At 36.6% G+C, this 144,179-nt stretch overlaps 3 protein-coding genes, 4 long non-coding RNA genes and 5 other non-coding genes across 13 annotated transcripts; 6 read left to right on the top strand and 6 right to left on the bottom strand.

Moving 5' to 3' along the window:
- Positions 1-39,556: 39,556 nt before the first annotated feature.
- Positions 39,557-53,421, bottom strand: LOC126926382 (dynein beta chain, ciliary-like). Its single transcript, XM_050742706.1, has 9 exons — positions 53,128-53,421; positions 52,626-52,832; positions 50,243-50,375; positions 50,050-50,181; positions 45,236-45,411; positions 44,625-44,735; positions 41,757-41,930; positions 40,779-40,927; positions 39,557-39,913 (listed from the first exon to the last, which is right to left on the bottom strand). The coding sequence occupies exons 1-9, from the start codon at positions 53,419-53,421 to the stop codon at positions 39,619-39,621; spliced, it is 1,671 nt and encodes a 556-aa protein (XP_050598663.1). The 3' UTR covers positions 39,557-39,618.
- LOC126926396 (5S ribosomal RNA) lies at positions 51,244-51,362 on the bottom strand. The gene has a single exon (XR_007714532.1). It is a non-coding gene; the product is annotated as a 5S ribosomal RNA (ribosomal RNA).
- A 13,624-nt stretch (positions 53,422-67,045) lies between the features above and the next one.
- Positions 67,046-126,380, bottom strand: LOC126926357 (dynein beta chain, ciliary-like). The gene is made up of 27 exons (XM_050742697.1): positions 125,591-126,380; positions 124,145-124,306; positions 123,776-123,922; positions 122,977-123,138; positions 120,478-120,714; positions 113,772-113,993; positions 112,767-113,018; positions 111,480-111,606; positions 110,406-110,539; positions 108,716-108,953; positions 105,484-105,671; positions 100,575-100,744; positions 98,224-98,444; positions 96,314-96,590; positions 93,672-93,947; positions 90,835-91,240; positions 87,885-88,201; positions 82,460-82,592; positions 80,207-80,488; positions 79,707-79,913; positions 76,492-76,693; positions 74,164-74,295; positions 72,725-72,900; positions 72,114-72,224; positions 69,246-69,419; positions 68,268-68,416; positions 67,046-67,402 (listed from the first exon to the last, which is right to left on the bottom strand). Exons 1-27 carry the CDS (start codon positions 125,933-125,935, stop codon positions 67,108-67,110), a joined length of 5,742 nt encoding a protein of 1,913 aa, XP_050598654.1. The 5' UTR covers positions 125,936-126,380; the 3' UTR covers positions 67,046-67,107.
- LOC126926374 (uncharacterized) lies at positions 73,140-75,305 on the top strand. The gene is made up of 2 exons (XR_007714521.1): positions 73,140-74,211; positions 74,354-75,305. It is a non-coding gene; the product is annotated as an uncharacterized LOC126926374 (long non-coding RNA).
- LOC126926403 (5S ribosomal RNA) lies at positions 75,496-75,614 on the bottom strand. The gene has a single exon (XR_007714537.1). It is a non-coding gene; the product is annotated as a 5S ribosomal RNA (ribosomal RNA).
- Positions 79,251-84,729, top strand: LOC126926376 (uncharacterized). Its single transcript, XR_007714523.1, has 2 exons — positions 79,251-79,435; positions 83,133-84,729. It is a non-coding gene; the product is annotated as an uncharacterized LOC126926376 (long non-coding RNA).
- On the bottom strand, positions 86,704-86,822 carry LOC126926400 (5S ribosomal RNA). Its single transcript, XR_007714536.1, has one exon. It is a non-coding gene; the product is annotated as a 5S ribosomal RNA (ribosomal RNA).
- On the bottom strand, positions 87,028-87,146 carry LOC126926389 (5S ribosomal RNA). The gene has a single exon (XR_007714525.1). It is a non-coding gene; the product is annotated as a 5S ribosomal RNA (ribosomal RNA).
- On the top strand, positions 92,420-115,127 carry LOC126926375 (uncharacterized). Its single transcript, XR_007714522.1, has 2 exons — positions 92,420-92,524; positions 114,851-115,127. It is a non-coding gene; the product is annotated as an uncharacterized LOC126926375 (long non-coding RNA).
- On the top strand, positions 101,294-106,277 carry LOC126926349 (protein RRP5 homolog). 2 transcript variants are annotated; one of them, XR_007714498.1, is made up of 5 exons: positions 101,294-102,393; positions 102,459-102,624; positions 102,702-102,907; positions 103,544-104,072; positions 105,920-106,277. XR_007714498.1 is itself a non-coding variant. In XM_050742661.1 (4 exons), the coding sequence occupies exons 1-3, from the start codon at positions 101,478-101,480 to the stop codon at positions 102,862-102,864; spliced, it is 1,245 nt and encodes a 414-aa protein (XP_050598618.1). In that variant the 5' UTR covers positions 101,294-101,477; the 3' UTR covers positions 102,865-102,907; positions 105,920-106,277. The 2 variants fall into 2 exon arrangements, 1 of the variants encoding a protein (XP_050598618.1); XM_050742661.1 differs by lacking the exon at positions 103,544-104,072.
- A 173-nt stretch (positions 126,381-126,553) lies between the features above and the next one.
- On the top strand, positions 126,554-129,165 carry LOC126926367 (uncharacterized). The gene is made up of 2 exons (XR_007714514.1): positions 126,554-129,001; positions 129,039-129,165. It is a non-coding gene; the product is annotated as an uncharacterized LOC126926367 (long non-coding RNA).
- Positions 129,166-131,941: 2,776 nt separating this feature from the next.
- LOC126926395 (5S ribosomal RNA) lies at positions 131,942-132,060 on the top strand. Its single transcript, XR_007714531.1, has one exon. It is a non-coding gene; the product is annotated as a 5S ribosomal RNA (ribosomal RNA).
- Positions 132,061-144,179: the final 12,119 nt, after the last annotated feature.

The following is a 144,179-nucleotide window of genomic DNA, read 5'->3' as shown; positions in this document are numbered from 1 at the left end:
TTGAGGAGGTTTTTGCCTCTTACTGTAACCAGTCTGCTGCCCCATTGGGTGTGTTTGGCGTTGTAGTCTCCTCCGGCTATGAATTTGCTGCCCAGGGTGTCCAGGAAGTGGTCAAAGTCGTCTTTGGCGATGGAGTGTCTGGGAGGGCAGTATACAGCTGAGGTGGTGATTGTACCATGACAGTCTTCTATTGCTACGTTTGTTGCTTGGAGGTAGTCCTTCTGGAATGGTTGAAGTTCGTAGTGCTTGATGTTTGACTTGATTATGATTCCGGTGCCGCCGTGAGCTTTTCCGCTGGGGTGTTGGGTATGGTAGAACTTGTATCCGTTTATGTTCAGGTAGTTTTTGTCGGTGAAGTGGGTTTCAGATATGAGCATTATGTCGATTAGCTGGTGTTTTAGGAAGAGTTCTAGCTCAAGTTTGCGTTGCGCTAGACCATTGGCGTTCCACAGAGCTATGCGTCTTGGTTTTATTTTGTGTCTGGGCGTATTAATTTTTCCATTATGATTGTTAATAGCGATAGCAAATTGTTTATTTGCTCTGATTGTTTCTCTATTAGCTTTTCAAGTCTAGAGACGTTGTCTGTGTTAGGTGAGGTGGGGGCACTATTTTGGGGAGGATCCCTGTGGCTATTTGGTGTATTTTGAGTGCCTTGTACCGCTTGGGCATAGGAGTTTGAGGGAGTGGTGAGTTTGATAGGGCTGGGTGTTTGATTGGTTGGGGGGATTGGGATAACGGTGGATTTCGGCGAGCTGGGTGTTTGGTAATTTTCCTCTTTTGTTCTAAGTTTGGGGTATTTGCTTGAGTACAGAGTTTTGTAGGCTGAGCAGCCTTTGTAGTTGGCAGGATGATCACCTTGACAGTGGATGCACTTCGCTGGGGTTTCCGGTGATTTCCTGCACTGGTCGGTGGGGTGTGTACCTGCACATTTGACGCAGCGGAAGGTGTGGTTGCAGTATTTCTGGGTGTGCCCATATCTTTGGCACCTTTTGCATTGGACTATCTCCTTTTTGGTTTGCGGTGGTTCGAATTTAACGATGGCGTTCATTATGCGACTGATATTGTAGATTTCCTTGTTGTTTGGTTTCTGTTTTAAATCAATGAAAAATAGGGATAGCGGGTCTTTTGTGACTCTATGCCTTATGTTGCTGACATTGGTGACTTCGTGGCCGAGTTTCGATAGTTCTATTTTTAGTTCGTCGATGTCTGCGGAGTGGTGGATGTTTCGTAGCACCACCCGAAAAGGTATTTCTTCTTTGAGTTGGTAGGTGTGGAAGTTGGCGTTCAGGGCCCTGAGTGTCTTGGTGAGCTTCCTGTAAGCTTCTGGATTCGTAGGCAGGATTTTTACCTGATTGTTGGTTATCTTCAGGTTATAGTCCTCCTTGGAGATATCTCTCTCTAAGGACTTGGTCATTGTCTGGATGTCGATGACATCGTTAATAAATATTGGTGGGGGTAGGGGGGCGTCTCTGTGCGTGGTGGTTAAGTGGTGAGCCTGCGGTTTCCATGGCATCGTTGGTGGATTCCAAAATTGCGAACCTGTTGTGGGTGTTAATTTGCGTTGGTGGATGTTCGTTCGAGTTTGTGTCTGCTGGTTCGGTTTTGCGTTTTTTCGCCTTATTGGCGTCGTTGGCACGGGGGGATCTGCAGAATTTCTGCCACGGAGGGAGTAGCGCGGGGTAGTAATGGGTTTGGACAGGCGAGCCTGGTCGTGATTGTTGGGCCATCATCGAGCTAGCTATTTCAATATGAATAACTAGTCGTGAGGCTATGCGGCAAGGATCGGGTTGGGGTTAGGTGCGTAGGCTTTTCTTCTCTCTGGCGGATAGGAAACACTTGGGAAGATAGGAGCACGTTGTGTTCACTTTCGACGGTTGGGCGACACGTGTTGTTTTCGAACTTCACTGGGCACTGGGAAAAATACATAAGAAATAATAACCTCAATATATTATCCACAGGAACACCGACACATTGGCCGACTGACCTGAACAAAAAACCAGATCTTCTGGACTTTGCAGTTACAAGGGGACTAAACACAAATAAACTAAAAATAACACCCAACCTCGAGCTCAGCTCCGATCATACACCCATAATAATTGAATACAGAAACAAACCAATTCACTATAGCAAACCAGAAACACTATGCTACAAAACCACCAAATGGCAAACCTTCAAAGAAATAATAGAAAGCAAAATAAACTGCAACATCCCGTTAAAAACTCCTGAACACATAGAACAGGCAGTAGCAACATTGACAGCAACTATTCAGGAAGCAGCAAGGACAACCACTACTCCCGAACCAACCAGCAGACAAACAATAACAATCCCGCAAGAAATACTCGACAAAATCAAAGAAAAAAGAAAAGCAAAAGCAAAATGGCAAAAATACAGAACCCGAGAAAACAAAAAACACTTAAACAAACTTGCAAAGGAAATAAAAAACAAAATAAAGGAGCACAACGATAACGAATTCGCAAAGTTCATAGGGACACTCTCCACACACGAGAACACCAACTACTCACTATGGAAAGCCACGAAAAAAATAAGGAAGCCAATAATACCCGTCCCGGCAATCAGAAAAGCAGATAACACATGGGCAAGAAGCAACGAAGAACAAGCTGAAGAATTCTCCAACCACCTCTGCAACACATTCACGCCACACATTATCAACAACAGCAACCTCAAAAGTCATACGGAGGAGGATCCACAAACCACTACTACCACAGCCGACAAGGAATACACCATACCTAAAACATCGGCACAAGAAATTAGAAACATAATTGATAAAACAAAAAACAACAAAGCGCCAGGAATCGACCTAATCAATGGTAAAATCTTGAAAAACCTTCCGCCAAAAGCAATAAGACTAATTACAATAATATTCAATGCAATTCTAAGAATTCAATACTTCCCCAAACCATGGAAATTAGCACAAATCAAAATGTTACATAAACCAGGCAAAGACCCGCACCAAACTGCATCTTACAGACCAATATCACTGCTCCCAGTATTTTCCAAAATACTGGAAAAGATAATATACGACCGCATAAAACCAATAATAGAGACAAAAAAACTAATACCGGATCACCAATTTGGTTTCAAAAACAAACACTCCACGATAGAGCAAATGCACAGGCTTATAAACGAAATAATAGTAGCACTAGAAAACAAGGAATACTGCACAGCCCTCTTTATAGACATAGAGAAAGCATTCGATAAAATTAAGCATGAAAGTCTACTACAAACAATTAGGAAACAATTCCCGGAGCAAATACACCACTTAATAAAATCCTACCTAAGCAGCAGAACCTTCGTAATAAAAATCAAGGACACACATTCTCAAGTTAAAGACATCAAGGCCGGGGTACCACAAGGAAGCGTCCTAGGCCCAATACTATACACATTATACACGGCGAACATACCAACAACTACCAACAGCACAGTATTGACATTCGCGGACGACACAGCTATACTAGTCAGGCATACTAACCCAGAAACGGCAGTCAAAATACTACAAGAACATATCGTAAAAATAGAAAATTGGCTACAAGAAAAACAATTAAAAGCAAACCCCAATAAATGCAACCATATTACATTCACGCTACGGAAAAAGATACCACCAAACATCCTATTGAACGGTACGCATATAACGCAAACAAAGCATGTCAAATACCTAGGACTCCACTTAGATCAAAAATTTACCTGGAAACTACACATCAAATCAATAGTAGAAAAAATACAGAAAACAAGGAGACAAATGTATTGGCTAACAAGCCGAAAATCCAAACTAAGCACAGAAAATAAAGTAAAAATATATAAAACGATCATAAAACCAATCTGGACGTACGGAATACCACTATGGGGGACGGCAGCAATGAGCCATATAAACAAAATAGAGGTAATACAGGCTAAAATACTCAGAACAATAGTAAACGGACCTTGGTACGTCAGAAACGAAGATATACGAAGGGACCTGGGAATGCCAACGGTCAAGGAAGAAATCAGCAGATACTCCGAGAAATACAAATCAAGAATAGCAACACACATAAACCGGCTAGCTGCGGAAACATACAAAATCACAAATATGGACAGAAGACTAAAAAGAAAGCACCCAGCAGATCTTATAAAGGACATAACCTAACAAACACGAGGATGGTACCCCGCTGGGGGTAGCCACCAACATGCTAATGTAACCGCTAAAAAATTCCACCAAATGTCCAAATTGGACAAATAGTGAATTTAAATAAATAAATAAATAAAAAAAAAAAAAAATCTTTAAAGCGCTATGCCGACAAGCCTAATGTGCCATCGTTATCCCTACGACTCTTTCGCCGAATCTTCGGGAGAACGCATACCCAGCAACCGTCGCGGACTTCTACCAAACGAGCGCGATATCGATGGCCAACAAAGAAAAGAATCGGCGTGGCTTTTGAATCAAAGAGATTCAATCTGCCCCGAACTGCGAAGTGCGAGGGATTACACGTGGCAAACACAGAGAGACGAGAGTCGACCCCTGATAGCCACCGTTAAGCATCATTTGTTATCAAGCGTTGTTAAAAGTTAACTGTTGTCAATCGTTATCTTTTGTTAATCGTTATTTGTTGTTAACTGTCAAAAGTAATAAACGTTATTGTTAAAAATCAGAAGTATTTCTCGTGTACGCAATCACGACATATACCACCTCGATAATAATTCTGTTTAGTTGTTCTCGACCTATGTGTTCGTGTTGTGTGTGTTTTGGAAAAGTGGGTGCCGATAATGTCTAGTTTTTCGGTTGTTTTAGATATTACGAAGTTATTGTGACATACGAGACCATCGCACCGCTTCAGAGACCACGACACACACCGCGGCAAGATGGATGCCAGATGTCTACACATCCTTACTGGGTACCTTCGATAGGCTTAGGGACCGACCATAAATCTGGCCATTTTCATAGTTAAGGTCCTTCAAACCAAGCAAGGATCTTTCCTTTCAAGTGTCCTTTACATTTATTGTTTACCAAGGCTAGATACGGGAAACTTGGATTTTCTCACGTTCTGTATCTTCCTTTACCAACTTTCTCTTGTCCCTTAAATTTAAGGCTTACGTTTTAAAGACAAGAAGGTTGAGCCGTAACGGAACTTTATGTTTCTTTTCTATGGAACTTTATTAAATAACACAACTTTATAAGCGCTGTTTACGCGTCTGATCTGAGAGATGTTGATTGATGAGAGTTTGTATTTTCAGTCCCGAGCTGTTCTGGTATCATCACCGAGAAAAGCTCGGTGTGAGTGTATCCTTTGAACTAACAACGCGGATTCGTTTTTCACACTTTTCGTTCGGAAAAGTGAGGAAACGAACGAGGGTATGATGGTAAAGTGAGTTTTGTTCCTTTGGTCTGAAAATTTGATTTATATGCGAGAACATGCTAGCAGAGTCTTTTTTGGAGATATTTTTTATTTTGTTTGTCCAGTATTGATTTATAGAGTTTGCGAATTCTTGTTTTAGTTGTGATTTTATTTCGTGTAGCAGGTACTTTGGGAATTCTATGTCTTCTCTTTTGTCGCAAGAGTAGCTGTATATTAGGTTGTTTAATTTGGATAGTATGTAGCTTTTATCTCGTTGTAGTTTTTTTATTTTATAGTTTACATAGGGCTCGCAGGAATCTTTTTCTTTTAGCGTCGGCACGGATTCTTGTAGGGCGATTTGTATATGTTTTTCTATTTCGTCTATGAACGAGTCGATTTGTCTGTCTGTTAGGTTGACATTGTTATAGATTTTTATGTCGCAGTTCTGTTCGAGTAGGTTTTGGAACTTTTTCCAGTCTGTCTTTTTGTAGTTGTACCTGGGTGTTTCGGTCTGTGTTTCAAGCGTTAGGCAGTCAGATGTATACGAGAACGAGTGCACTCAGCGCGGTATGAGCGTTGCCTGTGTTTATTCGAGCTATCGCGGGGAGACGCGGTCGTTAGAATACGCGTCAACGGGAGTCGTAAATTCCCGTTACGATTAGAATAATCGACACCACGAATAGTTCGATCCCCGTATTTCGGTTAGGATAATCGGGGTGGTTAATGCGGTATAACACTGGGAGTCAGAGTTATAATAATGTATATTTCCAACACTTTATAAAATCACACAAAGTAGTAACGCCGTTGATTAAGATACAGATCACGAGAGAAGGGTTAGTCTTGGATGAGAGAAGGAGAGCTTTAGGCGCTCTAGGCCCTTGAGAGTTATAGGAACTGTCGGAGTTCTGGATAAGTGAGAGCCTTAGAAGACTCTAGGCCGTGTAGGCACCTTGAGAAATGATGAAGAAACTCAGAAAGATACAGGAACGGTGAGAGTTGTAGGAAATGCAGGAACTCTAGGCACCGTGAGAGACGATCAAACTCTAAAGTTTTATTCTAATGTGAATGCGGAGGAAAGCTTGGTATGGGTGTGCCCTTTGAACGAAGAACGCGGATTCGTTGCTTACATTTTCAGTTAGTAACGTGAGGGAAATAATCCGCGATGTCGATTGGTTGGGACCAATGTTAGGAAGGAAGAGAGGAGGAAGAAACCTCCTACCAAATTGGATCCTAGGCGACATTGTTTATAGGGAAACTCAGATTTTCCGTTAGGTATATCTCCGCTTTCTTCGTAATTCTTAAGAGCACATAATAAACCCAAGGACCTTTCTAAAAACCGGCCGAAAACACTTCTGGAATTAGAAAGTCTTTTCTGGCAAACAGATGTGCTTAGACCATGTGTGCGAACAATGCAGCTAGAATTGCAACTTTATAGTGGGTCCTTGGGCCTATGGAGTGTTAGAAGGACGACAGGTAGACCGTTGGTTGGCAAGCCGCGCGGGATGGCGTGCAGATGTGTTGCGCGGCGTAACAGCCTGAAATAAGTAATTTTTTTATTTGTCTTTGATGGTCAAAGAAATAGAATATTTAATGAAACATGTGTGTGCCAAAATGAAAATGATACAATGTATGGTAATGGTCGCATGATACTAAAACATTGCAATTTCTTCATGCTTAGAATAAAGATTATTAAAAATTGATTGTTAAAGAAGCCGAATTGATTTTTTTTGGGGGGGGGGATTACCTTATTTTTTGTGTAAAAGGAGATTAGGGTGTCATTTATGACTATTTCGAATATTTTGATTACGTTGGCTAGGATACATAATATCGCAGGTTTGAGAGCAAGGAACGGTTTTTATTTTTTTTCTTTTGTGATGGCTCTTAAAATTATTAAGGAGCACTATATAATAACATTTTATTCTGTTTGAGCAGAATGTTCAGGATGTCGTCGAAACCGGATGATTTTTAATTGTTTAATTTAGAGAAAATGATTTTTATTCGGTTGTAATTTGCAAAGAAGTTTATTTCTGTGTCTGGTTGTTTGGGTTTGTCCGAGGAGTTTTCATTAGAAAATATGAAGGTTGTCTTATTTAGCGATATGTCTCGCTCTATTTATTTTTCAGTTTGTTTGTTTCGGCAATGATAATTCTGTTTAATTGTTCTCGACCCATGTGTTCGTGTGTGTGTATGTTTTGGAAAAGTGAGTGTCGATAACATATAGTTTTTCCGTTGTTTTACATGTCATAAAATAACTAGACTTCATGTTTTTATTGGTGTTCTGTATCGCTATACCTGCATCTTGGTGGAGGGGAGCTTTCTCTGGAGACAGTTTGAAAGAAGAGATAGAGTTTGGTTCTTTTAACCTAGAAATTTTATTTGTCTGTGGGAACATGCTAGCTGAGTTTTTTTAGGCATATTTTTTTTATTTTGTTTGCTCATCTTCTGTTTCATCGTAAAAATAGCTGTATTTTAGATTGTTTATTTTGGATAGTACGTAGCTTTTTTCTCGTTGTAGTTCGCTTTCGCAGTCAAGGCGTTATTTTGGAAGGGTACTCCGATAGCTAAAACGATTCCCTTCAACATTCGTAGCAGTATTTCTAACTTCCTATGCTATGAGTTTATTGTAAGGGTAATTGACGGATTTTAACGGTCCGAACGGTCGAGCGCCCCTTACCCCTCGCTCAATAACATCGAAGCATGGCATTCATTCAGGTATCGTTCACGCTCTTCTCGGGAAGGATCCCCCGCACTTGGTGCGCCTTAACGTCGTAATCGCCATCTTGCGGACGAAGATGCCGTTTGACGATTATCTTCATAACCAATCAGCGTGCGGATTTGGGGCCCTCCGTTTTGATCCTTGTTGGAGTCTAATACGTGTTGGGCTCGCTCGAGTCTAACAACGGTATCGGCAGTCTCGTTCGAGTGGTTCAACCGTGAACACGTAGGAGACAGTCAGCTTCAGTGCCTCTGATTCGCTAAACGTGGAGTAACGAACCGTTTCAATCTCTCAGTGCTCTTCAAGCGCTCCTGCAGGCTCAATCTTACCATCAGACGTAACGATCAGTGGACAGTCCTCTGCGAAGTCTTCAGTTTTGAACGATATCTCCCAGCATACGTGAAGGTAAGTATCATTTTAGTGATCGAACACTTGTACAGGTTAGACGTATCGTTATTTCTTTAACCGTTTGAGTACTAACAGCGTGATCACTGTTTAGATTTTCTATCGAAAAGTCCCAGTACATTTGAACGCTACGGACGACAGACGGTATTTTGGATTACGTTATTATCTTAATAATTTCTATTGAACAAAAGTTGAAATAATTATAAACTAATAGTATGCATATATAAAAATATAGATGTATTTCATAAGAATAACGAATATGACGAGCGCTTTCATGCCGCTTGTTTCTTTTCGCAATCGATTAAGAGGTTATCTTGTCGTTCGGGACTTTTCGACCCTGGTTTTTCAAAAACCCCGGGGCTCAAACGGTTAAATTATGTCAATATTATCATAAATAATTACTTTTCTATTTACTCTATATGATTTTCGAAACATTAAAAGATTGTTATTACTCGACTATTTCAGTATTGATTGATACATTTTTAATTACGGTTAAACTTGTCGCTACTGGTGTGAGAGACTGTAAAATTGATTCGAAACAGTATTTTACAGAGACTGATGAAACCGACGAGTTAGATAACGAGTTAGATATTTATATAATTAAAAGTTATTTCTGTTTCTGATTTTTCTTTGCGAATATGTTAACTGTGCTTGAGCAGCGCTGGGTCAAATTTATCGGAAAAATATTTGAAATAGTATTTTAAGTTGTTGCTGGTCTACAGTACGAATAAAATATTTTATGTATTAAAGAAATATGTAGTAAAGAATAAACTATCTTTCTTTTCACAATGTGGTATATAAAATAAAGTATCTCATCTTTGTATTGTAGATTGAGTTTAAAATGTTTCTTAACAATGAATATTGATTAAGCAGAAGGTTAATATAAGGATACGAGAATCCAAAATATTTACAAATTAAATTTATGTTCTTGTTAACCCTGATGCATTCTCCGGGTCTCTTTGTTCTTACTGCTCTCCTTTTTTTCTCTCAGAACTTCTGTGTTCTTTAAACATATAGAGCAAAATGTTATCCGACTATTGAAACCGATACGTTTGAGAAAAAGACGTGCGATTATAGAAAATTTAGGGAACGCACTGATACAAAATTATATTATAAGACGGTAATATGACCCGCGTAGGAAAGCTGCAAAAGAAATAGCAGAGAGTTTTAAGAATACATCGGAACATTTCAAAGAGAAAATAAGAGTTCGTAAAAATTGTACTAATGCCAAAATTTTGTTTGCTAGAATAGAATGTACTGGTTCTTTGCAATGAAAGTGTAGAGGACTGGTAAATAGGATATTTGGCCGTGATATTTACTGGACGTTATAGCTTGTTGTCGTAACCGTTGAATATATTTAAAAATGATAAATACATATACAGATTATATTCGCTGAGTCGCTCGTACACAGTATAAATCGCAAAGTAAAATTACTAATTAATACTCAGTAAATGCTCGCTAGATAATCGTCGATAACTCGGTAGATAACTTGTGATAACACTTGGATAGCTCGTCGATACAGAAAGATACTCGTAGATGCTGATAGATACTAAACTCTTTTCTATTTGGGTTTCTGTTAGGTTTCTTACTGGCTGGGAGGGAGTCGGAAAATTCAAATTCGAATTCGTCTTCGTTCGACCGTTACACGTAACGGCGACGCTGTTTTTGGCCGGTGTTTTAACCGTTCGCGGAGAGACGCGATCGCGAGATAACGCGTCAACAAGAGTTGTAAATTCTCGTTACGATTAAACAATCGACGCCACGAACTGATTGATCCCCTATTTCTATTAAGAGAATAGAGGTGGTTGGAATGAGTGCATACGGAAAACTACACTGGATTTGTTAACAAAAGTTTAATAATAAATCAAGAAGCAACAATTTCAGTCAACGATTAACAATGAACAATTAAGACGAAAATATAACAATTAAGGTTTTGTTAGTGGTTTGCGTATAACGAGATCTGTCGTACTTCGCAGCTCGAGATAGACTAACTGATGCTTTTGTTCGAAACCACGGAGTCTTTCCTTTGTTGCCCCTCAATATCCCTACTACACATGTGTTTATTAGATCTACCGCGGCGGTCGCCGCGTATACGTTCTTCTGAAAATTCAGCGAAAGAAGCTTAGATATATCGATGATAGTGTCGCGTAAAATAAAAAGAAATTTAAAAGAAAGAAGAAAAGATGGTGCAGGACTGATTTCCTATACAAAAATATGTCGACGATGAAGTAACAAGTTTTGACTCAAGACTTGGTTTTCTAGAAAATCAATTATGAAGTTCTGTCCACTTGATTCGCTACTTTTTAAGTATACGCGTACGTACATGACGAAACTTCACAATTCATTGTCTGGGAAACGAAGTCAGAATAGATTTTATATATCAGAATGCACGTCTAAAAATACCATTTTCTCTCATACATACACGTATGTTTTCTTCAATATTTTCCCTATTCGATAACATGAAATAACAAAACTGACTACTTCAGCCAACGCTCATACCGCGTTGAAAATACTCGTTCTCGTTTCAGTTGACCGTAATCCTCCGAGCAGGTCGGACCTCTCGGCCCTAAGGGATAAACAGGCGTAGGCCCTAACAGTGAGCGCGGCAAGCCATACAGTGCACAGTAGACAGTGAGAGAGCAAAAAAAAAAAAAAAGGAAAAACAAAAAGAGTGCTAAACAGTGAAAAAATAGTGATAACATCAACCACTCTAGAATAAATTTAAAAATAGAAGAAGAAAGGAATGAATTCGAAACCAAGGAGGCGGAATCCGCCATAAGCTCGTCAAAAAAAGGAATCAAAAGAAAAATAGAAAAACAACAAATAATTAAAGATAGCAGCATAAGAACTGCTACACAAAAGACGCGGAAACTCAATCCGCCCCCAAACCTGGTAACCAGGAACAAAATAAACCCCAAACTAGAAAATCCAAAAGGAGAAGAAAGCGACTCACAAGAAGAGCGCGACGATAAAAACGAAAATATGAAACAAAGAAGAAGCCCACAACCACAACCAATGACTATCACATTAAGAAACAGATTCGATGCCCTCCAAGCACAAGACCCCAACACACCGCAACCGCATGAAAACATTATCGATAACATTAAAAAAAAAAACGACGTATTAAGAGAAAAGGCAACCAGACAGCCCACTCCCCCGGTCACGACACCAATAACCACAAGCAAAAGCTACACCGCCCGGACAAGCACCCCCCCCCCCCCCCCCCGCCGCCCCGCCGAAAAAAACAACACCGCGACCTTCATCAGCACTGAAAAACCAAACGCACAAGGGCCTGCCACCCAGCCACCCAGCCGAAGACCAGGCAGACCCCCCCACATCAGCAAAAGGGGCCAGGCCACCCCCCATCAACATAACGTTACAAGACCCAAAAGACACAATAGCACTAATGGAAAAGTCCCTCAAAATCAAGAACTTCCGTATCAAAAGAATCCACTCAGGTAAGCACGTACTTTATCTGCAAAACCTAAATGACCACGAGAACGCAAAAAAAATACTGACCGCAGCCAACACGGCCTATTTCACATATACCCCAAAATCTCAAAAACCCCACACATACCTACTAAAAGGGCTAGGAAACAGCTACACAGAAGCGGAAATTCTAGAAGACCTAAAAGCCCTGTAAATAGAAGAAGTTAACTTCACCAAAGTGACGCGTTTCACAACAAGAAAATCAAGGAAGAACAACACATTGCTCCCAATCTATATAATCCAAATCTCCCCCGATAGCAACATTGGGAACCTTTTAAAAATAAACAGACTTAACTATCTGAAAATAGCCTGGGAAAAAATAAAAAAAAACGATATCACGCAGTGCTACAAATGCCAGCGAATAGGCCACACAGCACACAACTGTAACCTAAACTATCGCTGTGTAAAATGCACTGAACCGCACGGGCCAGGCGAGTGCAAAATAAAAAAAGAAGCAGCAGTAAGCAAAGAAAAAATCTACTGCGTAAACTGCAAAAACTACGGACATCCTGCATCATACAAAGGATGCCCAAAACTCGTCGAATTACGTAAAAAGATTAATGAAAAAATCAACAAAGCAAAAATAGCAAAAACCGAAAGAATCGCCAAAATAAGCCGTAAGTACGTCCCCGAGCTAAAGTTCGCGGACATAGTAAAACAAGGAACAAGTATAAACGAGACAAGCCCACAAGTAACAAACATAGCGGCACGAGTCAAACAAAACCCCAACCCAACGATAGACTCACCCCAAATAAGCATAATAAATGTCATTGAAGTCTTCAAAAAAAGCATATTAAAAGCTCTAAGCGACCAACAAACACAGCTAAACGAAATCAAAAAAGCACTAAATACGCATGAAGAAAGAATCGATTCCATCTTCAACATCATCGAAAATATAGACGAAGATTAGCCAAAACCCACCCGTCCACCAATTACAGCAAAAAACAAATCAGACAAAAGTTAAACATCTGAAAATCATCTCAATAAACGCCAACTCACTAATCTCAAACCAAAAGAGATACAGCATGCTAACCCTAATTAAGAAAGAAACCCCCGACATAGTACTTATCTCAGAAACCAAACTGAACTATAGATACAAAGTGCACTACAAAAACTATTCTATAATAAGACACGACAGACCAAACGCTACCCAAGGAGGAGGGACGGCAATCCTCATAAAAAACCCCCTGAAGTTCAAAATAATCGAAAACGACAAAATAACAAACTTCAAAAGCCTGGAAACTACGATCATAAAAATAAAAATAAACAATAAGGAAAACTTATCTATCACCGCAGCCTACGCAGTCTACGGAAACCAGAAACAATTTAACGACGAATTCGACAATCTCTTCGAACTATTACAGCTCGACAAACAGAAAAACTACCATATAATAGCCGGTGACATTAATACCAAACATACAAGCTGGAAAAACGAACTAAACAACACGAGAGGAAACTTCATTAGAAATTGGCTAGACAATTGAAGCATTCACTACAAAACAAACCTCTACAGCTCCGAGCTATCCTCTTACCCAAAAGGACGCTCCTACCTAGAGATATGCTTAGCAGACGCCCGAATAAAATTCCAAAACTTACGACCAAATAACACTCTCAAAACCATAGACTACGACAGTGTAACGTAAATCACATCAGAGACCAGGACACACACACACACCTCGGGCAGGATGGTGTCCCGGTCGGCATACTTCGAACCCGATGGACCGACGAGAGGAACACATGGCGACCTTGGCGACAATGTATATTGGCGGAGTACCTGAGGATTCATTTATGGCCTAACGGTCCTTCCACCAAATGTTCCAGAAGCGTAGCAACGGTCACGTACGCCTACAGGGTAGTGGGGATAATGAGAGAACAGATGACCGAAAGTAAAAGATTGTAAGACTCACTCTCGTACGGTCACGGCCAGAGTTCGGAAGTGTCTTATACTTGTATAAACGAAGTAAAAATAAAGTTTTCTTCTTCTTATAAAATTTCTCTTTATTTTACGTGACATTTTGGCGATCCGTGCCAGGATCCATCAACTTCAAGAAAACGAAATTACGCATTTCGGGCTACGGTCAACTTTGAAGATTGAGGATCAGTGGACCACTGTAACAGAGCAGACACTTTCGACGTTTCGACAAAGGAACACCGCAACGGAACCTTTCCTACGGGTTAAACGATCAAGGTGAGCAAGCCCTGGATTCTTTTGTCAAATACAGATCGAGAACAGACAGCACAATTAGTATAACAATGGCAACGCCACGAGAAGACAAAACCGAAACTGTTAGCGCCGCTTTAACTAACAGCGGAATAGACCCAACAGTTAAAGCTTTGCTTGATGCAATGCAGAAACAAATGAGTATGCTTGCACTGCGTATGGATGAAGTTGTAGCAAAAACAAAAACGGGAAATGTATCGGAGGCCAGTTCCCTAATAACCGTAGACGAAGTAACCCACATCGCTAAAGATCAATCGGTCCTTCGAGAACCTCGCCCATTACTTCAAACACCACCTCAACCATCCTGGGAAAGGACTTTTCCTGAACAATATACGCAACCAGAGCTAAAAGCTGAGAGTGCATTAAAATGCATTCCGATATTAAACGGAGAGGATGATATAGACGTGGAGGATTTTATTCATGAAATACGAGAAGTAAGAATGATGTGTAGCGAACCAACACTATTACTAAAAATGATTAAAATAGAGAAGATTGTAGGAAAAGCCGCAATGGCAATCCGCAATATTCGTATTACCGAATTCGAATCTCTGTATGAAGCATTGAGACGTAATGTAGCTGCGCAAGTATCAGTGAGAGAACAACAGGACGAATTAAGGGGAATGAGGCAAGGATTAACCGAAAGCGTGCAAAACTATAACATCAGATTTCGAAGTGTTTTTAACAAACTCCAACACAGCATTACCAACGAGTATAGAGACGAACTAACTCGACGGGTGATGAACGAGCAACTATACATGGACTCTGTGACCGACTATGTAGGGGGCCTTTGTCCAGAAATAGGGCAGGCGCTAATGGCTAATCTCCCCCCAAACCTCATCGAAGCAGAAAGGAAAGCAATGAATATGGAAAGATACTTTCGCGAGCACAGCTCTCGCAGACAGATGACGCGACAAACAACCGCCCCGCCATTTTATCGTAACCAGGCTTCTCATCCAGTAGACAATCGCCTCGCTATTACAAGTAACACAAATAATAAAACTCCACTCACACAAAATATTCTACCAAGAACGAACAATTTTACGAAGTTTGGGAACAGACCATTAAGCGAAAGGACGCAAGCGAAATGTCCCAAATGCGATCGATTGGGACACTTTCCCAATCAATGCCAAAATTTTCGAATACCGCCTCAAAGAAAAGCCCCTCCAGGAATAAACCACATTCAAGAACAATCGGAATTAACAATGCTACCTCAGGAAGATTACCCACAATACTACTACAATTACCAGGACGACCAGGATTGCGATTTCTCGTTGAGTCCGGGGCAGGAATCAACTTGCTTAAACAAAGATGCTACCCAGGAAGGACAACAATACCAGACACAAAGAAATTCTCCATGGGACATTCCGAATACGAATCTAATTCCAAAGTCAAATTGAATTTGTTCGACAAAAAGATAGACTTCTCTTTAATAGATGACGATTTCCCAATTATAGAAGATGGCGTATTACGCTTACCCGGTTTGAATCAATATCGATTCGAACTCTCCAACGAAACATTGAAATTAGATAACAACACCCTTCTGCTTCAACAAGAACCAACCCTTGCACCAGGAGAAACCATTCAAAAAATTGTATACCTCGAAGGGAAGCCAACGCCAGTGTGCTTTATCAATGGTGGTAAGTCCTCAATTCAAGTTTCTAACATTATCGAAAATACAAATACCATAGATCAAATCCAAAAATTCAAATCTTCGATTCGACTATCGCACATAGAAAAACCTCTCAGAGAACCTGTAGAAAAGATTCTTCTCTATTACATGGATGTGTTTAATTTAGACAGCGAAACATTACCATGTACATCTCTTGCTAAACATTCCATTACATTGAAAGAAGATAAAATCATCAACGTAAAATCCTACCGTCCTCCCGAACACCATAAAATCGAAATAAACAAACAAATGACGGAAATGTTAGACAAAAAGATTATAGAACCCTCCGACTCTCCCTATAACTCTCCCGTCTGGGTCGTCCCAAAGAAAATCGACGCGTCGGGGAAACAAAAGTGGCGAATAGTGATTGACTTTCGGAAGTTAAACGAATTAACGGACCAAGACGCATATCCATTACCCGACATTGACGATATACTATCGCAACTAGGGAACGCAAAATATTTCTCCGCTTTAGACTTATCCTCGGGATTCCACCAAATACCCATGGATGAGAATTCGAGGAAGTACACTGCATTTAGCACACCACAAGGGCACTTCCACTATAACAGAATGCCATTCGGGCTCAAGAACGCACCCGCTACCTTTCAAAGAATGATGGACACCGCGTTAAGAAGTTTAATTAATAATCACTGTTTCGTCTATCTCGATGATATCATTATATTCGGGCAATCGATAGAGGAACATAATAAAAACCTAGCCATTATACTCCAAAGACTCAGGGAAGTAGGTCTAAAAGTACAACCGGATAAATGTGAATTCCTAAAACCCGAATTGGAATATTTAGGACACTTAGTGACAGCAAACGGAGTAAAACCTAACCCTGAAAAGATAGAAGCAGTAAAGAACTTCAAACTACCCAAAAATCCTACGGATGTAAAATCGTTCCTTGGGTTAGCCGGATACTATAGAAAATTTATTAAGAATTTCTCGAAAATTGCCAAACCGTTAACGGAACTAACTAAGAAAGACATACAATTCCACTGGACTGACAAAACACAACTTAGCTTCGATACATTAAAAGAAAGACTATGCCAAGCACCAGTACTAAAATACCCCGACTATACGAAAACATTTACGTTAACAACGGACGCCAGTAATGAAGGTCTAGGAGCCATCCTTTCACAAGACGGACACCCTTGTTGCTTCATTTCAAGGACATTAAACCCCCCTGAACGAAATTATACTACGACGGAAAAAGAATTATTGGCCATCGTTTGGGCAGTTAGAAGATTTAGGCAATATTTATTAGGCCACAAATTCAAAATTCAAACAGACCATCAAGCCCTTAAATGGCTGCACAACTGCAAGGACCCCTCTAGTCGATTGATTCGATGGAGATTGAGATTAGAGGAATACGAATACGATATAGAGTACGTAAAAGGAAAGGAAAACGTAGCCGCTGACACCCTATCCAGAGTACACGCGATAACACGAACTGACGCTTTATTAAGACAATTCAGAGACTGGGAAAAATCAGAAGAAATACCAAAATTATTGAAACTAACATCTAACAAAGACAACTTTTTCCAATTAACAAAACCATATCTGGGCCCATATGACGAAACCGTATGGTTACAGAAAATATCAGACATACTTAAAACAAATAGAAAGATAGGAATAGGAGACAATAACTTAAACGCACAAGACAAAGCACACATAAAAAGATTTCTTTTATTTTTCAATGACCAACGCGACGACATAGAATTTGCTTACGAACCAATACAGAGTTTAAGCGAAGAGGAAATAGAACAAGTACTAAAAGAAAATCATGACTTGGTAGGACATCTCGGAATACAAAAGACGTACGACAGAATCAGAGGCAAATATGATATCCCACACCTAATCGACAGAATAAAAGGCAGAATAGGAACTTGCGCGACATGTCAAACATCAAAGACTACTCGGATAAGAGGAAAGGAGGAACCACAGATAACCGACACCCCGTTAGAACCTAACGACAAAATCGCTATGGATGTGATAGGTCCGTTGAAAAAGACCAAGATAGGAAACCAATACATTCTCTCTATGAACTCTATGAACTAACCAAATATTTAATACTTGTGCCTCTAAAAACACAACAGACCCAATCAATCTGGAATGCTTTACCGAATCATTACATTTATATATTCTCCGCACCGAAACGTATATTAACTGACAGAGGATAAAGTTTCATTAGCGAGCTAATGCAACGATACGAAGAAGCATTTAGAATCAAACACGTAAAAACCACCTCATTCCATCCACAATCCAACGGAAGCCTAGAACGAACACATGCTGTAATATCCGACATGTTAAAAGCTATACAAAACGACAATGAAACAGAATGGGATCAAAACCTAAATTTTGTGTGTCTAGCATATAACACTGTGGTTCATGATGCCACTGGATATACCCCTTTCGAACTAACATTTGGACACAAGGCCAATCTCCCATCTACCATATCCCAAAATCCGCAAAGAACATACGCTGATGAGATCAGCTTCAGGAAACGAGAATGGGATGCCAAGCTACTTAAAGCCAGGGAAACTCTAATGAAGAGTAAACAAAGATACCAAAGAGATCAAAGAAAAAAAATTATTAAACCTCAATCCATTTTTAGAGAAGGAGATTTAATATTAGTTCATAATGATCATAAAAAACAAAAATTAGATACTGAATGGCTAGGGCCGTACACCATTGAAAAAGACGGTCTTCACCTTCTCCATAAGTAGCTGTTATGCACTTTGTTTTTGTTTTGTCTTGTCGATTAAGACAAAGAAGAAAACACTTTTAGCCAATTAGCCTCCATAAAACAATCCTGAAGAAACACTGAGATTTTAGAGGACCAAAATCAATCTAAGGAGGGAGGTATGTAACGTAAATCACATCAGAGACCAGGACACACACACACACCTCGGGCAGGATGGTGTCCCGGTCGGCATACTTCGAACCCGATGGACCGACGAGAGGAACACATGGCGACCTTGGCGACAATGTATATTGGCGGAGTACCTGAGGATTCATTTATGGCCTAACGGTCCTTCCACCAAATGTTCCAGAAGCGTAGCAACGGTCACGTACGCCTACAGGGTAGTGGGGATAATGAGAGAACAGATGACCGAAAGTAAAAGATTGTAAGACTCACTCTCGTACGGTCACGGCCAGAGTTCGGAAGTGTCTTATACTTGTATAAACGAAGTAAAAATAAAGTTTTCTTCTTCTTATAAAATTTCTCTTTATTTTACGTGACAACAGCGACCATAACGCCATAGTATTTCAGATAAGCAAGAACACATCTGATTGCCTAACACTCGAAACACAGACCGAAACACCCAGGTACAACTACAAAAAGACAGACTGGAAAAAGTTCCAAACCCTACTCGAACAGAACTGCGACATAAAAATCTATAACAATGTCAATCTAACAGACAGACAAATCGACTCGTTCATAGACGAAATAGAAAAACATATAAAAATCGCCCTACAAGAATCCGTACCGACGCTAAATGAAAAAGATTCCTGCGAGCCCTATATAAACTATAAAATAAAAAAACTACAACGAGATAAAAGCTATATACCATCCAAATTAAACAACCTAACATACAGCTACTCTTACGACAAAAGAGAAGACATAGAATTCCTAAAGTACCTGCTACACGAAATAAAATCACAACTAAAACAAGAATTCGCAAACTCTATAAATCAATACTGGACAAACAAAATAAAAAATATCTTCAAAAAGGACTCTGCTAGCATGTTCTCGCATATAAATCAAATTTTCAGACCAAAGGAACAAAACTCCATCCCGCCCCTCAAATTGCCACCAGAAAAAGCCTTCCTCATCCAAGAAGCAGGTATAGAGATACACAACATCAACAAAGACACAGAGGGCAACTTCATAATATCAAAAACAACGGAATAACCAGACATTATCGGCACCCACTTTTCCAAAACACACATACAAAACGAACACATGGGCCGAGGACAATTGAACAGAATTAGCATCGCCGAAACAAACAAATTAAAAAATAAAATAGAACAAGACATAGCGCTATAGGACATAAACCAAAATATCGCACATAAGCACAGCGCAACAGCGGCTTAAATTTAAGTTAGAATAATAATAATAATAATAAAAAAAAAAAAAAATTACTCGTTCTCGTTACTCGATCACGAAAGTCAAGCAGCGCCGGGCACGGATAGTACTTGGATGGGTGACCGCCTGGGAACTCCGTGTGGTGTTGGCTTTTTTTACTTTTCTTAACACTTAGCCAACCGAACGGGCAGATTTCCTTTTTTACTTTAGCAACGCGTTTTTGTTGTTGTTGTTGTTGTTATTATCAATTATTATTTACCTGGAATTGTTCCCAATTAATTGCGACCCTTTTTCTGCTTTTATAAAGTGCAGTATGGAATAAAATGCACCAATTTAGTGGTTTTAAAATTAATTAAAATGTTACGCCATCAGCTATGACTAAATAAAGATATAGTCGAACGATATCACGCTAAAAAAACATTAAAATACATTATGAATTTTTAACTTCACTTTCAAGTTGTATCATTTATCTTTAGTCATCTTTAATGTTTTTAATTTTACCTATATGTTTTTATGGCTTAAATATAGAATATTAATTTGATGTTTTGTATAAACAAAGTGTGAAATCGTTAAACAAAATCATTACCGCAAAATATAATTGATGACTTAAATAATTTTTATACTTCTTTGTTTTTCAAGTATTAGTGAATATTAGTCCTCCTTACGTAGGAAAATGCACGGTAGACAGCATACAGGTTGGTCTGTGCTGGCGCGGTGGACAGAGAAGCGTATAGCTCGCTCTGGCGTTAATAAGCTATGGTCGTATACATCAAGAAAATATCTTTTTAGCATTAAACGATTATCACCATACGTTATATCATTCTCGCATACACGCTTACTGATATATTGCTTTGTTTATATTTTCCGATAATGTTACATGTGTTCAATATTCGGAATTCGGAATATGTCGTTTGAAAGAATACAAAAGTACATGTTCCGAAAGTTGTGACACACACCGAAGAACGATTCCCTGCGCGCGACGAAAATGAAGTCGAAAATGTAAAATGACATTTTTCGTTTTGTTTTCGCGAAAATCAATTATGAAATCGCTCCTACTTAATTTCACAGTCCATTCTCTTGAAAACAAAGCCAGGCAAGGTTTCACAAATCTTTTTTGTCCTACAACATAATTGTATGTTTTGTAAATATTTTTTATTCAATAATATTTAATAACAAAATTGATTACTTCAAGCAACGCTCATACCAAGCTGAATGCACTCTTTCTCGTCAGAGTGCTGTGAACCTCCCAGCAGGTCGGATCTCACTGGCCAAATATACGAGGCGTAAGACTTGTTAATGAGTTTGCAAATTTATACAGTGGTATTCAATAACAAAAAGTGATAAATAATGCTCACTATAAAAAAAATCAAGAAAATAAGGGAAGGAAAGAAGATAGAATGAAAGAAGCAACCAAAAAGAAAATACTGCAAAAATGGATATTTGAATTTGAATGAACTTTTGACCGTTTGCGTGGAGACGCGATTTCGAAGAAGCGCGCCAACGGGAGTCGTAAATTTCCGTTACGATTTAACTAATCCACGCCACGAATCGTTCGACCTTTTATTTGGATTCAGATAATAAGGATAGTTGAATGAAAATAACGCTGATATTAACAGGTTAATATATATTTTCAACGATCCAGCAACTTCAATGAGATGCAAGGTTACGTATATGGAATGACAAACTACGAATGAGTACGACCCGCGACTCGTTTCGTGTTGGCGACTGTGATGATGTATCTTCTGTCGATTGGCTGTCTTCGACTGGGCGATTCTGCTGACTTGTCTTCCGACTCTTGCTGTTCCTTGAACTGTGTTTTCACTCGAGCTGGTATTAACTGTTACTGGTGAGACTTGATTGTTACTTGAATGGTACTGTTTGTGACAAGTCTAGTGATCCAGTATAGAGATGAAGTCGAGAGCACAAGTGTAAAGACGAAGTCTACGGCACAAGTTGACTGTTCCGTAGTCGTGAGAACAAGTATAGAGATGAAGTGACTGCTCTGTATTTGTGAGAACAAGTAAAGTTCGTTTTTGTGTGATTACGGAGGAAAATTCTGAGTGAGCGAAGAGATGAAGAGATGAAGAAAGCGGATTTGTTGCTCACACTTTTCGGTTGGAAAGTTTACAAGAAACTTTGCGAAAATATCAACAAATGCAACGAGTCAAATACGAACGCGTTGCTCAAATGAGCCGCAAATTCATCCCGCGGTTAAAGTTCTCAGATATACTGAGACAAGGAATAAGCCGAAGCCATGTCTCCGAAGACCAACCACATCAAACAAATTTATTACTGCGTGTAATTGAAAATCCAAACCCAATTAAAACGTAACCTAATAGAACATAACAAACTCATCAAGGACTTCAAAGAAGCATATTCAAAGCCCTAAATGAACAACAAACACAATTAAACGAACTAAAACAATCATTAAAAACGCACGAAGAAAGGATTGACTCTTGTCCAAAAGGAGGCTCCTGCCCAGCCATATGGCTTGGAGACACACAATTACAATTCCTTAATTTACGGGCAAATAACACGCTCAAAATCATAGACTACGATTGCGACCATAATGCTCTCGTATTTCAGATGAACAAAAATACACCAGATTTCGCAATCCTAGAAACACGGAGTGACGGTCCTACGTACAAGTGCAAAGATAACACACTAGGAAAAGTTACAAAATCAGCTGGAGAAGAACTGCGTCCTAAATATCCGTAACAAGGTCAACCTAACAAAGAGGCAAATCGACTCATTTATAGACGAAATAGAAAAACACGTATAAATCGTCCTTCAAGAATTCGTACTAAAAATAAATCAAAAGTCGGCTTTCGAGCCCTATATTCATAATAAAAGAAAATTATGAGACAAAAGCTCCATGCCATCCAACATAAACAATCTAAAATAAAACTATTCCTACGATAAAAGAGAAGATTTAGAATTATTAAAGTACCTTTTGCACAAAATACAGTTGCGCAAAAAGGACTCTGTTGGCATGTCCCACAGGGAAATCAAATTTTTACATCAAAAAAGCCAAACTCTATCCCATCTCTCAAACTGCCTTCAGACGAGAACGATTCCATTCAGCACGGTATGAACGTTAGTTGAAATAAGTGATTTTCTTATTTGCTTTTAGCGTACAAGAAAAGAATATTTGAAATATATAAGTGTGTGCAAGAATGAGTGATATATGGTATTAGTCGCGTAATACTAAAACATTTCTATTTCTCTATGTTTACATTATAGATTATTAAAAATAGATTATTAAGGAAAGCAAGAAAGATTGGAAGTTCCCAAGCGGTCACCCATTTAAATACTTTCTCCATCTTAACTTTCGTGATAGGACGAGAACCAGCGCTTTTCTGTATAACGTTTATAGACCAATAGTTAGTATTACATGTGTGTGTTTTTCATAATAAACAATGAATTTCGGTTGTGGGATGCATCAATTAAAAGTACCGATACGTAACGGTACGACGTAGCCATGCAATATTTTGTGTGTCGGGATTACATTTTTTTACGTTTACAATTTGTAACTTAAATTTATGTCGTTGTAGAGCGGTGCTTATATATAATATTGTTTTTTTGTTCCTATCTCTGTCCTGAAAACCTGGTCACAAAAACCGGACAATTCAGTAGTCTACATTTGGTTTTGGCGGAGCTGCGGGATTTTGGGAGGGGGTGGGGGAGGGTGGACAGTGAGGGGAATGGAGAGGTGTCCTGTAGAATTATTTACAATATCTACAATATTTACAATATTTACATGATTACAATATCTGCACTATTTTACACGGAGGGAGATTTGAGTGTTGTCATTTTGTGGTTCTTTTTCTTGTTATTTTTATTATGGTTTCGGCATCCACCAATATTTTTTTATGCATTTTCTGTGATTGTCTTCTGCGTCTTTTTGGGGAAGGGCCATGTTGTATCTCCACCTAGTGTCTACAGTTTGCACATTTGAGTTTGCCTCATTGAGTATTGTTTTAATCCCTATTTTTCTTTTTATATGGTAGATTATTGGGATATTATTTTGGTCTGGGAGGTAGTTTCTTTCGTCTAGGTATAAAAATGCTTTGGGGGGGATGTAACCTGTCGTCAGTGTATTTTTGTAATATGAATCGTTTGGAAATAAGCAACCGAAGATTACACTATTTTCCTTTATCTTTGCAGGTTGCGCGAAGTGGTTTCTTGTTAGTTTTATGAGGATTGCCGTTCCTCCTCCTTGGGTAACGTTTGGTCTGTCGTGTCTTATTATAGAGTAGTTTTTGTAGTGCACTTTGTGTCTATAGTTCAGTTTGGTTTCTGAGATAAGTACTATGTCGGGAGTTTCTTTCTTAATTAGTGTTAGCAGGCTGTATCTTTTTTGGTTTGAGATTAGTTAGTTGGCGTTTATTGATATGATTTTCAGGTGTTTAACTTTTATCTGGTTTATTTTCTGCTGTGATTGGTGGGCGGGTGTGTTTTGGCTAATCTTCGTCTATATTTTCGATGATGTTGAAGATGGAATCGATTCTTTCTTCATGCGTATTTAGTGCTTTTTTGATTTCGTTTAGCTGTGTTTGTTGGTCGCTTAGAGCTTTTAGTATGCTTTTTTTGAAGTCTTCGATGACATTTATTATGCTTATTTGGGGTGAGTCTATTGTTGGGTTAGGGTTTTGTTTGACTTGTGCCGCTATGTTTGTTATTTGCGGACTTGTCTCGTTTATACTTGTTCTTTGTTTTACTATGTCCGCGAACTTTAGCTCGGGGACGTACTTACGGCTTATTTTGGCGATTCTTTCCATTTTTGTTATTTTTGCTTTGGTGATTTTTTCATTAATCTTTTTCCGTAATTCGACGAGTTTTGGACATCCTTTGTATGATGCAGGATGTCCGTAGTTTTTGCAGTTTACGCAGTAGATTTTTTCTTTGCTTACTGCTGCTTTTTTTTTTATTTTGCACTCGCCTGGCCCGTGCGGTTCAGTGCATTTTACACAGCGATAGTTTAGGTTACAGTTTTGTGCTGTGTGGCCTATTCGCTGGCATTTGTAGCACTGCGTGATATCATTTTTTTTAATTTTTTCCCAGGCTATTTTCAGATAGTTAAGTCTGTTTATTTTTAAAAGGTTCCCAATGTTGCTATCGGGGGAGATTTGGATTATATAGATTGGGAGCAATGTGTTGTTCTCCCTTGATTTTCTTGTTGTGAAACGCGTCACTTTGGTGAAGTTAACTTCTTCTATTTTCAGGGCTTTTAGGTCTTCTAGGATTTCCGCTTCTGTGTAGCTGTTTCCTAGCCCTTTTAGTAGGTATGTGTGGGGTTTTTGGGATTTTGGGGTATATGTGAAATAGGCCGTGTTGGCTGCGGTCAGTATTTTTTTTTCGTTCTCGTGGTCATTTAGGTTTTGCAGATAAAGTACGTGCTTACCTTAGTGGATTCTTTTGATATGGAAGTTCTTGATTTTGAGGGACTTTTCCATGAGTGCTATTGTGTCTTTTGGGTCTTGTAACGTTATGTTGATGGGGGGTGGCCTGGCCCCTTTTGCTGATGTGGGGGGGTCTGCCTGGTCTTCGGCTGGGTGGCTGGGTGGCAGGCCCTTGTGCGTTTGGTTTTTCAGTGCTGATGAAGGTTGCGGTGTTGTTTTTTTCGGCGGGGCCGCGGGGGGGGGGGGGGTGCTTGTCCGGGCGGTGTAGCTTTTGCTTGTGGTTATTGGTGTCGTGATCTGGGGAGTGGGCTCTCTGGTTGCCTTTTCTCTTAATACGTCGTTTTTTTTTTTAATGTTATCGATAATGTTTTCATGCGGTTGCGGTGTGTTGGGGTCTTGTGCTTGGAGGGCATCGAATCTGTTTCTTAATGTGATAGTCATTGGTTGTGGTTGTGGGCTTCTTCTTTGTTTCATATTTTCGTTTTTATCGTCGCGCTCTTCTTGTGAGTCGCTTTCTTCTCCTTTTGGATTTTCTAGTTTGGGGTTTATTTTGTTCCTGGTTACCAGGTTTGGGGGCGGATTGAGTTTCCGCGTCTTTTGTGTAGCAGTTCTTATGCTGCTATCTTTAATTATTTGTTGTTTTTCTATTTTTCTTTTGATTCCTTTGTTTGACGGGTTTATGGCGGATTCCGCCTCCTTGGTTTCGAATTCATTCCTTTCTTCTTCTATTTTTAAATTGATTCTAAAGTGGTTGATGTTATCACTATTTTTTCACTGTTTAGCACTCTTTTTGTTTTTCCTTTTTTTTTTTTTTGCTCTCTCACTGTCTACTGTGCACTGTATAGCTTGCCGCGCTCACTGTTAGGGCCTCCGCCTGTTTATCCCTTAGGGCCGAGTGGTCCGACCTGTTCGGAGGATTACGGTCAACTGACGAGAACGAGTGCACTCAGCGCGGTATGAGCGTTGGCTGAAATAAATAATATTTTTATTTGTCTTTGATCGTCAAAGAAATAGAATATTTAAAGAAACATGTGTGTGCCAAATAAAAATGATATAATGTATGCTAATGGTAATACTAAGACATTGCAACTTCTTGATGCTTAGAATATAGTTTATTAAAAATTAATTGTTAAGGAAGCCGAGTTGATTTTTTGGGATTACGTTATTTTTGTCTAGGATGTTATTTATGACCATTTCGAATATTTTTTGGTTATGTTGGCTAGGATACTTATATGTCGCAGGTTTGAGGATGAGAAGCTGTCTTTATTTATTTTTTGTGATGGCTATTAATTTAACTTTTTTCCATTTTCTGGGGACTAGTTGGTAATCTGCGACATACACCTTCGCAGTCAAGAGGCTATTTTAGAAGACGATAATCGTACATGATCTGGACAATGGTTGGATGCTAATGAAAAATCTTAAACAAATGCTGAAACCATCATTACAGCCGAAATAGGTTATGATGATTGTATGGTGTACATAAATAGTAGATGATGCACTTATTAGCCTCTGTTTAAAGAATGTGTTTGATAATGATACTTTGTAATGGCTCAATAAAAAGAACATTAGACTAAAAAACAACGTCGCAGAAATTCTATAGACATAACATGATTCAAGTAAGATATAAGTGAGAAAATGAATGCCTAGGATTTGTAATGTAACGTGAAGTATCAAATGAGTTAATATGACAGGAACATACCTAATCGCGTAAGTCATACGATCCAGTCTAAGACACCTCATGATGCATAATCTTTGCAGAGCAGTTTTATTTTTCCGATCTTGTGGGAAACTTTCTCGTTCCGGCGTATCTGATTCTACAAACTTCTTCCACCGTTTCGCAGCACCTTCTATGTCTTTTTCTAAATTTTGAAAGTCCTCCATTTGGCTCAAATATTTAATGCCTCCCCAACCGACATCTGTTAAAAAGTCTACGGGGCTTGTTAACTCCGGAATATACGGAAATCGTAGTAGGAAGTCAAGTTCTGATTGTGATATTTCCTTTGCTTCCATAAAAATCTGAAACGTATAGAATTATTCAATGTGACGTTAGTTGCAATAAAAATGCGATACATAGCGTTGCAAGCTGCCCTCATATGATTTAATTTATCCAAGGAAGATTTTTTTTTTGGTAAACTTTCCACTTCTGTGCAAAATTTTTCTAATCAATATACTACGCTATTTATCGCTATCTTAACGTCCTTTTTTCTTTTCCTGTTAGAAGTAACTAACCGTTTGGTTTGTATTATTGAACTCGATTATAAGGAACTAATCATGGAATTTATTCCAATTATAATTACCACATCTAATATAGTAGAGTAAAATAGTATGTAGTATTATACTATTATTATAGTATTATAGTATTATAGTATTATAGTATATTATAGTATTATAGTATTATAGTATATAGACATTTCATACAATTGATAATGCAGTAAATAAAAGAATCATATTAACACCTATCCTATGGCACCAATTTGTTGTCGAGTGCAGGCTAACTCTTCAGAAGATACGATTTTTTGGCCGATTCGATAACTAAAAAAAAAAAAAAAAATTATTTGGTGAAACAAAGTCCCGATTGATGTGATACAACAATAGATTCATGCGAAGATAAACATTCAATGGAAGCATTAGATAGAGAAATATGTAATTCGTTGAAAAGATATTTCGAAAAAATTAATAGATTAGTAAATAAATTGAGACGAACGAGGGTATGAGGCTAAAGTGAGTTTTGTTCCTTTGGTTTGATAATTTGATTTATATGCGAGAACATACTAGCAGAGTCTTTTTTGGAGATATTTTTTATTTTGTTTGTCCAGTATTGATTTATAGAGTTTGCGAATTCTTGTTTTAGTTGTGATTTTATTTCGTGTAGCAGGTACTTTAGGAATTCTATGTCTTCTCTTTTGTCGCAAGAGTAGCTGTATATTAGGTTGTTTAATTTGGATAGTATGTAGCTTTTATCTCGTTGTAGTTTTTTTATTTTATAGTTTACATAGGGCTCGCAGGAATCTTTTTCTTTTAGCGTCGGCACGGATTCTTGTAGGGCGATTTGTATATGTTTTTCTATTTCGTCTATGAACGAGTCGATTTGTCTGTCTGTTAGGTTGGCATTGTTATAGATTTTTATGTCGCAGTTCTGTTCGAGTAGGTTTTGGAACTTTTTCCAGTCTGTCTTTTTGTAGTTGTACCTGGGTGTTTCGGTTTGTGTTTCAAGCGTTAGGCAGTCAGATGTATACGAGAACGAGTGCACTCAGCGCGGTATAAGCGTTGGCTGAAATTTTTTTTTTTTTTTTTTTTTTTTTATTTATTAGAATATTTACAATCAATTCTCGTTGAGAATTTTCAGTAACTTAATTTGGCGTGATACAATGACATGGATTATAATAGCTTTATATTGTTGATTCTAGTAAGACTAAGGGTTTAATCTAGTGGGTATTTTCTTTTTAGTCTGCGGATCTGGTCCGTCGTGTCCAGTAGTTGGGTGACTAGTGGGTTGTGGTGGTTGTTGACTCTTGTGTTATATCTGCTTCTGGACTTGTGTATTTCATCTTTGACTGTAGGTATCTTGAGGTCACGGTGGATTGTTTCGTTGGTAACATACCAGGGTGCATTTAATAGGGATCTTAGCGTTTTCGATTGAAAGCGTTGGAGTATTTCAATGTTGGAATTACTTGCTGTTCCCCATAGTTGGATTCCGTAGGTCCAGACAGGTTTTATTACGGCCTTGTAGAGGGTTATTTTGTTCTGTATGTTTAGTTTGGAGCGTCGGCCCGTGAGCCAATAGAATTTTCTTAGTTTTTCCTTTAGTTGCTTTGTTTTTTCTGAGATATGTTTTTTCCAAGTTAGTCTCCTGTCCAGGGTCATGCCCAGTTATCTTACGGAGTCCTTACTTGGGATTATTGCGTTGTTAATGGTGACCTGGGGGCAGGTTTGTTTTCGGAGCGTGAAGGTTACATGGGAGGATTTTTTTTCGTTTATTTTAAAACCCCATTTTTGGAAGCACTTTTCCATGGAGTCGAGACTTCGCTGGAGAGTGGATGAGGCTATTGCCGGGTCTGCGTGGGTAGCTAATAGCGCTGTGTCGTCGGCAAATGTTGCTATGGTTATTCCTGTTGATATTGGTAAGTCGGCAGTGTAGATGGAGAACAGTAGGGGTCCGAGGACACTACCTTGCGGTATGCCGGATTTTATTGGGAATGTTGCGGAAGTAGCGCCTAGACATTTAACTATGAATTGTCTGTTGGTTAGGTAGGATTTTAAGATGGAGTAGTATGGGTGGGGTAGGATTTTTTTAAGCTTGTAGAGTAGCCCTTCATGCCATACTTTATCGAATGCCTGTTGGATGTCTAGGGATACGGCTGAGCAGTATTTTTTCTTTTCAAGGGTTTGGCTGATCATGTGGGTTATGCGGTGGATTTGCTCTACTGTTGAGTGTTGTTTTCGGAAGCCGAATTGGTGGTCTGGAAGAGTCTTCAATTCTTCTAGGAGTGGAAGGAGACGATTCGTGAGCATCCTCTCGAATAGTTTAGACAGGGTAGGTAAGAGACTGATGGGGCGATAGGAGCTGGTTTCATATATTGGTTTATCGGGTTTGGGGATGAGAGTGATTAGTGAGATTTTCCACGCCTTAGGAAAGTGTTCAAGGCGGAGGATGGCGTTAAAGATTGATGCGATGAGTGCAATCCCTTTTATGGGAAGTTCCTTGATTGCTTTATTTCCTATTTGGTCGTGACCTGCTGCTTTCTTGGGGTTTAGGCGACTGATTGCTTCTATGATCTCTGCATAAGTGAAGGGTTGAATAGGAGGGGGACATTTGGAAGGGAGTATGCAGGTATTCGGTGACGTCCGCTGCAGCGATGGAGGAATGGGGTTGGAATACTTCAGTCAAATGTTTGGCGAATAGGTTGGCTTTTTCTATAGGGCTACGCGCCCATCCACCCTGCGAGCGGCGGATTGGAGGTATTATTTGTGGGGGGCGCGTGAGTTTCCTGGAGGCTTTCCATAGTGAGTAGTTTGAGTCGGCTGTGGGGGACAGGCTGGCGAGGTATTTGTGAAAACGGTCATTATTGTAGTTCTTTATGGTTTTGGATAGTTTTCTAGTTGCGTTGTTTAGTTTGCGTTTGTCCTCCGGTGTTCTATGGGTCTGCCATATCCTTCTTAGTCTACGTTTTTCTGCTATTTTTTTTAGTATGTACTGGGGGTATTCGTGGCTCCTGGTGGTCGTTTTTGCCGGTGTGGAGACGCGGATAGCGTTTATTATGCTCGCATTTAGGTATTCCGTGGCTGCTTCGATTTCATCATTGGTTTTTAGTGAGGTTGAGGCTGAAGTTGTGTGGGTAAAGACTTCTCTAAAGAGCTGCCAGTTGGTGTGTTGGTTATGAATGGAGCCATTAGGTGTATTCTCGATGATAGTTGAACTGACAGTTACTATCACGGGGGAATGATCAGAGGAGAGGTCAGCCGAGGAATTGATTTGGACGTGTCTTGACGAGATATTTTTAGTTATGAAGAAATCAAGGAGATCGGGTATTTTGTTTGTGTCGGTGGGCCAATGTGTGGGTTCGTATGTGGTAAGGTAGTTGAGGTTGTTGGTTAATATGCTGTTGAGGAGGTTTTTGCCTCTTACTGTAACCAGTCTGCTGCCCCATTGGGTGTGTTTGGCGTTGTAGTCTCCTCCGGCTATGAATCTGTTGTCCAGGGTGTCCAGGAAGTTGTCGAAGTTTTCTTTGGCGATGGAATGTCTGGGAGGGCAGTATACAGCTGAAGTGGTGATTGTACCATGACAGTCTTCTATTGCTACGTTTGTTGCTTGGAGGTAGTCTTTCTGGAATGGTGGAAGTTCGTAGTGCTTGATGTTTGCTTTGATTATGATTCCGGTGCCGCCGTGGGCCTTTCCGCTGGGGTGTTGGGTATGGTAGAACTTGTATCCGTTTATGTTCAGGTAGTTTTTATCGGTGAAATGGGTTTCAGATATGAGCATTATGTCGATTAGCTGGTGTTTTAGGAAGGGTTCTAGCTCAAGTTTGCGTTGCGCTAGACCATTGGCATTCCACAGAGCTATGCGTCTTGGTTTTATTTTGTGTCTGGGCGTATTAATTTATCCATGATGAGTGTTAATAGCGATAGCAAATTGTTTATTTGCTCTGATTGTTTCTCTATTAGCTTTTCAAGTCTAGAGACGTTGTCTGTGTTAGGTGAGGTGGGGGCACTATTTTGGGGAGGATCCCTGTGGCTATTTGGTGTATTTTGAGTGCCTTGTACCGCTTGGGCATAGGAGTTTGAGGGAGTGGTGAGTTTGATAGGGCTGGGTGTTTGTTTGGTTGGGGGGATTGGGATAACGGTGGGTTTCGGCGAGCTGGGTGTTTGGTAATTTTCCTCTTTTGTTCTAAGTTTGGGGTATTTGCTTGAGTACAGAGTTTTGAGCAGCCTTTGTAGTTGGCAGGATGATCACCTTGACAGTGGATGCACTTCGCTGGGGTTTCCGGTAATTTCCTGCACTGGTCCGTGGGGTGTGTACCTGCACATTTGACGCAGCGGAAGGTGTGGTTGCAGTATTTCTGCGTGTGCCCATATCTTTGGCACCTTTTGCATTGGACTATCTCCTTTTTGGTTTGCGGTGGTTCGAATTTAACGATGGCGTTCATTAGGCGACTGATATTGTAGATCTCCTTGTTGTTTGGTTTCTGTTTTAAATCGATGAAAAATAGGGATAGCGGGTCTTTTGTGACTCTATGCCTTATGTTGCTGACATTGGTGACTTCGTGGCCGAGTTTCGATAGTTCTATTTTTAGTTCATCGATGTCTGCGGAGTGGTGGATGTTTCGTAGCACCACCCGAAAAGGTCTTTCTTCTTTGAGTTGGTAGGTGTGGAAGTTGGCGTTCAGGGCCCTGAGTGTCTTGGTGAGCTTCCTGTAAGCTTCTGGATTCGTCGGCAGGATTTTTACTTGGTTGTTGGTTATCTTCAGGTTGTAGTCCTCCTTGGAGATATCTCTCTCTAAGGACTTGGTCATTGTCTGGATGTCGATGACATCATTAATAAATATTGGTGGGGGAGGGGGGCGTCTCTGTGCGTGGTGGTTAGGTGGTGAGCCTGCGGTTTCCATGGCATCGTTGGTGGATTCCAAAATTGCGAACCTGTTGTGGGTGTTAATTTGCGTTGCTGGCTGTTCGTTCGAGTTTGTGTCTGCTGGTTCGGTTTTGCGTTTTTTCGCCTTATTGGCGTCGTTGGCACGAGGGGATCTGCAGAACTTCTGCCACGGGGGGAGTAGCGCGGGGTAGTGATGGGTTTGGACAGGCGAGCCTGGTGGTGATTGCTGGGCCATCATCGAGCTAGCTATTTCAATATAAAATAACTAGTCGTGAGGCTATGAGGCAAGGTTCGGGTAGGGGTTAGGTGCGTAGGCTTTTCTTCTCTCTGGCGGATAGGAAACACTTGGGAGGATAGAAGCACGTTGTGTTCACTTTCGACGGTTGGGTGACACGTGTTACTTTCGAACTTCACTGGGCACTAGAGACACGTCTGCACGCTTCGGCACTCAACAGCGAACTCACAGACTAAGAATAGCAACCGACTGGCTGTGGAGGCCATTAACGCAATAGATACCGAAAGAAGACTAAAAAGGAAACACCCAGAAGACCTGACAAAGGAAGCAACATAAAGTATGTAACGTAACATACTCGAAGATGGAATCCCGATGAAGGTAACCATCCACATGCTATGTATTTTTATTTTATTTTTATTTTTTTTATCAAACAATTTAAAACATTTTACCAAATGTCCTACTGGACAAATTGTAAAATTAAAGCAAATAAATAAAAACCTAACCCCAACCCGAATTTTGCCTCATAGCCTCACGACTAGTTATTTTATATTGAAATAGCTAGCTCGATGATGGCCCAGCAATCACCACCAGGCTCGCCTGTCCAAACCCATCACTACCCCGCGCTACTCCCCCCGTGGCAGAAGTTCTGCAGATCCCCCCGTGCCAACGACGCCAATAAGGCGAAAAAACGCAAAACCGAACCAGCAGACACAAACTCGAACGAACATCCACCAACGCAAATTAACACCCACAACAGGTTCGCAATTTTGGAATCCACCAACGATGCCATGGAAACCGCAGGCTCACCACTTAACCACCACGCACAGAGACGCCCCCCTACCCCCACCAATATTTATTAATGATGTCATCGACATCCAGACAATGACCAAGTCCTTAGAGAGAGATATCTCCAAGGAGGACTACAACCTGAAGATAACCAACAACCAAGTAAAAATCCTGCCGACGAATCCAGAAGCCTACAGGAAGCTCACCAAGACACTCAGGGCCCTGAACGCCAATTTCCACACCTACCAACTCAAAGAAGAAAGACCTTTTCGGGTGGTGCTACGAAACATCCACCACTCCGCAGACATCGACGAACTAAAAATAGAACTATCGAAACTCGGCCACGAAGTCACCAATGTCAGCAACATAAGGCATAGAGTCACAAAAGACCCGCTATCCCTATTTTTCATCGATTTAAAACAGAAACCAAACAACAAGGAGATCTACAATATCAGTCGCCTAATGAACGCCATCGTTAAATTCGAACCACCGCAAACCAAAAAGGAGATAGTCCAATGCAAAAGGTGCCAAAGATATGGGCACACGCAGAAATACTGCAACCACACCTTCCGCTGCGTCAAATGTGCAGGTACACACCCCACGGACCAGTGCAGGAAATTACCGGAAACCCCAGCGAAGTGCATCCACTGTCAAGGTGATCATCCTGCCAACTACAAAGGCTGCTCAAAACTCTGTACTCAAGCAAATACCCCAAACTTAGAACAAAAGAGGAAAATTACCAAACACCCAGCTCGCCGAAACCCACCGTTATCCCAATCCCCCCAACCAAACAAACACCCAGCCCTATCAAACTCACCACTCCCTCAAACTCCTATGCCCAAGCGGTACAAGGCACTCAAAATACACCAAATAGCCACAGGGATCCTCCCCAAAATAGTGCCCCCACCTCACCTAACACAGACAACGTCTCTAGACTTGAAAAGCTAATAGAGAAACAATCAGAGCAAATAAACAATTTGCATCGCTATTAACACTCATCATGGATAAATTAATACGCCCAGACACAAAATAAAACCAAGACGCATAGCTCTGTGGAATGCCAACGGTCTAACGCAACACCAATTTGGACTAGAACTCTTCCTAAAACATCAGCAAATCGACGTAATGCTTGTATCGGAAACCCACTTCACCGACAAAAACTACCTGAACATAAACGGATACAAGTTCTACCATACCCAACACCACAGCGGAAAGGCCCACGGCGACACCGGAATCATAATCAAATCAAACATTAAACACGCGGAGTTCCCAAGCGGTCACCCATTTAAATACTTTCTCCATCTTAACTTTCGTGATAGGACGAGCACCAGTGCTTTTCTGTATAACGTTCATAGACCAATAGTTAGTATTGCATGTGTGTGTTTTTCATAGTAAACAATAAATTTCGGTTGTGGGATGGATCGATTAAAAGTACCGATACGTAACGGTACGACGTAGCCATGCAATATTTTGTGTGTCGGGATTACATTTTTTTAGGTTTACAATTTGTAACTTAAATTTATGTCGTTGTAGAGCGGTGCTTATATATGATATTGTTTTTTTGTTCCTATCTCTGTCCTGAAAACCTGGTCGCAAAAACCGGACAATTCAGTAGTCTACATTTGGTTTCGGCGGAGCTGTGGGATTTTGGGAGGGCGGGGGTGGTCGGACAGGGAGGGGAACGGAGGGGTGTCCTGTAGAATTATTTACAATATCTACAATATTTACAATATTTACATGATTACAATATCTGCACTATTTTACACGGAGGGAGATTTGAGTGTTGTCATTTTGTGGTTCTTTTTCTTGTTATTTTTATTACGGTTTCGGCATCCACCAATATTTTTTTATGCATTTTCTGTGATTGTCTTCTGCGTCTTTTTGGGGAAGGGCCATGTTGTATCTCCACCTAGTATCTACAGTTTGCACATTTGAGTTTGCCTCGTTGAGTATTGTTTTAATCCCTATTTTTCTTTTTATATGGTAGATTATTGGGATATTATTTTGGTCTTGGATATTATTATTAGTTTCTTTCGTCTAGGTATAAAAATGCTTCGGGGGGATGTTACCTGTCGTCAGTGTATTTTTGTAATATGAATCGTTTGGAAATAAGCAACCGAAGATTACACTATTTTCCTTTATCTTTGCAGGTTGCGCGAAGTGGTTTCTTGTTAGTTTTATGAGGATTGCCGTTCCTCCTCCTTGGGTAACGTTTGGTCTGTCGTGTCTTATTATAGAGTAGTTTTTGTAGTGCACTTTGTGTCTATAGTTCAGTTTGGTTTCTGAGATAAGTACTATGTCGGCGGTTTCTTTCTTAATTAGGGTTAGCATGCTGTATCTCTTTTGGTTTGAGATTAGTGAGTTGGCGTTTATTGAGATGATTTTCAGATGTTTAACTTTTGTCTGATTTGCTTTTTGCTGTAATTGGTGGACGGGTGGGTTTTGGCTAATCTTCGTCTATATTTTCGATGATGTTGATGATGGAGTCGATTCTTTCTTCATGCGTATTTAATGCTTTTTTTATTTCGTTTAGTTGTGTTTGTTGGTCGCTTAGAGCTTCTAGAATGCTTTTTTTGAAGTCTTCAATGACATTTATTATGCTTATTTGGGGTGAGTCTATCGTTGGGTTGGGGTTTTGTTTGACTCGTGCCGCTATGTTTGTTACTTGTGGGCTTGTCTCGTTTATACTTGTTCCTTGTTTTACTATGTCCGCGAACTTTAGCTCGGGGACGTACTTACGGCTTATTTTGGCGATTCTTTCGGTTTTTGCTGTTTTTGCTTTGGTGATTTTTTCATTAATCTTTTTACGTAATTCGACGAGTTTTGGGCATCCTTTGTATGATGCAGGATGTCCGTAGTTTTTGCAGTTTACGCAGTAGATTTTTTCTTTGCTTACTGCTGCTTCTTTTTTTATCTTGCACTCGCCTGGCCCGTGCGGTTCAGTGCATTTTACACAGCGATAGTTTAGGTTACAGATTTGTGCTGTGTGGCCTATTCGCTGGCATTTGTAGCACTGCGTGATATCGTTTTTTTTTTAATTTTTTCCCATGCTATTTTCAGATAGTTAAGTCTGTTTATTTTTAGTAGGTTCCCAATGTTGCTATCGGGGGAGACTTGAATTACATAGATTGGGAGCAATGTGTTGTTCTCCCTTGATTTTCTTGTTGTGAATCGAGTCACTTTGGTGAAGTTAACTTCTTCAATTTTCAGGGCTTTTAGGTCTTCTAGTATTTCCGCTTCTGTGTAGCTGTTTCCTAGCCCTTTTAGTAGGTACGTGTGGGGTTTTTGAGATTTTGGGGTATATGTGAAATAGGCCGTGTTGGCTGCGGTCAGTATTTTTTTTGCGTTCGCGTGGTCATTTAGGTTTTGCAGATAAAGTACGTGCTTACCTGCATGGATTCTTTTGATATGGAAATTCTTGATTTTGAGGGAATTTTTCATGAGTGCTATTGTGTCTTTCGGGTCTTGTAATGTTATGTTGATGGGGGGCGGCCTGGCCCCTTTTGCCGATGTGGGGGGGTCTGCCTGGTCTTCAGCGGAGCGGCTGGGTGGCAGGCCCTTATGCGTTTGGTTTTTCAGTGATGTTGTTTTTTTCGACGGAGCGGTGGTGGGGGTGCTTGTCCGGGCGGCATTGTTTTTGTTCGTGGTTATCGGTGACGTGTCCAGGGGAGTGGGCTGTCTGGTTGCTTTTTTCCTTAGTAAATCGTTTTTTTTTTTTTTAATGTTTTCCTGCTTTTTTAATGTTTTTTGACGGGAGGGCTTAGAATGTGCCCCGTTCGACCTGAGATGAGCGACATCCCCTGCAGGCTTAGCTAATCCAGGGAGCAAGGTACTGGGTGCCTTGTGCGATGGTTGGGCGTTTTCTCCAACCCCTATGGTCGTAGGGGGCCCGGGTTCGAGTAGTTCAATCATGAACACGTAGGAGGCAATCAGCTCCCGTGCCTTCGAATCGCTAATCGTGGAGTAACGAACAGTTTCAATCTCTCAGCGCTCTTCAAGCGTTCCTGCAGACGAAATCAGGTGTAACTGTTGGAGTGGTCATCACTTCTACGAAAACTCCACATCTGGTCTTTTTAGTTTTCTCAAGCGCTGAAGTCATCGACAGCATATAGACAGAAGAATAGCAGGAAGGCAGATCATGAACAGTAGACAGGCGACGTTGGCTTCGGGGTTTTTCAGTTATATGGTAACACTTATAGTGTAACATAAATGTAGTATCGTGGACAAAAGGCCTAAGATATCTGCCGAATCGTAAACAATGTCGCGAGAGCCGCGGCATCGTCGGGTACATCAATGTGTCGTCGATCCTTTTTAAGTGGATAGTTTCGTGGAAAGGGCCCGCGTGACCCTGGCCACGGGCGTTTCGGGACACGTGTCTCGAACGGCGGGAAAAGACAAAGAGACGTTAAAGTCAGTATTAGTTGAAAAGCCGGAGAGAACGGATGCAAAAGGTGTGCAGAGTGTGAATTGAGAAGCGAGATCGAGCGAGTGTAGAAGCCGAAGAGTGTGAATCGGGAAGTCGAAAGCCGCGTCTGAAAATAAGACGTACGACAGCATTGTAATTATTTCGTTGCTTCGAATATTATTAATTAAATCAAAACATCATTACTTGTCCTTTCCTCTAAGACCCATTAAGATACTACATAAATCACGTCAGAGACCAGGACACACACACAACGCGGGCAGGATGGTGTCACTATCGGCATACTTCGAATCCGATGGACCGACAATGGAGATAAAGATGTGGCGGCCTTGGCGATAATGTATATCGCCGAAGTGCGTAAGGAGTCATCGATATCCCAACGGTCCTTCCATCGAACACTCTAGAAGCGAGGCAACGGTCACGTACGCCTACAGAATAGCGGGGATATTGAGAGGAGATAAACAAAGAAGAAGCAGATCCCCCCGAAAGTCAAATTGTAAGAGTTTCAGTCTTGAACAGTCACACCTAGAGCTCAGAAGTGTATTATAAGTGTATTATTAAATGTATAAACGAGAAAAAAATAAAGTTTCCTTTTTTTTTTAAATTTCTTTTTTTTATTTTACGCGGCAGTAGCGTGCGGATCTGGACCAGCTCAAATTGTATTCCTACTTATTATTACACCTCTCTATTGAATTAAATATATATATTTTATACCTTACACTTTATCCACGCGTTTTCTTTCTTTATACATCTAATAACCTCAACAGTAACGATCAGTGGACAGTCCTCTGCGAAGTCTTCAGTTTTGAACGATATCTCCCAGCATACGTGAAGGTAAGTATCATTTTGGTGATCGAACACTTGTACAGGTTAGACGTATCGTTATTTCTTTAACCGTTTGAGTACCAAGCAGCGTAATCGCGTTGTTTAGATTTTCTATCGAAAAGTCCCAGTACATTTGAACGCTACGGACGACTGACGGTATTTTGGTTTACGTTATTATCTTAATAATTTCTATTGAACAAAAGTTGAAATAATTATAAACTAATAGTACGCATATATAAAAATATAGATGTATTTCATAAGAATAACGAATATGACGAGCGCTTTTGTGCCGCTTGTTTCTTTTCGCAATCGATTAAGAAGCTATCGTGCCGTTCGGGACTTTTTTCAAAAACCCTGGGGCTCAAACGGTTGAATGATGTCAATATTATCATAAATAATTATTTTTCCTTGACGAAAGAAACTACCTCCAAGACCAAAATAATATTCCAATAATGTACCATATAAACAGAAAAACAGGGATTAAAACAATACTCTACGAGGCAAACTTAAATGGACAGACTGTAGACACCAGGTGGAGATACAACATGGCCCTTCCCCAAAAAGACACAGAAGACAATCACAGAAAATGCATAAAAATATATTGGTGGATACCGAAACCGTAATAAAAATAACAAGAAAAAGAACCACAAAATTTTCAACACTCAAATCTCCCTCCGTGTAAAATAATGTAAATATGACAAACATTATAAATAATTCTACAGGGCACCCCCTACCCCTTCCCGTAAGTTGTAAAGTAATTTAAAATGGAAAAATAAATTGTAATCGTACGTAGAAATGCGTTGTACTTCTTCTTTTATATAAATATTATCTTGCATAAAATAATACCGTGTTTTGAAAAATGAATACCAACACTCTTTGACAATTTCGAAAATCTTTATTTTAATTGCATATTTAGTCCATAATTTAATTTATAAAATTAGATTTGTAATAGAATTGCCACTCCACCAAGAATCCACTTACTAGCTCTCTCCTTAGTTCTTAAATTGAACGTCCACACGTAAGTAGGACCTCGCGATCGTGTTTTATACACAGGACATTCATACATATTCTTTAAATCTTGTTTGTCCTGTGTAATCGCCCTAATATACATAATTGGCAATAATGGAAACAATTCTTTGAATCTAGAGTCCATGATACATCCTGTTTGAACGTCCCATCGTGCACCTTCCATGTACAATCCGTTTATATACGCGCCTTCTCTTGGTGCCGATCTGTAAAGTTTTTGTGAAAAATCGATTATTACTACTCTGGAATAAAATTTATACAAATTGTAACTGAATTTCGTTAATGATGAAAACTAGCGAGTTTATGTAAATAAATGTACTCGAAGTAAAATATTAAAAATATTTAAAAATGCAGTTAAGATATCTTTATTTATTAATACTTTAATATATTAGATAATATATAGATACTGGCACATTCAGTAGCTATAAAAAATATTTGTACATCATTATATTTATTAGAGCATTTATATAGCTACTAATTAATTAGATTCATGTATATTAAATCTAATTCCATTATTTATTGCTTCGCTTATGGGGTTACATGACTTCTAGTTCAGACAATATTTCGTTGCTCGTTTTCACTGCTATGAACTCCACTCTCCCCTCACAACTTTACGTCGCGTTCTCAAAAAATTGTATCAACTTAATAATAAAACGAAATTAATAAATAACAAAAAGTGAGCATACACATACTATTTACATTATATACGAGCTATATTATATACAATACTATAAAGGAACCAATGCTCTAAGCCTGTGCCTCATTCTCCCCGCTAATCTGCAGTGATCTTTGTGTCATTTAATGGTATTATATACTGTATAATATAATGTAATAATATATATAATAGTACTTTCATACGACTACAAAAAATTGATGCTGCGAAAATAAATCGTAGATTCCGCCAAAAAAAGGTTCATTGAAAAATAAGGATGTGTATGTACAAATACTTTTTTTCGCCATTGTATATGTGCGATAAGTATAGTATGCTTAATATTAACATCATACGGTAAGGAAAAATAAAAATAAAGAATATGTTTGAAGGAATGACGGAGTAATGTTTTTAATAATTACGTGATTTCTTCTTTGGTTTTTCTCAGTACTTCGCAATATAAACACATTTTGTCCAATGGCCATTCATTTTTGCGTGCGGTTTGTTGCATAATTGCAGTTAGAAATGATTGAGGATTGAAAAAACCACCTAGCCATACCGACGATGGTAACTGCATAATGATGCGTTATGTTATTAGAATAGATTAATTGATGAGGAGAATAAGATTGCAATAAAGTGGAATAATAATGCTGTAAGATTTTTTAGATTCTAATGTTAATTGGCAAAAAAGGAAAATTCTGCGTTTGGAACACGTAAACAATATGAATGACCCGTTAATATCGTCTGAAAGAAGATTCGTTAATATCTGGTTTGCCATCTTCTCGAGGGTTCGAATATAGTCCAAGCAAAAGATTGTTTCCCAAGTTCAGCTAAAGAGCATAAAATACAGGATATTAAAGGCGAGTATGCGAATAAAGCTGCTTGGAAATGTTAAATTTTATGATTTCTATTTTTTCTTAATGAAAGGTATTGTAATAGACTGGGGCGATGTCCTCAATTAATATGAATTTACACAAACTCAATCCAACTATTTTGGATTCAGTTCAGGCAGATTCATATTCTATTTACTACAAATTATCTATAGATTAATTATCTGAAGATGAAAACACTTTGATTCATATCAGTTCACATCTAAACTTATTTTAGTTGAATAGATTTAAGCAGTCTTTACAGCTTTTTTCTACTGGAAAGGGATACGAGTTATTAAAATTTCGCTTTTTATGGGTAGCAACAATCGTGTGCGTTGAACGAAGCTTTATTCTGTCGCTCATTCAATTTTGCTATGTTTATTTTACCAGTTTGAAATGAATTCCAGGCATCAAAATTTGCCACGGATTCAATTATCAATTTCACAAACTGAGACATTTCGATATTAATAGGGCATTGTTTTATACAATAATAAAAGTTACAATAATAGTAAAAAATAAGTAAATGTTTACGTTAAAATCAGCAGTCCAATTAGATAATTCATTTATTCGATACAACATATCCGTGAACCAACTGTTTAATCCTAATTCTGAAGGGTAAGCTCTTTTTGTCCAAGACGGCGGAACAGCATCCATCATTATATAATTTTGTAGATCTTCCATCTCAGCATTAATAGTTAATTCTCCCTATCAAAAAAAACATCATTGATTAATTGTCTGGCGTTATGTTACAAAGCAGCATTTAAAGTTTGAAAATTCAAGAGATTATGTAACTTCCTTCATCAATAAATTTGAGAAGTTATAATTGTTTTCTAGAAGCAGTTACATTCAATATAAACAATTTCGAATTTAATGTCACATTTCAATAGTTTTAAGTTGATCATGTTCTAATTGATTTAATGATGATGGAAAAAGTACGGCAATATGTTCCAAGAGTTGTAACAGTAATTTGAGTCGCATAGGAGAATGTCGCTTTGTCATTGCATTCATCGTATGGTATAATTCTACAATGATTTCTTTCTTTATGATATATTTAAAAGTATTTTATATAACATACAATTTGGAAATTAGGTTCCAGAAACACATATAAGAAACATTCGGTATTTGCACAAAAGTTGGAACTCAAGTGTTGCAGTTATAGGGAGGTAGAGACTGTTCTAAAAACTGAGATCTTCGATATGCCCAACGTAGAAGAGGATAAGTTAGATAAGAGTTAAATAAAAAAAGGCGACAAGAGTCGAAGCATTTATCATGTAAAATAAAAAAGGGGGTAGCTCAAATGAAAAGAAGAATAAAATGTAACAAAAAAACAAGAGAATTTATTTATTTCTTGTACTCTGAATTTACACTGACTGCGATTTGTTTCTGAGCTCCAACCGTGACTTTCCAAGATTGAAGTTCTTACAATTTGACTTTCGGTGGGATCTGTTTCTTTTTTGTTTGTCACCCCTCAATATCCCCATTAACCTGTAGGCGTACATGACCGTTGCCACGCTTCTAGAACATTGGGTGGAAGGACTGTTGGGATATCGATGACTCATTAAGCACTTCGGCGATATATATTGTCGCCAAGGCTGCCACATCTTTATCTCCATCATGGAATTTGAAGTATGCCGATCGTGACACATTCGGCAAACATCAAACCTAACCTCAACCTGATTCCAACCTTAAACCTTTAACTCAAAGATCTAAATTTTCTATTTTTGATGTGTGACCAATGAAACTTACTAATATACATATTTGCTTACTTTATAAATAATAATTAAATACATGTTAATAAGTAAATATAATCCAAATTATTTGTTTGGTTTCATCTTTATCAGAAAGATCTCACAAATACGTTAGTAAAAGGATGATTTAGAAAGAATAAAAGATAAAACAGTTTTACTTTTGATTTAGTATTTTGGTACATTGTCTCAGTGATATTCGATTTCCAGTACGTCAGGCGTCCCGCAGGGGGAACGACGACTGTGCAATTATGCATGGGATCCTTTTGTGCAATTATCGAATGTTCCCGTTTGTTCTTTCTAAATGAAATGCACATACATTGCTAGCTAAAAGTTTGAAACCACTTTCTCAGTTGTATCTGTATTAAGTATTTTGCTAATATCGTTATTAATTTGAAATTAACGTTATAGTTATTAATAGTAATTTATTTTCATAAATTTTTAACGAGAGAGTTTTCTAAGATAACAGAATTGTAGTTTTTTTTTAATTCTCGTGTTTTGTAAAACACGCAGTAATTACAATTTTTTGACTGGTAAACATATATACAGTGTGTCCGGTTTATCGTGAATGCCACGATATGTTTCAGAAAAAATTGCACCACATAAAGGAGAACGTATTATACGCTATTGTGTCTGACATTGCGGTGACCTTGAAACCTGATCTTGAACGTGACATTACAATTTTTAAATACAGAGATCTATCTTTTATTACTCCTATACGATAAACAATATTTATACATATAGGAAAGATACAAAACGTAATAATATAAATATGCAGCATTCTTATATATATCATAATAAACAGTATAACTAAAGGTAATAAACAAACAGTATTGAGTATACAGTATATATTACGATCGAGGCTAGAAGTAGGAATGGAAGATAACCGGAAAGGTGACTTCCCAAGAATTTGCATAGTATTCAGTAATTATGTAAATTAATTTAGGGAAGAAATATTTGTGACACGTATTTTTTTCTACAATGATTAATAGTAAAACAGTTACAGGTAATTAAAAATTAGTAAGGCCGAACGTTTCTGACCACGTACCGAGTGTACCCAAAGAATGCGTGACTTCATAAGTCTGTAACGATGCTCAAATATCAGTAAAGTTTTAATTTAATTATTTTAATTAATAGGTAAGTATATGGAATGAAAATATGAACTAATGAGTCTCTAATAACCTAAACTTTTGTTGTCAGTAATCTTCTTAATTATGGAAAAAGATTCAAATATCGAATTGGGCCAAATTATCTTAATTATTATATTAAATTATCAAATTATAATAAAATATATAAATATTAAATTATTAAAATTCGCGCTTACTCTACAGGTCTATACAATGTGTGCACCAAAGGTAGGGGCAGAGAGAAATTTCCTCTCTAATAGAGGTTAGAAACAGACAGTGCAAGACAGAATAGATAAAATTATTTCTTAGTATATTTCTTATTACGAGCAAACAATTCTAGAAATTAGTGGGGGATAACTCTTGCCCATAAATCCGGGCAAAGTGTTGGTTTGCTATCTTATATTGTTTCTGAACTGTAGTTTACCCTAGTTACATATAGCCTTCTGTATATGTCGTGCATGCGAGGGATCATGTGTGCGATTGCGTAAAATGTAAAAATATAAAAATGCATAAATATTTGTCATTACTTTTAAGCCTAACTCTAATTCTTGCAGGGACCTTCTAAGTTCTTCACACAGTAGATTCATGAGTTCGCATTCTTGTAAAGCAACTGTGACAAATGGTGTACGATCTTCCACCTAAGAAATTTAACAAAGATTTTATTAGAGACGGAAATTGTTCCGAGATTCGACATTCTATACCCAATTTCGTCTCTCGGTTTATCTTCGATGTTAACCAGTTAACTGCGGAATTTAGTTTTCAAAATCCCTTACGGGGTGCGTAATTAAAATCAAGCAATATCATGTAATTAACGCAGTTAATTGTTTAAATGATGCAACGATTTTGATGAGCTTAAAATGTTGTAAATATCAGTACTGAAGAATTTTTCTGTATGAATCTACACATATGTCCCCTACAATCGCTGTTTGGCCTTAGTTTTCCAAAGTTAAATATTCTATACATTGTCAATAAAATAATGAGAACCTTAAATATTGACAATAATATTGATAATAAATATTTATTGTCTGAACGTTTTTTTAAAGATTTCCGGTTTCTTAATTACTAATTTCTATTTATTTTAAATTTAGATTTATTAAATAATTCATTAAAGTTAGTAGCAGAGAGAGGCAGTGAGTACCTTGCTGTAAAGTTCTAGCATATTGAATTCTTCTGGTAGTTTGTCCAATAAGTCTTCTATTTGTCCTTTTATTTTGTCTTCTTTTGAAATATCTCCGCTTGTTGTATCGCTGGCAGTTCTTGTTAGTATACCCAATAAAGTTTTAAACAAATTTTCCACAGTTTGCGTTAAAAACCCTAATAAATGTATAAAATAAATTCTTCAGTGTATTAATTTCAAGAAGAGCCTTTATGTTAAATCGAGAATTGACTAAATTGCCTATTTGGCATTATATTACGAATTCATCAATTTATGAATTCTAAGGACAAATTGGAATTTTTTTTATTGGACTATTTCGAAACTTCGTCAAAAAATGTACGTACTGTAGCGGCACTCGACAGCAAACTTCCCAACGGTTTCTGTCCCGTGCCTCGCTACACAAGGACTCTACCTTGCGAACAGATGATTGCCAGATGTCGATACACTCTCTCCGAATATTTACAGCGAGCCTAAGGACCCGCAATAAATCTTAGGATCCATGCAGCTGTTGTTGTAATACCGCTCCCACTGCGTAGTCGGACGCATCTACCGAGAGGCTGATAGGCGCACCTGGTATCGGATGCGCCAGCATCGTGGCATCCGCGAGAGCGCGTTGCGATTCGCGAAAGCTGTTTTCCGACTGTTCCGACCACTCTATGGGCGCGTTGCCCTTTTTCGCGCCTTTTAACAAATCATTGAGCGGTTTGACCGTTTTTGCGGCCCCCGGTATAAAACGTCGGTAGAAGTTTATCATACCGAGGTACCTACGTAGCTGCTTAGCGTTCGCGGGTTTCGACAATTTTATAATCGCTTCGACGCGTTCGGGCGGCGGTTTAATTCCGTCGGAGTTTACCGAGTATCCGAGGAAAGTAATTTCGTGCACGCCGAATTCGCATTTCGTGGGGTTTATCACGACGCCGTAATTATTGAGACGGTCGAACAGAATTTTCAAATGTTCGCGATGTTGACTTTCGTCGTCCGATGCTATTAGGAAATCATCGATGTACGCGTAGACGAAATCGAGCCCACGTGTGATTTCGTCGACGAATCGCTGACATGTTTGCGCGGCGTTCCGAAGTCCAAACATCATGTTTGTTGCTTCGAAAAGCCCGAAAGGTGTTGTTATCGCGGTTTTTTCGATGTCTTCGGGCGCAATCGGAATTTGATGGTACGCGCGGACGAGATCGATCTTTGAGAAGATTCGCTTACCAAACAGATGATGCGCGAAGTCTTCGATATGCGGCGGTGAGTACCTGTCGGGTACGGTGCGGGCGTTCAACGCGCGGTAGTCGCCGCATGGTCGCAGGTTTCCGTCCTTTTTCGGCACTACGTGCAGAGGTGATGCCCACGGGCTTTTCGATGGTCGCATCACACCCTGCTCGATCATGAGCTCGAATTCCTCCTTTACCTGTTCAAGTCGATCAGGTGCGAGACGGCGGGGTTTGTTGTAGACCGGCGGGCCAGGCGTGGTTTCGATGTGGTGTACCACGCCGTGTCGAGTCTTCTCTTTTCCAAAAATCGGTGGACGGGTGAGGTCCGGGAATTCTGCCAGGAGTTGGTGATATGGTGATTCGCCGATAATGGTCTTAACGGACACTTCGTCTGTCGTGTCGGTGTATCCCCTCGATGACATTCGAGTTGCCGTGTCGGTGAGGCTTTTGTTTCGCGCGTCCACGAGCAACCCGTAATGGCTTAGGAAGTCCATGCCGATGATGGGGGTTTGCACGTCGGCTACCGTAAAGTTCCATCTGAATGCTCTGCGTAGGGACAGGTTTAGCTCCATCGCTAAAGTGCCGTACGTTGCGATGCGCGTCCCATTGGCAGCGAATAGTTCATACGCTGTTTTCTTTACGTCCGTGGATAGCCTGCTTCGGGGATAAACGCTGATATCAGCACCGGTGTCAACTAAGAATGAAGTCTTCGTTCTCTGGTCCAAAACAAAGATGCGGTGAGATCCCAAGCCGTTGTCGTTCGCCGCTTTTACGGACGGCTGGTGTCGTTTCCCGACTTCCACTTACAAGGGGCGTTACATTTCCTGGCGCGATCGTCAAACCTCGCATGATAGAAGCACATTCCGTCCTGGCGCGGGTTATCTCGCGAACGCGAACGGCGGCGGGATCGGGTGAGAGAATTCGAGCGTCTTCGTGGTCGACAATGCCCGTCGATTCTCATAGCCTTCATTCCGTCTAGCGCCTTGCTGATGACGACGGCGGCCAGTGCGTCGGTTTTATCTTCGTATGATGCCAGTGGCTCGGCGACTGCGCCCACCCTATGCGCGCGGTGGCCGTGGCGGTCGTACGCCTCGTCGATTCTATCCGCGGTCCTGGTCAGCTTTTCTATGCTCGTATCGTCAACTGCGGCCAGGACTTCCCTGATACGGTCTGGGAGGCGGTTCCTCCACAGGTTTAGGATGAACTCGTCGGACGCGAGCGGGCTGGCTAGTTTCTTTAGGTCGTTGTAAAACTGTGAGGGCTTTCTGTCGCCCATCTCTTCGCGTTCGACTAACCTTTCAACCTTGGCGCTGTCCGATTCTGTCAGGACACGGATTAGCTCGCCCTTCAATTTCTCGTACTGGCCGGTGGCAGGGAGGTGGGTCACGGTATCCTCGATCTTTGCAAGGTATGGTGGGTCAAGGAATCCCACGAGGGTTACGGCTTTTTCATTATCGTGGCTAATGCCGGTTACGTTGAAATACCTCTCTAAGATCGAAAACCAGAGCCCGGCCTTCGTAGGCATAAATGGTGGCACGCGAAACAAAGCACCGGCTGGAGTTGGTTTGCTCTCCATTTCCATAGAGTGATTTGCGGACACTACTGTTCACACCGCGGCTAGTCTATCACTGTCATCTCTTACACAAAAAATCACGTCGGGGTCACCAGTTTGAGGTGATGGGCGTGATAGGTCTAGAATAATCACTCGTATCGTTAACAATAACAATTTATTAGTTTATGTTCGTGATATACACTCGTGCGTAGAACACGCGATACAATTATCGGTTCGCGGTTACAAGTTCGAGCTCGGTGGGATACGTTTCGCGGTGCGATTGACGTCGGAACGATTGTCCAGATGTCGAGAAGTTCGGATTCGCTATTACGGCCAACTACCAACGGTCACTTCGGAATGGCGTCTCTCGCTCGTCTCGCGGCTCACGACAGAATAGAATGAATTTGTGTCGCGATGATGCTCCTTAGGAAAACTGTGCTTGGGTGTGTCTAAGGATACGGAATCATCGGATTCGTTAAGAAAAGCGTTAGTTCAGAGAATGAGGGAAATGGACGTCGCTGTTAATTGGCTAAATCGTGAGTTGGTGGTTGGAAGGAGATGGCAACTGCCCTTGAGAGAAAGTTGCTAGCGAGGAGCGTCGTACGTGCGGAAAAGCAGATTTCCGTAGTGGGTGGTATGTGTAGTGGTATGGCGAGAGCCGTGGCACCGTCGAGTACATCGATGTGTCGTCGGTCCCTTCAAGTGGACAGTTTTGTGGAAAGAGCCTGCGTGACCCTGGCCACGGGGTTTCGGGACACGCGTTCGATGGGACGAGAAAAGACAAAGAGATGCTAAAGACAGTGTTGGTTGAGACGCCGGCGAGAACGAATGCAAAAGGCGTACAAGGTGAGTTGAGAAGCGAGAGCGTGCGAGTGCAGATGCCGAAAACGAGAGTTGTAGAGTTGCTAGCGTTGTAGAGAGATCGAGTTGTTAGTTATAGAGTTGCCAGAGTGATTTGAACGGAATAAGACTTTTGTGTTATAGTTCAAGTTGAACATTTATCGTTCTCTGTCCAATTAATCTCTGTTATTTTTATTTATCTTAATAAATAGTATTAGGAGAATTTTACAAATCTAAATCATCCTAATCCTATCCTTTTTCCGATACTACATAAATATATATAAAAGATGTCGATATTATTTTCTTTTGTTTAATAATTTAATTGTTGAACAGTTTAATCATTGTTAACGGTTAGTTCTTAAGAATTTAGTCTGAAATGCAGACGTGTCTTTCTCAGATAAAAATTAATTACATTACACAATTATTACATCCAGAATTCTTACGTCTTCTAACTTATATTCCCTAACAGAGCCTAACAGTCAAGGGCCTCAGTATAGGTTTCAAATTTTGCAACATCTCTATCTCTGGTATACATATACATATATAAAGAGCAAAGTGCTTTTATGTTCGTTCGGTTATAACTCAAAAACTACTGCACCGATTTAAATTAGACTCAAATCATTCGATAGAGAATATTCCAAAGATGGTTTAACCAAATTGGCACCTATTTACTATTTTAAGTTGTCAAGCAATGAAAGAGAGCACTAAAATTTCAGAACGAATAAACTGCTGCTTCACTGGCAACAGTGAAGTTGAAAAATGACAGTGAAAAATGGCCCGAACAGATCAATCGTCATTCTTCGGCTGTATTCGGAATAAGTTCGAGCGCCGTATGCAATAAGTGGGGAGCATAAGGCTCACGTCTTACAACAAGCAAGGTAATTACTTCTCCAAACAATTATTATTCATCTTCTTTTCGTTTTGACTTATTTGTTACAATATTAACATCAATCAGTTACTAAGGATATACATCCGGGTAAGGACCGAGTATATCAGCTAGTTATAATGCTACTGTGACATTATTCATCAATTCACGATTACTATTCTTAATCATTTCAACTCCAAATACATAAACTTTGATTCGAATTGGCGATCTCACAACATTGATTTGTATTCATTAGTTATTCTCTAATAATATGATATGATATTATGTCAGTTTCATTAGGTTGTTTGGAAATGTTAGATATATTTACCAATTTCTGCATTGGGATGAAATTCATACAGAACAGGACTTTCAGCAGGTAAGTAGTTATCGACGTACTGATGATATGCATCATAATCACTATTTGGTGGTACCAAAAAATCTGGTGCAAGGTATAATTCACCTACGCAAAAAGTGTAAATTCATTTCTTTGTTAACTGTTTCTGTAAAAATTGTTGTAGTGCCTTCTAGCTCCATCTCGTCGTAAATTATTGAAGCTATCGATGGTGTCGAAAAATATTTCCAACAAAAGTCCAACAATTTCGAGGGGTATATAATTTGATGTAATTTTTTCACGAATGGATAACTGAGGGATTTCTGAATGATAATATTACATTTTTATATGGAATTATATATTTTTTATTTTATTATTTCACATTAATCGGTGTAGTCCTGAAAAGGCAAAGGAAATAATAGAATAAAATTCATACTCTGAAATGGCTATTTTAGAGATATTTTGATTTTGATATGTATTGCAAAGCGATATAACATCAACAATTTTGAATTGTTGGGCAAAATAACTCCGGGCAAAATAATGTCGCTGCTACATGCAACCGTCGAATGAAGACGAATTTGAATTTTCCGACTCTCCCCCGACCAGTATAAATAAACAGACGCGATCGCGAGCGACGGTACATAACGAGTACATAGTGAGTTCATATATAATACATATCGAATATTTAACAGCATCTTGAGTATCCTCGAGTACCTAACGAGCGTCTATCAAGTCACGCGACGAGCATTTGCCAGTATTTATTCCGCGACTTTATTTTGCGATTTATACTTCGTACGAACGACTAACGTCTACGTTTGTATATTAATTTATTGTCTTAAATATATTAACGGTTACAACAACAAGTAATCTCGTCATTAATCCTCACAACCTACGTCCTCTTCACACAAACATCTACAGATATAATGTTATAATAATTTAAAAAACGTATTTGATATGTACTTGTACTAATTCAAGAATAATAAACGGAGTCTTATCATTAATCTTATTTGTGTTTGATGTGAAAAAATAGAATATTTAAAGAAACATAAGTATGTGCAAAAATGAGATTGATATAATGCGAGGTAATAGTCGTGTTATAGCAAAACATATCTTTTTCTCGATGCTTAGATTATAGATTCTTAAAGGTTGATTGTTAAGAAAAATAAAATAGATTGGGAAAATAAAAAAAAAAGCCAACACCACACGGAGTTCCCAGGCGGTCACCCATCCAAGTACTATCCGTGCCCGGCGTTGCTTAACTTTCGTGATCGGACGAGAACGAGTGCACTCAGCGCGGTATGAGCGTTGGCTGAAATAAGTGATTTTTTTATTTGTATTTGATGGTCAAAGAAATAGAATATTTAAAGAAACATAAGTGTGTGCGAAAATCATTAATCTTTTTATTAGAGTTTATAAACTTCTATAAAGTGAAAGATTTACTTTTCAAATAAAAATTAAATTGAAATTGTATTATTACCTTGAAAAATCGCTTATGTTATAATAATTATCCAAAGTGATATGTAGCGGCATTCGACAGCAAAGAACTTTCCAACGGTTTCATCGGTACATGGTGTACCACCGTTGATAGACTGTTTACGAGAGACCGACAAAACATAAGCAAGGTCACGACGAAGGGTAAGCGTCGACAGGCTTAATGAGCCATGGATATCCCTACGGTCCTTTCGCCAAACACTCGAAAAAAGGCGTGCGTGACCGCGGTCGCGAAAGTCTAACGAACGCGTGCGTAGTGGGGATACAGTATTGAGGGATCTTCCCAAAGTTCCAAAGGGAAGGTTCCGGTGTTCTTTTATCTCCGACATATATAATATACATACATATGTATACAATACATGTACACTATACATACATAAATTGTATATGTATGTATGTAAATGTAATTTTTTAACGACGATTAATAACATAGTAACAGAGAAATTTGTTTAATTGCTATTTGTGCTTGGGTACGTTCTAAATTATTTAATAATTTATTATTAAAACATATATTGACTAAAAAAAAGCAATTATTAAAGAATATAATGTACGAACTTTGCTAATATCATCACTAATAAAAAGTAATGCTTTATCTTATTAGTAGCTTTTCCTAATTTGATTGCAGGTTACAAGGAAGACAGTTATAGTATGTTTTAAACTATTAGGTCATCCCATAAGTTCGTGCCGACTTTTGTGTATACATTTCATGTGTCGATTTATAAACATACGGCGATAAGGGACCAATGCACTTGAAAAATGGGAAGAAGTTGTACAACGAGAGGGGGATTACATTTTTTCATGAAACTGAAAGGTATGTAAACAATCTTAACATATATAACCACTCAAAAAACGGAACGAACTTATGGGACAACATAATATATCACATTTGCGAGATATATTCCAAATATGTCTTATAATTAATAAAAAATCTGTTAAAGAGTATTAATTTGAAGTTATTACATTACACAAGATAACGTAAATATTGTTTTCTGCTTTCTCTCATTGTTGCAACAGTTACAAATCTTCGATCCATAATTTTTAATTTAACATCATATGATCCATTAAGATTTAAAGTCACTTACCCTATTCCACCCTTGCGCCCCAAATTTTCTACGTTCTGCAAGTACAGCGTGGTAATAACAAAGTGCAAATAATATTGCTTTGAATTCGGTTTCCTTGCTGCAGGACTCCAAAGTTTCCTGGGTAAAGTTATCCAACGCTTTGTGAATATTCGCTTGAATTCCAGATGGTGGTTCGTTCGTGATCTTTATGGCTGATTCTAGTATACCCTATGTACAATTTAACGAACCTTACATTTAGTAATTATCTATCTATATTATTGGCTAAAGTATCACGTGTATAGTAAATTAGGGACTATAATAGGGACCTCAGAATTTTCTCAGATTTTTTAAAGCAAAAAGACAATAAGAAATTAGGCCAGTTAACGAAAGACCTGTAATGCCTACCGCGTTAGTGAAAAACCATATTACCGACGGAGGGTTAAAGAATATAATTAGCACATGTTAACTTAATTAAAAGTGCATATTTTCTTTTGCTTTTTCAAATTGTACAATTGTTTATTACCTGAGGTATTATTGATTCATGAGGATCAGGACTGGGTTCCGCACTAATGAACAAACGATAATCATCATGTGGATTCTCCGAGCACTGTTCCATCTTTTTTTCCAATGTAGGCCACCATTTCCTCACTAAATGGACATTTTGCAAAATTACCCAGTGGCCTTCGTTCGCGGAAAGTTCTATGGCTTCTTCCGCTATGGGTTCTTGACCTTGACCCAGCGACACATTATGGAAATTTCTGCCTCCAAAAGTGAAACCCAATTGCATTGCCAGTTTTTCGACGTCCTGAATTTCCATCGTTGTCGTTATTGCACATACATATTCCATGTGATTACGTTGATTTTCGTAACATGCTTTTGTATAATTCATTAGGTATCGATAATTCTTAATTTTAATTGTCTTCGATTCAAGTTATAAAAAGGTAAACGAAAGATATGTCATCGAAAGCAACAGAGTATAGGAAATGAGAAGAGTAAGAAAGTATTGCAATTATATTGCATTAAAGAAAAAATATTAAATATTGCGCAGTTTAGTTATAGCTTATTGGTTGTTCAGGGTATGCAAGAATTATATCTTATGACTTTGGTAGATGATCCTACACCTTCAGATCGGAGGAGATTTATTAAAGAAAGGTACCCTATAATAGAATTTCAAGGCTAAATTTTTTGTATGACATTGCTTAATGCTCGTTACGAGTTATAAATATCTGTAAGGAACCATGGGTTACAAATGAACCGTTTTTTTTTGGAAAATGACTTTAAAATTCCATTAGCTCTTATATTAAAATTACATTAGAAAATGTTTACATCTATCAGTTAGATAAAAACTAAGTAATGCCACATTAATGAACAAACAGAAAGCTATTCCTTTGAATTTACGATAACCTATGCTAAATAGAATGAAGCATCTAACTTCATCATTTCAAACTATTACAAAATTACTTACCTTATGGAGAAATCTTTCGTATAAAAATTGAATAGCGTTGAAAAGAATATAATTTAGTACGTGGAATTGCAGAAACGTTAAATACTCTTCGATTTCGATATTGATGAATGTGTTGTAAAAATCGATATTTCAAATAATCTTTTCCTATATAAGAAGTGAATTCGCTTAGTTTCCGGGATATTCACGAAAAACTACCGATATCACTACTGTGAATTCTGTATCTGCAGTTGTGCAGCCGTGACAGCGTATGCATTAGTTTAGTTGCCGATTGCCGGTAACTTATGGTCTCTTTGAAAATGAGGGTCGGGCGAGTTTAAAAGCTTCGTACACAACGTACATATGCGAGGTTGCAAGAGTCTGTTATAACTGATAACTTATAACTCAATTAAAAGTGAGTATCATCGGTGTATTAGGTTCAAATATTAAATAATTAAATAACTGTTAATAAACAGAAGATAAGCGACCGGCGACTGGTAACCAGACAGACGCATAGGCTGTCACAGTTGAATATCTATAGGCAGAAAAAAACTATGATTGAGCCGGTAGTTTCTTGCCAATATATTGAAAACTAAACGAGTTCACTTCTTATATACAGTATAGTATATAGGCAAAATATTTCTACAGTATATCAAAAAATCATAGAATCCGAGGGTCGATAACGTTTTTACAGTTTCACCCTATATAGCGTTATATATTGCATACAATATTATGCATTATATATATTATTATTATTACAAGTTAATAGTGTTACACACTAGATAAATAAATAAATAAATAACTTTACGTGTGCATAGCACGTATAAATATGTGTATGCCTTCCATATTCTTTGTAGTCGCAGAGTCTTGTCTTAACTTCGTCTTAACCCGTCTGGTCGCGAATGGGAAGGGGAATAAAGAGTAAACTTCGTTTAAAGGACCTAGCTACGGAGTGAGGAAAGTAGCGATGTCTTTTAGTAAGCAGATTGTAAGGAACCGCACGATACTTGGCCCAGAACCTTAGAGACCCGAAGTACTTAACAGAAAAGAACACAAAAGATTCTTAGGAATCTTTTTTTTTCTTTTTATTGTTTATTTAAATTACAATCAATTCTCGCGTTGAGAATTTTCAGCAATTTTTCTGGCGTGGCGCAGTAACGTGGCTAGTATTTATAATAAGTTGATACATATTATAGATAAGTATAATTTGTGAGTAAGTATTATAAATAAGTAAATATTACATTATTAAATAACTAATTGAATCTGTCGTTTAGGTCTAGCGGGTAGTGTCTCTTCAGCCTGCGAATGTGGTCCGTCGTTTCAAATAGTCCAGTGATTAGGGGGTTTCGGTGTTTGTTGACTATTTTGCTATATCTGCAGCTATATTTTGCTATTTCCTCTTTGACTATGGGTATCTTGAGGTTGTCACGTAAAATAAAAAGAAATTTAAAAGAAAGAAGAAAACTTAATTTTTTTCTTCGTTTATACACTTATAAGACACTTCTGAGCTCTCGCCGTGACCGTTCGAGTGTCACGTAAAAATAAAGAGAAATTTTATAAGGAAGAACAAGACTTTATTTTCACTTGGTTTATACAAGTATAAGACACTTCCGAACTCTAGCCGTGACCGTACGAGAGTGAGTCTTACAATCTTTTTACTTTCGGTCATCTGTTCTCTCATTATCCCCACTACCCTGTAGGCGTACGTGACCGTTGCTACGCTTCTGGAACATTTGGTGGAAGGGCCGTTAGGCCATAAATGAATCCTCAGGTACTCCGCCAATATACATTGTCGCCAAGGTCGCCATGTGTTCCTCTCGTCGGTCCATCGGGTTCGAAGTATGCCGACCGGGACACCATCCTGCCCGAGGTGTGTGTGTGTGTCCTGGTCTCTGATGTGATTTACGTTACACGAGACTGAAGCTCTTAGAATATTTTTTTTTTCGGTGACATCTGTTCCCTCATTATCCCCACTACCCTGTAGGCATACGTTTTTAAACGTTAAAATAGTACGTTAAAATATTGCCTTGTTTATTTGGACGACATAGTGATATTCGGAACAACGATTCAAGAACATAATGAAAACCTCGCGATAGTATTTCAGAGACTCAGAGAATTAGGATTTAAATTTTTTTTTTTTTTTTTTTTTATTAGAGTATTTACAATCAATTCTCGTTGAGAATTTTCAGTAACTTAGTTTGGCGTGATACAATGACATGGATTATAACAGCTTTATATTGTTGATTCTAGTAGAACTAAGGATTTAATCTAGTGGGTATTTTCTTTTTAGTCTGCGGATCTGGTCCGTCGTGTCCAGTAGTTGGGTGACTAGTGGGTTGTGGTGGTTGTTGACTCTTGTGTTATATCTGCTTCTGGACTTGTGTATTTCATCTTTGACTGTAGGTATCTTGAGGTCACGGTGGATTGTTTCGTTGGTAACATACCAGGGTGCATTTAATAGGGATCTTAGCGTTTTCGATTGAAAGCGTTGGAGTATTTCAATGTTGGAATTACTTGCTGTTCCCCATAGTTGGATTCCGTAGGTCCAGACAGGTTTTATTACGGCCTTGTGGAGGGTTATTTTGTTCTGTATGTTTAGTTTGGAGCGTCGGCCCGTGAGCCAATAAAATTTTTTGAGTTTGTCCCTGAGTTGTTTAGATTTGTCTGGGATATGTTGTTTCCAGGTTAATCTACTGTCCAGAGTCATGCCCAGGTATCTGACTGTGTCCTTGTTGGGAACTGTTATATTGTTAATGGAGACCTGTGGGCAGGTTTGTTTTCGCAGCGTGAAGGTTACATGTGTGGATTTTTTTTCTATTAATTTTGAAGCCCCATTTATGGAACCACTTTTCCATTGAGTGGAGACCTCGCTGAAGAGTGGATGAGGCTATTATCGGGTTGGTGTGGGACGCTAATAGCGCTGTGTCGTCGGCAAATGTTGCTATGGTTATTTCTGTTGATATTGGTAAATCGGCAGTGTAGATGGAGAATAGAAGGGGTCCGAGAACACTGCCTTGGAGTATGCCCGCTTCTATTGGGTATATGCTGTCGATGGTGTCAGCGCTTGAGAAAACTAAAAAGACCAGATGTAGAGTTTTCGTAGAAGTGATGACCACTTCAAAACGAATAGTTTGCTTATGTTGGGGGGGAGGTTTATAGATTTGCAGGTGATGAACCGTCTTTATTTTTTTTTTTTTTTTTTTTTTTTATGGCTATTAATTTGGCTTTTTTTCATCTTCTGGAAAAACACGTGTTATTTAGCGCATTGTCGAAGAGTACTATGTAGTACCATTTCATTTTGTTAGATAAGTGTTTCGAGCCGGTAAGATCGAAGCCGGAGGATTTTCTGTTGTTTGGAGATGATTATTTCTAGTTGGTTGTAATTGGTAAAGTAGTTTATATCTGGTTCTGGCTGTTTGAGGATGTCCGAGGTGTTTTCGTTTGAGAATATGCAGAATATTTTATTTTTGAGTTTGTTGCGTCGGTGATAATGAGGCGGCACTCGACCTCGGAAATTTCCAACGGCTTCCCGGCACAAAGCGCTTTATCTTTAAAGCGCTATGCCGACAAGCCTAATGTGCCATAGTTATCCCTACGACTCTTTCGCCGAATCTTCGGGAGAACGCATACCCAGCAACCGTCGCGGACTTCTACCAAACGAGCGCGATATCGATGGCCAACAAAGAAAAGATTCGGCGTGGCTTTTGAATCAAAGAGATTCAATCTGCCCCGAACTGCGAAGTGCGAGGGATTACGCGTAGCAAACACAGAGAGACGAGAGTCGACCCCTGATAGCCACCGTTAAGCATCATTTGTTATCAAGCGTTGTTAAAAGTTAACTGTTGTCAATCGTTATCTTTTGTTAATCGTTATTTGTTGTTAACTGTCAAAAGTAATAAACGTTATTGTTAAAAATCAGAAGTATTTCTCGTGTACGCAATCACGACATATACCACCTCGATAATAATTCTGTTTAGTTGTTCTCGACCTATGTGTTCGTGTTGTGTGTGTTTTGGAAAAATGGGTGCCGATAATGTCTAGTTTTTCGGTTGTTTTAGATATTACGAAGTTATTGTGACATACGAGACCATCGCACCGCTTCAGAGACCACGACACACACCGTGGGCAAGATGGATGCCAGATGTCTACACATCCTTACTGGGTACCTTCGATAGGCTTAGGGACCGACCATAAATCTGGCCATTTTCATAGTTAAGGTCCTTCAAACCAAGCAAGGATCTTTCCTTTCAAGTGTCCTTTACATTTATTGTTTACCAAGGCTAGATACGGGAAACTTGGATTTTCTCACGTTCTGTATCTTCCTTTACCAACTTTCTCTTGTCCCTTAAATTTAAGGCTTACGTTTTAAAGACAAGAAGGTTGAGCCGTAACGGAACTTTATGTTTCTTTTCTATGGAACTTTATTAAATAACACAACTTTATAAGCGCTGTTTACGCGTCTGATCTGAGAGATGTTGATTGATGAGAGTTTGTATTTTCAGTCCCGAGCTGTTCTGGTATCATCACCGAGAAAAGCTCGGTGTGAGTGTATCCTTTGAACTAACAACGCGGATTCGTTTTTCACACTTTTCGTTCGGAAAAGTGAGGAAACGAACGAGGGTATGATGGTAAAGTGAGTTTTGTTCCTTTGGTCTGAAAATTTGATTTATATGCGAGAACATGCTAGCAGAGTCTTTTTTGGAGATATTTTTTATTTTGTTTGTCCAGTATTGATTTATAGAGTTTGCGAATTCTTGTTTTAGTTGTGATTTTATTTCGTGTAGCAGGTACTTTAGGAATTCTATGTCTTCTCTTTTGTCGCAAGAGTAGCTGTATATTAGGTTGTTTAATTTGGATAGTATGTAGCTTTTATCTCGTTGTAGTTTTTTTATTTTATAGTTTACATAGGACTCGCAGGAATCTTTTTCTTTTAGCGTCGGCACGGATTCTTGTAGGGCGATTTGTATATGTTTTTCTATTTCGTCTATGAACGAGTCGATTTGTCTGTCTGTTAGGTTGACATTGTTATAGATTTTTATGTCGCAGTTCTGTTCGAGTAGGTTTTGGAACTTTTTCCAGTCTGTCTTTTTGTAGTTGTACCTGGGTGTTTCGGTCTGTGTTTCAAGCGTTAGGCAGTCAGATGTATACGAGAACGAGTGCACTCTGCGCGGTATGAGCGTTGCCTGTGTTTATTCGAGCTATCGCGGGGAGACGCGGTCGTTAGAATACGCGTCAACGGGAGTCGTAAATTCCCGTTACGATTAGAATAATCGACACCACGAATAGTTCGATCCCCGTATTTCGGTTAGGATAATCGGGGTGGTTAATGCGGTATAACACTGGGAGTCAGAGTTATAATAATGTATATTTCCAACACTTTATAAAATCACACAAAGTAGTAACGCCGTTGATTAAGATACAGATCACGAGAGAAGGGTTAGTCTTGGATGAGAGAAGGAGAGCTTTAGGCGCTCTAGGCCCTTGAGAGTTATAGGAACTGTCGGAGTTCTGGATAAGTGAGAGCCTTAGAAGACTCTAGGCCGTGTAGCCACCTTGAGAAATGATGAAGGAACTCAGAAAGATACAGGAACGGTGAGAGTTGTAGGAAATGCAGGAACTCTAGGCACCGTGAGAGACGATCAAACTCTAAAGTTTTATTCTAATGTGAATGCGGAGGAAAGCTTGGTATGGGTGTGCCCTTTGAACGAAGAACGCGGATTCGTTGCTTACATTTTCAGTTAGTAACGTGAGGGAAATAATACGCGATGTCGATTGGTTGGGACCAATGTTAGGAAGGAAGAGAGGAGGAAGAAACCTCCTACCAAATTGGATCCTAGGCGACATTGTTTATAGGGAAACTCAGATTTTCCGTTAGGTATATCTCCGCTTTCTTCGTAATTCTTAAGAGCACATAATAAACCCAAGGACCTTTCTAAAAACCGGCCGAAAACACTTCTGGAATTAGAAAGTCTTTTCTGGCAAACAGATGTGCTTAGACCATGTGTGCGAACAATGCAGCTAGAATTGCAACTTTATAGTGGGTCCTTGGGCCTATGGAGTGTTAGAAGGACGACAGGTAGACCGTTGGTTGGCAAGCCGCGCGGGATGGCGTGCAGATGTGTTGCGCGGCGTAACAGCCTGAAATAAGTAATTTTTTTATTTGTCTTTGATGGTCAAAGAAATAGAATATTTAATGAAACATGTGTGTGCCAAAATGAAAATGATACAATGTATGGTAATGGTCGCATGATACTAAAACATTGCAATTTCTTTATGCTTAGAATAAAGATTATTAAAAATTGATTGTTAAGGAATCCGAATTGATTTTTTTTGGGGGGGGGGGAATTACCTTATTTTTTGTGCAAAAGGAGATTAGGGTGTTATTTATGACTTTCGAATATTTTGGTTATGTTGGCTAGGAGACATATATTGCAGGTTTGAGAGTAAAGTGCGGTCTTTATTTTCTTTCTTTTATGATGGCTCTTAAAATTATTAAGGAGCACTGTATAATAACATTTTATTCTGTTTGAGCAGAATGTTCAGGATGTCGTCGAAACCGGATGATTTTTAATTGTTTAATTTAGAGAAAATGATTTTTATTCGGTTGTAATTTGCAAAGAAGTTTATTTCTGTGTCTGGTTGTTTGGGTTTGTCCGAGGAGTTTTCATTAGAAAATATGAAGGTTGTCTTATTTAGCGATATGTCTCGCTCTATTTATTTTTCAGTTTGTTTGTTTCGGCAATGATAATTTTGTTTAATTGTTCTCGACCCATGTCTTCGTGTGCGTGTGTGTATGTTTTGGAAAAGTGAGTGTCGATAACATATAGTTTTTCCGTTGTTTTACATGTCATAAAATAACTAGACTTCATGTTTTTATTGGTGTTCTGTATCGCTATACCTGCATCTTGGTGGAGGGGAGCTTTCTCTGGAGACAGTTTGAAATAAGAGATAGAGTTTGGTTCTTTTAACCTAGAAATTTTATTTGTCTGTGGGAACATGCTAGCTGAGTTTTTTTAGGCATATTTTTTTTATTTTGTTTGCTCATCTTCTGTTTCATCGTAAAAATAGCCGTATTTTAGATTGTTTATTTTGGATAGTACGTAGCTTTTGTCTCGTTGTAGTTCGCTTTCGCAGTCAAGGCGTTATTTTGGAAGGGTACTCCGATAGCTAAAACGATTCCCTTCAACATTCGTAGCAGTATTTCTAATTTCCTATGCTATGAGTTTCTTGTAAGGGTAATCGACGGATTTTAACGGTCCGAACGGTCGAGCGCCCCTTACCCCTCGATCAATAACATCGAAGCACGGCATTCATTCAGGTATCGTTCACGCTCTTCTCGGGAAGGATCCCCCGCACTTGGAGCGCCTTAACGTCGTAAACGCCATCTTGCGGACGAAGATGCCGTTTGACGATTATCTTCATAACCAATCAGCGTGCGGATTTGGGGCCCTCCGTTTTGATCCTTGTTGGAGTCTAATACGTGTTGGGCTCGCTCGAGTCTAACAACGGTATCGGCAGTCTCGTTCGAGTGGTTCAACCGTGAACACGTGGGAGACAGTCAGCTTCAGTGCCTCTGATTCGCTAAACGTGGAGTAACGAACCGTTTCAATCTCTCAGTGCTCTTCAAGCGCTCCTGCAGACGCAATCTTACCATCAGACGTAACGATCAGTGGACAGTCCTCTGCGAAGTCTTCAGTTTTGAACGATATCTCCCAGCATACGTGAAGGTAAGTATCATTTTGGTGATCGAACACTTGTACAGGTTAGACGTATCGTTATTTCTTTAACCGTTTGAGTACTAACAGCGTGATCACTGTTTAGATTTTCTATCGAAAAGTCCCAGTACATTTGAACGCTACGGACGACTGACGGTATTTTGGATTACGTTATTATCTTAATAATTTCTATTGAACAAAAGTTGAAATAATTATAAACTAATAGTATGCATATATAAAAATATAGATGTATTTCATAAGAATAACGAATATGACGAGCGCTTTCATGCCGCTTGTTTCTTTTCGCAATCGATTAAGAGGTTATCTTGTCGTTCGGGACTTTTCTACCCTGGTTTTTCAAAAACCCCGAGGCTCAAACGGTTGAATTATGTCAATATTATCATAAATAATTACTTTTCTATTTACTCTATATGATTTTCGAAACATTAAAAGATTGTTATTACTCGACTATTTCAGTATTGATTATGATACATTTTTAATTACGGTTAAACTTGTCGCTACTGGTGTGAGAGACAGTAAAATTGATTCGAAACAGTATTTTACAGAGACTGATGAAACCGACGAGTTAGATAACGAGTTAGATATTTATATAATTAAAAGTTATTTCTGTTTCTGATTTTTCTTTGCGAATATGTTAACTGTGCTTGAGCAGCGCTGGGTCAAATTTATCGGAAAAATATTTGAAATAGTATTTTAAGTTGTTGTTGGTCTACAGTACGAATAAAATATTTTATGTAGCAAAGAAATATGTAGTAAAGAAGAAACTATCTTTATTTTCACAATGTGGTATATAAAATAAAGTATCTTATCTTTGTATTGTAGATTGAGTTTAAAATGTTTCTTAACAATGAATATTGATTAAGCAGAAGGTTAATATAAGGATGCGAGAATCCAAAATATTTACAAATTAAATTCATGTTCTTGTTAACCCTGATGCATTCTCCGGGTCTCTTTGTTCTTACTGCTCTCCTTTTTTTCTCTCAGAACTTCTGTGTTCTTTAAACATATAGAGCAAAATGTTATCCGACTATTGAAACCGATACGTTTGAGAAAAAGACGTGCGATTATAGAAAATTTAGGGAACGCACTGATACAAAATTATATTATAAGACGGTAATATGACCCGCGTAGGAAAGCTGCAAAAGAAATAGCAGAGAGTTTTAAGAATACATCGGAACATTTCAAAGAGAAAATAAGAGTTCGTAAAAATTGTACTAATGCCAAAATTTTGTTTGCTAGAATAGAATGTACTGGTTCTTTGCAATGAAAGTGTAGAGGACTGGTAAATAGGATATTTGGCCGTGATATTTACTGGATGTTATTGCTTGTTGTCGTAACCGTTGAATATATTTAAAAATGATAAATACATATACAGATTATATTCGCTGAGTCGCTCGTACACAGTATAAATCGCAAAGTAAAATTACTAATTAATACTCAGTAAATGCTCGCTAGATAATCGTCGATAACTCGGTAGATAACTTGTGATAACACTTGGATAGCTCGTCGATACAGAAAGATACTCGTAGATGCTGATAGATACTAAACTCTTTTCTATTTGGGTTTCTGTTAGGTTTCTTACTGGCTGGGAGGGAGTCGGAAAATTCAAATTCGAATTCGTCTTCGTTCGACCGTTACACGTAACGGCGACGCTGTTTTTGGCCGGTGTTTTAACCGTTCGCGGAGAGACGCGATCGCGAGATAACGCTTCAAGAAGAGTTGTAAATTCTCGTTACGATTAAACAATCGACGCCACGAACTGATTGATCCCCTATTTCTATTAAGAGAATAGAGGTGGTTGGAATGAGTGCATACGGAAAACTACACTGGATTTGTTAACAAAAGTTTAATAATAAATCAAGAAGCAACAATTTCAGTCAACGATTAACAATGAACAATTAAGACGAAAATATAACAATTAAGGTTTTGTTAGTGGTTTGCGTATAACGAGATCTGTCGTACTTCGCAGCTTGAGATAGACTAACTGATGCTTTTGTTCGAAACCACGGAGTCTTTCCTTTGTTGCCCCTCAATATCCCTACTACACATGTGTTTATTAGATCTACCGCGGCGGTCGCCGCGTATACGTTCTTCTGAGAATTCGGCGAAAGAAACTTAGAAATATCGAAGATAGTGTCGCGTAAAATAAAAAGAAATTTAAAAGAAAGGAGAAAAGATGGTGCAGGACTGATTTCCTATACAAAAATATGTCGACGATGAAGTAGCAAGTTTTGACTCAAGACCTTGGTTTTCTAGAAAATCAATTGTGAAGTTCCGTCCACTCGACTCGCTACTTGTTAAGTATAGGAGTACCTACGTGACGGAACTTCACAATCCATTATCTGGGAAACGAAGCCAGAAAAGATTTTATATATCTGAATGCACGTCTAAAAATACCATTTTCTCTCATACATACACGTATGTTTTCTTCAATATTTTCTCTATTCGATAACATGAAATAACAAAACTGACTACTTCAGCCAACGCTCATATCGCGTTGAAAATACTCGTTCTCATCGCAGTTGACCGTAATCCTCCGAGCAGGTCGGACCTCTCGGCCCTAAGGGATAAACAGGCGTAGGCCCTAACAGTGAGCGCGGCAAGCCATACAGTGCACAGTAGACAGTGAGAGAGCAAAAAAAAAAAAAGGAAAAACAAAAAGAGTGCTAAACAGTGAAAAAATAGTGATAACATCAACCACTCTAGAATAAATTTAAAAATAGAAGAAGAAAGGAATGAATTCGAAACCAAGGAGGCGGAATCCGCCATAAGCTCGTCAAAAAAAGGAATCAAAAGAAAATAGAAAAACAACAAATAATTAAAGATAGCAGCATAAGAACTGCTACACAAAAGACGCGGAAACTCAATCCGCCCCCAAACCTGGTAACCAGGAACAAAATAAACCCCAAACTAGAAAATTTAAAAGGAGAAGAAAGCGACTCACAAGAAGAGCGCGACGATAAAAACGAAAATATGAAACAAAGAAGAAGCCCACAACCACAACCAATAACTATCACATTAAGAAACAGATTCGATGCCCTCCAAGCACAAGACCCCAACACACCGCAACCGCATGAAAACATTATCGATGACATTAAAAAAAAAAACGACGTATTAAGAGAAAAGGCAACCAGACAGCCCACTCCCCCGATCACGACACCAATAACCACAAGCAAAAGCTACACCGCCCGGACAAGCACCCCCCCCCCCCGCCAGCCCGCCGAAAAAAACAACACCGCAACCTTCATCAGCACTGAAAAACCAAACGCACAAGGGCCTGCCACCCAGCCACCCAGCCGAAGACCAGGCAGACCCCCCCACATCAGCAAAAGGGGCCAGGCCACCCCCCATCAACATAATGTTACAAGACCCAAAAGACACAATAGCACTCATGGAAAAGTCCCTCAAAATCAAGAACTTCCATATCAAAAGAATCCACTCAGGTAAGCACGTACTTTATCTGCAAAACCTAAATGACCACGAGAACGCAAAAAGAATACTGACCGCAGCCAACACGGCCTATTTCACATATACCCCAAAATCCCAAAAACCCCACACATACCTACTAAAAGGGCTAGGAAACAGCTACACAGAAGCGGAAATTCTAGAAGACCTAAAAGCCCTGAAAATAGAAGAAGTTAACTTCACCAAAGTGACGCGTTTCACAACAAGAAAATCAAGGGAGAACAACACATTGCTCCCAATCTATATAATCCAAATCTCCCCCGATAGCAACATTGGGAACCTTTTAAAAATAAACAGATTTAACTATCTGAAAATAGCCTGGGAAAAAATTAAAAAAAACGATATCACGCAGTGCTACAAATGCCAGCGAATAGGCCACACAGCACAAAACTGTAACCTAAACTATCGCTGTGTAAAATGCACTGAACCGCACGGGCCAGGCGAGTGCAAAATAAAAAAAGAAGCAGCAGTAAGCAAAGAAAAAATCTACTGCGTAAACTGCAAAAACTACGGACATCCGGCATCATACAAAGGATGTCCAAAACTCGTCGAATTACGGAAAAAGATTAATGAAAAAATCACCAAAGCAAAAACAACAAAAATGGAAAGAATCGCCAAAATAAGCCGTAAGTACGTCCCCGAGCTAAAGTTCGCGGACATAGTAAAACAAAGAACAAGTATAAACGAGACAAGTCCGCAAATAACAAACATAGCGGCACAAGTCAAACAAAACCCTAACCCAACAATAGACTCACCCCAAATAAGCATAATAAATGTCATTGAAGACTTCAAAAAAAGCATATTAAAAGCTCTAAGCGACCAACAAACACAGCTAAACGAAATCAAAAAAGCACTAAATACGCATGAAGAAAGAATCGATTCCATCTTCAACATCATCGAAAATATAGACGAAGATTAGCTAAAACCCACCCGTCCACCAATTACAGCAAAAAACAAATCAAACAAAAGTTAAACATCTGAAAATCATCTCAATAAACGCCAACTCCCTAATCTCAAACCAAAAGAGATACAGCATGCTAACCCTAATTATGAAAGAAACCCCCGACATAGTACTTATCTCAGAAACCAAACTGAACTATAGACACAAAGTGCACTACAAAAACTACTCTATAATAAGACACGACAGACCAAACGTTACCCAAGGAGGAGGAACGGCAATCCTCATAAAACTAACAAGAAACCACTTCGCGCAACCTGCAAAGATAAAGGAAAATAGTGTAATCTTCGGTTGCTTATTTCCAAACGATTCATATTACAAAAATACACTGACGACAGGTAACATCCCCCCGAAGCATTTTTATACCTAGACGAAAGAAACTAATAATAATATCCAAGACCAAAATAATATTCCAATAATGTACCATATAAACAGAAAAACAGGGATTAAAACAATACTCTACGAGGCAAACTTAAATGGACAGACTGTAGACACCAGGTGGAGATACAACATGGCCCTTCCCCAAAAAGACACAGAAGACAATCACAGAAAATGCATAAAAATATATTGGTGGATACCGAAACCGTAATAAAAATAACAAGAAAAAGAACCACAAAATTTTCAACACTCAAATCTCCCTCCGTGTAAAATAATGTAAATATGACAAACATTATAAATAATTCTACAGGGCACCCCCTACCCCTTCCCGTAAGTTGTAAAGTAATTTAAAATGGAAAAATAAATTGTAATCGTACGTAGAAATGCGTTGTACTTCTTCTTTTATATAAATATTATCTTGCATAAAATAATACCGTGTTTTGAAAAATGAATACCAACACTCTTTGACAATTTCGAAAATCTTTATTTTAATTGCATATTTAGTCCATAATTTAATTTATAAAATTAGATTTGTAATAGAATTGCCACTCCACCAAGAATCCACTTACTAGCTCTCTCCTTAGTTCTTAAATTGAACGTCCACACGTAAGTAGGACCTCGCGATCGTGTTTTATACACAGGACATTCATACATATTCTTTAAATCTTGTTTGTCCTGTGTAATCGCCCTAATATACATAATTGGCAATAATGGAAACAATTCTTTGAATCTAGAGTCCATGATACATCCTGTTTGAACGTCCCATCGTGCACCTTCCATGTACAATCCGTTTATATACGCGCCTTCTCTTGGTGCCGATCTGTAAAGTTTTTGTGAAAAATCGATTATTACTACTCTGGAATAAAATTTATACAAATTGTAACTGAATTTCGTTAATGATGAAAACTAGCGAGTTTATGTAAATAAATGTACTCGAAGTAAAATATTAAAAATATTTAAAAATGCAGTTAAGATATCTTTATTTATTAATACTTTAATATATTAGATAATATATAGATACTGGCACATTCAGTAGCTATAAAAAATATTTGTACATCATTATATTTATTAGAGCATTTATATAGCTACTAATTAATTAGATTCATGTATATTAAATCTAATTCCATTATTTATTGCTTCGCTTATGGGGTTACATGACTTCTAGTTCAGACAATATTTCGTTGCTCGTTTTCACTGCTATGAACTCCACTCTCCCCTCACAACTTTACGTCGCGTTCTCAAAAAATTGTATCAACTTAATAATAAAACGAAATTAATAAATAACAAAAAGTGAGCATACACATACTATTTACATTATATACGAGCTATATTATATACAATACTATAAAGGAACCAATGCTCTAAGCCTGTGCCTCATTCTCCCCGCTAATCTGCAGTGATCTTTGTGTCATTTAATGGTATTATATACTGTATAATATAATGTAATAATATATATAATAGTACTTTCATACGACTACAAAAAATTGATGCTGCGAAAATAAATCGTAGATTCCGCCAAAAAAAGGTTCATTGAAAAATAAGGATGTGTATGTACAAATACTTTTTTTCGCCATTGTATATGTGCGATAAGTATAGTATGCTTAATATTAACATCATACGGTAAGGAAAAATAAAAATAAAGAATATGTTTGAAGGAATGACGGAGTAATGTTTTTAATAATTACGTGATTTCTTCTTTGGTTTTTCTCAGTACTTCGCAATATAAACACATTTTGTCCAATGGCCATTCATTTTTGCGTGCGGTTTGTTGCATAATTGCAGTTAGAAATGATTGAGGATTGAAAAAACCACCTAGCCATACCGACGATGGTAACTGCATAATGATGCGTTATGTTATTAGAATAGATTAATTGATGAGGAGAATAAGATTGCAATAAAGTGGAATAATAATGCTGTAAGATTTTTTAGATTCTAATGTTAATTGGCAAAAAAGGAAAATTCTGCGTTTGGAACACGTAAACAATATGAATGACCCGTTAATATCGTCTGAAAGAAGATTCGTTAATATCTGGTTTGCCATCTTCTCGAGGGTTCGAATATAGTCCAAGCAAAAGATTGTTTCCCAAGTTCAGCTAAAGAGCATAAAATACAGGATATTAAAGGCGAGTATGCGAATAAAGCTGCTTGGAAATGTTAAATTTTATGATTTCTATTTTTTCTTAATGAAAGGTATTGTAATAGACTGGGGCGATGTCCTCAATTAATATGAATTTACACAAACTCAATCCAACTATTTTGGATTCAGTTCAGGCAGATTCATATTCTATTTACTACAAATTATCTATAGATTAATTATCTGAAGATGAAAACACTTTGATTCATATCAGTTCACATCTAAACTTATTTTAGTTGAATAGATTTAAGCAGTCTTTACAGCTTTTTTCTACTGGAAAGGGATACGAGTTATTAAAATTTCGCTTTTTATGGGTAGCAACAATCGTGTGCGTTGAACGAAGCTTTATTCTGTCGCTCATTCAATTTTGCTATGTTTATTTTACCAGTTTGAAATGAATTCCAGGCATCAAAATTTGCCACGGATTCAATTATCAATTTCACAAACTGAGACATTTCGATATTAATAGGGCATTGTTTTATACAATAATAAAAGTTACAATAATAGTAAAAAATAAGTAAATGTTTACGTTAAAATCAGCAGTCCAATTAGATAATTCATTTATTCGATACAACATATCCGTGAACCAACTGTTTAATCCTAATTCTGAAGGGTAAGCTCTTTTTGTCCAAGACGGCGGAACAGCATCCATCATTATATAATTTTGTAGATCTTCCATCTCAGCATTAATAGTTAATTCTCCCTATCAAAAAAAACATCATTGATTAATTGTCTGGCGTTATGTTACAAAGCAGCATTTAAAGTTTGAAAATTCAAGAGATTATGTAACTTCCTTCATCAATAAATTTGAGAAGTTATAATTGTTTTCTAGAAGCAGTTACATTCAATATAAACAATTTCGAATTTAATGTCACATTTCAATAGTTTTAAGTTGATCATGTTCTAATTGATTTAATGATGATGGAAAAAGTACGGCAATATGTTCCAAGAGTTGTAACAGTAATTTGAGTCGCATAGGAGAATGTCGCTTTGTCATTGCATTCATCGTATGGTATAATTCTACAATGATTTCTTTCTTTATGATATATTTAAAAGTATTTTATATAACATACAATTTGGAAATTAGGTTCCAGAAACACATATAAGAAACATTCGGTATTTGCACAAAAGTTGGAACTCAAGTGTTGCAGTTATAGGGAGGTAGAGACTGTTCTAAAAACTGAGATCTTCGATATGCCCAACGTAGAAGAGGATAAGTTAGATAAGAGTTAAATAAAAAAAGGCGACAAGAGTCGAAGCATTTATCATGTAAAATAAAAAAGGGGGTAGCTCAAATGAAAAGAAGAATAAAATGTAACAAAAAAACAAGAGAATTTATTTATTTCTTGTACTCTGAATTTACACTGACTGCGATTTGTTTCTGAGCTCCAACCGTGACTTTCCAAGATTGAAGTTCTTACAATTTGACTTTCGGTGGGATCTGTTTCTTTTTTGTTTGTCACCCCTCAATATCCCCATTAACCTGTAGGCGTACATGACCGTTGCCACGCTTCTAGAACATTGGGTGGAAGGACTGTTGGGATATCGATGACTCATTAAGCACTTCGGCGATATATATTGTCGCCAAGGCTGCCACATCTTTATCTCCATCATGGAATTTGAAGTATGCCGATCGTGACACATTCGGCAAACATCAAACCTAACCTCAACCTGATTCCAACCTTAAACCTTTAACTCAAAGATCTAAATTTTCTATTTTTGATGTGTGACCAATGAAACTTACTAATATACATATTTGCTTACTTTATAAATAATAATTAAATACATGTTAATAAGTAAATATAATCCAAATTATTTGTTTGGTTTCATCTTTATCAGAAAGATCTCACAAATACGTTAGTAAAAGGATGATTTAGAAAGAATAAAAGATAAAACAGTTTTACTTTTGATTTAGTATTTTGGTACATTGTCTCAGTGATATTCGATTTCCAGTACGTCAGGCGTCCCGCAGGGGGAACGACGACTGTGCAATTATGCATGGGATCCTTTTGTGCAATTATCGAATGTTCCCGTTTGTTCTTTCTAAATGAAATGCACATACATTGCTAGCTAAAAGTTTGAAACCACTTTCTCAGTTGTATCTGTATTAAGTATTTTGCTAATATCGTTATTAATTTGAAATTAACGTTATAGTTATTAATAGTAATTTATTTTCATAAATTTTTAACGAGAGAGTTTTCTAAGATAACAGAATTGTAGTTTTTTTTTAATTCTCGTGTTTTGTAAAACACGCAGTAATTACAATTTTTTGACTGGTAAACATATATACAGTGTGTCCGGTTTATCGTGAATGCCACGATATGTTTCAGAAAAAATTGCACCACATAAAGGAGAACGTATTATACGCTATTGTGTCTGACATTGCGGTGACCTTGAAACCTGATCTTGAACGTGACATTACAATTTTTAAATACAGAGATCTATCTTTTATTACTCCTATACGATAAACAATATTTATACATATAGGAAAGATACAAAACGTAATAATATAAATATGCAGCATTCTTATATATATCATAATAAACAGTATAACTAAAGGTAATAAACAAACAGTATTGAGTATACAGTATATATTACGATCGAGGCTAGAAGTAGGAATGGAAGATAACCGGAAAGGTGACTTCCCAAGAATTTGCATAGTATTCAGTAATTATGTAAATTAATTTAGGGAAGAAATATTTGTGACACGTATTTTTTTCTACAATGATTAATAGTAAAACAGTTACAGGTAATTAAAAATTAGTAAGGCCGAACGTTTCTGACCACGTACCGAGTGTACCCAAAGAATGCGTGACTTCATAAGTCTGTAACGATGCTCAAATATCAGTAAAGTTTTAATTTAATTATTTTAATTAATAGGTAAGTATATGGAATGAAAATATGAACTAATGAGTCTCTAATAACCTAAACTTTTGTTGTCAGTAATCTTCTTAATTATGGAAAAAGATTCAAATATCGAATTGGGCCAAATTATCTTAATTATTATATTAAATTATCAAATTATAATAAAATATATAAATATTAAATTATTAAAATTCGCGCTTACTCTACAGGTCTATACAATGTGTGCACCAAAGGTAGGGGCAGAGAGAAATTTCCTCTCTAATAGAGGTTAGAAACAGACAGTGCAAGACAGAATAGATAAAATTATTTCTTAGTATATTTCTTATTACGAGCAAACAATTCTAGAAATTAGTGGGGGATAACTCTTGCCCATAAATCCGGGCAAAGTGTTGGTTTGCTATCTTATATTGTTTCTGAACTGTAGTTTACCCTAGTTACATATAGCCTTCTGTATATGTCGTGCATGCGAGGGATCATGTGTGCGATTGCGTAAAATGTAAAAATATAAAAATGCATAAATATTTGTCATTACTTTTAAGCCTAACTCTAATTCTTGCAGGGACCTTCTAAGTTCTTCACACAGTAGATTCATGAGTTCGCATTCTTGTAAAGCAACTGTGACAAATGGTGTACGATCTTCCACCTAAGAAATTTAACAAAGATTTTATTAGAGACGGAAATTGTTCCGAGATTCGACATTCTATACCCAATTTCGTCTCTCGGTTTATCTTCGATGTTAACCAGTTAACTGCGGAATTTAGTTTTCAAAATCCCTTACGGGGTGCGTAATTAAAATCAAGCAATATCATGTAATTAACGCAGTTAATTGTTTAAATGATGCAACGATTTTGATGAGCTTAAAATGTTGTAAATATCAGTACTGAAGAATTTTTCTGTATGAATCTACACATATGTCCCCTACAATCGCTGTTTGGCCTTAGTTTTCCAAAGTTAAATATTCTATACATTGTCAATAAAATAATGAGAACCTTAAATATTGACAATAATATTGATAATAAATATTTATTGTCTGAACGTTTTTTTAAAGATTTCCGGTTTCTTAATTACTAATTTCTATTTATTTTAAATTTAGATTTATTAAATAATTCATTAAAGTTAGTAGCAGAGAGAGGCAGTGAGTACCTTGCTGTAAAGTTCTAGCATATTGAATTCTTCTGGTAGTTTGTCCAATAAGTCTTCTATTTGTCCTTTTATTTTGTCTTCTTTTGAAATATCTCCGCTTGTTGTATCGCTGGCAGTTCTTGTTAGTATACCCAATAAAGTTTTAAACAAATTTTCCACAGTTTGCGTTAAAAACCCTAATAAATGTATAAAATAAATTCTTCAGTGTATTAATTTCAAGAAGAGCCTTTATGTTAAATCGAGAATTGACTAAATTGCCTATTTGGCATTATATTACGAATTCATCAATTTATGAATTCTAAGGACAAATTGGAATTTTTTTTATTGGACTATTTCGAAACTTCGTCAAAAAATGTACGTACAAAATTTCTATTCGTGCCTGTTAGATTATTATGAGAAATAAGTGCTCGTGCGTAGTATATAACAGCAAAAATTATTCAACGTATTGAAAATAAATTTCTTTATACGTATAATGCAATATAAATGGGAAAAAGACACAGCAACCATTTATTTATATATAAATATATATAAAAGATGTCGATATTATTTTCTTTTGTTTAATAGTTTAATTGTTGAACAGTTTAATCATTGTTAACGGTTAGTTCTTAAGAATTTAGTCTGAAATGCAGACGTGTCTTTCTCAGATAAAAATTAATTACATTACACAATTATTACAACCAGAATTCTTACGTCTTCTAACTTATATTGCCTAACAGAGCCTAACAGACAAGTGCCTCAGTATAGGTTTCAAATTTTGCAACATCTCTATCTCTGGTATACATATACATATATAAAGTGCAAAGTGCTTTTATGTTCGTTCGGTTATAACTCCAAAACTACTGCACCGATTTAAATTAGACTCAAATCATTCGATAGAGAATATTCCAAAGATGGTTTAACCAAATTGGCACCTATTTACTATTTTAAGTTGTCAAGCAATGAAAGAGAGCACCAAAATATTCAGAACGAATAAACTACTGCTTCACTGGTAACAGTGAAGTTGGTATGACAGTGAAAGATGGCCCGAACAGATCAATCGTCATTCTTCGGCTGTATTCGGAATAAGTTCGAGCGCCGTATGCAAAAAGTGGGGAGCATAAGGCTCACGTCTTACAACAAGCAAGGTAATTATTTCTCCAAACAATTATTACTCATCTTCTTTTCGTTTTGACTTATTTGTTGCAATATTAACATCAATCAGTTACTAAGGACATACACCCGGGTAAGGACCGAGTATATCAGCTAGTTATAATGCTACTGTGACATTATTCATCAATTCACGATTACTATTCTTAATCATTTCAACTCCAAATACATAAACTTTGATTCGAATTAGCGATCTCACAACAGTGATTTGTATTCATTAGTTATTCTCTAATAATATGATATGATATTATGTCAGTTTCATTAGGTTGTTTTGAAATGTTATATATATTTACCAATTTCTGCATTGGGATGAAGTCCATACAGAACAGGACTTTCAGCAGGTAAGTAGTTATCGACGTACTGATGATATGCATCATAATCACTATTTGGTGGTACCAAAAAATCTGGTGCAAGGTATAATTCACCTACGCAAAAAGTGTAAATTCATTTCTTTGTTAACTGTTTCTGTAAAAATTGTTGTAGTGCCTTCTAGCTCCATCTCGTCGTAAATTATTGAAGCTATCGATGGTGTCGAAAAATATTTCGAACAAAAGTCCAACAATTTCGAGGGGTATATAATTTGATGTAATTTTTTCACGAATGGATAACTGAAGGATTTCTGAATGATAATATTACATTTTTATATGGAATTCTATATTTTTTATTTTATTATTTCACATTAATCGGTGTAGTCCTGAAAAGGCAAAGGAAATTATAGAATAAAATTCATACTCTGAAATGGCTATTTTGGAGATATTTTGATTTTGATATGTATTGCAAAGCGATATAACATCAACAATTTTGAAAATATTTGTGAACCACCGTATATTAATACTTTATGAAATTGTACAAGTGTACAAATTTGCGAAAACATGAGTCGGAGGACAATTCAAATAATGTTGTTGTTTTTCCTCGGAGTATCAAGACCATTAGATTACAAGTAATGTAAGAACAAATAAACTCCGGGCAAAACAATGTCGCCGCTACATGCAACCGTCCAATCAAGATGAATTTGAATTTTCCGACTCTCCCCCGACCAGTATAAATAAACAGACGCGATCGCGAGCGACGGTACATGACGAGTACATAGTGAGTTCATATATAGTACATATCGAGTATTTAACAGCATCTTGAGTATCCTCGAGTACCTAACGAGCGTCTATCAAGTCACGCGATGAGCATTTGCCAGTATTTATTCCGCGACTTTATTTTGCGATTTATACTTCGTACGAACGACTAACGTCTACGTTTGTATATTAATTTATTGTCTTAAATATATTAACGGTTACAACAACAAGTAATCTCGTCATTAATCCTCACAACCTACGTCCTCTTCACACAAACATCTACAGATATAATGTTATAATAATTTAAAAAACGTATTTGATATGTACTTGTACTAATTCAAGAATAATAAAAGGAGTCTTATCATTAATCTCATTTGTGTTTCATATAAAAAATAGAATATTTAAGGAAACATTGGTATGTGCAAAAATGAGATTGATATAATGCGAGGTAATAGTCGTGTTATAGCAAAACATATCTTTTTCTCGATGCTTAGATTATAGATTCTTAAAGGTTGATTGTTAAGAAAAATAAAATAGATTGGGAAAATAAAAAAAAAAAGCCAACACCACACGGAGTTCCCAGGCGGTCACCCATCCAAGTACTATCCGTGCCCGGCGCTGCTTAACTTTCGTGATCGGACGAGAACGAGTGCACTCAGCGCGGTATGAGCGTTGGCTGAAATAAGTAATTTTTTTATTTGTATTTGATCGTCAAAGAAATAGAATATTTAAAGAAATATAAGTGTGTGCGAAAATCATTAATCTTTTTATTAGAGTTTATAAACTTCTATAAAGTGAAAGATTTACTTTTCAAATAAAAATTAAATTGAAATTGTATTATTACCTTGAAAAATCGCTTATGTTATAATAATTATCCAAAGTGATATATAGCGGCATTCGACAGCAAAAAACTTTCCAACGGTTTCATCGGTACATGGTATACCACCGTTGATAGACTGTTTACGAGAGACCGACAAAACATAAGCAAGGTCACGACGAAGGGTAAGCGTCGACAGGCTTAATGAGCCATGGATATCCCTACGGTCCTTTCGCCAAACACTCGAAAAAAGGCGTGCGTGACCGCGGTCGCGAAAGTCTAACGAACGCGTGCGTAGTGGGGATATTGAGAGGTGATAAAAAGAAAAGAAATGGATTGACAGATGAGTGATGACCAAGAAACGTGATTGCAGTCGAAATCGAGAAACGTGAGTAAATTATTATCCGCTCAAGTCGCAAGTCGAGACGTGTAACAAAGTCGTTAAGCGAGAATACATTTACTGTTAAACAAAACGCCGAGTATTTCTTTGGCACTCTACACGTACTACCAACACCTTATATATACAAAATAAGAGAAGGAAACGAATAGTAATCATTAAATAGTAAAGAATTACTGATATAAAGCATATTTCTTTTCAATATTAAAAAGTTTTGATTATTATAAGAAGAGACCAATAAAGTATTTACAAACTTAGAGTTTTATAGAAAAATTGTACTTAAAAATAGATTTAATAAATCGAATACATTGGAAATATTATTGTGAATTATCATATATACCTTCGACTAATTCCGTTTTCAAATATTCTACTAAATATGTCTTGCATAGTCTTCTATCCCAATCATCTGTTATGTGACCTCCATACATTATTTCTCCAAATAAGTAACGAAGATCCTCCCAAGGTACTTTGATACTATTTTCCAGGTAATTAAATAATACAGATACGCTGATTGTTAGATCACCGAAGTTGAATGGGTAGGACTGACGCAAAAAAAAAAAATTTTTTTTGTACATACATATATGTGTAAATTTAGTATATATTTTACAAACTTGTTATAATTTTATAAATTTGTTTAAATATATTTTTAATGAGAATAAACCACATTTTACTAAACAGGATATTATTCTACGGAAAATGCTGTTTGAAAAAATTACAGAAAATCATTGCTAATACCATATGTAATTATATTAATAATTACTTATCTCTGAACGTTATACATAAATTTCATATATACCTGTCGGGTTGGCGTTACGATTAGAGTTAGGGTTAAGGGCGTAAACGAATCCCTATTGACACTAGACGTGATCACTACGCAATAGAGGGGATATTTACTAGTGCAAACATGACCATGTTGGAATTGGACAAGTAATCGCGATAATTTGATACTCGAGAAGCTAATGACAATGATCTTAGGCTCAATAACGAATCCACGGTCAACGGGATGACGAACTCTACTCTTCTTTAGCGTCTAAGTTGTACTCAATGTTAATGCATGGGGCAATCACTACGTATCCGAGAGTTACTTGAATCGTCGTCGAGATCATACCGGAGAGTGGTTCTCCATCACGGTAACGCTGTCGAGGAAAACCATGATGGGTGTGCCCAAGGGCACGAAATCATCGGATTCGTGGAGAAAAGCTTCCATTCGGAAAGTGAGGGAAATTGGCGTTACTGTTAATTGGTCAATTTCCATGTTGGTGGTTAGAGAAGGGTGCTAGCCGCCCTTAAGAGAAAGTTCGAGAAGAGGAAGCGTCGTTGGTGAGAAAAATTGATTTCTCCTATTTTCTCGTAGTCGGGACGAGGACTGTTTGTCGGTTTGAAGGACTTTAGTTAAACAGACCTTAAGATTTATAGCGGGTCCTCGGGCTAGCCGAACATGTACTGTGGAGACGCGTCGACATCTGGCAATCATCTTACTCAAAGAATAGAGTCTGCTTGTGGCGAGCCACGGGGCAGAAATCGTTAAAATGCTTACCGTCGTGCCCCGTCCTAAGTATTTCTTTTAAGGAGAGCTATAGGGTTACTTCATGCCTTTGTTAGACAAAACGTTCATCCCTTGACCGCGGCTACGTTCGGCGACTGGTTGTCGCCTCGAGCCCAAGCTCACTATCATAAACCTCGAACAATCGGAGCGACATTTGTTTAATCTAAATTACGACATTACGGTATTCCCGAGAATCCGAGGAGAGGTTCCGGTGTTTTTCCATCTCCGACATACCTATATATATATGTCGGGTTGACGTTAAGATTAGAGTTAGGGTTAAGGGAGTGAAACGAATCCCCATTGGCATTAAACGTGATCATTATGCAATAGAGGAGATATTTACTAATGCAAATATGATTATGATAGAATTTGACAAGTAATCGCGATAATTAGATACTCGAGAAGCTAATGACAATGATCCTAGGCTCAATAACGAATCCGCGGTCAACGGGATAACGAACTCTACTCTTCTTTAGCGTATAAGTTGTACTCAATGTTAATGAATGGAGCAATCACCACGTAAAAGAAAGATACTTCAATCGTCGATGAGACCGTACAAGAGAGCGCCCCTCCGGCACGGTGACGCTGTCGAGGAAAACTATATCGTGTGTCTAAGGACACGAGATCATCGGATTCGTGGAGAAAAGTCTTCGTTCGGAAAGTGAGGGAAATTGTCGTTACTGTTAACTGGTCAATTTCCATGTTGGTGGCTAGGGAAGGGTGCTAGCCGCCCTTAAAGGAAAGTTGCTAGCGGAAAGCGTCGTTCGTGAGAAAAATAGATTTCTCCTATTTTCCTGTAGTTGGAACGAGGACTGTTTGTCCGTTTGAAGGACTTTAGTTAAATAAATCTTAAGATTTATAGCGGGTCCTCAGACTAGCTGAACATGTTCTGTGGAGATGCATCGACATCTGGCAATCATCTTACCCGAAGAATAGAGTCTGCGTGTGGCGAGCCACGGGACAGAAACCGTTGGAATGTTTACTGTCGCGTGCCGCCACAACTATTTCTTTTAAGGAGAGCTATAGAATTACTCCATGTCTTTGTTAGACAAAAGGTTCGTCCCTTGACCGCGGCTACGTTCGGAGACCGGTTGTCGCCTCGAGCCCAAGCTCACTATCATAAATCTCAAATAAATACAGTCAGATCGAATAACAACAATTTCTTAATACGGCTATGGTGGAATCTGGATTACAGTATTGAGGGATCTTCCCAAAGTTCCAAAGGGAAGGTTCCGGTGTTCTTTTATCTCCGACATATATAATATACATACATATGTATACAATACATGTACACTATACATACATAAATTGTATATGTATGTATGTAAATGTAATTTTTTAACGACGATTAACAACATAGTAACAGAGAAATTTGTTTAATTGCTATTTATGCTTGGGTACGTTCTAAATTATATAATAATTTATTATTAAAACATATATTGACTAATAAAAAGCAATTATTAAAGAATATAATGTACGAACTTTGCTAATATCATCACTAATAAAAAGTAATGCTTTATCTTATTAGTAGCCTTTCCTAATTTGATTGCAGGTTACAAGGAAGACAGTTATAGTATGTTTTAAACTATTAGGTCATCCCATAAGTTCGTGCCGACTTTTGTGTATACATTTCATGTGTCGATTTATAAACATACGGCGATAAGGGACCAATGCACTTGAAAAATGGGAAGAAGTTGTACAACGAGAGGGGGATTACATTTTTTCATGAAACTGAAAGGTATGTAAACAATCTTAACATATATAACCACTCAAAAAACGGAACGAACTTATGGGACAACATAATATATCACATTTGCGAGATATATTCCAAATATGTCTTATAATTAATAAAAAATCTGTTAAAGAGTATTAATTTGAAGTTATTACATTACACAAGATAACGTAAATATTGTTTTCTGCTTTCTCTCATTGTTGCAACAGTTACAAATCTTCGATCCATAATTTTTAATTTAACATCATATGATCCATTAAGATTTAAAGTCACTTACCCTATTCCATCCTTGCGCCCCAAATTTTCTACGTTCTGCAAGTACAGCGTGGTAATAACAAAGTGCAAATAATATTGCTTTGAATTCGGTTTCCTTGCTGCAGGACTCCAAAGTTTCCTGGGTAAAGTTATCCAACGCTTTGTGAATATTCGCTTGAATTCCAGATGGTGGTTCGTTCGTGATCTTTATGGCTGATTCTAGTATACCCTGTGTACAATTTAACGAACCTTACATTTAGTAATTATCTATCTATATTATTGGCTAAAGTATCACGTATAGTAAATTAGGGACTATAATAGGGACCTCAGAATTTTCTCAGATTTTTTAAAGCAAAAAGACAATAAGAAATTGGGCCAGTTAACGAAAGACCTGTAATGCCTACCGCGTTAGTGAAAAACCATATTACCGACGGAGGGTTAAAGAATATAATTAGCACATGTTAACTTAATTAAAAGTGCATATTTTCTTTTGCTTTTTCAAATTGTACAATTGTTTATTACCTGAGGTATTATTGATTCATGAGGATCAGGACTGGGTTCCGCACTAATGAACAAACGATAATCATCATGTGGATTCTCCGAGCACTGTTCCATCTTTTTTTCCAATGTAGGCAACCATTTCCTCACTAAATGGACATTTTGCAAAATTACCCAGTGGCCTTCGTTCGCGGAAAGTTCTATGGCTTCTTCCGCTATGGGTTCTTGACCTTGACCCAGTGACACATTATGGAAATTTCTGCCTCCAAAAGTGAAACCCAATTGCATTCCCAGTTTTTCGACGTCCTGAATTTTTATCGTTGTCGTTATTGCACATACATATTCCATGTGATTACGTTGATTTTCATAACATGTTTTTGTATAATTCATTAGGTATCGATAATTCTTAATTTTAATTGTCTTCGATTCAGGTTATAAACTGGTAAACGAAAGATATGTTATCGACAGCAACAGAGTATAGGAAATGAGAAGAGTAAGAAGATATTACAATTATATTGCATTAAAGAAAAATTATTAAATGTTGCGAAGTTTGATTGTAGCTTATTGATTGATTGTTCAGGGTATGCAAGAATTATATCTCATGACTTTGGTAGATGATCCTACACCTTTAGATCGGTGGAATTTCAAAGCTAAATTTTTTGTATTGCATTGTTTAATGCTCGTTACGAGGAATAAATATCTGTAAGGAACCATGGGTCGCAAATGAACCGTTTTTTGGAAAATGACCTTAAAATACCTTAAAAACTAAGTAATGACATATTAATGAATAAACAAAAAGCTGTTCCTTTGAATGTACGATAACCTACGCTAAATAGAATGAAGCATCTAGCTTCATCATTTCAAACTATTACAAAATTACTTACCTTATGGAGAAATCTTTCGTATAAAAATCGAATAGCGTTGAAGAGAATATAATTCGGTACGTGGAATTGCAGAAACGTTAACTACTCTTCGATTTCGATATTTTTGAATGTATTGTAAAAATCGATATTTCAAATAATCTTTTCCTATATGAGAAGAGAATTCTCTTAATTTCCGTGATATTCGCGAAAAACTACCGATATCACTACAGTGAATTCTGCATCTGCAGTTGTGCAACCGTGACAGCGTATGCATTAGTTTAGTTACCGATTGCCGGTCACTTATCGTCTGTTTGAAAACGAGTGTCGGGCGAGTTTAAAGGCTTCGTGCACAACGTACACATGCGAGGTTGCAAGAGTCTATTATAACTGATAACTTGTAACTCAATTAAAAGTGATTATCATCAGTGTATTAGGTTCAAATATTAAATAATTAAATAACTGTTAATAAACAGAAGATAAGCGACCGGCGACTGGCAACCAGACAGACGCATAGGCTGTCACAGTTGAATATCTATAAGCAGAAAAACACTATGATTGAGCCGGTAGTTTCTTGCCAATATATTGAAAACTAAACGAGTTCACTCCTTATATACAGTATAGTATATAGGTAAAAGTTGTGCAAAATATTTCTACAACATATCAAAAAATCATAAAATTCGGGGGTCGATAACGTTTCTACAGTTTCACCCCATATACCGTTATATATTGCATACAATATTATGCATTATATATATTATTATTATTACAAGTTAATAGTGTTACACACTAGATAAATAAATAAATAAATAAATAAAAAATTTTCAGTAAGGACTCCTGTTATTCTAACAGCAAAATGACTTTCAGTCGCGCGCGACTACTTTGCACGTGTGCATAGCACGTATAGATATATGTATGCCTTCCATATTCTTTGTAGTCGCAGAGTCGTGTCTTAACTTCGCGGTTGCGCGCGTCTGGTCGCGAATGGGAAGAAGAATAAAGCGTAGACTTCGTTTAAAGGACCTAGCTACGGAGTGGGGAAAGTAGCAATGCCTTTTAGTAAGCAGATTGTAAGGAACCGCACGATACTTAGCCCAGAACCTTGGTGACCCGAAGTACTTAACAAAAAAGAACACAAAAGAAAAAAAAAATTTTTCTTTTCTTTTCCTGCGATAAATTTAAACAGCTGATCCATACGAATCTTGATAAACTTTTGGAAACTATCCTGATAAACTATAAACAAACTATTGGATTTTTGTTTCGATTGATAATACAATACTATATGGTTATTAATAACTAATAAGCCGATGTGATATTATGTAAATAAAAAAGAAAATTAACAGAGCTGTTATGCATAAAAAATGTTTAGGTGTTGAAATGTTAGGTGAAATGTATAGGTATTGAATAAATTTCTTACCTTCAACGGATCAACGCCTGGAGAGAGAATGAAAAATATAGGCGTGATTGAACTGGTTTCTTCAAAGGATTTATGAAAAGGTGGAGATCTGGATTCAACAAATTTTGAACCAAGCTTTTCTTCTACGAAGCACCTAAATAAAGTCGTGAGATAGAATATTTTAAACAATTTGAGGAAAGAGGAAATATAATTTAACTTAAAGTAATACCAGGTAGTATACTGGGTGTTACTGATATCCTTAATGCTCTTTTTTTATAAATAACAGATTTGTAAGATAGAAAAGAAAAATAATTATTCCTTATAGATGCTACGATAGGGTGAATAGATTTTTGAAATGTTATTGTTTCTATGAAAATATTAAGATTATGTATGTTTGCAAACATAGAGAGACGAGTGTCGACTCCTGATAGCCAGCGTTAAGCATTATTTGTTATCAAGCGATGTCAATCGTTAACTGTTATCAATCGTTATCTGTTGTTAATCGTTATTTGTTGTTAGTTGCCAAAAGTAATAAACGTTATTGTTACAAATCAGGAGTATTTCTTGTGTGCTCAATCACGACATATACCACCTTAATAATAATTCTGTTTAGCTGTTCTCGACCTATGTGTTGATTTTGTGTGTGTTTTGGAAAACTGGGTGCCGATAATGTCTAATTTTTCCGTTGTTTTAGATATTAGGAAGTTTATATGAGATCAGAGACCATCGCACCGCTTCAGAGACCACGACACACACCGCGGGCAAGATGGATGCCAGATGTCTACACATCCTTACTGGGTACCTTCGATAGGCTTAGGGACCGACCATAAATCTGGCCATTTTCATAGTTAAGGTCCTTTAGACCAAGCAAGGATCTTTCCTTTCAAGTGTCCTTTATATTTATTGTTTACCACAGCTAGATACGGGAAACTTGGTTTTTCTCACGTTCTGTACCTTCCTTTACCAACTTTCTCTTGTCCCTTAAATTTAAGGCTTACGTTTTAAAGACAAGAAGGTTGAGCCGTAACGCAACTTTATGTTTCTTTTCTATCGAACTTTATTAAATAACACAACTTTATAAGCGCAGTTTGCGCGACTGATCTGAGAAATGTTGACTGACGAGAGTTTGTAGTTTCAGTCCCGAGCTGTTCTCGTATCATCATCGAGGGAAGCTCGGTGTGGGTGTACCCTTGGAAAAGTGAGGGTAACGATCCGCGATGCCAATTGGTTATAGCCCACGTTAATAAATGAAGAGTGAAGGAGGAAGCCTCCTACCAACATGGTCCCTAGGTGACACTGTTCATGGGGAAAACTAGCTTTCCCGCTATTGAGGGTACGCGGTGGGGACCTGCACACATCTGGCCTCTAATGTGGATTGACGTCACACTCTCGAGGGCGGCTGAGACCCTTCCTAGTCCACCAACCTTCTTCTTACCCAATCAAAAGCAGTGTCTATTGCCCTCACTTTCCTAGCCAAAATTGTCCTTAACGAATCAGCTCATCTCGTGTCGTTAGACACACCCATCACTAGCTTTCCTCTGCCTCAACATTGTCACTAAACTTCACATATTCTCTATCTTTAGAATAGTCAACATCTTTTTACCAAGTTTCTACGCTTAGACCAATCGCGTATTTAATTTATACATACGCATCAGTGTAACTAGTTTCTATATAAAGTTGTTGGAGTGAATTGTGATTTATACGTGTCAATTCAGTGTGTATTCCATTGTGATTACTGAATTCATCATAAGGTTTGATAAAAGAAAAGTTAATAGTTGTGCTACGGCTCAACCTTCCTGTTTTTATCATCTAAGCCTCAAATTTACGTGACGTTATCCTCGGTGTCTTTGTTGGTGTTGTGTATCGCTATACCTGCTTCTTGGACGAGCGAGTTTTGTTCTTTTGATCTGGAAATTTGACTTATATGCGGGAACATGCTGGCAGAATCGTTTTTGGAGGTATTTATTATTTTATTTGTCCAGTATTGGTTTTAGAGTTCGAGAATGCTTGGTTCAATTGCGATTTTATTTTGTATAGTAGATAATTTAGGAATTCGAAGTCTTCTCTTTCGTCGTAAGAATAGTTGTATTTTAGATTGTTGCATTTAGATAGTATGTAGCTTTTGTCTCGTTGTAGTTTTTTTATTTTATTGTTTACATAGAACTCGCAATAATTTTTATGTTTTAATATTGGTGCGGATTTGTAGGGGCACTCGACAGCAAACTTTCCAACGGTTTCTGTCCCGTGGCTCGCTACACGAAGACTCTACCCTTCGAACAAGATGATTGCCAGATGTCGATACACTTTCACCGAATATTTTTAGCTAGCCTAAGGACCCGCTATAAATCATAGGATGTATGTAGCAAAGGTTCTCTAAAGGGACAATCGTCTTTGTCTCAACAATCTCTACACATACCACCCACTACGGGAAAACACAGGAAATCTGCTTTTTCTCACGTACGACGCTCCTCGCTAGCAATTTTCTCTCAAGGGCGGTTAACATCCCCCTCCAACCACCAACTCAAAATTGAGCCAATTAACAGCGACGTCCATTTCCCTCACTTTCCGAACCAATACTTTCCTTAACGAATCCGATCATTCCCTATCCTTAGACACACCCAATCACAGTTTTCCCAAGGAGTATTATCTTGACAAAAAGTCATTCTGTCGTGAGCCGCGAGACGAGTTGAGAGACGCCTATCCGAATTGATCGTTGGTAGTTGGCCGTAATAGCGAATCCGAATTTCTCGACATCTGGTGCAATCGTCCCGACTTGAAGCGCACCGCGAAACGTATCACACCGAGTTCGAATTTGCAACCGCGAACCGATAATTGTATCGCGCGTTCTGTGCACGAGTGTATATCACGTACATAAAGTAATAAATATTTATAGTTGAACAATATCGAGTGATTCTTCTACACTTATCACGCACTTATCACCCCAGATTCTTGAAGAGCTATTTGTATATGTTTTTCTATTTCGTCTATGAATGAGTCGATTTGTGTGATAGTTAAGCTGACGTTGTTGTAGATCTTCTGGTCGCAGTTCTGTTCGAGTCGGTTTTGGAACTTTTTCTAGTCTGTCTTTTCGTAATCGTACCTGGGAGTTTCCGTCTGTGTTTCAAGTGTTAGGAAGTCAGATGTATTCTTGTTTATCTGAAATACTATGGCGTTATGGTCTCTGTTATAGTCTAGGATATTGAGAGTGTGTTAACATTTTGAAATTTTAATCGCGCGTCTGCTAGGCATGTGCCCAGGTATGAGCCTTCTTTTCGGTAAGAGGGTAGCTCGGAGCTGTAAAGGTTTGTTTTGTAGTGTATACTTTTATTGTCTAGCCAGTTTGTAATGAAGTTTCCTCTCGTGTTGTTTAGTTCGTTTTTCCAGCTTGCATGTTTTGCATTAAGGTCGCCAGCTATTGTATAGTAATTTTCCTGTTTGTCGACCTGTAAAAGTTCAAAGAGATTGTTGAATTCGTCGTTAAATTCTTTCTGCAGTGCTAAATAAGTTTTCCTTATTACTTATTTTTATTTTTATGATCGTTTCTAGGAGTTTGAAACTTGTTATTTTGTCGTTTTGCATTGTTTTGAACATCAGAGGGTTTTTTATGAGGATTGCAGTTCCTCCACCTTGGGCAGTTAGAGTAGTTTTTGAAGTATATTTTGTGTCTTTTGTTCAATTTTGTTTCTGAGATAAGTACGATGTGGAAGGAGGAAGGGTTAGCATACTGTATCTGTATTTGGTTTGAAATTATTGAGTTGGCATTTATTGAAATTATTTGCAAACGTTTTACTTTTAACTGATTTGTTTTTTGCTGTAATCGACACTTGAGTGGGTTTTGGTTATTCGTCATTTATACTATCGATAGTGATGAAGATGGGGTCGATCCTTTCCTCCTGCGTTTTTAATGATTTTTTCATTTCGTTTAATTGCTTTTGTTCATTTAATGCCTTGAGTGTACATTTTTTGAAGTCTTCAATGACGTTTATTATGTTTAGTTGGAGTATGTTTACTGTTGGATTAGGGTTTTGATTCAAGCGGGGAAGTATATTTGTTATATATTATATATTTGGTAGTTTGTTTTCTTTATTTGTATTTGATACGCAAAAGAATATTTAAAGAAACATAAATGTGTGCAAAAATGAGATTGATATAATGCGAGGTAATAGTCGTGTTATAGCAAATATATCTTTTTCTCGGTGCTTAGATTATAGATTGTTAAAAGTTGATTGTTAAGAAAAATAAAATAGATTGGGAAAATAAAAAAAAGCCAACACCACACGGAGTTCCCAGGCGGTCACCCATCCAAGTACTATCCGTGCCCGGCGCTGCTTAACTTTCGTGATCGGACGAGAACGAGTGCACTCAGCGCGGTATGAGCGTTGGCTGAAACGAGTAATATTTTTATTTGTCTTTGATGGTCAAAGAAATAGAATATTTAAAAAAACATAAGTGTGTGCAAAAATGAGATTGATACAATGTGAGGTAATAGTCGTGTTATAGCAAAACATATCTTTTTCTCGGTGCTTAGATTATAGATTATTAAAAATTGATTGTTAAGAAAAATAAAATAGATTGGGAAAATAAAAAAAAGCCAACACCACACGGAGTTCCCAGGCGGTCACCCATCCAAGTACTATCCGTGCCCGGCGCTGCTTAACTTTCGTGATCGGACGAGAACGAGTGCACTCAGCGCGGTATGAGCGTTGGCTGAAATGAGTAATATTTTTATTTGTCTTTGATCGTCAAAGAAATAGAATATTTAAAGAAACATGTGTATGCCAAATGAAAATGATATAATGTATGCTAATGGTAATACTAAGACATTGCAACTTCTTGATGCTTAGAATATAGATTATTAAAAATTAATTGTTAAGGAAGCCGAGGTGATTTTTTGGGATTACGTTATTTTTGACTAGGATGTTATTTATGACCATTTCGAATATTTTTTGGTTATGTTGGCTAGGATACTTATATGTCGCAGGTTTGAGGATGAGAAGCTGTCTTTATTTATTTTTTGTGATGGCTATTAATTTAACTTTTTTCCATTTTCTGGGGACTGGTTGATAATCTGCGACATACACCTTCGCAGTCAAGAGGCTATTTTAGAAGACGATAATCGTACATGATCTGGACAATGGTTGGATGCTAATGAAAAATCTTAAACAAATGCTGAAACCGTCATTACGGCCGAAATAGGTTATGATGATTGTATGGTGTACATGAATACTAAATGATGCACTCATTCATTAACCTGGGTTTAAAGAATGTGTTTGATAATGGTACTTTGTAATGGCTCAATAAAAAGAACATTAAAATAAAAAAAAACAACGTCGCAGAAATTCTATAGGCATAACATGATTCAAGTAAGATATAATTGAGAAAATGAATGCCTAGGATTTGTAATGTAACGTGAAGTATCAAATGAGTTAATATGACAGGAACATACCTAATCGCGTAAGTCATACGATCCAGTCTAAGACACCTCATGATGCATAATCTTTGCAGAGCAGTTTTATTTTTCCAATCTTGTGGGAAACTTTCTCGTTCCGGCGTATCTGATTCTACAAACTTCTTCCACCGTTTCGCAGCACCTTCTATGTCTTTTTCTAAATTTTGAAAGTCCTCCATTTGGCTCAAATATTTAATGCCTCCCCAACCGACATCTGTTAAAAAGTCTACGGGGCTTGTTAACTCCGGAATATACGGAAATCGTAGTAGGAAGTCAAGTTCTGATTGTGATATTTCCTTTGCTTCCATAAAAATCTGAAACGTATAGAATTATTCAATGTGACGTTAGTTGCAATAAAAATGCGATACATAGCGTTGCAAGCTGCCCTCATATGATTTAATTTATCCAAGGAAGATTTTTTTTTTTGGTAAACTTTCCACTTCTATGCAAAATTTTTCTAATCAATATACTACGCTATTTATCGCTATCTTAACGACCTTTTTTCTTTTCCTGTTAGAAGTAACTAACCGTTTGGTTTGTACTATTGAACTCAATTATAAAGAACTACTCATGGAATTTATTCCAATTATAATTATCACATCTAATATAGTAGAGTAAAATAGTATGTAGTATTATACTATTATTATAGTATTATAGTATTATAGTATATAGACATTCCATACAATTGATAATGCAGTAAATAAAAGAATCATATTAACACCTATCCTATGGCACCAATTTGTTGTCGAGTGCAGGCTAACTCTTCAGAAGATACGATTTTTTGGCCGATTCGGAAACTAAAAAAAAAAAAAAAATTATTTGGTGAAACAAAGTCCCGATTGATGTGATACAACAATAGATTCATGCGAAGATAAACATTCAATGGAAGCATTAGATAGAGAAATATGTAATTCGTTGAAAAGATATTTCGAAAAAATTAATAGATTAGTAAATAAATTGATCAAATGATGAAAGCAATATGGAATGTTTAATATCCACCAAAGTTTATTTAATTTAGATTCCATCAAATATACATTTTTAACGTATATCTATTTCATTATATATATATATGTCGGGTTGGCGTTAAGATTAGAGTTAGGGTTAAGGGCGTGAAACGAATCCCTATTGGCGCTAGACGTGATCATTATGCAATAGAGGAGATATTTACTAGTGCAAATATGACTATGATGGAATTGGACAAGTAATCGCGATAATTAGATACTCGAGAAGCTAATGACAATGATCCTAGGCTCAATAACGAATCCGCGGTCAACGGGATGACGAACTCTACTTTTCTTCAGCGTCTAAGTTGTACTCAATGTTAATGCATGGGGCAATCACTACGTATCCGAGAGTTACTTGAATCGTCGTCGGGATCGTACGGGAGAGTGTCTCTCCGTCACGGTGACGCTGTCGAAGAAAACTATGATGGGTGTACCTAAGGGCACGAGATCATCGGATTCGCGGAGAAAAGTCTTCGTTCGGAAAGTGAGGGAAATTGACGTTACTGTTAATTGGTCAATTTTCATGTTGGTGGCTAGGGAAGGGTGCTAGCCGCCCTTAAGGGAAAGTTGCTAGCGGAAAGCGTCGTTCGTGAGAAAAATAGATTTCTCCAAGTTCCCGTAGTTGGGACGAAGACTATTTGTCGGTTTGAAGGACTTTCGTTAAATAAATCTTAAGATTTATAGCGGGTCCTCGAGCTAGCTGAACATGGTGTGGAGATGCGTCAACATCTGGTAATTGTCTTACTCGAAGAATAGAGTCTGCGTGTGGCGAGCCACAGGACAGAAATCGTTGAAATGCTTACCGTCGTGCCCCGTCCCAAGTATTTCTTTTAAGGAGAGCTATAGAGTTACTTCATGCCTTTGTTAGACAAAACGTTCATCCCTTGACCGCGACTACGTTCGGCGACTGGTTGTCGCCTCGAGCCCGAGCTCACTATCATAAATCTCAATTAAGTACAGTCGGATCGAATGACAACAGTTTCTTAATACGGCTATGGTGAAATCTAAATTACAATACTAAGGGATCTTCCCAAAGTTCCAAAGGGAAGGTTCCGGTGTTCTTTTATCTCCGACACATATATATCTATATTGGATGTCCAGTAGTCAGTATTAAGCCTTTGAGTGCTGTGGGCGCATATAGGTGTCTGGCGAAAGCTATCGGTGTGGACTAAGGGCATATATATGCGTTTTCTGTAAGTGCCCGGCATGGACTAAGGACGCATGTATGGGTTTTTCAATTTTTCCGAACACCTACGCAGAAGTAATACTATTACGTTTGTGTGAAATAAATATAAATGCATTGCTTACGGCAGTAAACAAATGCCAATAGTGGCTCGTTATCGTTGAAGTGGTCACCACTTATAAGAAAACTCCACATCTGGTTTTTTTAGTTTTCTCAAGCACTGAATTTTTCACACACAACTAAATTATTAACTTGTGTTATATTTACTAAATTTAGTTTTCTAGTTTATTGTTTTCTAGTTTATTACCCAAATTCTAGTTAACTGTAAATTTCAATGTTTATAATAAATAATTAAAAATAACTAAAAAATAACGCTCTCGAATCATTTAATCTCGTGCAAAAGAATTACTATAACTTATTACGATTTGCGTTTTGAATAGTCAATCGACAGAGTTCAGTCTAACGAAAAAGTATTCCGTCCACAGCGATCGTCAGCGCTAGACGCGCGCCGTACGGACGGCATAGGCCGCGAGTATTCAGCACTCAAAGGGTTAATGATATGTTGCAATTTAGCTAATGGAAGATGGTTGTTTTATACAAATCACTAATAGGAGGCGTATAAGTAATACAGTAATTACTAGTTATAAGATAGGAATAGTGACAAAACAAGACCAAGAAAAAGGAATCCTTTTGATCAAGCAACAGGGGGCAGGGGTTTCCACAGATTGAGAACCGCTGATCTGAATTATAAGATATTTACCTGAATGGTCATTTGACAGAGGAAGGTCAATTTATCGGCTTCAAATAATCCTCTGCTTGTATAAATGAAAACTAGATAAGTGATGCTATCCATTAAAAGAGCCACGCGCTTAGCCAAATCCTCCGAAGCTACTGCAAATCTAATTGCGTTTAAAAAGACAACGCTGAAAGCTTTCAAAGAAAACTGATACAACATATTGATCTTGTTCAAATCGTTTAAAACGAAATATAAGAGACTGGCTCGAGCCGCAACAGGACGATAAATTTCTCGAGCCTCGTCTATCTTTACAGCAGTCACTCTAGCTTCGGCTACTTTTATTTCTATTTCCGCAGCAGTTTTTTTCGTGGTTTCCAGATTGATCACGAGATCGACGTCGCTTAAAATGTCTGGCCCAGCAGTCGATAACCTTTGAAAAGAAACACGATATTATGTCGTGATATTTACATTTGTAGACAGATACCATAACTGTCATAAGACAAATTTTAAAAATTAAAATATAACAGTTAATATCTTTAATTATAAGATTTTGATTACGAATAAAATATTATAAATATTAAATATTAGTTAATAGTTATTCGTAATCACAACAATTAAAAATTGATATTTAAATGAAATTACCATTTAAATAATAATTAAATTTTAATGACTTTTTTCCACAAAATGTTTAATATAGTTACTTTTAGTTTACTTTGGATCTCTGGTTATAAAATAATTATTAAAATCTATAAAGTACGTAATTTTAAATGTAATGTGTAGAGAGAATGGTTTTAATAGAAAATGATATAGAGAATACCCTAAAAGGTTGGACATTAAATCTAGTACTTGAAAATTTCATCATACTGATACATTAGACAAAATATTAGTATATTGATTGCGATAAAATATTGACATATATCAAATACTATTACTATTACTGATAACCACTAATTAAGTTGTGATCGAATAGTGTTCAGGATTTTGAGCGATCCTCAGTTTACGACACGGGCAGCGCACCTACTCTTTTTGGGAAGTTGGAAATTCTCACCTCGCTAGTTGTAGTAGTATTTACAATGCGGACCCCGTCAAGAGACTAATTGGCATCCTAAGTGCTCAACAGGTCCGCTCTAAAGTGAACATTTGGTATTAAACATTAATAAATAATTAATAATAAACCAAATGAGATACGCTCTTGACGGCTCGATAGTTACAGGATTGGATAGAAATACCAGGTATGTAAATATGAAACCGGAATTTTTGTATAGAAAATACGCGTTTATTGTATGAAAATGATTAAAAATATTTTATTCGAAGTATTGCCCATCGCTGGCTATACATTTTTCCCACCTGTCTGGCAATTGGTGGATGCCACGCCAAAAAAACTGTCGCTCTTTTGAGGCAAACCAGTCATCATGCCATTTTCGTACATTTTCGTAAGAAGTGAAGCGCTGGTCAGAAAGTGCGTGTCCCATCGATGCAAATAAATAGTAATCGGACGGAGCCAAGTCTGGTGAGTAAGCCGCGTGCAAAAGTATTTCTCAACTGAACGCTTCGATCGTTTCCTTGACCGGTTTTGCTGTATGTGATGGTGCATTATCCTGAAGCAAAATTACTTCGTGTTGCCTTTTTTGATATTCTGGTCGTTTTTCACGCAAAGCTTGATTCAAATCGATCATTTGTTGTCGGTAGCGCTCAGTATTAACGGTTTCGCCGGGTTTTAGCAGCTCATAATAGATCACGTTCCACGTTCCACGTTCTTCGTTCCTCGCGTCAAAATTGCCACTTCTGAATTTTTTAAACCACTCAAAGCACTGTGATTTTCCAAGAGCAAGCTCACCGTAAGCTTCGACAAGCATTCGATGCGATTCTGCAGCAGTTTTCTTCGAATGGTAACAGAAAATCAATGCTATCCGCAAATCGTAGTTTCCAGGCACAAAATTCGACATGTTCAACGCTATTACAAACTATGCTGTTGTATGAAACTTGTATTGTTCTGAGTCGAAAATGTTTGTCAGATGTCAACAAAGACTTTTGGCATCAATGACGCAGTTTAGTGATAACTACATTATCAGCTAAGGCCATCTATAGACAAATTCCGGTTTCATATTTACAGACCTGATAGATTCCTACCTCACAGGAAACATAGACTGAAGAGTACATCTTTAGAATATAAGCACCAGGTGCTTCAAGATACGACAGTCTTCATCAGTCATGAAGCAGTCATCAAGCAAGACACATAACACAGACTGAACCACTTTTACTCAGCCGATGCTTCAATTATCCAATCGAAACTTACACGAATCCACCATGATCCGTAATCAAGAAGACAGCATGAATCATTTGAAACTGAAACGAGTAGCGTTCAAGATGGAACTAGAAACATTTCAAGCGATACCTGATACTACGATGAAGGAAGGTCAGCAACCTCTATTCGATATACGTTAGACGACTTAGAAAGAGAATATGTGGCATTTAAAAAAACCCATAACGAATTGGGCGAGACAGACTATGGGCAGACAATAGAGGAATACCTTAACCTAAAAGCAGCATTTTATACCTGTAAAGAACGAGCTTGAACAGCATTTTTTATCAGCAAGTTGGCAAAAACCATAGACAAATACAGAACTCTGTATGAAGGATGGAAAATGTTCATAGATGTTAGAATTTAGGATATTCATTCCATAATCGCACTTTTGTAAATCCATATCTCATTAGAATGTACTATGCGCAATTACATACTTCTTCACAATGAAAACTTTTGAACGTGACCATTTAAGGGGGTACGTTCAGGATTTTGGTCGCCACCTAGTTGATAATTCGCAACACATAGAATACCACCTAAAATTGTATCATATACCTACCTGTGTAAAAGATCATCTTCCAATCTCTTCAAGGTAATTTTGAAGGTATTTTGTTGAGTAGTTAATTCCGCCTTTTTGGATTCTAAATCAGGTCTTTCGGCTTTCACAACGTCACCCAGAAGTTGTTCCTCCAACCCATCTTTTGTTACAGTAAAGTTGATAAGAGTAGTTTGGGCTTGTATCTCGGGCTTATAATGAGGATTAGCTAACTTCGTTTGTAAAATTAGCCGGAAACGAGGGTCATAATCTACTTCTTTGTCCCAAATTTTGATCGCCCTTTATAGTAATAAAAAAGTATTTATAAAATATATAGTATATAATAGTTATAGTAATTATAAAATAAAAAAAATAAATAGAATAATTCAAAAATAAGTGTTCCAAGTATATAGAGATATATGTGCATCTATTACAAATAATTTAAGGTTTGTTACTATTTCTGATTCATATTGATATATACTGCGTAATATCTCAAAGTTGGTATTAATTAGTCTCTGGTTATTGTCATTGTTGAGAATTGTGGATCTTGATGGCCGAAATATTGTTATGGAAACATTAAATTTACACTGGGCATTGATATTAACGTAGACACATATTTATTTTATAAACGATTTCTAGAATATTCATCGATACACACTTGCACGCGCCTCAGCAATTTCTTCCATACCCGACCTTTCATCCACTGTTAACCGACTGAACTGTTTACATTCGTCTGTTTTTTAGTCGCCGCGCACACACATATCTCCACACACTGATATCCACATACAAATATCTCTACTACGCATTTAACCTAGTCCAGCACAAAAATTATACATATCTCAATAATCATAAAACCGTTACACATATTGAATTGAGTTCTATACATTGGTACAAATCCTAGATGCATCTTACTGTTAGTTACATTTTTAATCTTATATGTACAAACAAATAATCATGCTTTCTAATTGTTAATTCAAACAATAAAATAGATAATTAAAGAAAGAAAGCCCGAGAGAAAATAATTAAGAAAGAAAATAATTAAAGATGGAAAGGTCCAGGGTTTAAGCGCATGTGCTAGCCACTTGGCCCGCGAAAAGAAGTCCGAGGCCAAAACGTCTTAAAAGATAAAACGCTGGCCAGGGCATCGTGAAAGAATAAACCCTAGGACTTGCAAAAGAAAACCTACTCCCAAAGAAAATGTTCTCTTTCGGGGACCACGCCAACCTATATAAAGGGAAACGAGGGAAATCTCGGGGCGCGCACTACTAAGATTGTCAAATCCGTCTTATAATAATAAAGACATATTGTTCAATCAATCTGCGAAGTATTTCTTTGGCATCCTACACGTCCTACCACCTCAAAATAAATGCTCGATTGTTATAATGTGCGGTAAAACTGCTGTTTAGAGGACCTACTACCAACGACCTTGAGATATGTTATCAAGGCCACTCTTCTGAGTGATCTTCAAAAAGTTTTAGCCGCTGATCTTGCCGTTCGTCCGCTAAAATTTTGGCAAACGAGGCAAAAATTTTGGGTCAATAATTTTGCTTCGCATGAGTTAAGGTTAGAGTTAGTATTAGAGTTAATTTGTCGTCACGCCAAGGAGTCCTCGGGCTTGCACGATGACCCAGGGGTTAGAGTTGAAAGGGGGGGGGTCCCTCTCAATGCTCAAACTAGACCCAAGGCCTGAGAGTTAGGTTAGGGTTAGCAAGCAAAATCCAACCCTCACCTGATGTTAGTCGTTAGACGAATATAAATGTTTACATTAACTTTAAAGATATAGATCGAAAGATTTATTCAATATTTAATTATTCTAAAGAGAACTTCGAACTCATAATTTCGAAAAATGCGTTTGCGCTAAGTTGTTTCTGTTTCATTCGCCTCAGTTATATCGTTTTGTTTCGAAACTGTATGAGGTTAGGTATATAAAAATCTTCGTTTTCCGCCAGGACTACGATCGTTTCACGCCTCGAACAGAGTGCATGTTACTCGAGACCATCCCATCCACAACATATCCGAAATTCAACGAAATTAGAGTTGAGATTCCCATTTACGCATAATTACCGAAATGATAGTTGCTGACATCGTTGACCCAGTAATGGACAATGTCAAATTTTCTCACATTACAACGGCCTATGTTTGCTGTTTAACAACATATTTCTTTGGACTTTATCAGACAGCACAGCGACAATGTGTAATAATGAATAGTTAAATATGACTTATTTTAAATAAATTTAAATATGACTGTATTAACAACTTTTTAACGAATAACGAGCGACAGCTAAAACTTTTTAATGGTCACTCAGGACAGTGACCTTGATATCATATATGTATGAAGGTCAGAATTATTAAAAATAAAGGTGGATCTCCTAAACAGCAATTTTATTTAATATGAATTTATGTTACAATAATAATATATATAAGCAAGTATAATAATGAATAGTTAAATATGACTTATTTTAAATAAATTTAAATATGACTGTATTAACAACTTTTTAAAGAATAACGAGCGACAGCTAAAACTTTTTAATGGTCACTCAGGACAGTGACCTTGATATCATATATGTATGAAGGTCAGAATTATTAAAAATAAAGGTGGATCTCCTAAACAGCAATTTTATCTAATATGAATTTATGTTACAATAATAATATATATAAGCAAGTACCTTCCTTTTTTTATTAGATCTCTCTTTATAACCGGATCTAAAATGGGGTCGATAGCTTCCATGATATTTTCAATTAAAACAATCCCTCCATTCGCAATGGAAATTTCAATTAAATATAAATAATTCGGTTGAGTAAGCCTCAGTACTCGCAAATCTTCACCGTATCGATTTTTTATCCATTTTAATCCTTGTAATTGTGGATCTATCATTAGAGGCCATCTTGTTGAATTCATTAAAATTGTTGCATTTTCCGAGGACATTTTGTCTGTTGGTAAACCTTAACAAACGATCAATATATCGTTATAATGATTTATTACTAAAGTTAAATATGAAAGCACAATTAATTTTTAGATTTTAAGCTTTCATGATGATATATTGATAGTATATCGCGCTTTACGCGTTATAATGTTAATGTGTTGCATTGATCGATGTAGTTTTGTACTTTGTACATAAAAACTGTAATTAAAAATTGTTATGTTGTTCGTGCATCTTAAAAACACATATATTAGTTTAGAAATCATTGCAATTCGAGATTTGTCAAATTAGTTTGCTGTTGTTTACACTACAACAAATATTTAAATGATTCTCCATAGGTATGAATAGTCTGCGGATTTTTCTTCAAATTCATATTTTTGACAATATAAATAAAAAGAAGGAGCCTCGATAGGAAATATATTATTAGTTATATTATAGAAAATATATTATATATATATTAGTTTTGAAATCATTGCAATTCGAGATTTGTCAAATTAGTTTGCTGTTGTTTACACTACAACAAATATTTAAATGATTCTCCATAGGTATGAATAGTCTGCGGATTTTTCTTCAAATTCATATTTTTGAGAATATAAATAAAAAGAAGGAACCTCGATAGAAAATTATTTTACCTATCAAGTAATATTATAGAAGGCATTGTACTTTGGATATTTTATGTATTTCTTCATATTATGTGTATTGGAGGTAGAAGTGCGCTCCTTAATATTATTAGCTGTTAATATTATATGGCAAATTGTAATCATAAATATATTTCTAATAAAATAGGCGTGGCGGATTTAATGATTCCTGCGAGCCGTGCGTATCATAAATTTCTAGCAGACCCTCGAGGAGTTCTCCCGCATCCTTATAAAGGTCCCTTCTTCGATGTCAACACAGCTTTTGCCTGCCATCGCAAACAAAAGAACACTGCTCCCGATCAGCTGTTCGGCGATGTGCCACTTGAAATAAGTATGTACAAAGGGTGTGTATTAAAAACTGTAACAATTTAGTGCAGCGTAACTTGGACTGAACTTGACTGAATTTGGATTGGCTTAGCCTCAGTGCACTTTCAGCTTTACTTTAGAACCTCGAAGAAGTTTAGTCTCTTTATAGAAAGATTTAACGCGTACATGTAACTTTTCAGCCAATAAGCCCACTTATCTTTGCGATTGTATTGAAAGTAGCAGTGGAAGTAGGAATAATCTCCCTTCACTTAAGGGATCCCTCCAGCAACCTCTTGGTTGTAAGCCAAATATTCCCATATTTTCATTTCAACGTAGACTGTGTAATACTATTAAGTTGCTCATGCTACTTTGTACATTTGTTGATTTTTGTTGCTTAAATTGTTCGCGAAAAGGAGATTTGAATCAGTACGGGGAGATATTCAATATTTTCATTAAAAAAATATATCGATGACTCTAATATCTCGAAGAATGTGAAAAAGATTTTATAAAGAAAGCAGAACATTTTTTTGTGTATGATATTATTTGTCTATTCGAAACAAAAATAGCGTTTTCCTCTTACATTTCTTCCTATCATGGAAATCGACTGTTCGTGAGATGTTTAAGGTGTTTCAGTTAGACGGGGAATTATGTATCTTATGTCATAATAAATTATGACATTAACTAAGCTGTAGAACGTATAAATGTATTCACCTTCGTTGTTCCATTGTGCAATTTGTGCATCGTCTGTCAATAAAGCCAGTACATCCAATTCAGAAGTCCTCGGTATTTTTACTTCCAAACTTTCCAGAAACGGTAACCAATTTTCGTACATTAGGTCAGTTCTATATTTTCGAGTGAAAGATCCCATGTATGATAAAAATGCTGTTACAATCAGCACATCCCCTGGTACCGTTACACACGAGTTCGTCAAACTAAAAATTTAAATTCTTTAAAAAATAATCTTATTTCTATTGTATAAAATAACAAATTTTATGTCACAAGGATAGTAAATATCCTTAAATCATAGATCATTGTACGTGTGTTAAAACGTCCTACTAGATTGTAAGAAAACATATCATTTCATTTAAAAAAACGAAGTTAACCTTCATATGACTTCTACAAGCCCACCTATGAAAGAACAATTTACATCAAATTATGTTTTTCCTATCATTTCTTTGTCATTTTTCCTATCACTAATAACAGTCCAGATATTCAAGTTTCCTGTGTTAGGTATACCCTGTTTTTAGTGCACCTTGTATAGTATCTGTATTTATACATATATATGACACATGCATATATATGTATATTTTTGTAAATACATATATGATATATATATATATAAATAATAAATACCGTTCTATATTTGTCAGAAAAGTATCATTAACGTTGAAAATAATTATTTTTATATTAATGTGACATTTTGAAAATAATATATAACATACAAAAATACGAAATGAGAAATAATAAAATCTAACCTTTCTAGTTACCTGTGTTAGGTATACCCTGTTTTTAGTTCACCCTGTATAGTATCTGTATTTATACATATATATGACACATGCATATTTATGTATATTTTTGTAAATACATATATGATATATATATATAAATAATAAATACTGTTCTATATTTGTCAGAAAAATATCATTAACTGTGAAAATAATTATTTTTATATTAATGTGACATATTTTGAAAATAATATATAACATACAAAAATACGAAATGAGAAATAATAAAATCTAACCTTTCTAGTTACCTGTGTTAGGTATACCCTGTTTTTAGTTCACCCTGTACAGTATCTGTATTTATACATATATATGACACATGCATATTTATGTATATTTTTGTAAATACATATATGATATATATATATTATATAAATAACAAATACCCTTCTATATTTGTCAGAAAAATATCATTAACTGTGAAAATAATTTTTATATTAATGTGACATATTTTGAAAATAACATATAACATACAAAAATACGAAATGAGAAATAATAAAATCTAACCTTTCTAGTTACCTGTGTTAGGTATACCCTTTATAGTATCTGTATTTATACATATATATGACACATGCATATTTATGTATATTTTTGTAAATACATATATGATATATATATATAAATAATAAATACCGTTCTATATTTGTCAGAAAAATATCATTAACTGTGAAAATAATTATTTTTATATTAATGTGACATATTTTGAAAATAATATATAACATACAAAAATTCGAAATGAGAAATAATAAAATCTAACCTTTCTAGTTACCTGTGTTAGGTATACGCTGTTTTTAGTTCACCCTGTATAGTATCTGTATTTATACATATATATGACACATGCATATTTATGTATATTTTTGTAAATACATATATGATATATATATATAAATAGTAAATACCGTTCTATATTTGTCAGAAAAATATCATTAACTGTGAAAATAATCATTTTTATATTAATGTGACATATTTTGAAAATAATATATAACATACAAAAATACAAAATGAGAAATAATAAAATCTAACCTTTCTAGTTACCTGTGTTAGGTATACCCTGTTTTTAGTTCACCCTGTATAGTATCTGTATTTATACATATATATGACACATGCATATTTATGTATATTTTTGTAAATACATATATGATATATATATATATAAATAATAAATACCGTTCTATATTTGTCAGAAAAATATCATTAACTGTGAAAATAATCATTTTTATATTAATGTGACATATTTTGAAAATAATATATAACATACAAAAATACGAAATGGGAAATAATAAAATATAACCTTTCTAGTTACCTGTGTTAGGTATACGCTGTTTTTAGTTCACCCTGTACAGTATCTGTATTTATACATATATATGACACATGCATATTTATGTATATTTTTGTAAATACATATATGATATATATATTATATAAATAATAAATAACGTTCTATGTTTGTCAGAAAAATATCATTAACTGTGAAAATAATCATTTTTATACTAATGTGATATATTTTGAAAATAATATATAACATACAAAAATACAAAATGAGAAATAATAAAATCTAACCTTTCTACCTCCTCGGTCCATCGAATTTTTTCGGATGCTAAACCATTCACTAATCTATTTGCAAGGTCAATTGTTAAAGCAGTAGCGTCAGCTTCGTCTTGACATTTTTGTTTCTCAGCTAAAGCTGCATTCATCCTTTCTCCTAAAACGTCGAGCACCTTTTGCAACTCCTAAGGTAACGGAATTAGAAGTAATTAATTGAAACGAATAATAATTATCCTAAAAAGTTATTTCGCATATATTTTGCCACATAAAAATGTTATTAGTTCGGAAAAATTGAAAAACCCATATATGCGTCCTTAGCCCATGCCGGGCACTTACAGAAAGCGCATATATATGTCCTTAGTCCACACCGATAGCTTTCGCCAGACACCTATATGCGCCCACAGCACTCAAAGGGTTAAGGACCTGCCATAAATCTTAGGATTACTCTGGTTAAGGTCCTTCAAACCGAACAAATATCTTTTAGTTTTAGCATTCCTTAATTTATTATCTACTCCGGAAAAATACGGGAAATCTGCTTTTCTCAGGTATGATGCTCCCCTCTAACAACTTTCGAGGGCGGTTAGCGTCTTTCATCACCCATCAACCTAGTAGATTAACCAATTAACAGCGACGTTCATTTCCCTCACTTTCCTGACGAAATCTTTCCTTAACGAATCCGATCCTCTCGTACCCTTAGCCACACCCATCACAGCTTTCCTCCGCAGCGTCGTCGACACAGAAAGGCAGTTCCGCTACGTTCCTTGAGCAGTCATCATATTAGTTTGTATCGCGCACTCTGCTCAATCACTATTTTAACTCATCGTGTATCAGTCGAGTTGTAATCGAAAATTGCGAATCGTCAAGTGTAATCGCGAGTTCTACGTAAAGTGTCGAAAGTGAGAATAAAATCAAGAGAACATGGTAGCCAGCAAAAGAATAAAAATTGAAAAGTTACAGGAAGTACCAAAGAAAAACAAAGGAAAACGAAACAGAAAGAAACCAATGAAAAATTTAGAAAAGGAATATTCGAAGAAAATGTTTGTTGAACAAACAGGCGGAGAAAAGATAAAATTGGAAGATACCAACTCTTCCGAAAAAGATTTGAAATATGTACTTAACAATGTTAATAATAGGGATAACGAGCAAAAGCCAAGAATATCTGCGTGTGGGTTTTTCTGGGATAGCAACCCTAATGTAACTCTCCTTCAGGAAGAGTCGTCTAGTGATAGCGAAGATGAAGTAGAAGAAAAGCCAAAGCTGAAGAATAAAAAATTAAGTGCCGTTGAACGTCGAGAACAAGAAAGGCAGAAGGAACGTGAAATACGCCAAAGAGAAGAAGCGCTCGCCAAGAATGAGTTGCCAAATTCAGCAGATCAGTTCGACAGATTAGTTTTATCTAGTCCAGACAGTTCAATAGTATGGTTACAATATATGGCATACCATTTACAAGCAACAGAAATAGAGAAAGCAAGAGCAGTTGCGAGAAGAGCGGTAAAAACAATTAATTTCAGGGAAGAGAAAGAAAGATTAAACGTTTGGAAGGCTTGGTTAAATTTAGAATCTAAATTTGGGATTCCTGAATCATTAAATGATATTTTTCAAGAGGCAGTGAGGTCTAACGACTCACTGAAAATATACAGTCACATGTTGACTGTTCATGTTGAGGCTGGCAGGCAGATGGAGTTGCAAAAAACAATTGATACTATGATTGGGAAATTTAAACATATTCCAGAGATATGGTTTAATTGTGGTGAATGTTTGTTAAGAATAGGTTTGAAGGACAAATCCAGGCATGTTATGCAGAGAGCACTGCAATCTTTGCCAGCATCTGAACGTATGTACACAACAGAAATAAAATGTCATAAAGAATAAAATACTAATATAATATAAATTTTACAGATGTAAATCTAATGGCAAGGTTTGCGATTATGGAGAACAAATTTGGGGATAAAGAGAGAGCACAAACTCTGTTTGAGCAAATTCTAAGTTCTTATCCGAAACGGGTGGATATATGGTCTTGTTATATTGATTCCCTAGTTAAATCTAATGATATTGATATAGCAAGGTAAATATATTGTTTCAACTATATTTTGTCTTTTTAATTTCATAGAGAATTTACCCTATAATAATTTGTATTTACAGGAAAGTTCTAGAGAGAGCAGTTGTTCAGACATTACCACCTAGAAAGATGAAGATCCTGTTTAAAAAGTTTATCAATTTTGAAGAACAGCATGGTACTCAGGAAGACGTGACTCGTGTTCAACAATTGGCTGTAGAATATGTAGAGAAGCAGTGTACAAAATGATCAAAAATAATAAAACATTTTGACAATTATTTTATTACATCATGTGAGCAAAACCTTAATTGCACAATACCTAAAAAGGTCCAGTTATGTAAAGTTTTCTACCACATATGCAAAATACTATTAATATTGATACATATAAAAATGAAAAGGTAACACAAATTGACATATTTATAATTTCTCTGGTCTCGAGTACATCCTTTTTATTGATTATTCTGTAATGACAAAACCAGGAATATGTCTATATATATATGTCTATATATATATAATATGTCTATATATAATCATAAGCTTGTTAGCATGTTTGGGGTTAGGTTGAGGTTAGGTTTTTACTTGAAACTATAGTAGTTGGTTTTGTAGGTACCCAGGTATATACCCTTATCCAAGAAGTCTTCGTTTTTGTATTAGATCGTTCGAAAAGTTTCTTCCGTTTTATAAGGAAATAGTGGATGCACAACATTTTCCGTTTTATATTATTTTATCGAATTACGTATAATCCATTTTATTCTATCAAAATAAAGATCACAACGTTCAACAGATTAGATTCCATGTTTGTATAAAGATGCATCGTTGTAAAAGACGGGTCTGTAAAAGAAAGGCACTTTTCGGACAACTTAATACTTCCCGTTCGTGATTATTATGTTTTGGGCAATCTTGTAATCGCCATATTGTTTCTACACAGATTGTGTTAGCGAAGTCAGCGCTAGTACTCCTGCCCATAGCAGGCAAGCCGAATCGTGGAGTTTATTTACCAGTCGCATTAATACGATAGTCAAAGCTACTCCTATGGTTATATGAACGAATTAGGTTATCAAGAATACGACAGCTTGAAAATTTAAAATAATGTTGCGCCTTAGAAAGGCGCGACAAGTTTTTGAATCCGTTCTGTTGTCGCAAAAGTTTTTAAACGTGGTTCATGGGCGACATTGTTTATGGAAAAAACCAGCTTTTCCGTTAGACAACTATTTCGTTTTTCCCATTAGGTAACTACCTGCTTTCTCCGTAATTTAGAAGAACGTACAATAGACCTAAGGACTTTTTAAATACCAATTATAAACCGAAAATACTTGCAGGATTAAAGGTTCCTGTAGGTTTATAAGATTCGGTTTATGGTAGGACCTTAGGTTATTGAGGGTCTTTCTATGGGTGCTTGGGCCTTGACGGTCAGACAATGAAGGACGTCGCGCGGACCTTTTCACGCGACGTAACAAGTAAATTGAGTTCGACTTAGACTGTGGCAGAAATCGCATTCGTCATCCCGTTGAAGGTGGATTCGTTATCGAAGCTAAATTCATTGACATCAACATCTCGATTATCTAATCGCCGCTATTACTTGTTAAACTCTGTAGTAATTACATTTGTATCAGTAAGATATCATTTATCGTACATACCAACGATGGCCAATTCAGGAGAAGATCATTATACGCCCCTAACTCTAATGATAACTCGACATATATATACAGAATGGTTGGTAACTGGTAGTACAAGCGGAAATGACGTGATTCTACGCGAAAAAATAAGTCGAAAATATAGAATAAAAATTTTTCGTTTGAGGCTTTGTTTTCGAGAAAATCGACTTTGAATTTTTTGCTGTATGCAGACATGATGGTAGACTAATAAGTACTGATAGTGGATAGCGATAAAAGTCGGATAGTAAATTAATAGATAGGAAAACACTTCGGTCACATTGAAAGTGTTTATCAACATAACGTCAATCGAGATAACGATCTATAGTGAGATCCGTTATAATGAGACGTTATAAAGTGCACGCGTACCGAGCGAAAATTCAAAGTCGATTTTCTCGAAAGCAAAGCCTCAAACGAAAAATTTTTGTTCTATATTTTCGACTTCTTTTTTCGCGCAGAATCACCCCCCTTTCCGCTTGTACCACCAGTTAACAACCACCCTATATATATGAAATATATATAAAAAATGGAGAGAGAGGGATAATAAATTATAAATGAATATTTAATTAAATATAATTATTTATATACATTCTTATAACCTATATTTATATATAGAGAAAGAAAGAGAAATAGGTTATAAGAAGGTATATAAATAATTAGAACTATGTTATATTTATATTATATTTCATTCTTTGTAATTGTTTTTATATTATCATATTGTATTATTATGTATATTATTACATATTCATTTTTGTACTACACCTTTTGAAACATGGAATAATAATTCCAAGAAAAATCGTACAATTCAAAGAAATAATAAAGAAAATTATGTTTAATATTGATATAAATAACAACCACCACAACCCATTAGTCACCCAAATACTGGACACGACGGACCAGATCCGCAGACTAAAAAGAAAATACCCTCTAGATTAAATCCTTAGTTTCTACTAGAACCAACAATATAAAACTATTATAATCCATGTCATTGTATCACGCCAAATTAAGTTACTGAAAATTCTCAATGAGAATTGATTGTAAATATTCTAATAAATAAAAAAAAAAAATATTGATATAAATGTATATATCCATAATTCTAAAGCAAACATGATAGATGTTATACATGTTTATCGAAATTGTGTACTTTTATAATATAAAAAATTTCGTTATATATACCTATACATCATGACGAGCAATGAAATGAACATTAATTTACCGCTAATCGTGTCCTCAAAGCATTCAAATGATCCATAGCAGCTTTTAACTCGGCATTAGCTTGTGCAAGTGCAGCTCTTAATGGTTTCACTGTTTCATTAATATAATGGAAAACCATTATATTTCTCACCCAACTGCAAAGACCTGCAGCGGCTTGTGATTTGGAATAAATAATCTCTGGGTCAAAATCTAAAAGTATGATATAATTATTGTTTCGTTAACGTATATCTATATGCCGATTCATTATGCTACTACATATACATAATATGTGATGTAATATTAACTATCTTAATATACGAGGATCAGCCGAATATAAACCAGACTTTGTTTTTAACTTTATATTTTAGTAAAATATTCCAGGAGGAATATTCTTCCTATATACGTTTCGTTTTTGTGTATACACTTTTTCCATCGGTTTGTTAATTTTTTCATTCCAGTTTTGTAATTGGAGCTGGTTCAGAAGTCAATTAATCTACTTCTTTGTTGATGTCGAAACGTTGTCCTTGTGACATCAATCACATCTCAACCTACATCGGAGATAAGACATCGACGCCCGAGCTTCGGACTTCTTTGGACACATCAACATCTTATCATCATAACCTACACCAAGGCTGTGACGCACCTTAGTCTACATCATAAATAGGACATCGACTCCCCACCGTCGGACACTTTTCCATATCATAACCTACACCGAGCCCCTCAACATTCTCAAACCGAAACGTATATAAGCCGAGATTTTACCATCATTCTATTCTTGTAAATGCTAAATTGATAATAAAGTTCGATAAAATAAGATTAATAGTTGGGTTACGACTCAGCATTCTTTTTTCTTACAATCCAAGTGTCAATACGTTACATCCTCCTAGCGCCTCTTTAAGTGATCCTGATTTTGCGGAACTTTAACTCCTTCCGAATGATGGTAACCACACTTTCGCGATTAATAATAACTTTCGAGCGGACGTTGCTGATGTGATGTGTTTTAAACGTATTGATTAGAGATGGCGCGCAAAGTTACTAACAGTGATTTATCACAGTGATCGCAAAATCATCAGTCGTAATCTAACTTTATACACGATCGTGATCGTAACTTTTTTATATGCAGTCAATTTATTCACTGTAACCGTAATCCTTGATCCTGATTGAATTATTTCTTATAAAATACTTCAGTACAGCTTGCACAAAAATATCTGCATATAGTATTAATTTAAAGTTACGTTACCGTTTTCTTCATTTAACGTAAATTTGCTTTATTTAATAATAAAAATGTAGAATAATTCAACTTTTTTTTGTTTTTACCGCATATCAGTATCTTAAAGAGTAAAGTATTAATTCTTCCTCTCGATTACAAAATCGTTTGATATCGTTAATATAAAATATACAGGTTATGTGATGCATGTGTGTAAAAAACAGTTATGCTCTCCTCCATCGGCTTCATCAGCAGTGATTACGAAAGATCAAAAAGAATCTTTTGATAAAAAATCATCGTGATTGGGAACGGATGTGATTAAATCATTTATGGTTCACAAATAACAGCTCTTGCCATCTCTAGTATTGGTGTTCACTAGAAAACGATGTATGCCACTCACTTGGTTTCTTGATAATGTTTTGTCCCCAAACTATAATCGCAATCTATGCAAAATTTCAGTGGGTTTTCTGCTCTTAACGGTTAAAAACTTGATAATTATGTATCGTGCAACAGAAAATCGTACTGCTTTCTCGCATATTGTGCCATCTATTGAAGAAACGATAAATAGAGCACTATATGGAGTGGAAGGTCAGATATGCCCCATGCAGTCCGGTTAATATTTAACAGACCCTCGTATGCATTAAGTATATAAATTAATTCGATGTTTTCTTAAACAAAATACAAATTTTATTTATATATCGTATAAAGGACAATCACCAGACGAATTTCAACAATTAGCTTTAATTTAAAAATTTACTTCTTGATCGAGTGCTGAATTCCAGAAAATTTTACAGTTTTGGATGAAATAGGATAATCAAGTGGCCTGTAATTTGTGAAATTTACTTCCAAAATTGTATTTGTTTTACCATCAAGTTTATGACTGTTGTGGAAGAAAGCTTATTAATATGAATTAATAACTTATAGATTGGGAAATATAGATTTTAATTATGCAATAAGGCTCAGATGTGGCATGATTTTCTACATTGAAAATTGTTTCGTTTATAACTTTTGTTGTCGAAGTTAAATCACCCCCCTTTCGTTTTATTTCTGCTATTTTAATTTATATTTAAACTATATAAACGTAAACAGCATTTATTTAAAACTATTGTAAAACGAGAAGGTATTTGTAAATTTAAAGGCAGTATAAAAGTTAAAAGTAAAGGCATCGAATTAATTTATGCACCAAATAACACAATTAATTTTAAATTAAATTTTTTAGTCATATTCTATCAGTGTGTTCTATAGAGGTAAATAAAATACAGTGTTATATAAATATATTTAAATCTTCAGTAGAAATTCATACGAAATATATAAAATACAAAGCAATATTTATCGATCTCACATTATTATAATTTTTTCTGTATGTACATTATATATATACGGTACCATATTTCCAAGCTAAAAGTAAATCAAGAAAGTGAATATTAATAAACATAATAAAATAATATGAAAAATTGATGATTGATTATTTAATCTTATCTTACAGTAATACAAAAAATTCTTTGGAAGTAGTCTTAGCAATATACATGTATACGTATATACTTATAATCACCGTTAACATTTAATCTAGTGTATTCAAATTTTAGTATATTGAAATTAATTTATACACAGTAGAACCTTGTTTATCCGATCAGGTCGGTGGAGAAGAAGGCAGTTCGGATAATCGGACAGTTCTGGTAATAAAAATTTACTATATACCAAATCTCTCCAACTTTTCTCATTGTTTACAAAATCACGATTCAAGTGAAATTATAAAATTTTACTGCTACTTCTTTGACGTATAGTATTTATTTTGAATAAAACCAAGTGACTATATATATTAGCAGATATACTCATTATATAAAATCCGATTGCACATATTACGAGGTTATCCTTGATCCTAGCTCGGATAATACAGGCTCAGCATTCATTTGTTTGGATAAACGAAGTTCTATTATATATTAATTTTATTGACTTCATTAATTTTACTAATTGTAAATTACTCAATTTTACAATTTTACTGAATTGTAAAATAGTAGTGTATTAAAATTTATAAATTACTGCCCACCTTTGTTGTTGATATAAGGTTGAATAGCCTTGACTACTTCAGGATGAATGTTCTCTTTGTCGTAATTTCGAAGTTGCGAGAGGAATGTGTCAACATGTCCCATCATCGCTTTGCACGCTTTCCAACTTCTATCTTTTGGAATTTGACCCCTGGGGGAAAATAAAACTAACACAGCTTGCGCCACCATCGCCACTTGTTCCGGTGGCGTTCCAAAGGATTTTAGTTCTGTCAAGTTGTTCTGAAATTTAGATAATAATTTTGTGAAATATCCGGAATAAAATCTCATTATCGGGTTTTTTATTAAGATAGAATTATTAAATTATCAGATTTTCAAATGTAAATCATATCTTTTTGGAACTACATATATGTTTATGTACAATCGGTTGTAAAAAGATTCCGACATTGTACAATTTTAATTTCTAATTTTAATTTTCTGTAAATGTACCAAGAATCAACAAAAACGTGTTACTGCACTATATAAAATATAGACATAAAGATCCACTCTGCTTCGGTACTTCTTTTAATATTTCGACAACTATAAATAATAACTCTAATAATTAACTTTATCTATATAGTGTAGTGTAACACAATGTAATATATTTTTGCTGGTTCTTGTACATTTACTAAAAATATAGAAATTAAAATTATACGATGTCCGAATTTTTTGTAGTCGACTGTATATACATATTGTAGGATCGAGAATGATACTCATAGGCGAAAGATGACCCCTTCGGCGATCGTAGAAGCGATGTTGAACGGGCCACAGGAATACGAGCCACAGGATACCCGTCTCTTTTGCGAGCGAGTTATGCTCGCAAAGGAGCGAGCAAAAAGAAAGAGAAAGAAAAACTATAATCCTTGTAGGATAACGCGATGGAGGGGGATGGCGGTCAGGCGGCCTAGAGCCCCTTCATCGCCGTCCCAACGGACCACGACTAGAAGGAGGGATAGCGCTAGGGGCAATGCCCCCGCCCCCCTATCGCCAAATTCAACAGTCAGGTAATTGTTAGGACTGGCTCGACTAAGAGGACGCGGGAAGGGGGTGCAACAGAAGATAATTCATAAGAGGTTCCTGGAGCACTCCTGTCATACGCGTAGGATGGTCATCGTGGAGTTTTAGTCGGTAAGAGTCCGACACTACTCTGCTGTTACCGATTATTAACAGCAGCGGAAATGTCATTAGCAGCTTTGGAATGAAATGAAATTTTTTTATTCTCGTTTCATTCGTGTAAATTCGGCTTAAGATTACTGTTCTGTTATCGATTAAGTAAGGACGTATTCAGTCTTCACAGCGTGGCAAGTGTAAACGTTATTATGATATTTCGTTATATCTTCTATCGTTTATGATTTGCTTGTAAGTCTCAGCTATTCCTCTCAATAAAACATTCCTACAATATATCTCGATGTTCTTTCAAGATTGTCGCTTCGATTTTGATAATTATGGACTATAGAAATCTTAAATTTCTCAAGATAAACCTAGACTTTTGGTAATATCAAATTGAATCTGATGTTAATAAATTTTATATTGGTTCGTATATATTTAATTATTTTGTCTTATCATGTTTCAATGTCATGAAGAGGGAATTAGAAAGAATATTTATACAAATTAAATATGAATAGAAATATAAGTGCCAAAATTAAATCTGTCTTTCAAACATATGTCAAATATATGTTCAAATATATGTCTTACTTTATTTAATGTGTCAAGAGCAGCTTCAGCTTGCCGAACTGCAGGCTCTGCTTTTGCTAAATCCTCGTCGCACCTCCTTTGTCTCTCTGCTACTGTTTCTTTTATTTCGGCTACCTTTGCCTCCTCCTCGGACACTGTACAAAAATTTTTTACTCAACACGTGACAATTTTCTATGTATTTTTTAATTATACCATTGCATAATGTAATATACATATTAATCTCAGCAAAGTTTGGATAAGTACTGGAATGATCGAGACCCAAGCAGGGCACTTATCCAATGGAGGCATCGATTTCAAGTGTCAATACGACTTGCAATTTTGGTAAACATAGAAAAGGATAGCGAAGATCAAGGACGTTTGAGACCCGGCTTCATAGAAAGAAACATATCGAAACATCAATGAGATAATACTAATGCAACGATGAAATTTTATTTTTCATTTTTATTGAACTACTTTTTATTGTTATTGAGTTACTTATTATTATTATAATGCGAATTTTGTTATTATTATAGTAATAACTATTTTTATTTCATTTTTGTTAAATTACTTTTTATTGAACCTCGACCAATGTAATTATGAGATCTTTCTGATTAGGATGAGATGAAAGACGATATAATTTGGTGCATATTTGCTTATTTAAGGACACTAACTTATTTTGTTTTGCCTATTAAATGCGATCGGAAGTATATATATGTGTTTACTCTTATTTTAAACAGAAAAATCTTACAATTTATAAAAAGTCAAATGTAAGAGTGTTTCATCACTGAATTAGTAGTATCTGAAAAACATTCGGATTCGGATCAAATTATGCTACTGAGTTTCACGAGGTATTAGAAGACACCTTGTGGAATTCTCCTTAACGCTGGGGATAACAACCGGGTATTTACGGGTACTTATCCAAAGTTTGTTGTGTATTATATATATAATAATTCGGTTATTAATACGTGTATAAAAATACAAATGTCAACAGTCTTCTAAAAATTACACTAATAATCTTTTAAATAATACTCATTATCAGAAAGCAAATAAAAATAATTTGGGACGCTTGATGGGATTTATGAAGCGAAACAATACCAATAGCTTTTTCTCCTTCGGCTTTAGTATTCTCTGCTCGGACTTCGGCAAGGATTTTATCTGCAATTTCATTCTTCTTTTTCAATTCGATTTCTTGGGCTGCTAACACCACTCTTAATTCGCTTACCTATCGATTAACATAAATTTACTAAATCAATTAATATAATATAAATAGTAATATAAATTTTAATATAAAAAGTGTTAAATAGTGGCTCAAACTTTGTGAAGTTTGCTATGTCTCATATTGAATATATGATAAATAATGAAATTACTAACGTTCTTGGATACATGTATTTGCGTATATTAATACTTACAAATTAAAAAGTTATATACATAAGGAAATTATTAATATCTCAAATATAATTTGGCAAGATAAATAACTAACGATTTATTTAAGGCTGGTCAGGTGTAAGACATTTTTTTTTGAAAAAATTTTATTAGTATTGTAATTTGCTTAAAATGAGGGGATAAGGCGCTTAATGATACTAAATAATTTAATAAATCTAACTGAGATCAATAATCTGTTACAAGAATGAGATAAATTTAAATAATAGACCACTTTAAGATACATGTCAGTCTCAATTAATTTCTTGAATTCATCTATGCATTTATGTGCGATTCTGATGAATCTGGTCATTATTGTATTATTATTTTTCTGCTGAAACATTTGCTATTTTTTAAAAACCCGAATATTTTAAACATTAAACGAAAATTTAAATAACATATTAAAGCTTCCAATATTGTTTGTTCAAATGACAATTAATGCATCATAATCTTGGTCTTCATATTAAAAAATGAATTTATGCACACGTAAACAGTAATAGAACAATTACCAATTATCGAACAATTAAGGAATTCTTTTTTGGACTTCGAAAGAAATTTTTAATTTTGTTGGGATCTAAAGATTTTTAAAAATTTTGGACTTTCACAATCACATACTTATTGCCAAAATATATTTACGTTAAGAAATAAACTATTTGTGATTAATCTATTTATTTATTTATCATTAATCTTTCATAGTTAAGATTCCACGAACTGATTAGGAGTTCTACAACACCAGTTATAACTAAAATCTTTGATAGTTTAAACTTTTAAGAATTTTATATATTTTCATCATTCGTTATTTTATATATTTAATTTAATTAGTAGTACTGTGAAAATGTTTTTCAAGTTAATATGCAATGTGTCTTTGAAATTCGTGAATTGTCAACTATATTATACAAATCAAATGTTATTTAATACTCTATCTATATAATATAGTACTACTATAACAAATGAAGTTATTACTTGGCCAGCGCAAGATTCCAGCTTTTCCAAGCCGTTTTTCAATCTCTCTATCATCGCTTTTACGTCGTAGGTTCTTTCCACAAGCAACTTCGAATACAAAGAAATTTGCTCCAAGAACGTTTTTGGAGTCGTATAGTTGTATCTTCTCTCGTTTTGTAAATAAAGCGAAGATATATCATTAACGCTAGTATGCACGTATGACATGAACAAAGAAGCTGATGACTTGTATTTTTTTGGAAGGTCTTCTAATTCCTGCAATCAGTAAGTATCACAATGATGAACTTAATAGATGAAAATAGAACAATATCAGGAAGACAGATTAAGTTTATTCATAAGTAATAGTGGAATGAAGCGACTACGAACCGTTTATTTTGAAAGTAGTGTAAATCCATTTTTGGTAAAAATTAGGGAAACGACAAATTTACATATACTTTAGTGTGATTTTTCTTATTTATAAACAATTTATAATTCAGATTAAAAAATTTTTTAAATTTTAAATTAAAAAAATATAAAAAATTTAGATTAAGAAATTTTTTAACTCTTTTAAATTTAGATTTTAAAATTACTAAAATTAATAATGATTTAATTTGAATGTAGTGTAGGTCTATTTCTTGTAATCTATAGCCTGTCCAAACGGCCATGGTATCAATAATGACAAACAAACGATAACGAATGGAATTCTATCCTCTTTATTTCACATAGTATTGCGCGTGAGAATGTGAACAAGTCGTTTAAATGCGATTCAGTAATGTACTCGTAAATTATTATTACATATAAAGTGTCACGAAATTAATAATAGTTTTATGTTTATACCTTTTCCAAAAATCACCTTCTATCATCTTTTCCAAAAAATAATACAGTAAAAATAGCGTAGATGCGATATAGAGATACCCCAATAAAATGTAAAACATAATATCTGCTTTCATTCACACTGATGTTTTAAAATAAATTAAATTAGATAAATGACTTATTAAGCTTTATAAAGAATGTGCTAAATTGTCTTACTTCTAAGAACCTGATGGAAACGGATCTCAAAGCATCTTGCGGCCAGCTTTGAAACCAATTGATCGAAGTGTTGTTTACGATTGCTGGGAACTGTCTAGCCCTGTTTCGTAATGTTGCACCAACGGGAGAAAAGCAAAGAATGCATTTTAACAAATTTCGAACTCGATTGATGAAAAATTTCCAGCAATTTTCTTTGGTGTCCATCATACCGGTTTGCTTTACCTACGATATAAAAAAACGTTGATATACCATATTAGGGTAAAAATTGAACTAATATATAAGCCAAATATATTGAAATCCCTCGGTATTAAAGATATTATTTATATGAGTACCAATGCACGGGACAAAGTTTAGATTCAGACTATAATTAAATCATAGCTCAAACTTTAGAAATATAAAATTATTGATTCAGAACATTCTGACATAATATGATACGAACAACGAAATTGTACAACTGCGCCACACTGCGAGAAACTGAATAAACTCGACATAGAAAATGCTATCTGAAAATAATTTACACATCACCGACGCAAATATAATCGCAGCTGTGCAGAATAAGTCTAACGTTACGTTGTAGACAATGAAGAAATTACCAGGTATGTAAATATGAAACCGGAATTTTTGTATAGAAAATACACGTTTATTGTAATGAAAATGATTAAAAATATTTTATTCGAAATATTGCCCATCGCTAGCTATACATTTTTCCCACCTGTCTGGCAATTGGTGGATGTCACGCCAAAGAAACTGTCGTTCTTTTGAGGCAAACCAGTCATCGAGCTATTTTCGTATATTTTCGTAAGAAATGAAGTGCTGGTCAGAAATTGCGTGCCCCATCGATGCAAATAAATAGTAATCGGACGGAGCCAAGTCTGGCGAGTAAGCCGCGTGCAAAAGTATTTCTCAACTGAACGCTTCGATCGTTTCCTTGACCGGTTTTGCTGTATGTGATGGTGCATTATCATGAAGCAAAATTACTTTGTGTTGCCTTTTTTGATATTCTGGTCGTTTTTCACGCGAAGCTCGATTCAAATCGATCATTTGTTGTCGGTAGCGCTCAGTATTAACGGTTTCGCCAGGTTTTAACAGCTCATAATAGATCACGTTCCACGTTCCACGTTCTTCGTTGCTCGCGTCAAAATTGCCACTTCTGAATTTTTTAAACCACTCAAAACACTGTGATTTACCAAGAGCATGCTCACCGTAAGCTTCGACAAGCATTCGATGCGATTCTGCAGCAGTTTTCTTCAAATGGTAACAGAAAATCAATGCTGTCCGCAAATCGTAGTTTCCAGGCACAAAATTCGACATGTTCAACGCTATTACAAACTATGCTGTTGTATGAAACTTGTATTGTTCTGAGTCGAAAATGTTTGTCAGATGTCAACAAAGACTTTTGGCATCAATGACGCAGTTTAGTGATAACTACATTATCAGCTAAGGCCATCTATAGACAAATTCCGGTTTCATATTTACAGACCTGATAGTCATAAGGAAGGTGCTGCAATTTTGAATCGTGTTCTTCGATATTTGAAGTAACAAGAAGACGTATACCTAGCCTAACAGAAAATTCAATGATGGTGAAAAGTTATATGATGAAGCAAAATTGTAAATGTAAAATTGAAAAAATAATTTATTATGTTCTAAATAATTGTACCATAAATGAAAAAAATGATTATATTATCAAAGCAATTACATTTCTTAAAAGTAAGAAGCTTATTTTGGAATAGAAAATGCGTTTTTATTTATTTTCCTCCGAGTCTCGATTATTCACTTCGATCACGATTTATCAGGGCTGTTTGTTCATCGATTAAGTAGTCGATTATAGTATTTGTCTTTTTTTGTTCTATCAACGAAATTACTCCGTGGCGAACTAAAAATTTTATAGTATTCAAATACTACAACTACTTTATTCGTATTGCTGATACATATCGTCACATTCTCACTTTTAATATGAGATATGTATACTATGTTAGGTTATCTTTTATGAAGACTTTGTTGCCTCAAAGTTCTGGGGTAAATGCCTTACGGCCCCTTATAGTCCGCTTATCAAAAGGCATTGCTGCTATCCGCACTCCGTGGCGAGATCCTTCAGACAGAGTCTCCATTCTTTGGCAATGCTACATGGGGGCACTTGTCATCCACAAACTATTTCACGCATTCTCTAAACTGTAAGCAGCCATATTCGGTGATATGGCTATGAGGTGTCGGTACAGCAGATTCGGCAATTTCCAAACGCCGGTTATCGACTTTCCAAACATCAGTCTGCTTCCACTTGCGATTACAAAATCTATTGTCGAATATGGTACAACTTCCACTCGCACTGTCTTTACTAACATTAAAACTATCGACAGTTACGACAAAGTTATTTCTACCAGAACTAGTCAAAATGACTGATCTTTAGAAAATACATAACAATAGAATATTTTTATATTTATTGATTTATTATATCCTTACAAAAGGAGTTCATTGTTGTTCAGAACAACTGAACGTCATGTTGTTGCTAGAAGTATGAGTGCTCAGTAAGGACGTTTTAATGACGACTACGACGTAAAATACACTATTTCTATACTTGTACTTAAAGTGATTTTAATATAATTGATTATCACAACTTTATCACGTGTCTCTTTATTAAACAAACTAACACGTTTAATATCCATCTCGGTTCCGTTAAAAGGAATAAAGTTGACCTTTAGTCATAAATTAGGATAAGGCCAAATAGCAGCGGACTGTTTGCCATGATATTGTGACATCAATCACATATCAACTCACATCAAAGATAGGATATCAATCGCCGAGTTTCGGACTCCTTTGGACACATCACCACCTTATCATCATAGCCTACACAGAAGCTATGACACACCTTAGTCCACATCATAGATAAGACATCTACCCCCGACCTTCGGATACTTTTCCACATCATAATCTACACCGAGCCCCTCAACATCCTCAAACCAAAACATATATAAACCGAGACTTCAGCCAGCTCTAGTTCAGTCTGAATATAAGATCTATCCTTGCGTTTACCATTGTATCAATTGTGTGGAAATAAAGAGTTTGATCTTCTGTTTGCAGATCGGCAATTTGTTTTTGTAAATTGTTTAATAATTTTTACGTGACATTTGGCGATTCTGCCAGGATCCATTTGCTTCGGTAAAACGAAATTACGATTTCGGCGTACGCGCATCACTGAAGATCGAAGGATCAGCGGACCACTGCGAATCTTTGTTACTACGAAGCCCTGCAGCAACTTTCAACGTTCCACTACGGTGAAACTAGACGAGAGGACTACGGTCAGCGCAGAGCAAGCCTGCGAACAGGATTCGGAATCTAGAGCCAACCAGAGAGGAAACACCCCAGAGGATCCTCAACGGCCATAGCTACTACAGTAAGCTAGAAATCTGGATTCATTTTTACATTACCGTGCGAGAAAACCAAGTCTCTCAAGCGTTTCGAACCCGAATAGCAACGATAGTTCAAACTCGATAAGCTCGATTAGAAAAGACACCATTAATACCGCTTCTACAACCGGAGCTATGGACGATACGACTCGTACCATGTTCAACGCTATGCAAAAGCAAATCGAACTTCTTACGCGACGCATAGAAGAAATGCAACAGAAAATCAAAAGTGAAAACAAAAAACGTAAAGCGGAGATAAGACTGCTAGGAAAAATTGCCGAAATGAAGTTAGGAATTAGAAGACAGGGAACTATTAAAGAAAGGACTAGTGGGAATTGTCAGGATAGTTTAGTTCCTAATAGTTTGAACAAAAGCTTGGAGGAAAAAGACGTTACTGTAGAAAATGAGGAGATGGTTTTGAAAGAATTTTCAAAAGAATTGCAGTCTAACGTAGAAAATTCTTATGAAAAGAAAGTATCAATTGACACCGATTCACAGGATTATACTTTCATTAAAAGAGACTTAACGTTTGATGCCAATAGCTTGACAGAACACCAGAAAGAGTCTTTGAAACAAAGGAAGGAAGATATTGCACCGTTGTATAATGATTTGTCACAATCTTCGTCACAAGATACTCAAAATTTACAAGAATGGTTTGATAAAAAAAGTAAAAATTTAGGAGAAGCAGAGAAAGATCATAACAAGAAGGATAATATTTCAATAAGAAATATTTTGGACGATGATGCAAATAAAGAAAACAAAATTGAAATGAAGGAATTAGAAGCAGTTAGTAAATCAACTGCTGAAAATGATACAAAATCAACAAACAACGTTGGACAAAATATATTATTAGAAGCCGCACAAGAAGCAAATATAATGCTTACAGTATTGAAAATTTGCTTATAGAAGAAGACCAACTGATGACAGCGAAAAATGCTTGTGACAGTGCAGAACCAAAAACTTCAGTAGATCTTATGTTGAGAGATTTAGATGCTAATACACAAGAGAAGTCTTTAGAAAATAAAGATGACAAAAGTCTATCTCCATCCATGTTAGATAGTAGTAAATGTTGCTGTAAAGCCTGCTACTTCGCCAAAATTTGAAGAAATTGTTTACGACCAACCAAGACAGTCAAACACAAATAAAATTTTTCGAAGCGCTTTAAAGATGAAATTAATCGAAGACAAGTCTGAAATAATCAATAAACAAAAAGTTAAAGAAATTGACCTTAATATCCAATTTCACGGTCAAATTTTTTTATTGTATTGTGTAGTATTCGTTACGAGGAAGAAAACTCTCAAGGGAACCATCGGGCATAACTCAACCGTTCTCTTCGAAAAAAGATATCATCAACGATAAAAGTATCGTTCTTACGCGCAGTGATTACTCCACGTTTTAACATTGAGTACAACTTAGACGTTAACGAAAAGTAAAGTTCGCTATCCCGTGGACCGCGGATTCATTGTTGAACCTGGGATCATTGTCATTGGCTTCTCGAGTATCTAATTATCACGATTACTTGTCGAATTCTGTAATAATCGTATTTACATTAGTAAATATCTCCTCTATTGCATAACGACAACGTCTAATCCAAATGAAGATTCGTTTCACGCCCCTAACCTTAAACCTAACATCAACCCGACATATATAATAGGAACTATAATATATTGTAATATAATATATAATAAGGAAACATGAGTCGCATTCAATCATTCTATTGGAGAAAAATGCTCAAGTTTTATTCATTATATATAATACATCAATATATATATATATATATATATATGTAAACTCCCTAGAGTTCGTGTAGGATAGGGATTCTTTTTGTTTTACGGGTAGCACGACAGGCTGTGTTTCACGGACAGACCGATCTTCTTTTGTTTTACGGACGACCATTTTAAGAAGCACGTTTTTCTCGAACGGATGGGCAGAGAGTTACATCAGAGACAGACAAGGCTACAGAATAGTTATTTAAGATTTTAAAGACTGAAGAAGAAAGATCGGTAGCTCAGGACGTTGAAAATCGATTCTCGATTTTCAGGTAAACATTGCACTAAAGACTTGTTATTTCCCGTTTATATAATTATTGTTATTTATTCTTATAGACGTATATTAATTGTTGTTTATTTTTGTATTTTATTATTTACTTCATAATAAAAACTCGATTTTCAGACTACAGAATCGATCCCTGAATTATCCCCAGATTACGATTTTACATATATATATGTGACGAATGAAATTTGAGCATTTTTTCCAAGAGAATGATTGTGTGGCGGCACTCGCCACGGAACTTCCCAACGGCTTCGCGATACAAAGCGTTACGCCGTCAAAGCGCAACACCAACTTGCCCAATGTACCATCGATATCCTTACTCTTCTTCCGTCGAATTCTCGGAAAAATACAACGCGGCAGCCGCCGCGGTACATCTACTGAACGCATGCTAGTGGGGATATCGATGGGCAATGAAGGGAAGAATCCGTTCGATCTGGAACAAAAGGACAGTCTGTCTTGAGCCGTGAAATAAATAAGTTCTCAATGCCATTGCCAAACGCGTCAATTGAACTCTTGGTATCAATTGTTGGTTGTTAATTGTTACCAGTTATTTGTTGACTCTGTCTGTTAAATCGTTTGTTAATAATTTGTTTTTCATTAAACATCAAGAGTCGTTCCTTTAAATGCACTATCACCTACGATCCACTTCAATTGAATTGCAACTCATGGTTCTTCAAAGGTACTGCAAAGTCGCAATTCAACCAATTTATCCCTCGTGATGAGTATACAATGCAATAAAAAAGTCTGACCTTGAAATTCAAGGACAAAGAATTCTTGAACATTCTGTAGCTAAGATAGTTTAACTTTTTATGGGTTCAATATACTCAGTTATACAAAAGTTAATACCGAAAATATTTGCTTGCCTTTTTATATGTTATGTATAATTCATAATATAATTATGTATACATAAATTATACATATACATATACATAATTATAAATATACATTATACATATACATATACATATACATAATTATAAATATACATTATACATATACATATACATAAATTATACATAATTATACATAATATAATTATGTATAATTCAACTATATGGAAAGAGCATAAATATAAAATTATATTTGTGCACAAAAGAGTGCGTCGTAACGAAATTTTGTAAGGTTGATTGCCAATGCATAATAGTTATAGTTATAAGTCATTACCGCGAAGAAAAAATAATTTGCATAACAGGAATAGATCGCGATCCAAATATTGCATTGAAAGTGTTTTGTTTACAAATAAGAAAACGTACCTCAGTTCTTAAGGCGTTCACGATATTATCTACCTCATCATCGGCGAATAATTCGGAGATTTCGCCAAAAGCGAGCATATCGTTTATAAGTACCAGAAATTTTTCATCCGCGATATGAGAATCAGTCATCAAGAAAGTTATTCCGATTCCTTTCAATCCAGATTTCAGATATAAACCTGATAAATCGCTTCTTAAATCAGTCATCGAATATCCTGTTCGTAATTGTATCTGAAAAACCTAAAATGTAAAGGACTTTGATTAATTTTTATGTAAAGAGATCACTTACATGTTATGTATACGTGTTGATATTAATTGGAAACTAATTTTTAAAAAATGTGATCTATGAAAGTTCACAGTTAATTTTTATTCTCCGTCTATCTCATATTCTTCAAATAGCAGAGATTAACCCAAAATTTCACCTCAGGAGCATTAAAAAACTATTTAAACATCGTTTAGGATACCTTAGTTTCAATTAAAAAATAATAAAATTTGATCTCTCCTTTGCACTCTTGTTATGTCTGTTATATAACAATTCCTTACTTAATGTTATTCCAGTACTATCAAATTCTAATTTTCACTTTACCTGAGATTTTATGGAGCATGACATAAACTATGTAGGTATAATTTCTTCAGTTACTTTTTATCGTAGTAATGAAATTTTCTAATATGATCCTATTTTTATTAGGAATTCAAAGAATGTATTGTATACATGTAGTTCTTTGATGAAAACTATGAAAACAAGACAATAGTCAGACAGAAAAAGGGCGATATTATTGCTCGTAAATCAACTGATTTAACAATTAATATTCAATATATATACAGTTTATATATTCCAATCTAAACTTAACTTATTGATGAGAGATGATATAAACAAAAAAATATGAATGGATTTAGGCTACAGTAACTACTAGGTAGCCAACAATTCTAGCGTGAAATAATTTTCAATGGATCTATTGCTACAGAAAATATTGCATTATCTCTTATCTGCCTGTTCGTCATATACTAATAATTATTAGAGGCAGAAGATATATATGAGGGTGAGACAAAAATTATCCGCACTGTCGCTGTAGAATTTATTTTAGGCAATTTTCAGAAATGACATACCTCATTTTTCTACATAATCGCCTAGCTTTTCAATACACTTTGCCCATCTGTTAAAGAACTCTCGCATTCCCTTATTAAAAAATGTTTTCGACTGAGCTGCGAGCCACGAATGCAGCGCCGCATTCGCCTCTTCGTCAGTTGTTTCGGTATCATCTCGTATAAACTTTTCGAAACCTAACTATGCCGCGGAGTACAGACTCAAATGCTCAAACAGAGCCATGACTGATTCGCAAATGATTTGTCGTATCACTCAATGCCACCCGTCTATTTGACAGAATCAGTTTACGTGCACTTTTGATGTTTTCATCAGTCGTGGATGCAGACGACCTTCCGGTCCCTTCTTCATGACTGACACCTGTGCTACGTTCTTTGAACTTCTATATCCATTCAAACACAGTTGCTCGTGACAAAACGCTTTCGAAATACTGTGCACAAAGTGTTCGATAAATATCCGCACCAGACACGCTTTCCAATCACAAAATACGAATCATTTCATACTGCTCTTTTTTCGTGCAAATCACAAGTGGGGCATCCACAAATGAATTGACGTAACACGTTCAAAACCTGAACAGCGTTGACTTAAAAGATAGTGATGTTATACGAAAAGTGCAGATAGGACAGTACAGCCAACAGAAGTTCTAAATATAACTGGAATATAACCGGAGTGCGGATAAGTTTTGACTCGCTTTCCCCACACACACGTAATTATTATTTTTTAATTTTAAATGTAACATGGAATATTGAATAACATGATAATAACTATGCACGGTCTTAGTTTTTGAGTTATATACAAACGTATATTTGATAATATATATAAATAATAATAAGTAGTAGTAATCTAATTTACGATACACTTACAAAATCGCATGAAATAAGAATTAAGTCATACTAGCGTTACCAGCAGCCCTATGGCAGCCGAATATTAATCTAATCTAACCTATAACTCATTGATTTATATTTTTCTACTTATATCGAAGATAATTAGCATCAATAAGTCAAGTTTAGGTCGGGATATGTAAAACTATGACCACCCATGTGCCAGAATGAAATGTAACGAAAACTAGATCTAATTGAAATTTTTTGTAAATATCTCGGAAACGAACATCGAGCGGCGATTTTGTGTATAGAAAAACGTTGTTTAGAATTTTGATCTTGATAATATATCTTTAGCTCGTTGAAATTTTCTAGACGTATAATTACCTTTATTGTTCTATTACTTTGTTAATTGTTCACTTTTTACATTTCTTTCATAATGGTAAATGTTTCACTTTTCGTGTCTGAAAAGGTGGTGATTTTTATAGAAAATTCGCACAGGTACTCAACTTTTCTTAAAGATAAGGATTAGTTAGAATTGCATGGTGTTGGGAATTTTACAAATAATTATTGCAGAAGTACCTCTAAGCCCGCGATGAAAGACGCAAGGCTAGAAAGAGATTGCTTTCCGCTTCCTCCAACACCAACAAGCAATGCGTTTCCTCTTGGTGACTCCAGAATGCGATTTATTTGACAAACCTGGTACATAGCATCTTCGAATAAAACCAGATTCATTGCCGCTACCTACTCCAAGGTAAAAAAATATATATTCGATTAGAAAAAAGAAATAGTAACATATATAAAAAATTCGAATATTCCAATTAGAATAAATATAGGTTTTACTTGTTTTATCAATTAATATTAATTCAAAAAATATATAAAAACACCTTACTCATGAATTAGAAATTAATGTACATTAAATTTTAATAGTACTGCTATATACAATATAAAATAAGTTCTTATGTTATCTGTTTTTACAATCGATGAGTGCAAGCAAAAATAGTTGTGTGAAAAGCAATATTTCATGTACCAAAATATTGTATATAAATATTGTCTATGTATAGCGTGTAATCTATATTTCAATATTAGCAAGTATGTTGTAAGTTTTATATTATCGATAAGAAAAGATCTAAATTTAACCTATCTTGTAGCAAACAGAATAATAAACTGTCTTTCACATCTGAATGTGACATTATTTTGTTTATCACATTCTATACCGAAGGAACGTTGATTTTGAGCTATAGTCAAAATAGTTTATTTTTAGAATGACTATGATTTGTTTTATTGTAACATTTGGAGAAACTATTATTTATTAATATTATTTATATTTTTTTATATGATATATTATATAATTTATATTTGGAATATAAACTGTTATTACCAGTTCGTTATAATTAACCAGAGCTTCATCTAGTAACTTCGTCAATTGTTGCCAATCTTTTATTGGCATGTATTTTGGTTCACCGATTCCTTCCGCAAAATGACAATATATTATTGGTCCAGCAAATACAATATTTTCGTCCATTTCCTATGATAATAAATGATATTATTAAATTTATCATTATCAAAAATTAAATTAAGAATATACGTAACAAAGACCTATTTACTTCTCTTTTATTTATTTATTTATAATAATTATATAATATTAATAATTATATAATTATATAATAAATAAATTATATAATTATATAATATATAAAAATTATATATTTATAATAAATATAAATACTACTGACTTTTTTAAACTTACAGAAATATTTTTGCGAAGCGACTCCTTCAGCAATTGCTGAAAGGCTTTTTCATCTTCAGCATTGATTAATTTATCCGAATACACTCTTGTTGCTTCGTGAACGTACAATCGGATCAAATGATTTCCAGTCGGAACAGTCTCACCGTGTGCAAACAGTATGCCCTTAAAGAAGGAGTAAATCTTTTTTATATCAAATATTTATTATTAAATATAATATTAAATATTTTTTAAGAGAGTTAATTATAACGTCACGCGATTTTTATCTCAATAAGTTGAATTTCATGGTAACTACTTCAGTTACTAACTGCGTTCGACATATATACACGTCAATCGAAAACTTTATTTCGGTGCGGTTGACGTGTATACTCGTCGTGTAAAATAAAGAATTACCATTTGATTTAAAAACTCAAAATTTATATAATACTTTACTGTGTATATCGGCTATTCTCCGAATTCTTTTGTGTATTTTATTTTATTATCTTTTGGCAATTTTTCAGTTTTTAATAAAAATAACCTTTTCAACGATCAGTGAATTGTTAATTTTGTAGTCCAACGCAATTTCCCCGTGAAGATATTTAGTAAATGTGGAATAACAAATATACATAAAGAATATTTCCGGGCACGCGAAAATTCACAGACATTAAGAGATAGTTCGTGCAGGATAGTGCACCACCACATTCTACCAACGCCGTATAAGAGCGTTTGACCAGCTGTTTTGGAAACAGGTAGTCGGTCGAGGAGGATATGTGCTTTAACCTGTTCAGCCCTAAGATTTAAATTCTCTCTACTTTTAGTACTGGGGATACACGAAGACACAATACAGTAAAATTTTAAGAGAACAGTCAGGCTCTGTTTACAAGAGAACAAAGGACGTATCGAACATCGTAAGTTGTAAGTTGTGTTTTTTGTGGACACTCGCAGCCGAGATAATCGCGGTGCGCGTGTGGTTTTGTTATGGACGATCCCTACGACTTGTACGAGATAAGCTGCCGAAATACGTATCGTTCGGATTGAGGATCACCAGATCAGAAAGATCTATCTATATTAGATTTCGAAATTATGTTGGATAAACTAAATAAGATAAAATAGCATAATGACCGATTCGGTGGAGATATTAATGGTGCATAAATATAAACGTAACAAAATCCACTCTTTTTTTTTTATACGTGGAGAAATCCTCATAGCCATCGCGCTTCGCATCTACCCACCCATTTTACAACGTAGTCAAGTGTACGCTTGTTCGAAGAGTCTTTAATTTTGATTTACTCAGTGATAAAGCTTCCTATGGAAAAATATTACTGTACTAACGTCACCAGTTTGGAAACACTTTACACAAAAAAGCATATTAATTTTAAAAGGTAAACTGCAGCAAAGAGCGATAAATTTCTATGGCTTTAATTAAGCTTTTGTTATTTTAATTACTTGCTTTGTTAAAATAAGTCTTACTTGAAAGATGTTTGAGAGATCACGTAGATTAAATACGTAATGAAATTTGACTGCCGTTGGTAGGAATGTTGTTGAAATTTTGTGGTGACAGTACAATGCCGCATTTAATAATGATTCTGCAATTTTTGTCAGCGCTAAGTTAAATTTGTTGATAGGATTCATCAGGTGTTGGTCTAGCATTTGGCTGTAGATCAATACTAGATTGTCTTCGGTTGGAAAACTGCAATAAAAGATTTTCAGTTGATAGAAAAAGATGTTTGTAATAATAACGTACATATAAGTTATATTTCCAGAAATCTTATATACATATTCTATATCATATACAGGGTGATGCACGTAAATCATGACAACTGAATATTTTCTTTTTTTATTATTATTATTTAATTTGTACTTTACAATTTGTCCAGGTGAACATTTGTTAAATTTTTCTAGTTTTATTGCTATGTAACACGTGGATGGCTACCTCCAGCAGGATACCACCTTCCAGTTTGTTTATTTTATTTCTTTAGCGAGGTCAGTGGGATGTTTTCTTTTCAGTCGCCTTTTTTATATGAGTTTCGCTCGTGTCAGCAGTCAACTTATTTGAACGTGTTGCCGTTATTTTCTTGTTTTTTTTTACGTACCTGCCGATTTCTTTTTAGACCGTTGGTATTTTTAGGTCTTTGCGTGTATCCTCGTTTCTGATATACCATGACTATCTTGGGTAAGCGTTTGAGCAAAATGTTCGAGATGTCGTCGATACCGGATGATTTTTAATTGTTTAATTTAGAGAAAATGATTTTTAGTCGGTTATTATTTGTAAAGTAGTTTATTTCTGTGTCTGATTGTTTGGGTTTGTCCGATGTGTTTTCATTAGAGAATATGAAGGTTGTCTTATTTATCGATATGTCTCGCTCTATTTATTTTTCAGTTTGTTTGTTTCGGCAATGATAATTCTGTTTAATTGTTCTCGACCCATGTGTTCGCGCGCGCGTGTGTGTGTGTGTGTGTTTTGGAAAAGTGAGTGCCGATAACATGTAGTTTTTCCGTTGTTTTACAAGTCATGAAATAACTAGACTTCATGCTTTTATTGGTGTTCTGTATCGCTATACCAGCATCTTGGAGGAGGGGAGCTTTCTCTGGAGGCAGTTTAAAAGAAGAAATAGAGTTTGGTTCTTTTAACCTAAAAATTTGATTTGTCTGTGGGAACATGCTAGTTGAATTTTTTTAGACATACTTTTTTTATTTTGTTTGCCCATCTTCTGTTTTATCATAAAAATAGTTGTATTTTAGATTGTTTACTTTGGATAGGATGTAGCTTTTGTCTCGTTGTAGCTTGCTTTCGCAGTCAAGGCGTTATTTTGGAAAGGTACTGCAATAGCTAAAACGATTCCCTTCAACATTCGTAACAGTATTTCTAATTTCCTATGATATGAGTTTCTTGTAAGGGTAATTGACGGATTTTAACGGTCCGAACGGTCGAGCGCCACCCTAACTCAATAACATCGAAGCCACCCAATTATCGTCCACGCTCTTTTCGCGAAGGATCCCCCGCACTTGGAACGCCTTAACGCAGTAAACGCCATCTTGCGGGCGAATATGCCGTTTGACGATTATCTTGAAAACCAATCAGCGTTCGAATTTGGGGCCCACCGTTTTGATCCTTGTTGGGGTCTAATACGTGTTGGGCTCGCTCGAGTCTAACAACGGTATCGGTAGTCTCGTTGGAGTAGTTCAATCGTGAACATGTAACAGGGAGTCAGTTTCCGTGTCTTCGAATCGCTAAACGTGGACTAAACAATCGTTTTGTCAGTCGTAACGATCAGTGGACAGTCCTGTGCAAAATCTTCAGTTGTGAACAGTATCTCCAAGCATATGTGAAGGTAAGTATCATTTTAGAGATCGAACGATTAAACGTCTCATGCGGGTCTTTCAAATGCGACCGACATCGAGACATGTTTGCGAACGAGTGTATCGTTAATCATACGTGTTTATAAAAATATAGATGTATTTCATAAGAATAACGAATATGACGAGCGCTTTTGTGCCGCTTGTTTCTTTTCGGAATCGATTAAGAAGCTATCGTGTCGTTCGGGACTTTTCGACCCTGGATTTTCAAAATCCCCGGGGCTCAAACGGTTAAATTATGTCAATATTGTCATAAATAATTATTTTTCTATTTACTCTATATGATTTTCGAGACATTAAAAGATTATTATTACTCGACTATTTCAATATTGATTACGATACATTTTTAATTACGGTTAAACTTGTCGCTACTGGTGTGAGAGACTGTAAAATTGATTCGAAACAGTATTTTACAGAGACTAATGAAACCAACGAGTTAGATATTTATATAATTAAAAGTTATTTCTATTTCTGAATTTTCTTTGCGAATATGTTAACTGTGCTTGAGCAGCGCTGCATAAAATATATAAGAAACATATTTTAAATACTATTTTAAGTAGTTGTTGGTCTACAGTACGAATAAAATATTTTATGTATTAAAGAAATATGTAGTAAAGAAGAAACTATCTTTATTTTCACAATGTGATACATAAAATAAAGTATCTTATCATTGTATTGTGGATAGCGTTTAAAATGTTTCTTAACAAGGAAAATTGATTAAGTAGGAGGTTAATACAAGAATGCAAGAATCCAACATATTTACAAATTAAATTCATATTCTTTTTTGTTGAGGTTATTCAGTATATAAAGAGAGAAAAACGCGCGAATAAAGTGTAAGATACAAAATATATATATTTGATTTAATAGTGAAATACAGGAATACAATTTGAGCCCCGAAGCCAACGTCGCCTATCTTTTGTCTATATGCTGTCGATGGCTTCGGCGCTTGAGAAAGCTAAAAAGATCAGATGTGGAGTTTTCCTAGAAGTGGTGACCACTTCAACATTTTTAACCCTGCTGCAGTCTCCGTGTCTCTTTGTTCTTACTGCTCTCCTTTTTTTCTCTAAGAACTTCTGTTTTCTTTAAACATTTAGAGCAAAATGTTATCCGATTGTTGAAACCGATATATTTGAGGAAAAGACGTGCGATTATAGAAAATTTAGGGAACGCACTAATACAAAATTATATTATAAGATGGTAATATGACCCGCGTAGGAAAGCTGCAAAAGAAATAGCAGAGAGTGTTATGAATACATCGGAACATTTCAAAGAGAAAATAAGAGTTCGTAAAAATTTTACTAATGCCAAAATTTTGTTTGCTAGAATAGAATGTACTGGTTCTTTGCAATGAAAGTGTAGAGGACTGGTAAATAGGATATTTGACCGTGAGATTTACTAGATGTTATTGCTTGTTGTCGTAACCGTCGAATATATTTAAAAATGATAAATACATATACAGATTATATTCGCTGAGTCGCTCGTACACAGTATAAATCGCAAAGTAAAATTGCTAATTAATACTCAGTAAATGCTCGCTAGATAATCGTCGATAACTCGGTAGATAACTTGTGATAACACTTAGATAGCTCGTCGATACAGAAAGATACTCGTAGATGCTGATAGATACTAAACTCTTTTCTATTTGGGTTTCTATTGGGTTTCTTATTGGCTGAGTGGGAGTCGGAAAATTCGAATTCAAATTCGTCTTCGTCGACCGTTACACGTAGCGCCGACGCTGTTTTTGGCCGGACTATTTTTATTCTTACATTAAATGTGTCCTAACGATCTTGATATTCTGAGGCAAAATAATAACATGATTTGATTTGTTCTCTACTCATGTGCCCTTACGAAAGTCATTATGAAGGATATGATAAGTAACAAGTATTATTCAAAGTTATGATCATTTAGATTACTCGTTTGTGACCAAACACGCAAAACATTTCTTTTTTTTTTTATTTAATTTGTACTTTACAATTTGTCCATCTGGACAGTTGTTAAATTTTTCTAACTGTATTTGCAGATGGCTATTCTTAGAAGGATACCATTTTCAAGTTTGACTACTTTATTTCTTTAGTGAGGTCAGTGGGGTGTTTTCTTTGTAGTCTTCTTACTATTTGAGATGTATGTGCGAAGAGGACGTAGGTCGTGAGGATTAATGACCAAATTACTCGTTGTTGTAGCCGTCGAATATATTTAAAACAATAAATTAATAAGCCGTAGACGTTAGTCGTTAGTACGAAGTATAAATCGTAAAATAGAATCGCGGAATAAATACTTGCAAATGCTCGTCGCGTAATAAGATACTCGGAGATACTCTAGATGCTGTTAGATACTCGATATGTACTGTCGCTCGCGATCGCGTCCGTTTATTTATACTGGTCGGAAAAGAGTCAGATAATTCAAATTCGTCTTCGTTCGACGGTTGCATGTAGCGGCGACATTGTTTTGCCCGGAGTTTATTTGTCGTTATGTTTCATGCGTCAAGGTTAAGTCACTGTCCTGAGGCAAAACAATAGCACGAGTCGCTCTCGACTAGCGACGTCCTTTGATTCCTGTACCGCTACACTATGAGACTTTTACACGCTTCAGCAGCTAGTTGGTTTGGACGTGTTGCCATTTTTTCCTTGTATATTTTTAAATACCTGCCCATTTCTTCTTTGAACGTTGGTATTTTTAGGTATTTGCATGTATCCTGATTTCTGATATATCATGGGGCGTTGAGTGCTGTTCTGAGTATCTCTGGAAAGCAATTGTGGTTTATTTACCTGATTCATTGCTGCTGTCCCCCATAATGGTATTCCGTACGTGCAAATTGGTTTTATTATCGTTTTGTAAATTTTTAGTTTATTTCCCATGCTGACTTTAGAGTTTCGGCTAGTTAGCCAGTACATCTGTCTTCTTTTTATCCGTATTTCGTCTATATTTGATATAGTATGTTGCTTTCACGTGAGTTATGAATCTAAGTGGAGTCTTAGTATTTAATTTTGTTTGTATTATGTGCATGCCATTCAATTGGGTATTAGGCGGTTTCCGTTTAAATCGTCTGGGGTTTGCTTTTATCTTGCAGTCATTTTTCTATTTTTCTGATACGCTCTGGTAATAATATGACTGATGTTTCCGGATTAGAGTGCTTGTGTTACGTCGAAGGTGTCACGATCGGCTCAGTTCAAAACCGGAGATAAAGATGTGGCGGCACTCGGCAACGATATATATCGCCGAAGCGAAGTGCCTAATGAACCATCAATATCCTAATGTTTATTCCGCCTATTGTTCGAGAACAAGGCGTGCGTGCCTATAATCGCGGACGCCTAACAAACTGGCGGACAGTGGGGATATTGAGGGGTGACAAAAGAGTCTCTTTTTGTAAGAGTTCCTTTTTTTTATTTTTCATCATGAATTTCTTTTTTCCTTTTTTTGTTATTTTACGCGACAAAGGCACGGGGAGCAGTGAAACTAATAAATCACTGAACGTTTCCTTGCGTCGTTCGAATGATTTCGCTTAGGTTTAAACGTTTCACGAGCAAAGTAAAAAAAATTCAGGCTTTAGATATGGTGGTAGAGTTTATTATGTGAATTCAACAGAGTGAAGGTTAAGAATGTTTGGAAAGAGTGTGATATAACTACTCTTGACTCTTCGGTGGTTAACTGAGGATCAACGGCTGCGGTTCCGAAATATATTCATGGCCGTCAGCTCTGAGGTGATTTTGGCGTAGGACGTGTACGGTTCCAAAGAAATACTCGTTGGTATTTAACAATATATTTATTAGCAATTCTCGCTTTCGACTCTTTACTCCCGATTCCAACTGACGATTCTCTCTTCTCAGTTACAACTCAACTGTTTTGTTGATCCGATTCGTTTCTTTTTGTCATCCGTCAATATCCCTAGTACGCACGCGTTCGTTACGCGTCCACCACCGTTGCCACCTACTCCCTCTTCCAAATATTCGGTGGAAGGACCGCATTGATATCAATGGCTCATTAGGCCTGTAGAGGATAGGTTGGCGTGGAGTACTACATAGTAACGAAGCAGATATTACTTGCAACCGATCGTCACGTATATTTAAAATTAATAAATAAATACGCTTCGTACAGAGTCCTTGAGATGCTCGTCAATATCAATAATTGGCAACTAATCGCCTTGATCACTTATAATCGTCAATGTCGCTCGCTATTGCGTCCGTGTATTTATATTATTTGGGGGAGAGCCGGAACATTTGAATTCGCCGTTGTTCGACGGTTGCGCGTAGCGGCGAATTTGTTTTCCCCGGAGTTTATTTGTTTTTACATAACACATAATTTAACAGTCTTGTCAAATCGAGGCAAAACCACAACCTGATTCAAAATGTCCGTTGACTCATGTGCCGCTACATATCTGAATGCACCATTTTTCCTCATACATACATGTATGTTTTCTTAATTATTTTGTCTATTGGATATCATGAAATAACAAAACAGACTACTTCAGCTAACGCCCATACCGCGTTGAAAATACTCGTTCTCGTCCGATCACGAAAGTCAAGCAGCGCTGGGCACGGGTAGTACTTAGATGGGTGACCGCTTGGGAACTCCGTGTGGTGTTGGCTTTTTTTTACTTTACCAGCGCGTTTTCTTTTTTGTTGTCGTTGTTATTATCAGTTATTGTTTATTTGGGATTGTTTCCAGTCGATTGCTATCTCTTTTTCTGCTTTTATAAAGTGCAGTATATAATAAAATACAGCAATTTAGTGGTCTTAAAATTAATTAAAAAGTTACGCTATCAGTTATGAATAAATTGTGTTATAATCGAACGATACCACACTATAAACAAATATTAAAATGGATTATGAATTTTTAACTTCGCGTTCACTAGGCGTAAGAATTGTTCGTGAGTTTGCCAGTTTATACAGTGATATTCAATAACGAAAAGTGATAAATAATGCTCACTATAAAAACAATCAAGAAAATAAGAGAAGGGAAGAAGATAGAATGAAAGAAGCAACCAAAAAGAAAATACTGCAAAAATGGATATTTCAATTAGAATGAACTTTCGACCGTTTGCGTGGAGACGCGATTTCGAAGAAGCGCGCCAACGGGAGTCGTAAATTTCCGTTACGATTTAACTAATCCACGCCACGAATCGTTCGATCCTTTATTTCGATTCAGATAATAAGGATAGTTGAATGAATATAACGCTGATATTAACAGGTTAATATATATTTTCAACGATCCAACAACTTCAATGAGATGCAAGGTTACGTATATGGAATGACAAACTACGAATGAGTACGACCCTGAGACTCGTTTCGTGTTGGCGACTGTGATGATGTATCTTCTGTCGATTGATTGTCTTCGACTTGGCGATTCTGCTGATTTGTCTTCCGACTCTTGCTGTTCCTTGAACTGTGTTTTAACTCGAGCTGGTGTTAACTGTTACTGGTGAGACTTGATTGTTACTTGAATGGTACTGTTTGTGACAAGTCTAGTGATCCAGTATAGAGATGAAGTCGTGAGCACAAGTATAAAGATGAAGTCTACGGCACAAGTTGACTGTTCCGTAGTCGTGAGAACAAGTATAGAGGTGAAGTGACTGCTCTGTAGTTGTGAGAACAAGTACAGTTCGTTCTTGTATGATTACGGAGGATAACTCGGAGTGGGTGTCTTTTTGCATGAAGAAAGTGGATTCGTTGCTCACACTTTTCGTTAAGAAAGTTTACAAAAAACTTTGCGAAAATGTCAATAAATGCAACGAATCAAATATGAACGCGTTGCTCAAATGAGCCGCAAATTCATCCCGTGGTTAAAGTTCTCAGACATCCTGAGACAAGGAATAAGCCGAAGCCATGTCTCCGAAAACCAATCACATCAAACAAATTTATTACCGCGCGTAATTCAAAATCCAAACCCAATTAAAACCATACCCCAACTGAACGTAATAAACTTATCGAAGACTTAAAAAAAAAAAGCGTATTCAAAGCCCTAAATGAACAACAAACACAATTAAACTAACTAAAACAATCATTAAAAACGCACGAAGGAAGGATTGACTGTTGTCCAAAAGGAGGCTCCTACCTATTATGCCTTGGAGACACACAATTACAATTCCTTAATTTATGGGCAAATAACACGCTCAAAACCATAGACTACGATTGCGACTATAACGCAGATAAACAAAAATACATCTGACTTTCTAACCCTAGAAACACGGAGTGACGGTCCCAGGTACAAGTGCAAAGATAACACACTAGGAAAAATTACAAAATCAGCTCGAAAAGAACTGCGTCCTAAATATCCGCAACAATGTCAACCTAACAAAGAGGCAAATCGACTCATTTATAGACGAACTAGAAAAACACGTACAAACCGTCCTTCAAGAATTCGTATTAAAAATAAATCAAAAGTCGGCTTTCGAGCCCTATATTCATAATAAAAGAAAATTACGAGACAAAAGCTCCATGCCATCCAACATAAACAATCTAAAATAAAACTATTCCTGCGATAAAAGCGAAGATTTAGTATTATTAAAGTACCTTTTGCACAAAACACAGTTGTGTCTAAAACAAGAATTCGCAAACTCTATAAATCAACACTGGGCATACAAAATAAAAAATATCTCTAAAAAGGACTCTGCTAGCATGTCCCACAGAGAAATCAAATTTTTACATCAAAAAAGCCAAACTCTATCCCATCTCTCAAACTGCCATTATACGAGAACGATTCCATACAGCGCGGTATGAGCTTTAGCTAAAATAATTTGGTTCTCTTATTTGTCTTTGATGTTCAAAAAAAGAATATTTGAAATATATAAATGTGTGCAAGAGTGAGTGATATATGGTATTAGTCGCGTAATACTAAAACATTTCTATTTCTCTATGTTTACATTATAGATTATTAAAAATAGATTATTAAGGAAAGTAAGAAAGATTGGAAGAATAAAAAGGTCAGCACCACGCGGAGCTCCCAAGTGGTCACCCATTTAAATACGTTCTTCATCTTAACTTTCGTTATCGGACAAGAAGTGCTTTTTTAATTTTTAATTATAACATTTATTGCCCAAGAAAATACTGATTACATATGTTACATACTCAATAAACAAAGAATTTCAGGTGAGAAGTGGCTCTGGCAAAAGTATCATTAAACGTTACGGCATGACGTAGTTATAAAATATTTGGTATAGGATTTACGTGTTTTTTACATTACAGTAATTGATTGTATTAAAGCTGCTCATAAGCGGTACTTGTATACAATACTGGCCTTTTCTCTTCTTTTGCTCTGAAGGTTTGGTGATAAAACTGAACAAATCGGTAGTTTATTTTTGGTTTTTGTGAAGTTGATTGATTGTTTGTGAAAGGAGGTGGAAAGAGGACAGAGTAGGGAAGAGATGGAGAAAGATTTCGATTAAGATAACAGAGGTGGTTCAAATAAGGTTAACACTGAATTAATATTATTAATATAAAACTTGTATATTTAACTATGTTTCAAATTATAATGAACACGTCATAAATTATTTAATGATAAATACAATTAGTTTGTTAGTAATTCGACCCGACTTTATGATATTTCTTGATATTTTCGTTAGACTAAGCGATTTTAATTTTATTCGTCTGAACATCTCGATGTATCCGTTTGAATCCTCAAATGAAACTGATTACCCTTCAACTTTTTTTTGTCTTTTCTGGGAGACCACTCCCACTACGTTCGGATCACGCCACCGTTCGCGGCTACGATCACGTATGCCACCTTCTTTGTGTTCACGAAATAACGGACCGAAGGTGAATCGACGTTTCTAGAACTCGCTACTTGATGAAAACTATGCGCTACAACATTGTCGCTACAATGTATATATTTCGCCGGTCATGTAAGATGATCTGTCTGCGACGCTATAGTACCACGAGCGACGGTTAGGAATACGGCCTATGGTAAGCGTCGTGGCGTAACACAATGTATTTTGTATTTTGTTAACTCACTTAACAACTTTGTTACATTAACTCGAATCGCGACTTGTGGGGACAATTTATTCACGATTTTCTATTTCGACTGATCAATCACGCTTCTCGGTCACAACTCAACTTATCTCTTAAGCCATTTCGTTTCTTCTTGTCGCCTCTCAATATCCCCACTACGCACGCGTTTGTAAGGCGTGCGCGACTATGATCCCCTAAGCCTTCCAAGTATTTGGCGGAAGGACCGTATGGATATTGATGACTCCTCATTAGACCTGTCGACACTTACGCTTCGTTGCGACCTTGCTTGTGTTTTGTCGGTCTCTCGTAAACACAACTCTCTGTCAACGGGTATACTGTGTACCGACGAAACCGTTGGAAAGTTCTTTGTTGTCGAATACTGCTACAGAACTCTTTCCATTAACGAAGCTGGTAAGTTATATCTAGTTAAATATACATTAGTAATTACCAAAGTAATTTAGACGGCCAATTTTTGGTACGTTACTAATATTACTCTATAAAGAAACACGCATTATGTAAATTGGGAGCAATGCGTTGTTCTCTATTGATCATTTTGTTGAGAAGCGCCAATCTTTGGTCAATTGGATGTCGAACATCTACAGTGCTTGCAGTTCTGCAAGTATTTCTGTCCCGGAAAACCTATGGTTTAGACCCTCTAATTGTTTACCGCGCCTTCTTTTCTTATTTTGCACTCGTCAGGCCCGTGCGATTCGATGTATTTTACGCATTGATAGTTAAGGTTGCAGTTTTGTGAAGTGTGCCGTAACAATTGGCATCGTGGCATTGTGTAATGTCATTTTATCTGATTTTTTCCCACTTTACACTAAAGTAATTTAGACGGTCAATTTCTGGTACGTTACTAATATTGCTCTGTAAAGATACTTGCAGTATGTAAATGTGTTGTTCTCTATTGATCATTTTGTTGAGAAGCGCCAATCTTTGGTCAATTGGATGTCGAACATCTGCAGTGCTAGCTGCTCTGCAAGCATTTCTGTCCCGAAGAAGCTATTGTTTAGACCCTCTAATTAGACCGTGTGGTACTTCTCTGATTTGGGTGTATATGCGTAAAAGGCTATCTTAGCTGCGATTAGGATTTCTTTCGTCTTGTTAATGGTATACTTCGTATGACTAGCACGTGTTTATCTGCGTATAGTCATTTAATGTCGAATGACTTTGTGTTTAGAGTTTCTTTAACGAGTTTGACTACGTTCTTTGGGTTTTGGTTGTAATGTATTTTGGGAAGGTTTGTCTCCATTTGAGGGGGCTGTGATGTCAACGGATTCTTCCTTGGAGAAGCTGGTGGCCTGTCTGGGATATGTCTGGTTTTTCCGTATCCAGGTTGCAGGAGATATGGGCCCCCTGCGTTGTCCATTTCGCTGGGCTGCACCTGGGACGTTGCGGGTGTCACGTAAAATAAAAGGAAATTTTAAAAGAAAGAAGAAAACTTTATTTTTCCTTCGTTTATACACTTATAAGACACTTCCGAGCTCTAGCCGTGACCGTACGAGAGTGAGACTCTTACAATCTTTTTACTTTCGGTCATCTGTTCTCTCATTATCTCCACTACCCTGTAGGCGTACGTGACCGTTGCTACGCTTCTGGAACATTTGGTGGAAGGACCGTTAGGCCATAAATGAATCCTCAGGTACTCCGCCAATATACATTGTCGCCAAGGTCGCCATGTGTTTCTCTCGTCGGTCCATCGGGTGCGAAGTATGCCGACCGGGACACCATCCTGCCCGCGGTGTGTGTGTGTCCTGGTCTCTGATGTGATTTACGTTACACGGGTTTCGTTGATGTTGGTATACCACTCGGCCCGCTGTTTACTCTTTTTTAATTTGTGATTACTCGTCCTAAGAGGTCATATGCCCACTTGATTTAATTTCTAGGTTTTTGCTCTTTTTCCTTATCAGTTCTAATGTGGAGTTTGCTCATGTGGATTCTTTTATTGTTTTCATTTTAGGGAATTACTGTGCTTGGATTCTTGTAATTGTAATACGTGCAATCTATTTTTCGTTGTATTGCTAATAATAGGGAGCTTTCTGTCGAATTCATGATTTCGTTTCTTTTTGATCGCTTCTCCTGTTATGCTCTCTTCTTATCTTTTACTTTTTTGCCTATATTCTGCCCTTTTCTTCCTGTTCCATCAGATTTGGCGGAGGCTTGAGTTTCCACGTCTTTTGGGAGCCTTGTGTTGCTAAGAAAGTTCTTGCTCGATTTTTATAGTAGTATTTTGCTCCAGATTGCTCTATATATGGGAGGTTGCGATTCACTGCATTGAGCAGCACTATTTGAGCGAAACGATTGCGTTTAGAGCAGTATAATCGTTGCCTGAAATAACTAGTTTTCTTATTTGTTTTTGCTGGCCAAAAAATAGAATATTTAAAGAACTATAAGTGTGTGTCAAAATGAGATTGATACAATATGAGGTAATAGTCGCGTGATATCAAAACATTTTTCTTTTTCGAAATTTAGATTATAGATCATTAAAAGTTGATTGTTAAGGAAAGTAAAAGAGATTGGGTACTCATCCAAGTATTATCTGTGCCCGGCGCTGCTTAACTTTCGTGACCGGACGAGAACGAGTGCTTTCTTTTATAATGTTTTTTTTTTTTTTTTAATAACGTTTATTGCCAGTACTTGGGTATTACATTGGTTTGTTGTTTTCAATAAACAATGAATTTCGGTTGCGGTTTAGGCAGAAGTATGATTGTGGAGGGTTCTCGATGGCCTGGTTTAGACTTGTTCCTTGTTTTACTACATCCGCGAACTTCAGTTCTTATTTGTAAAGCTTGTAAGTCTGCAAGTATTTCTGCCTCGGTATAACTATTGTCTAAACCTTTTAGGAAATATGTGTGGTGTTTTACTGATTTGGGTGTGCATGTGTAAAAGGCAGTGTTGGCTACGATTGGTCGGGTAGGCTTTGGAGGTATAGCAACATCAAAAGATCTTTTAGCATCAGTGATGCTAGTTATACCATGCTCAGCCCCGGTATTACTACGCTCAAGAGCTCGGTCCGGCAAATCGACAGCACCCATAAGTTGTTCAAAGTATGAGCGCAACGGCCCGCCTAACGAAACGAAGAAATCATCCGGGAAACGCGCCGTCAACGAAAACGGCGCAGACCACGCAACTTAGCGTAAGCTTCGCGGATCCTGTTCCGGTTGGCAACGACGTGGAAACCAAGAAACTGATGATCGATAACAAATTGAGCAAAGTCAGCGAAACTATACCAACCCTGCGCAACAAGCAACCTATGCTTCACAGAAAAATTGTGATAAACCATCCTCTTCACAACCTCACAACCTTCGGTCAGCAAATCACTCGCTCTCAAGGTATTACTGGAAGCGAGCGTTCCAGAATCGTCCAAATTTGGGAACAAATCAGCTATATCAATCTTTAAAGATTATAGCAAAGTAGTGTTTCACTCACACTCTCATCGAGTATCGACATGCCCAAGACCTCACCCTCCTGGGCTATCGACACACGCAATCCCTCAATCTCCCCAGTTGGTTTCGGCGACGGTGAAGAGTTAGTACGATACTCCGGCTCTGGAGTTCGTCGCGAGTATTTACTCTTCGATCTAAGAGTCGAACTTTTCGGAATCAAACTTTTAGCCGGCGATTTTGTTGGGGCCAAGAGTCCCGCAGTCGACAAACCCTGTGCAGTTGGCGAGCGGTCACAACTACATGCACTCGTTTTACAAATTCCACACACAGTACTCATTTATCGAATATAACATAGTTAGTGTTATCTTAACCTATCGTCAGATTAATCTAACTTACTTCGAGAGGGGTCGTAGCATAATTTCATTCCTTCCTCCTGGACAAATAATTTTGAAAAAAAGCTTCATCAGAACGCAACGTTTTAAAAAGAGAAATAAGTTTCTGGACGTCATTGATACGTCCCTTATATCTTTCGGCCACACCCAAAGAAAGCTTACCATGTATTCTGTTGTTAAATAACGGAGACATCGTATCAATACGAGACATACGATAATCTTCCACATGATCATAATTCGACATATCTCGTCGACCTAATTTGGTTAAAAACTTTACCGGGTCTGGTACAAAATATATCCAATCATCTGTTACTATAATAAATTTAGAGCAAAAATATGGAACCGACTAACGTGTCATAAGTTTACTTCCCAAATTAAACAGCTCAGCTACCCTGGAAGAAGGGTCATAATCAATGGTAACACCAGATTCGAAGAAAACAACAGAATCGTCTCCAGCAGCCAATAACAAGCTAATATCGTTAATATTGTAACATGATAAAAGAAAGTGTTGCCGAAAAATATGCTCGCGTCACCAGATTTATGCTGATAGTCTGTCTCAAACTTCAGCCCTGTCTGTCTATCACGCAGGGTCGATTTAACATGCGAGTTCTTCCATATCTCTAGCAACTCCTCCGGAAAACCAAACAGACGCAGTAACTCATCCTCTAAGTGTCGTAAAATTTCCCCTTGCGCTTTATCATATTTCGACATGTCATTTTCTATTTGTCTCATTATGGTGACTTCGAACGAATTCATCCTTCGATTCATCTCACGTTCAAAATCAACATTAGACTTGTTAATCAAAATAAGGATTTTTTTCCTCGTAACAGAAAGAAGACGTTCCGAAATCAGATTAAATATGGGACCAAAATAACGTTAAGACTTTTCGCGTAATACACTATTGTCTGAACGCTCGCATATTTAAAAGCCGCACCAATCTAAAATGGTGGTTTTATTTTAGATTTAATCATGTAATTATACTGATTGAAAGTCTCAAATGCAGGGGCACGTCACTTACAGCGTTTTTTCGAACAGCAGGCGGTTGTTTTGCCAGCCACGCATCCACTATTTGAACATTTAATTCTATCGGATTGTCCTGAAAACTCTCAAACATTGTTCTATTTTCTTCAGGTATAGCAGAGTTAATAAAGCTTTTCACCATGACCTCCGCCAACCTCCTCGGCGATAAGTTTTTATTCACCAATTCTGGTACATCAAGATTTTTCTTAATCGCCCCTAACAATGTCTTGGACTGCGAGGGCACTCAGTCCGCTGGGAGCATCGTCCTCAATACTGGCCGCAATTTATCAGATTTAGGTTGCTTCGTCACCCCCTTCGCTGATAACTTCGTAGACAACTGAATATCGGATAACTCAACCACGAGTTGATCATTTTCAAATACATTGCATGCCACCTCCGGAAACTTGTCGTACCATAATTGCAAATATCTGATGTCCTCCGAATGAATTGTTTCCTCCCAAGGTCTCTCCCTCAATTCATTGGACAACATTGAACCGGTGGTCGTTGGTCCCAAGAGCGAGTGACTGGCATGCGGCACATTCAACTAAAGTTCTTCATAAAAGAACGGCAACATCAAAACGTCACTAGGAAAATAATCGCAACCTACCGGTTTATCCTCCATCTCTCTAATGAGATTCTTCTTGAGATAATGAGATAATGAGTCTTCAAGGATTGTTCATCCATCCGACTCATCAGTATAATATATAAAATTTATCAGTATAAAATACGACTTTCTCAAAGAAACCAAACAACGGAGATAAATCTAATTTAGAGAAATTTCCATGCTTAACTTTCATAGTCCCACCAGGAAGAAGGGCCTGCTTCGCTTTCATCACTTCCAAGCCAACAAGAAAAATCATGGTACGATTCGGCGTTTCCACCATCAGCCAACACAAAATCATAATACAATTTTTCTCGATTAGATCACTCACTACAAGAACCACATTGTCATGAGTGATCAAGCTCTCATCGTACTTTCCCAACGAAACAGAGGAGACATACGCCGCCTTTTCCTCCAAACCTGGACGAAACCGTCCGGAGCAACGCAAAGCTCCAATCCAATCCTTTTCCCTCCCAACTCCAGGGAAAAATTCTTGACAATCTCCCTAAGTTTATAAGCAGAACGATTAATATATCTGTTCATCTTATTACAGTCACGCGTTATAGAAAATCTCTTCAGATTCTTCTCGTGAACGTAATTATACACAGCGTCAATCGGATCAATAGTGTCATCCAACTCATATAACGGCACGTGTAGATCATGATCGAGCAAAAATTGCTCCAACGCCGAACCCTCATTTACTTCAATCTCACGTCAACATGACCACTCCGTCCCGTCACGATTCACAACAAATGAATAGTCCTCTCGTATCTCTGTTCATGTGAATATGCCTCGGTTATAAAAGGCTTTCCATCCATTACGCCGTGCACGTACACATTAAGACCGCAACCACGAGAAAACACACGCAAACAGTCAGTCTTACCCAATCTTCAAACGATCCATCAAAAATATTAACGAAGGGCATCTCTTCCTTCTCATTGGTACATAATTTCCATAACTCCCTACGCATATCTATCGCCGTCAAACCAAGATGATATCCAAGTAACCAAAACAAACAATGACCATCGCCGGGCATTTTAATTACTTCTCCGGCAGAGCATGTTTTAATCAAAGGTTCTTTTCGTGCAACTGCCAACTCTTTCGTACTAGCCACCGAACAAGTAGCCATCACCTTATGAAAACCGTACACACTCTCCTTTCTCTTCTTTTTTGATGTTATCGGCTTAACAACAGCCTCCTCCGCATCTGCCTCAATCGATTCAGTCGGAGTTGGAATATCCATATCCTTTTCCGCCTCCTTCTGCAGCAGACGTGTCGACCCTACTCGTTCCTCGTCTCTACTGACGTATTTCCGACGCGTATAGTTCACAAGGGTATCAAGAAAACCCTCGCGCATTTGTACATCAACAGTATCAGTACTGACACTATTAATAGTCTCAGACTCAACAGTATATTCCCCTTTAGTCTCCATGAACTCCTCGATCTTAACGCATCGTATACTCTCGAAGAAATCCGCGTCCAAACTATCCACCACTCGGTTCCAACACTCCTTAAAAGAATCAAGAACAGAACTACGGTGGAAAATCTTTACCAAACAACGCGTGGCATCCGAAAATCCCACCCGTCGCAGGACCCGCTTTTCCTTCTCATCATTTACAAACCGCTCAATCTTCTTCCCAGCAGCATACCTCTCCCGATACGCAATACGATAAATTGCCACAACCACATCCATCAAGTCAGTAAACGGAACTCTGTTCAATGTACGGATGTCATTCCCGTTTATTGCCATACGCGTATTGAACGTCAACGAAACCGAGAAAATTTCATTTAAATTAAAGGAACGATCACCAAATCTTAAACAGTGACCATACAACAAATCAAAAAATCGATTATCTATTCGGATATATTTCCTGGTAAAACTAACAACCGGGTTATCACGCGTTTTAAATTTACTTTCTGAAAAAAGAAAAAGAGTCAGAGTGGGACTACTGTCCCATGTAGCGATGACAGACACAGTCGTGTCACCAGTCCAGTATCCAAACCCGGCGTTCAATTGTTTCGTCATTGGCGATACCCTATAATACGTAATCTTGATAAACATGTTACCACATCTGATGTTATTTCTCTCTATCAAGTACACTCTATTGTATGTGTCTTTTTGAAGCATCCGCGAGCGCCGTTTCCAGGTTAAGACCTTCCGTCTCGCATAAATGAGCGTAAGTGACCATCCCCTGATTCACGCAGATAGCTTGATCATCGTTATCCCCCAAATCGCCCACACGCGCATCCAAGAACATCACGGAAACCATGTTATTACTCAGTAGCACAGGCTCGCCAAACGCACTAACATGGTACAATCCCGCGTGTACACAGACCAAGTGTTTGATATTTAGGGCTTTTTTTATGAGGGCTACCTTATCTTTTGGATCCTGTAGAGTTATGTTAATTAAAGGTGGGCTGTTTCCCCTTGTGTTGGCTGGGACGTCCGTGTGCTCCTCCGTTGCGTTGTTGGTAGGGTTCCCGTTGAGTGTCTGGCCTCCCTATGGCGTTGCCGGTGAGGGTGAGCCTTTTGTGTTGTTCGATAGGGTTTGCCGCGTTTACGGTGTTGAATGCTTCGATGGCGAGGTGGGTGTGTGTCATCCCGTTTTGCTTCGTAGTACCTCATTCTTTTTTTTTTTATTAATGCCACAATTGCATTTGGCGCCGTGGTCCAGGTTATGGTTGTGACTTGATGGTCTCTTGGCGTTGTAGTATGTCGAATCTATTTTTCATCGGGATAGTTGTGAATGGAGCGGTTTTTGTAGGCTTCGTGGTTTCGTTTCTTTCAGCCTTTTCGACTTGGGTGTAGTACTTTTCTTCGTCTGTGCTTTCCTAGATGTTCACCAAGTTTGGCTGCGGGTTGAGTTTCCGCGTCTTTTGCGCGGAAAGTCTTATGATGGTGTTAGTGTCTTTGATTATCTTTTGTGTTGTTATTTATCGTTTAACTCCTTGTTTTATTGAGTTTATGGAGGGTTCCGCCTGCTTAATTTCAATTTCACGCATCTTGCCTTCAAATTTTATTTTTGTTTATAGCGGGGGTAATACGAGCACTATTTTTACACTGTTTTACACTTCTTGCCACGCTTTTTTTTTTCTCTCACTGGATACTGTGTGGATGACGCGCTCACTGTCAGGACCTACGCCTGGTATCCATTATTGGGCTGAGAGGTCCGTCCTGCTCGGAGGTTTACGTTCAAGTCGACGAGGTTGTAGGGTGAATCAGGCAAAAGTACCGATACGTGACGGTACGACATGCAATACTTTGTGTCGGGATTACATTTTTTTAGGTTTACAATTTGTAACTTAAATTTAAGTCGCTGTAGAGCGGTGCTTATATATGATATTGTTTTTTTTTTCCCT

Source organism: Bombus affinis, chromosome 17 (genome assembly GCF_024516045.1).
Source record: "Bombus affinis isolate iyBomAffi1 chromosome 17, iyBomAffi1.2, whole genome shotgun sequence".
Classification (NCBI taxonomy): Eukaryota; Metazoa; Arthropoda; class Insecta; order Hymenoptera; family Apidae; genus Bombus; species Bombus affinis.
The sequence above is the reverse complement of the archived record's forward strand: the minus strand, read 5'-3'. Positions and strand labels throughout refer to the sequence as shown.

Bases quoted from the DNA above. Each gene is read 5' to 3' on its own strand.
- LOC126926357 (XM_050742697.1), bottom strand. From the start codon at position 125,935: ATGATTTACGTGCATCACCCTGTATATGATATAGAATATGTATATAAG. The intron at 113,994-120,477 runs GTACGTTTTCTT...TTTATATCGTAG, and splicing joins TGAACGCCTTAAGAACTGAG to GTAAAGCAAACCGGTATGAT. The intron at 113,019-113,771 runs GTAAGACAATTT...TACTGATTGCAG, and splicing joins TTTCCATCAGGTTCTTAGAA to GAATTAGAAGACCTTCCAAA.
- LOC126926349 (XM_050742661.1), top strand. From the start codon at position 101,478: ATGGTAGCCAGCAAAAGAATAAAAATTGAAAAGTTACAGGAAGTACCA. The intron at 102,394-102,458 runs GTATGTACACAA...TAAATTTTACAG, and splicing joins ATCTTTGCCAGCATCTGAAC to ATGTAAATCTAATGGCAAGG. The intron at 102,625-102,701 runs GTAAATATATTG...TTGTATTTACAG, and splicing joins AATGATATTGATATAGCAAG to GAAAGTTCTAGAGAGAGCAG.
- LOC126926382 (XM_050742706.1), bottom strand. From the start codon at position 53,421: ATGGAAATTCAGGACGTCGAAAAACTGGCAATGCAATTGGGTTTCACT. The intron at 50,182-50,242 runs GCACTACAACAA...CTTTTTGCGTAG, and splicing joins CGACGAGATGGAGCTAGAAG to GTGAATTATACCTTGCACCA. The intron at 41,931-44,624 runs GTAATGACAAAT...TTTTTTTGATAG, and splicing joins AATTAGAGTTAGGCTTAAAA to GGAGAATTAACTATTAATGC.